At 38.1% G+C, this 144,179-nt stretch overlaps 4 protein-coding genes and 1 pseudogene across 13 annotated transcripts in view; 3 read left to right on the top strand and 2 right to left on the bottom strand.

The window, feature by feature from the left end:
* Positions 1-1,939: 1,939 nt before the first annotated feature.
* On the top strand, positions 1,940-14,549 carry LOC127410479 (eEF1A lysine and N-terminal methyltransferase-like; annotated as a pseudogene).
* Positions 14,550-17,271: 2,722 nt separating this feature from the next.
* Positions 17,272-91,044, top strand: LOC127410379 (dynamin-3-like). 4 transcript variants are annotated; one of them, XR_007892115.1, is made up of 22 exons: positions 17,272-17,610; positions 18,071-18,275; positions 30,882-30,955; positions 35,266-35,415; positions 36,718-36,921; positions 37,082-37,180; positions 40,422-40,582; positions 40,933-41,075; positions 41,496-41,631; positions 41,737-41,804; positions 42,392-42,530; positions 44,289-44,375; positions 44,554-44,624; positions 45,033-45,084; positions 50,074-50,103; positions 51,524-51,637; positions 59,092-59,201; positions 68,170-68,281; positions 72,805-72,969; positions 75,900-76,138; positions 77,151-77,417; positions 90,632-91,044. XR_007892115.1 is itself a non-coding variant. In XM_051645614.1 (22 exons), the coding sequence occupies exons 2-22, from the start codon at positions 18,115-18,117 to the stop codon at positions 90,669-90,671; spliced, it is 2,511 nt and encodes an 836-aa protein (XP_051501574.1). In that variant the 5' UTR covers positions 17,272-17,610; positions 18,071-18,114; the 3' UTR covers positions 90,672-91,044. The 4 variants fall into 4 exon arrangements, 2 of the variants coding, with proteins under 2 accessions (XP_051501574.1, XP_051501575.1); XM_051645614.1 differs by having other exon boundaries at positions 77,151-77,306; XR_007892116.1 differs by lacking the exon at positions 50,074-50,103.
* Positions 91,045-93,450: 2,406 nt separating this feature from the next.
* On the bottom strand, positions 93,451-108,530 carry LOC127410399 (phosphatidylinositol N-acetylglucosaminyltransferase subunit C-like). 2 transcript variants are annotated; one of them, XM_051645655.1, is made up of 3 exons: positions 108,483-108,530; positions 106,965-107,484; positions 93,451-96,824 (listed from the first exon to the last, which is right to left on the bottom strand). In XM_051645655.1, exon 3 carries the CDS (start codon positions 96,819-96,821, stop codon positions 95,940-95,942), a length of 882 nt encoding a protein of 293 aa, XP_051501615.1. In that variant the 5' UTR covers positions 96,822-96,824; positions 106,965-107,484; positions 108,483-108,530; the 3' UTR covers positions 93,451-95,939. The 2 variants fall into 2 exon arrangements, with proteins under 2 accessions (XP_051501615.1, XP_051501614.1); XM_051645654.1 differs by lacking the exon at positions 106,965-107,484.
* A 2,186-nt stretch (positions 108,531-110,716) lies between these two features.
* Positions 110,717-116,563, bottom strand: LOC127410409 (transmembrane emp24 domain-containing protein 5-like). The gene is made up of 4 exons (XM_051645666.1): positions 116,272-116,563; positions 115,460-115,557; positions 115,174-115,354; positions 110,717-112,506 (listed from the first exon to the last, which is right to left on the bottom strand). The coding sequence occupies exons 1-4, from the start codon at positions 116,437-116,439 to the stop codon at positions 112,288-112,290; spliced, it is 666 nt and encodes a 221-aa protein (XP_051501626.1). The 5' UTR covers positions 116,440-116,563; the 3' UTR covers positions 110,717-112,287.
* A 2,031-nt stretch (positions 116,564-118,594) lies between these two features.
* LOC127410372 (SUN domain-containing ossification factor-like) overlaps positions 118,595-144,179 on the top strand; it is an 80,902-nt gene continuing 55,317 nt past the window's right edge. For 5 of the 6 annotated variants that reach the window (XM_051645595.1, XM_051645597.1, XM_051645598.1 and 2 more), the window contains exon 1: positions 118,595-118,849. In XM_051645595.1, the coding sequence (XP_051501555.1) occupies positions 118,797-118,849 (53 nt within the window). In that variant the 5' untranslated portion in view covers positions 118,595-118,796. Of the gene's footprint in view, positions 118,850-123,261; positions 123,424-144,179 lie in introns of all 6 variants that reach the window. The other variant, XM_051645596.1, reaches the window with a different exon arrangement.

A 144,179-nucleotide genomic window follows, 5' to 3' on the forward strand; every position in this document is an offset into this window, starting at 1 on the left:
TATGGGTCAGGAATGTTCTCATTTTAGCATATAAGAAAGGATATACAATTTTTATTATAACGCATATTAACTCAACACATTTATTGCTAAAACTGTGGAGGATGTGAAATACAGTTGTGGTCAAATGTTTACATACCCCTTGCAGAATCTTTAAGATGTTTAGCATGTTTAAAAATAAGAGATCATAAAAAAATTGTAGATGAGTGTAAAAGAAGCTGCATGACAAATGTATTTGTATTCCATAAGACAAAATAATTACTGAAATGATGTAAATTAGCCATTTAAAAGTTTGCACACATTTCCCTGTTGTATGAAATATCTTGGAATGCTACTTGTCCAATCACATTAGAGGACTGGAACTAACTGTTGTATATATGTAAACAAACTTCATCAGAGCACTATTAAGGGTGGACTCAGTAACTTTTTTTGTTTATGTCATCTTGGTCTTACAGTGATAATAGTGGCTTGGATGCAGCTTCATTCAAAATCAATAGATTTCAGTTTCAAATACCATTGTAGAAATTTAGTATTCACAGTCAGCCATGATTGCTTTAATCAATGAGCCATAGTGTCAAATAACATGACGGTTACTGAGATTAAGCATTCGGCTAGTCATGTGATGCTAACATGGCAGCCCACTTGTGTGGACTCTCTCCATGTAGAATAAAACAGCTTTTATAAGGTTACTGATATGACTGGATTCCTTATCTCATGTCATTGGTCATTAGGGGCCAAGCACCGAAGATTAGTAGCCCCTATTGCCCCATTGTATCCGTTAGTATTATTATTATTATTCCTCCCAATGGGAGTCTATGGCAGCCCATAGAACCGTTTGTAGGAAAATGATGAAATTTGGCGCACTGATAGGAATGGTTATGAAAAGTCCCCATAGCAAATTTGAGACCTCTAGGACAAACTCCATGGTGCCATCACCAGTTCAAAAATTCACTTTTCTTTTGCACATATCTTTTAAACTGTTTGTCCTAGAGACACCATTCTTTTTTGCCTGATTACTCTCCTCTTGATGATTCAAATGGACCCCTTACATTAAAACTCAGTCCATTACAGCGGCCGCCATCTTGGATTATGATGTTTATAGTTTAAAAGTTTCACATCCTTTAAACTCTGTCTGATTTGCCCAAACAATGTCTTGAAATATTCTCCATACCAAGCCACACAGAAATGATAAACAGAATTTTGATTTTCACCTTTGTTTAAAAGTTATGGCATCGCAAAGTTAACAAGGTCAATGTGAAAATGTATTTGAGACTGTATCTCAGTAATGCTTTATCCTATCAAAACGATCTGATGGTGTGCTTCATCAGGACCATGATCTGAGGGTACATGCAAAGTTTGGAGACAATGCCACCTATGGGTCAAAAGATGTAAAATACAATGGCTATTTTTGCCTGTAACTTTTGAACCATATTTCCTAAAATCATGAGGTTGGTTTTTCACATATCAGCCATACTGACTATGCACCATATTTAATGTGATTAAAAAGTTATATATCTTTTAAAAGCATTGTCAGATTTAAAAGAAAATTGGAATGCATCATCTACATCATGTTCTGAGTATACCTGATCACTTTTGAGACAGTGCCACCTATAGTTCAAAAGATAATCCACACTTGTGTTCTGACTCTAAACTCAGCATGTCTCTTTGCCATGGCTGATATGTGTCAACATGTGAGTTCAAGCCAGGAAAGAATTATTAAAATGTTTTTTTTATTTTTTTATTCTGTGCACCTCTGAGTAACATGTTGAGCTTGATACTACGTAGGCTGTACTATATCGAATAATTCCTGGTTGAATTCAAAACCACTTAGCGTTAAAACCAATATATTCTTGGCTATCATTTTGTGCTCTTAGCTTGGAATGTGTCTTTGGTATTGTTGAGATATGTCAACTGAGTGGCCCAGTGGTTAAATCATTGGGTAATGGCTCATAAGGTTGTGAGTGTGAGTCCAGCAAAGTGCACTTTTAAAAATTGTGCTTCTGTTGACCTCTGAGTCTTCCTGTTGTTCTTACTACTACTGCAGGCTGGACTACATTGCATAATTCCTGCTTGAATTCAAATCCACTTGACTGTAAGTGTAAAGCAGTCATTTTCTACTCGTTGCTTGGACAGTATTTTTGGCATTGCTCAGCTGAATGGCCTAGTGGTTAAATCATTAGAATAATGTTTAAAAGGTTGTGAGTTTGAGTCCAGCAAAAAAAATATATTTTAAATTTTTACTACTGTTGACCTCTGAGTCTTCATGCTATGCTTACAACAATGTAGGCTGTACTTCACTGCATAATTCCTCCTTCAATATTCCATATTCAGTTTGATTAAAAAGTTATATATTTTTTTAAAAGAATTTTCAGATTTACATTTCAGTTGCCTATTATATCGCTTCAGAAAACATTTAACCACTGAAGTCATATCGATTGTACATCATGACATGAGGATAACTGAGCAGTTTTGAGACAGTGCCACCTATAGTTCAAAAGATAATCCACACTTATTTGCTGAGTCTAACCTTGCCATGTCTCTTTACCATCAGCCTGACTTGTAAACTGTCTCTTTGGTGACTGTCAATGTTGTGGCTCTGTGGTGCAGTGGACAGTGCAGTGTAAAGTCATAGATTCAAATGTTGTGTGTGTTTGCACTTTATGTCATATGTGATCTTTGGGTTGTAGACAATGCTTGCCATTTCAGTGCTTGGCCCTGTAATTGCTGCTTGCAGCTATATTTATTTAATACATGTTTCAAAATTATAATTAATTTCTTTAGGAGTAAAACATTTTTAATGAGGAAAAAATACAGAGTTCACATTTAAATAAATAAAATAAAAAAATGAAATTTGCTTATGAAAAAGAAAAGATGAACATCTTGCAGATTCTTCAAGGGAGTATGTAAACTAAATCTACTGACATGCCTAGCTGCACTAGGTTCTGAGACAGTAACACTTTATATTACTGATCACATTTTAAGCAATGCCTTAAAACCTAGTGAGCTAAAGTGTTGGGGGTAACGCGATAAAAGTAACGCATGTTACGTAATCAGATTACTTTTTTCGAGTAACGTGTAAAGCAATATTTTATTTTATTTAATATCGGAGTTAATTTTTAAATAAAGTAACGCGTTGCTTTTGTACACATCTACTGTCCCTGTATTGCGCAAAATCAGGAGTAAAAGTGTGCAAACTTCAGGGAGGAGACGTAGTGCATGATTGGCATTGTATTTCTATAGAGTGTGAGGCCAGAGACTGTTAGCAGAGAGAGAGACGAGTCACTTATATTTAAATGAATGGGAGAAATTGGAACACCCAACCAAGAAGCTCTAGCACCCAACAGTCAATGGATGTAGAAAGGAAGTCCCGCCTTGCAGTTAGAAGAGCCAATCACCTTTTAGATACAGACATCGCCAGTCAATCAACTTGCTAACACGCATGCGCATTTTGTGTTTTAGAGTAATATGAGGTCAACATTCGGTTGAGTGAAACGTGGTTGATTCATGTGTTAATACACACTGCATTAAAAAAATCAGTAAACGCGTTTAGGCAGAGGGAATATAAGACTAGTCTTCCACTGGATACGACATGATACACAGGGTGAATAACTCGCTCAATTCACTGACTTATGCAGCTGAACTGCTCCGTGTTACAGCTCCCAGTAACTGGGAAAAGGGGATGAGAAAAGCTGACTCTGGATCAGTGGCTCTGAGCAACGTTCTACATCGATTGTGTATGCAGAGAAAATAAAAATATTCCACATTTTTGTTTTATAATAAACATGTAGTTTGATTAATGAAACAAACCGTTTTATGACATTTTGATAGCATTAAAAACTATTCCATTCAAGTTGTATCAAAATTTGCCTTTGAAGTTGTAAGTGATCAACCAGTGGCATCTATACGCACCGTGGATCAACTCAAAACAAGCCTGCACTGAGATGACTTAAGTGAAAAATATTCATTTATTCATCAGACTTATTCCTTAAACATGTTTGGCTGGCATTCCCCACTGAATTTTATCCTGACTTTTGAAAAACATCTTAAGTTGACTCTGGCATTGATGATGGGCACCACATATGATGACATATATATGATGCAGGTTCAAGTGTTGGACTTTGCTGCTTCAGGTAAGACAGTGGCTATTCTTCATTATTCATATTGGCTGCTATGTTGATGGAAAAACAAATCATGCATATTCATGTTATTGATTCTTTATTATAAATATGACATGAAGACCTACATTTTAAATGTCTTTGTTTAGTATGTTGTTTTGATATGAGTGTTGTACAGTAGCTAGCATGACCTGTAATGTCTCTTGTATGCAATGCATGGCTTATTTGTATGGAATGCATAGCATAGCAGAAGAGAAAGTGGCTGTGAGAAAAAAAGTAACGCAAAGTAACGCTTTACTTTCCATAAAAATAACCTTTTAATTAAGTTACTTTTTTAAGGACTAACGCAACATTCTAAAAGGTTCATTTTTAAAAGTTATGTTATCCAACACTGAGACCTGTTTTTTTTGTTTTTGTTTTTTTTACCTATTTTTAGGCATTAACATTTAGACTGCCGCTGGGTACATTTAGGCATTATCATGGGTACATTTAGGCAGCACACTAGGTTCTGAGCCAGTAATATTTTATATTTCTTTATACATTTTTTATTTAATTTTTTTCTCCAAAATGTATAATTTATATGACTTTGTTTCTTTGCATTTTTGGTCGAGCACTTTTTTTTTTCTTTTCTTTTCAATTGTAGGTTGTGCCTTAAAACCTAGTGAGCTGCCAACCTAGACAACATTATTGGGCATCATGGGTGCATTCCTAGAATGCTGTCTAGGTAGGTAGCTCACTAGGTTCTTCTGAGCCAGTAACACTATATAATACTGACACATTTACTGTAGGGTGTCTCAAAACCTAGTGAGTTGCCTACTGTACCTAGACAGCATTCTTGGGCAGCATCATGGGTGAATTCCTAGAATGATTTCTAGGAAGACTGCTCACTAGCAGGGCTTGACATTAACACCTGCCTACCCACCAAATGCAGGTAGATCACAGCAGTGGTGGGTAACTCTGTCATTCTTACTAGCCACTTTGGCTGGTGACTATTTTAGGGGTTTCCCCTGCATTGAGAATTCTATGAATGTCAGGCTGCTGCTGAAGCAAATTTTATTGTATTCATCTCACGTTCAAAGTAATTAGTTATTGTAATCGAATTACTTTTAGGCACAAAAGTAGGGTAACCCATTACATTTTGAATTACTGTAATCAGATTACAGAAAAGTAATTACTTTTAAGTACATTACTTGGGTTGCAAATATTTCCAAAAAAGATATTATTTAGGTGTAATACAATAAAAATGTGAATTCATATTTTCATATGTACGTCTGTTTGCATTTCTGTGATAGCTGAAGGGTGTGCGAAAATGAACAAGGAGAAAATAGATATTATTTAGTGTTTTAGAAAGTAACTTAAAAGTAAAGTAATTAGTAATGTGATTACTTTTCCAATGAAGTAAAGTACCTCTAGTCAGAGCAGGAAACTAAAGAAAAGCATGTAACAAGAGAATGATATGCCAAATAACTTGAGGCAGTAAAAGCTGTTTATGCCCCATGGTCAAGTTAATTTCTGACTGGTCAGAAATCTTTTGGGTTGTGCCCAGTCAGAAAGGTTAAAACCTCATGACACTGAAGGAACCATTGAGTCTATGCTAAACACAAAGTCTACATTGAGTCTATGTTTTCTTTTGAGCTGTTAGCATTTTCATCCAGTCTTTGTTTTCTGAAAAGTCTTTCGTGATAGTAGTTTATTTCGCCACAAATGCCTTTGGCCCTTGAAGGCACTGCAGCAACTTGCCTATGAATGAAACCTGGCTCATTCATCTCTTGACTCGTCATTCCCGATTGGCTTCTCTGACCCCTCACGTCATCTTTGGCTCCCAAACCGCAGACGCAATGAAGGAAACATCCCATCAACTGACCAAGTAACCAAGTCAGTATTTCCATGTCTCGCTAAACTCGTGTATTAGATAAAAATCTATTATAAAATAGATAAAACTATAAATAAAATGCTATTGCGGGCTAATACGAAGGTGATACTGATAGATTGATGGTTCGTTCTGTCATGGTTTGCTAAATTTCATACATTGCCATAACTCAATATCCTGCATTTCCAATATTCCAAATTTTGTTTTCTTTACCGTTCTCTTTGTGTGCTTGTTTGTGTGTGTGTGTGCGCGCTAGATTAGTTTATGTATTAGGTTTGAACAGTTTAATAGTCTCATTTGTATTCAAAGAGAAGTGTCTTGTACTTCATGCTCATAAGTTTAATGTCTTAAACTGTCTGATCCTGTTACTTGCTTATAAACAGTGTTTACGCTAAATTTAGGACTACCATCAGTTAAACAACATTGACATCAGCGAGACAGTGGTGTCTCAGATGAACCAGCGGAACACAGAGTGTCGTCCTGACCTGACCTTCCAGCAGGTGGATGCCACTCAGACAGCCTTTGAGATTGGGAGCTTTCAGGCAGCTTTTGATAAGGCCACACTTGATGCCATGGCTTCAGAGGAGGAGGGTGCTTTGGCAGGCAGGATGCTGGCAGGATTTTTGCCGTGGGGGGCCAGTATTGTGTATAACATTAGCCCAGGAACACATCATAAAGTTGGCCATGGAACATTTTGCCCAGGGCTGGGCTGTACGAATCCACTGCTTCAGTAGACAACAGAACGAGGACTCTGATTCCTCTTTCGACCTCCTTGTTTTCGTTCTTCTGTGCACTAAATTCCACCAAGCACCTCCGTTTGCAGTGCTTGATGTGCCAGGGGGAGAATGGAGCTCCTACTAAGCTTGCATCAATATCTGAACTCTTGTCTGCTGTGAAGGAGAGGCAGGCCTACAATCTTATGCTTCATAAACTGAGAGGTGGAACAGATGCAAGCAGCACGCCTTCCCTCACTCTGTGCAATGCAGCCACCGGCTGTCCGCGATACACTCTGACAGTGCAGGACAGTCCACCTTCTGCCAAGCTGCCATGCACTAATTACTTTGCCATATTTATTGGTGAGTGCCTCATTCTTCTGCCTATTTACACTATTTAAATCATTGTGATGATCACCGCATGAGCCAAGTAATATTTACTTGTTACTGTATGTTGTTTACAGCAATAGTTCACCCAAAAATGAACCTGCTTGAACACAAAAGGAGATATTTTGAAGTCTGATGTTACAGTGACCATACAGCATACCAGTGACCAGTGCATGTCAAACTCCAAAAAGGATATAAAAAAGCACCATAAAAGTAGTCCAAAAGGCTTATGTGCTACCATGAGAACAAAATATTTTCTGTATCATTGACATAAAGCCTGGTATGATGTGTTGTCACGTGACATATTTGAATATACACGAATAAGACACGAATAAGAGCTATGGTCGAGGGCAAGATTATCAGTAATTAACGTAACATAAATTTGTAAAAATGTGTGGTCTGAGGCAAGTTGCAAAACACAGTTAAAGGGATAGTTCCCCTATATAATTAAAATTCTCTCATCATTTACTCACCCTCACGTCATCTCAGATGTACTGTATATGACTTTCTTTCTTCTGCAGAACACAAACAAAGATTTTTAGAAGGGTATCTCAGCTCTGTAGGTCCATACAATGCAAGTGAATGGTGACTAAAACTTTAAAGCTCCAAAAAGCACAAAGACGGCATAAAATTAATCCATGAGACTCCAGTGGTTTAATCCATGTCTTTTGAAGCGATTTTTGGGTGAGAACTGACCAAAATATAACCTCTTTTTCACAGTAAATCTTGACATCTGTAGTCTCTTTGGCGATCATGATTTCAAGCTCGATTACCCTTCCTAGCACCATATAGCGCTCTGCGCATGTGTCAAGCACTAGGAAGTGTAATCGAGCTTGAAATCATGATCGTGCCTAGAGACTGCAATGGAAAAGTGAAAAAGGAGTTAAGTTTTTTTCATGCGCAGTAAGGGGATTTTACAAAAGACCTCATTTCAGTGTGGACGAGCAATGGAAAAGGTTTGAATACGGCAGTGTGGATGCAGAGCGTTTCGAAAACGCCGTTTTCAAATTTATCCGAATTTATGTGGACGTAGCCTAAGGATAAGAGAAGTATTTTAACATCGAGAAAATTGCTCACATGCATGAAGGCAAACAAAGTTACGTTATTGTGTAACCTTAAAGTATACTTATTGTGCCTCATTCATGAAACACAAGCAGAACCAATTTTAGTGTAAATCATTTGTAAAGCCGTTCTGACATAATTCTCGGATTCATGAAAGTTTTCGTATTTTTTTTAAAAACGTTAGTTGGTACGAACTAAGGGGCCGTTTACACGACAACGTTTTCAACTAAAAACGGAAAACTTTTTATGTGTTTTGGCTGTTCGTTTACACGACAACGGCGTTTTGGGGCCTGAAAATGCAAACTTTTGAAAACGGTTTCAAAGTGCAAATTTTTTAAAATGATGCCGTTATCGTCTCTGTGTAAACACACAAAAACGTGAATTTGTGAAAACGATGATGTCATGTGCACGCGTATTACGTGTTCAGTCTATAGGCATGCCCGCGAGTACTTCAAAACAACGTGCGAGACATTCAAAACTACAATGGCGGACTACAAGACTGTGTTTGTGCTGCTCAAGTTTGAGTTTATTGACGCTTCTCCAGCAAAGTGTAGATTTACTGCATCACTACTACGACCAGCGATCGCCATCTTCATTGTTTGTATTCAACACTCTGTGGAAGAATGCTTATGTGCGCAGGCGTGTAGTGTTTCTTTACAAAGTGACATCGCCAACTACTGGCCTGGCATGCATAATACAGCGTTTTTAGTCGTTTTCGCGGATCCGTTTGAACGGGGATCGGTTTGACAACATTGTCATCTGTACGCGAAACGTTTCAAAAACGCAAAGGAAAAACTTTTCAGTTTTTAGTACATCGTTGTCATGTAAACGTACTCTCAGTTTACACCTGCTCCCGACCACGTGTACATTTTGCGTAAGACGTCCAAATCTGTTGTGTTCTCTCAGGCAAACTGTCATGGCTACTTTTTGATAGAAGAAAAATGTAATAAGTAATGAAAAAAAGAACTAATAATTTAATTAGTGAAATTAACTTTAAATAACATAAATTAGAAAAAAGAAATTAAGCTTTTTTTTCTTTTTAAACCATATCCTATACTTATTTAGAAACTTTTCTTTTCTGCTTGAATTTATTTTTCCAAAGTATAATTTTCCCCCCAACTCTGCTTATTATTTTTCCAGCAGAAGTGCTTGATTTTTCTTGAAAAAATGTATGCCCTCTAATGTGACTGATTGGACAGTTTTTTTATTTTTTACTTGATATAAGCTCTATAATTTAGGTCTCATAATCTAGTATAGGCATCGGTAAATCGCATTCAGTTGATAACGTATGGTCAGGGTTGGGAGGGTTACTTTTGAAATGTATTCCACTACAGATTACAGAATACATGCTGTAAAATGTAATTTGTAACGTATTCCGTTAGATTACTCAAGGTCAGTAACGTATTCTAAATACTTTGGATTACTTCTTCAGCACTGGTAGATTTTTTTCACTTGTTTTGACTATAAAAACTCTGCCAGTACAGTAAGACAAAATACACATGTTAAAAATACATTCTCTGAAAAACCTAAATATCTTATGCAGTGTTGTTTCTAAAACAAGATTAATCAAATTGATCTTGTTTTAAGGATTTTTAGATATTTTTACAGGAAAACAATTAAAAAATTATCAAGAATAAGATTTTTGCCCTAATATCAAAGGTCTTACTAGAAAAAAAGAAATTATGATCCAACGTGAATTTTCTTGATAAAAAAATATGATCATGCCTGGTAACGTGCATGTAAAATGGCTAGAAATAGCATTTTAGCTTAGCGTAAAGCTGACAATTTACACAAGGTTTATTTCTATTTCTTCTGCTCCAAACTTACTTCAAACTTACTTCTCTGTCTGCTCGTATGAATGTAACACATCATGAGAAAGTGTTTCACCGCTGTTCAAATGCACTTTGGATCGCATCATTTATTTGTATAAATGTTTTCCATCTGAAAGGACTAAATATTAAATGAAACAAATGACAATAAAATGCAAAGTAATCTCTTCAGTAATCAAAATACTTTTTGAATGTAACTGTATTCTAATTACCAATGATTTAAATTGTAACTGTAGTGGAATACAGTTACTTATATTTTGTATTTTAAATATGTAATCCCGTTACATGTATTCCGTTACGCCCCAACCCTGCGTGCGGTCAATGCTAATGCTGTTAAACCCATAAATAAACACATCGTGGGCAGGTGCGTACACAATACAAGGGGGAAAAAATTGAAAAAGCCCGCACATTGTTGTATAGCTTGCAAATCTGTAATTTTTTACAGCGTTTTGGTCAAAGATCTTCTTTAGGCATTCTATTAATTTCTCTGAAGACTCTTCCAGTTGCAAGTCTATCACTGTTACAATCATGATTTACCAGAGCTGTTTCACGAATGATACTGGTGATGTGTTCCAAACTGATTTTACAATGTGAATGCACTTCATTCATAAAAACAATTTAATTACATATCCACATTGATTAACAGCATTTACAAGCGAGTCTGGTGCCTTCCTTATATGGTGTGTTCATGGGTGTGGATTATGATAATTGTGAATGAACGTGCCAATGCCCTCTCTTTGCGAATGTTTGGAATTCACTAATATATACACGTTTTACTAACAAATCTGGGGAGTATGAAGTGTTTGTGAATCCGGCGGAATGTTTTCGGGAAGGTCCATTTTATGCGCAAATTACTCTGAATTTACCCATATATTTACGAAAGTTTCATGAATGAGGCCCATCGTGTTTATAATGAACGATTTTGTGTGTACAGTTCTCAAAACTTTTTTATACAATCAAAAATGTCTAAACTCTTCACTTTATAGGTGCTGTAAGGGATTTTTTCATGGAAAGGTATGGGAAAAATTGTCCTACTCCCTGAAAGATATTAATGAAATAAATGTTGTAATGTATTTATTGTGACAGCTCTAGATTCTGTAAACAACAAATAAAAATCTGTCCGCGGGCCATGGTCAATGAGGCTTTCTGCCTGTCAATCATTTTGCGTGTTCTCATAGTAGAGCCTTAATGCTATTTCTTATGCCATGTTGCTCATAACAGTTGTCAGTTGAGGGCTCTATTTTGCTGCTGTTGTTTTAGACAACCATCCCAAAAGCTCACTTGGTATATTTGGAGTGTGGGGTTTTTGGAAAGAGGGGGCGTGGCTAATCCAGCAGCTCAGTTTGTGAACATTCTAGAACAGCTAAATCGCTTACAGCTCCTTTAAATGCCGTCCATACTAATGAACAAGTATGTGAGTTCTTCTCAGCAATGATGTGCACAGTCCAAACAAAAGTCTATTCTTCACATTTTACAAGTCTGTCTCTTTTAATTGTAACTAGTAGGTCTTCTAACAGATCACCCAGTGTCCGTGTTACTGGTGGGGCTGGGTGGCGGGTGCCTGCCTCAATTTATGCATGACTTCCTGCCTTGTGCATGGGTAAAGGTGGTGGAACTGGACCCAACTGTGCTGGAGGTGACTCAGATCTGGTTTGGCTAAAGGTTACACTGGGAGGTGGACTATAGCACATCAAAACATTGGAGAAAGAGGGTGAGAGAACATCTAGACTTTTACCTGACTGTTGCTTTGCTGAGCAGTTTCACTCTTAAGCAAAAAAGAAACATGCGATAAATGGTAGCTCCGTCTAAATGATCCTAAACTTTTCTGTACTTTTCTTGTTATAGGTGGGCATTCTTTTGATGTCCTCATGTTTGACATTGACAGCAAAGACACTACACTGGGTATGAGCTGCCCTCCACCAGCCTTTGCTGAAACATCACTTCTACAAGAAATGTACAACTTGCTAACCCCTCTAGGTAAGGGATACTTTATTGTTATAAAATTGGTTTTGATACTTCTGTTCACATTGAAATTTCTGATGTTGAGATATTTCGTAAAGTAGACATTTATGTCTCAGTATAAATTGTCTTTGGTCATTACACTATTTTATTTTTCCATGATCACCCTTTCTTTCTCCTCCTCTCCCTCTGTGCCCTCACAGGAAGATTTATGCTGAACCTAGTGTGTCGTTACTCAGCTCTCAGTGGTAGAAGTCGGTGCTTGAACATGTTCAAGCCGTGTTCCCATGTGTGTTCTCTCGGGGAATTGAGGGTGAAGTCAATGAGGTGCTGTTGTGTTGCAGAAGTGCAGGGGAGGGTCTCCATCATTCTTCCATCATGCCGACATCGTCTCTTTACTAATGTTTGGAATTCACTAATATATACACGTTTTACTAACAAATCTGAGGAGTATGAAGCGTTTGTGAATCCGGCAGAATGTTTTCAGGAAGGTCCATTTTAATGCGCAAATTACTCCGAATTTACCCATTTACCTCTTCACTTTATAGGTGCTGTAAGGGATTTTTTTCATGGAAAGTTATAAAAAAAAGATATTTGCCATACGGTAGCTTTGTAAGCCAGATGACAAATCAGTTAATCAAGTCATTATGCAGCTCTCAAATCAAATATGGCACAGGTTGGACACTAGTAACATCAAACGTCATTGGTTCTTGTGTGTCTTGTGACCAAACATCAAGATGTCAAACATATTCGATTTGAGAGCTGCAAGAGCTGACAGAATTTTTATTTTGGTGAACTGTTCCTTTAAGTCAGGGGAGGGGAACGTCTGGTTTTAGGGCTGTATAAGGAGACAGTTTTAACCGGCTCGTGAGGCCATTTGAGAATTAATTTAATAAGCATAAAAAAAGGCCTTTATTCCGTAAACTATATATAATTTTTTTAAATGATTAAAAAGAATTTTAGGGGCCTGAGTAGCTCAGCAAGTAAAGACGCTGACTACCACACCTGGAGTCGCAAGTTCGAATACAGGGCGTGCTGAGTGACTCCAGTCAGGCTTCCTAAGCAACCAGTTGGCCCGGTTGCTAGGGTGGGTAGAGTCACATTGGGTTAACCTCCTCGTGGTCACTATAATGTGGTTCTCGCTCTCGGTGGGGTTCGTGGTGAGTTGTGTGTGGATGCCGCGGAGAATAGCATGAGCCTCCACACGCGCTAGGTCTCCACAGTAACGCGCTCAACAAGCCACGTGATGAGGTGCGGATTGACGTCTCAGACGCGGAGGCAACTGAGATTCGTCCGCCGCCATCTGGATTGATGCGAGTCACTACACCACCACGGGGACATAGAGCGCATTGGGAATTGAGCATTCCAAATTGGGGAGAAAATCCAAAAAAAAATTATAATAACAACGCAAAATACGGTATAATGGAAAGTCACTGCAAAAAAAGCATGTTGAAACCAAGCTGCCAAAACGACTCGTCCTCTATTTCCTACACATTGTGAAGTCACACTTAGGTAGACATTTGCATCTGACCACCTCCACAACAACACATCAACACCTTCTTTACCTTTAATCACTTCCGTAGCCCGCCTAGTAGCGGTGAGCAGTGAGATAGCAGAAAGAGAGAGCGGGTCAGTCAAGAGCAGTGAGACAATCATAACAGTGCGTGTTTACTGTCAAGTCTTAAAGGAGAAGCAGCACCAAAACAGAGCGTTTCTGACAGAGGGTCAGAATGAGGGTGGAAAATTATAATGTTTTTCAAATATATCTGTTTTTTGTGAAAAAAAAAAACTACTGATATTGTAAGGGAACCTCACGGCACATATTAAAATAATAATAAAAAAGGCATGTCATGACCCCTTTAAGAAATGAACCCAGGTTGGTTATCATGGTGATCAACATGTCAAACATGACATGTCAGTAAAGTTTAACATTTATTAACATTCTTTTGACCTTCTCTTTAAGCTCTTTGGAAGAAAACACAACAAAATACTTTGTTGAATGTTCAAAACTGTTATGTTAATGTAATGTATAAATACTATGACACAACCATTTCGGTATCATTGTTATGATTGTCATGATGTCAATCTGAAGGGAAAGACCAACATCAAAAGATTTCATTTAAAGACCCATATTATAATTAATAGAACATGCAAACATTTTGCACTTACTAAATAGGAAAAATAAATGGTAATATCGGGATGAAACTTCACATTGGGTTAATAGCAATAAGACACTGCCTGGATTTTATCTTGCTGGATTGTCTCATATAAACAGTCTCCACATTGTCAGAGACGAGGACTGGGATTGGTTCAGAAATGTTGCTGCTGTGTCAAAGTCAGATCACACATATGTTTGCGAAGTGTCAATGCCCCTAAATATTAACTTTAATACTGGGGCAGTGGTGGCTCAGTGGTTAAGGCTCTGGGTTATTGATCAGAAGGTTGGGGGTTCAAGCCCCAGCCCTGCCAAGATGCCACTGTTGGGCCCTTGAGCAAGGCCCTTGACCCTATCTGCTCCAGGGGCACCATAACATGGCTGACTCTGCACTCTGACCCCAGCTTAGCTGGGATATGTGAAGAAAAAAAAAAAAAAAGAATTTCACTGTATATGTGCAAATGTGTGATAAATAAATATAATTATTAATTAATTAATTATATTGGGACACTGTCTTCATTTTCAGCAAAGAGGAAGTGTATAAAATGAACATAAATACACAGTGTGATGACATTGCTCTAAATGTTTATTAACTTTTCTATTCCTTCTGAGATTGCATTATTAAAGGAATATTCCAGGTTCAGTACAAGTTAGCTAAATTGACAGCATTTGTGGCATAATGTTTATTACCACAACAAAATCATTTCGACTTGTCCCTCCTTAAAAAAATAAAACTGAATAAATCAAGGTTACAATGAAGCACTTACAATAGAAGTGAATGGGGCCAATTTTTGAGGGTTTAATGGCAGAAATGTGAAGCTTATAATTTTATAAAAGCACTTACATTAATTCATCTGTTAAAACTCATGTATTATTTGAAGTTCATTAAATGGTCATTTTTACAGTCAATTACATACAATTTACAATTAAAACTATCTAAAACCCACAGGCCGGCCCTGTCTATAAACCATAGTTAAGGTATGTGTACTAATGTTAAAACTTCTCAATTTCCTATGGAGAGCAAGACGTTGCCTTGCCTTTTACAGTATGTGTGTATATATATACACACACACACACACACACACACACACACACACACACACATATATATATATATATATATATATATATATATATATATATATATATATATATATATATATATACATATATACACACACATATATATATATATATATATATATATATATATATATATATACAGTTGTGCTCAAAAGTTTGCATACCCTTGGAGAATTGGTAATATATGTACCATTTTTAAAGAAAAAATGAGTGAGCAGGCAAAACACATTTCTTTTATTTCTTATGGGATTCATATTCAACTGTAGGTTATAACAGAATTGCACAATCATAAAACAAAACATGGCAACAAAGAAAAAAATGAAATGACCCCTGTTCAAAAGTCTGCATACCCTTAGTTCTTAATACTGTGTATTGCCCCCTTTAGCATCAATGACAGCGTGCAGTCTTTTGTAATAGTTGTCTATGAGGCCCCAAATTCTTGCAGGTGGTATAGCTGTCCATTCGTCTTGGCAAAATGCCTCCAGGTCATGCAAAGTCTTTGGTCGTCTTGCATGAACTGCACGTTTGAGATCTCCCCAGAGTGGCTTGATGATATTAAGATCAGGAGACTGTGATGGCCACTCCAGAACCTTCACCTTTTTCTGCTGTAACCACTGGAGGGTCAACTTGGCCTTATGCTTAGGGTCATTGTCATGCTGGAAAGTCCAAGAGCTTCCCATGCACAGCTTTCATGCAGAAGAATGCAAATTGTCTGCCAGTATTTTCTGATAACATGCTGCATTCATCTTGCCATCAATTTTCACAAGATTCCCCGTTTCTTTAGAGCTCACACACCCCCAAAACATCAGTGAGCCACCATCATGCTTCACAGTGGGGATGGTATTCTTTTTACTATAGGCCTTGTTGACCCCTCTCCAAACATAGCACTTATGGTTGTGACCATAAAGCTCTATTTTGGTCTCGTCACTCCAAATTACAGTGTGCCAGAAGCTGTGAGGCATGTCAAGGTGTTGTCGGGCATATTGTAACCGGGGTTTTTTGTGGCATTGGCGCAGTAAAGGCTTCTTTCTGGCAACTCGACCATGCAGCTCATTTTTGTTCAAGTATCGTCATATTGTGCTCCTTGAAACAACCACACCGTCTTTTTCCAGAGCAGCCTGTATTTCTCCTGAGGTTACCTGTGGGTTTTTCTTTGTATCCCGAACAATTCTTCTGGCAGTTGTGGCTGAAATCTTTCTTGGTCTACCTGACCTTGGCTTGGTATCAAGAGATCCCCAAATTTTTCACTTCTTAATAAGTGATTGAACAGTACTGACTGGCATTTTCAAGGCTTTGGATATCTTTTTATATCCTTTTCCATCTTTATAAAGTTCCATTACCTTGTTACGCAGGTCTTTTGACAGTTCTTTTCTGCTCCCCATGGCTCAGTATCTAGCCTGCTCAGTGCATACACTTGAGAACTAACAAACTCATTGACTATTTATACACAGACACTAATTGCAATTTAAAAAGCCACAGGTGTGGGAAATTAACCTTTAATTGCCAGTTAAACCTGTGTGTGTCACCTTGTGTGTCTGTAACAAGGCCAAACATTCAAGGGTGTGTAAACTTTTGATCAGGGCCATTTGGGTGATTTCTGTTACCATTATGATTTTAAAAGGAGCCAAACAACTATGTGATAATAAATGGCTTCATATGATCACTATCCTTAAATAAAAGACAGTCTTTTTTGCATGATCAGTCATATTTTCAAAATGTATGCCAAAATTTCACAGTTTCTGCCAGGGTATGCAAATTTTTGAGCACACATGTATATGTGTTATATATATATATATATATACGTTTAAAGTAACAGTTTAAGCTTTGCTAGATATGTTTTTTTTTATTTATTAAATGTACTGTTTTAAATAGACAAATTCGCTCTAATATTATACAGCAGCAAACTATGTGGTAACCCTGTAGTCAGTTATTTTTACTGGATGAGTGTACTGTACAGTCCTGAGCTGAAATGAGGGCGGATGCACCCTTCCCCTACGTCACTTTTTGCGTTTCTTTGTATTTTGATGCGATTCACTGATATTTTCTTTATCGTACCTCATGCTTACGTGTGTATTAAGTAACTAGCAAAGGCTATGGATTCGCATAATTTTAAATAGCATTAAATCTGAACCGTCAAACCCCCGAGGAGTGGCGTCTTTCACGCGCAAGCGTACTCATCGTTTAACGGGAACGGACAGTCGGCTGTCAGTGCTCGAATACAAGTTGAGTCCGGTACAGCCAAACGAGTGAGGAAAACAGTAGACTTCCAACGAAGATAGTTTATATTGTGTCTCCACTTGCTGTCTTTTATCGTTGCTTTCGTTTTGGCGAGTAGAGAAAGAACAGTAGCGCTTTAAATTTCAGTCAGACAGCGTCGTTATATTCAAGAGACTTTTGAATCGCTCCGTCTGACAGGACCAAACGCTCAGAATAACTTCAGGTAATTCACATGCTGGTAGGATACAACATTTACTGCTTAGTTAGTCCAATATGTACACTTTGAAAATAAAAATTCTATACAAGTTTGTTTTATTGATATAAACAGTCAATTGGCCGAAACAAAAATAAGAAATATATATATATATATATCTGTCATCATTTACTCACCCTCATGTTGTTTTAAACCACTATAACTTTCTTTATTCTGTGGCGCACAAAAGTTGGTGAGCTTCAGTCACCATTGACTTTTACTGAATGGGAAAAAAGGCAAGGAAAAATGATTAGTGACTGAGACCTTCACCTGCCTATATCTTTTGTGTTCAAAGGTGCAATATGATAAATTCCAGTAAAACGATCTACTAAACCGTTATTCAGTTAGCAGGTTGTTTACTAGTGCTTTTAAGTTTTAACGCTAAATTTGCAACGTTCTCTCTCATATATATATATATTATAAAACAAAGGAAAAGTGTTTGTTTGCGCGCCGCATCCTCGGGGCTCTGTGACCATGGGCAACCGGGGGATGGAGGACCTCATCCCGCTGGTGAACCGCCTGCAGGATGCTTTCAGCGCCATCGGACAGAGCTGCAACCTGGACCTGCCACAAATCACGGTGGTCGGGGGTCAGAGCGCAGGCAAAAGCTCTGTTCTAGAAAATTTCGTGGGCAGGTATGTCACCATCACTGTCAGCTGTACTAACTGTACAGTACTGTCCAGAATGTTACATATTGTCAACTAATCATTTCAGATTCAACACAGATCAACATACAGAATCAGGCTTGACTAAGATGTTAATGTCATATTTGGGGGTGGACCGGGTTATTCAATGGCCAATGCCGATATCGATACCTGGAGAGCTAGGTGGCTAATATAATGCATAATTTATTGACAGCAAATGACACAGAAGGGCATTTTATACAAAAGGACAAAACAGGGCTAAAGGGGCAATTTATGTTTCCCCATCAATATTCATTACAATTTTGTTTATGTTTTCCAGTGTACTCTTTGTGTAAAAGCAAATTTTTCTTAAGGTGTGCCTTTAGCCCAGTTGCACCCTATTTACTTGAAAAGCACCAAATATTAAATACTTAAATAGTTTATTTTATTAACATTGACAAGGGAGACAAACATCTGCTTGTCGGCTGAGCAGAAGCAGTGATGGGCCGATGCCGATCATCTCAAAATGGCCAAATATTGGCTGATTACTCAGCTTGACCGATATCAGTCTACAGTCACAATGTCACTTTTCTGCAGAGGCAGTGTGTACTGTATAGCCACAGCAGGTGCAGATGGTCATGCTCTCATCTGTAGTCGGGAGCAGTCACTACCTCTTCTTCCATCTGTCTAATGGCCTGCCAAGTCCATGTCCGTGTGCCATGCAGAACGAGAAGATTGACTCCATTTTTTTCCAGACTATTCAGATCATGAGAACAAGCTATGGTTCCTGTTTAAAACTATATGATTAGTCGAACGTGTTTGGTGACAGTTTGGCTGCTGGTGATCTAATATTAGGGAAAATCAGAACATACTGTATTTAAAGGAATAGTTCACCTTGAAAATGAAAATGTTGTCATTATATAATCGCCCTCATGTCGTTCCAAACCCATATGATGTTATCTTTTGAGTGGAAGGCAAAAACAGAATTTTGAATCATCTTTACGCAGCTCTGTTCCATACAGTTCATAGTGACCTCAGGCTGTCAAGGACTCACAAAAAGCACTACAAGCACTATACACTCACCGAGCACTTTATAAGGAACACCTGTACACCTGATTAGATTATCTAATCAGCCAAACATGTGGCCGCAGTGCAATGCATAAAATTATGCAGATACAGGTCAGGAGCTTCAGTTAATGTTCACATCAATCATCAGAAAGGGGAAAAAATGTGATCTGAGTCATTTCAACCGTGGCATGATTGTTGGTGACAGATGGGCTGGTTTGAGTATTTCTGTAACTGCTGATCTCCTGGGATTTTCACACACAACAGTCTCTAGAATTTACTCAGAATGGTGCCAAAAACAAACAACAGCCAGTGTGCCGCAGTTCTGCAGACGGAAATGCCTTGTTGATGAGAGAGGTCAACGGAGGTTCGAGTTGACAGAAAGGCTATGGTAACTCAGATAACCACTCTGTACAATTGCAGTGAGCAGAATAACATCTCAGAATGCACAACAGTTCGACGGGCTACAACAGCAGAAGACCACGTTGGGCACTTTATTAGGACCATAGTGTTCCTAATAAAGTGCACAGAGAGTGTATGTTATATGGAATTGAGCTGTTATTAATGACATTCCCTTTCCTGGATGCTTTGGGCCTTATTAATAACATGTAACAAATATTTCAATATTTTAACAGTCACCTTTTATTATCTTCCGTTGTCCTTGCATGCTGGTTTCCGCATGGAAAGGCTGAGCCTGTCCAACAGGAAGCTGGTGTGTGTAACAAGGAAGCTTGTTAGTGAAAGCCATTGTTTGCCGTGCTCAGTGCTCATCAGTTTGGTGAGCTGAAGTTAAGTGGTTCTCGCCTGCTTGAGATGACTGTGTCTGAACAGCGGCTGCATGCTTATCTGTGAGGGAGGAGTGTTCGTCCTCAAGCTTTCTGGCCATCAACCTCAAAGCTCAGTTTGTGTGCAAACTGCAAAGCAAGTTCATGGAGATCCAGTAAATTCTGAATGACTCTCTTGTATACCACAGGATAGCTAACTATATAGAACAAGCTATAAACACTTTTTAAACGTATTCCCATCTCCATCTTTGCAATGCTGCAATATGTTTACAAATATTCCCATTGTAAGAATATGAATGAGATTGTTCTAAATTATCACCAAATCAGATAAGTATTACAGGCAAACATTCTCATCTTAACTTGATTTTGAGGCTGGTAGCTGACTCTAAAAGAAGAGTAAGTGTAGTGCTGGACTTGCATAACCCGGGACAATGAATTCTTAACTAGAAAATCTGGCGAATCAGATCAGGAAACGAGGGCAAGCTTGAACCAGCACTGTAAACTGGGTAAAGGGATAGTTAACCCAAAAATGAAGTTTTTGAGTCACCCTCGTGTCATTTTAAACATGTACTGTATGATGTTAGTTTTTTTTACTGTGGAACACAAAAGGAGTTAACTAACAGAATGTTCTGGCTGGTCGTTCCCATACAACAGAAGTGGATGGTAACCATGGATGTCGAGCTACAAAAAAGGCAAAAATTACCATTAAATTAAACCCTACGATTTGTGCACTAAATTCCAGTTCTTCAAAAGCCCTGCAATAGCTTTATGTGTGGATAACTAAACAAAATTTAAGTTGTTATTCACTGAAAATCTTACCTTCCCCCAGCTTTCGAATGTCATTTGTATCTGCTTATTTCAGAGCACCATATAGCAGATTAAGTAGCTCCTGCTTCTACGATTCAAAGGGTTACTACACCCAAAAATGACTATTCCCAGAGTACTAATGAGCTATTTCTAAGTGTACTTCCCTGAAGATTAGCCTACATTTTCATGACAAACTGTCCTTTGGCTAATGTTTTGTGCTTGTAGCATAGTATGGATCAGCGTTGGGGAAGCTACTCAAAAATTTTGCTAGCTAACTACCAAATACTCAACAGAAAAATTTGTGAAGCTCGGCTGAAAGCTAAACTTAAGAAAAAGTAGCAAGTTACACCACAAGCTACACGCCAAAAGTAGTTTGCTACATTTAAGCAATTTACGGTCAGACAAAGCATCTAAAAGACTTATTCACATTACGTTTATCAAAGTCATGGTACAGCATAGTACAGTATAGTGCAATACAGTATACAAGTATACAGTATGGTGCGCTATAAAATGTATGTGCATGTATAAAACAAACCTGTTCATATTGAGACATGCGTCAACATGCAAAATCACTGTTTATTACATTTTATTTTTCATATTTATACCACTACCACTACAAACCCATACCCATTTAAACATAATTTTATTTGCACATTCCTGTATAAAAACTCTATGTACATCTATTTGATGTGTTTTCGTATAGGGTAGGCTAATAAGAAGGCTTGGGATTGATGCCTTTCACGCATCGATAATCGATTTTCCTGATGATTATCGATATACTGTATATAGATTTTTTTTTTCATATAGAAATTGGGCTGCTCGTTGCACAATAGTCTTTGTCTCTTCAGACATGTTTCTCAACACAACTTTGATAAACTGTGAGCGGCAGGGTAAATTAAAGGGGGTCATACACCAGACGCGTCTGGCGGATGACATGGTGCGTTCTAAAATTCAAAACAATTATTTATTTTCTACAAAGGTACACACACACTGCCAATGCTCAGCGTCAAAATTCTGAAGTGCCATGAAGCGCAAGTCGAATAGTTTTCCATTAAATTCGACCCAAATCATTATCAGAGGACATAGATTATTTAGTAAAACTGGATGATATATTGTGTATAAGTATCTTTCATAGAGCCTACACAATGTATTTTCAGTTACAGATATGTCTTTCTGTGGTTTGACATCTTGAATGAAAGACCTATTGATGGCTACATACAGAGAAATTGCATAATAAACATTGTGCAGTTACAGCAGTTTCACTAACCTGCAAAGCAAACTCATCAACATCACTTCGTTCATTCTTACAAAGCCTTTGAAAGTTACAAAGTTACAAAAAATCTTTGTAACTTTAGACTGCCATCTGCACCGCTTTAGCTCGTCCTGTGTGTTTGTTTGTTTGTGTGTGTGTGTGTGTGTGTGTGTGTGTGTGTGTGTGTGATTGTGACCGTGACCGGCTTCAGTAAATGGTATATCGCCCTCTTGTGGTCTCCTTGTGGACTGTTAAACAGAGGCCAACTGAGTGAATTGGAAAGCACTCCAATTGGAATTCTAATTGAAATGTCGGCAAATTATTGATATATTAGTATATTGATGGTAACAAGATTGTGCTAATAATGGAGATGCACACCTGTACAGTGTGTGTATGTGTGTGTCCACACGCACAAGCGCGACAGCACAAAAACACTCAAAGGAGTTTATGAAAGCACACTGTGGGGAAATTGAATATGCAAATGCACATTCTGTTGGTATTTGCCTTACCAACAAGTCTACATTCCCAAAAGTAATGAAGCGATCGTGCTCTTAAATATCAGTGCATTACAGTTTTTCTCAATCGCTTTGGCTAATTTTTTGAAACAGTCTTAACATTCTCTAAACTGTAAGTGCAATTGTCACAGCTGTTTCATGGGACATCACAACTCTGTTGCATGTATGCAAAATGAAGTAACTCATCCAAATTTTTTTTTATAATTGAATGATTTTTATAATTGAATATGCATTTTGTATGTGATGGCTCACACGATGAAAGAATGTTTAGAAGCTGTGAAGAGTATGACAATTTCACTGAAATTCAACTCATCAGTTTTGATCAGCAAGCCATGTGCATTTAGTTATTGTGCAAATCGTAGACAATTGTACTTACTCTTTTGCACACATGTGCCGAAACACGTGCAATTTGCTTAAATGAATAAGAAATTCAAATCTGGTGTGAACAAAAATCTAATTGTTCAGAGATTTGAACTTATTGTTTAAAAAAAAAAAATCTCTCTCTCTCTCTCTCTCTCTCTCTCTCTCTCTCTCTCTCTCTCTCTCTCTCTCTCTCTCTCTCTATATATATATATATATATATATATATATATATATATATATTATATATATATATATATTAATTCTCATTTGAGAATTGAGCCAAAGCGATTGAGTTTTTTCATGCATATTCAGAGGCTGTAAGGCCATTTAGTTTGAGCCACCAACACATATCACGGTAAAATATCCCCACCTACTGTTCGAGCCGAGCCGCACTCTAAATCAGCAGTTTCAAGTCCAATTCAACCCGCCAATACATCAGCCGTTCGCGGTTTCGTGCAAACGGGCAAATTCGCGCTTTTCATCTGAAGCTGGACCAATGAGTTATACTGACACAGATAAACTCTATTTTTCCCCACTCACAACAATATTGACAATATGGACGATGGACAGATACAAGGAAAACTTAGAACAGGAAGGTATACTTTTGTGCTTTGTTGTGTATTCATAAGTACATTATTAGCACTCTGTGTGGTAAATATATGCTTTTGTTAGGCAAAAGACAGTTTATATATATAGGCCTATATACTGTACAGTATATACTGTATATATTAGTATATAGATAGAAAGATAGATATTCCAAAGTCTAATAAAAATATTATATATATATAAGGCTACTGTATATAAAATTTGTTCGATTTCAGTTTTCAGCCCGGTGTCTCCAGAATGTTCGGTTTTGGCCCCAAAATGTTTCATTTCGGTGCATCATTACTAATTTTAATATATCGATGCCTCAAAAATATATCGATAAAATAACGTGCCGATCAGTTATCGATATGTCGATATTTTATGACACCCCTACTAATAAGTGTTTTGATAGTCTTTTGGTGGTAAAATGTCTTTACCTGCAGTAGCCGTTCACAAGCTGCACACGTTCATCACTAGCAGACGAAATGACCCATTTGCAGGTTTGGTTTCCATTGATTGTAGATTAGTTCAGATTAAATCATTTAGATTGAATCACGAACCGTTTCAGACTGTTTTGCTATCACAGGTGACCAATTCATTGCAAAGAACCGACCGGGTACACGGCATGATGTAGTGGTGTAGCCTTTGCTACCTAAACAATAAAATAGCTTCGCTACTGAAAAGCTACTTGATTTAAAAACATGCGAAGCTACCACCTCGCTGCTGAGAAATGTAGTTAAGCTAATAGCTTAATAACACTGCCCATCACTGGTATGGATAGTATGTAAACAGAGACGCAGGGCTTGTTTCTCCCCTCACATGGCCTGACCAGGTTCTGTTTTTGTTCATTGTATTTTTAATTTTTTTCTGCCATTGACACACAAGTGCCAGCTTTACAGGTCACATACAAAGGTTGTGCTACAAATGTCTGATGGACTGAATTGTGAAATTTCCATCATGGTCTATTTTTATCCATCGTATTATTTTACATTTCTCTGATACATAGTAAATTTGATGTTGTCTTGATTTAGTCGACATTTTCAGTTATAAATGACAATGCGTCAACGAGTCTGATGAAACAGGTGTTCTATTAAATGGGTCATGAAGTGCTTTTTTTTTTTTTTTTTTTTTATACATTTATTATCTTCCCTGAGGTCCAATGATAATGTTATAAAAGTATTTTTTTATTTTATTTTTTTTGCACCAAAACAGTCACAATTTAGTAATGTATGATCATTTTGCACCCTGTTTTTGGCCCTCTGTCTGAAACGCTCGGTTTTGGCCTAAGCGCCTCCTTAAAACTTCAACGTAAATACCCACTGTTCTGATTGGCTAACATCATGCAGCCCCTCAAATTCAGCAAACTCAATTTGAAGAGAATGAACCTAGACATTATAAAACAAAATTGCAGGGTTTACACATAACGCACATCCAACACATTGCATCTGAATACAGTATATTAATCTATTTGTCTCAAGCACAACTGTTTACTCTCAGCACCATAAACTGTCAAACAGTCATGACATTTGAAATATTTATGAATGAAATGGTTTACTTACATTTTTGAAGGGTTTTTAACTGTCCCATCCTTCAATAAATGTGCTTTTGCAAAGCTTGAATTATATTATGACTGTTCACAAGAAATCCATGCTGACATGAGCCAAAAATATTTAACACATCATAGTTCAAAGAATGGTGAAATGAAGCACACACATACTGTAGGCCTACTGAGGTGCACATCGCAGGAAACACACCGAAACGGTCAAAGACATCCATCGTCCATTGTCAAAGTATGTTCACATACACCAACAATTAAAAATAGCACATGGGAGAAAGGACGCGTCCATGACGTGTTTGTGCTCAAAACAATAAGAGGCAGCAGCTGAATGAAAGAGAATTGCTTCTCCCTTTCAGAGTTGTAACTTGACACCGCGTCTTTTTAAAGCGGCGAGATACATGACAATGGTCAAAGAGTCTGTGTAGTTCATGTTCATATACAAAATAATTCAAAAGAGTCCAGATGGGCCCCCTTAGGTGTTATGTTGGGAATAGTTAGCCACGGAAGGCCTGCTCTCTTGAGTTGAACTGAGCGCCAGTGGGCAGGGCCAAGGGTGCGATGACGCATGTTGTGGGATGTATAAATACAAATGAGCAATGTGTCGTGACGTCACTAACAGACAGATTTCAAAACGATACGTTTCAGCAAAGTGGCAACTATAAATGCTCTTTTTATACTGGAGAGGAAGTTTTGAGTTCTGAAATGTACAGTATGTTTTTATAATACAGTTACCTCTTATATGTCTAAATATCAAGGAAAATTAGATTCTCCATTTCATGACACCTTTAAATAATTAGCAGAGTGTACTTACGTTATTGATTTTCTGGATGAGAGTGGCAGAGCATGTCTGGCGATCTCTCACGCACACACATACAGCGCGCGCAGAGAGCGAGCGGGCAGGCGAGAGAGAGAGAGAGTAGTTTGAAAGAGTGCGCACTCTGTCACTCTCAGCCAGAATAGTTACATAAGGACACGTAAATGTGCAAACTGATTCAGAGTATCAAATACACAGATTGAATGGTAGTCCTAACTGTAGAGAGCACATCAATATGAAGACAAAGCCAAATCCAACACATTTTAAGCCAATATTGAAATCCCGGCCGGATGCTTTTTTCAGGTCCGAAAAAGAGGACATATCCACGAGAAAGAGGACGTATTGTCACCCTACGTTATGTGATTTATTGCAGCCATATTAACCTGATTTCTCACTGTAGTTTTGAACACTGTATATGAAAGCGCTAAAGTTTTTTAAAAAAAAGATTTGTTTTCTTTTAATGCAGATAAGTGTGGAATAAAGTGGAATTCAGGGGTCTCTTTTATGCACCAGTATGAACTTCTGTGTTGCAGTCATATGATGGCCTACTTAGAGCTGATATAGAACAGGAAGTAATGAGTACACGTATCCATAGCAATGAGTTATATATGAATGGCGGAGAGCACTGCACCCTCAGCCATCTGTCTTCTCAGTATCACTGCCAGTCAGTGGAACAGCATAGATGCTTGAAGAAATGGGTTAATGAAATGAGATCTCACTGATGGAGGGAGAGTAGGGCTTGGGTTTGGGAGAGGAGGTAGTTGATTTTTCTGTGACAAATAGATGACCTCTGAAACAGAAGAGATGTTATTTAGTGATTTATAATTCAGCTAATTGATATGGAATCTTAAAAGAAGCACTTTTTTTGTCTTTGTGTCATCTTGGATTTACACTGGCACCTAGCAGGTTGGATGCAGCATCACTTAAAATGAATAGTTTTCAGTTTCAGATGCCATTGTAGAAATTTAGTATTCACAGTCAGCCATGATGACTTTAATCATTGAGTCAAAGTGTCAAATAATAGGACAATTACTGAGAATAAGGGAGTAGTATTCGGCTGGTCATGTGATTCTAACATGGCAGCCCCCATGTGCGGACCCTCACCATGTAGAATAAAACAGCTTTTATAAGGTTACTGATATAACTAGAGTCTACATTTTAATATGAGTGGTTAAGTTTTCCTAAATATTTAGCAAAATTACAATTCATGTCTTTAGGAGTTAAACTTTTTAATGAGGAAAAAATTACTGAGAGCACCTTTAATTTCCTGGGAATTTCCCAGGTTCTCAAACCGGTTTTATTTACATTTGCATTTGTAGGAACCATAATATTATTGCCTGCATCTTTTTTCTTAGCCACTAGATGGCGATGCACACTTTGTGGTGGAGGGCGGGTTTCGCAGTCACCTGTTCATGTCATGTGATATATTCGGTACTCAGGTAGAATCATAAAGGTAAGGGTGGCTGGAATCATATGGTTCTTACCATATCACACCCGCACGCATGCACACAGGAACCTTAGGAACTCGTGGAAATTCACAGGCTCTACTTTAAATATCTACCATTTTTAGTATTTTAATATCTCATTATTAAATAGGCATCAGACCCAAACTGATTTACTGTATGGACATTCTTATTTTCAGCTGCAGCCCGTGCATTATACGTCTAGGCCTTCAGTGTGATTCATGCCATTAAGAAAACACAGTTTCACAACGAATAAGACACTGTATGCCATAATCATACATTACGTGGCAGTCAACTAATAATACCAACTGACATTTTAAAAACACGTCCACTCACGAAAGCCAGAATCAAGGAGGTCTAATACCAAGAAAAATCTTACATTTTGCTTGCAATAAATTATGTTTCGTCGGGGTACACGGTTACTTTTCAAAACTTGATCTGACACTGAATGCTCAAACAGCCTAATTTACATGTAGAAAACTCCTGATGTTGCTGTAACAATGCAAAAAGCACTTACCAATTTGCTTCAGCCCTCAATTCCTGTTTAATGAATCAATCGAACGATCATGCAGAACATCTCAGGTTTTTAAATCCATAAGGATCTCTTTCTCAACGGCAATAACAGCAGTGATGACAGCCAACTCGTCAGCAAGATCTTGCACTCTTCGCTTTAAATTACGTACATCACTTAAAGCGTGATTGCGTCACTCAAGGCCAGCTAGAAGGCCTAGACTGGGACATATCCTAAAGACCACACCCACCAAGAACAAATAAATCAATCTGATTGGCTGATGAATCTGACAGTCTGACTTTAGTTGCCTATTCACTGCAGTGTTGAGGGATTCTGTAGAAATTCTGAAGGCCTGACGGGGTGGAGCTCAGACTTACGCGCTGCTTCGGCTAAGGAGCTTGGCTTCGGGCATGCGATTTGTGAAAGAGTTGTCACACTTTGCTTGTAAGCATCGAGGAATAAATTCTGATTGGATAAACTTTTTGTTCTTTGCTATTCGTTTGTAGATGAATTAGGAGTGGAAAGCGATTGAAAATACACAGGCTAAAAGGTCAATGAGAATGAAAGGATGAAAAAAATATGTTTTTTATTAGAGATGTTACACTAGTAGAGAAGGCTTTGCTGGCCCTGAGAAATCGCCACTGCTTATTTTATGGTGTGAGTTAAGAACGCCTCGAACACTCTGCCCTGGCTTACAGGAAAGCCACTACAGCATTTATTAATTTAACATGCACTTTTATGGAAAGTGACATACAAATGAGTAACGTTACAAAAGAGGCTCATCAACAGTAATGTAATAAGTGCTGTAATACAAAGCTCCAAACATAGCTAGAACAGCACAAACTAGAAAAGTCTTTTAAGTACAACAGAGCATTTGATGGTCATTTTTGGGTGAACTACTCCTTTAATGTCTAAATGATTTATTAAATTGTTTATTTCAGTAATTTAACACTTAGCATCCAGGCTATGTTACACAAAGGCAACGTTCAGTCCTGTATTATACACATCTGTTTACTACAGTTATGCTTGGTTCTGGGGGAGGGACAGGGTGAATTGAAGGGATAGTGGAGATGAAAGGAAAGAAAAGGGGAGTTGAGGAGGGTGGAGCAGTGGAGAGAAAAGGGGCTTTGTTAAATGGGTTAGAAAGTGGAGGTCAGTGGTAAGTACTGGGAATGACTGGGAATATAAAGGACATTGTTAAAGTAGTATGAGCCATGGGTCAAACACAGAGACAAGTCATTGCCTGGGTGAAAGTTCAAGTTAAATACCACAGGCTGGCTTGCTCATTCATGCTAGCTCATATAGTTTCTATGGCTCATTTACAGGGGAGTCAGTTCTTTTTAAATGAACAGAGTAATTAGAATAAATAGATTTTTACATTTCCCAATAAAAATGTGAGTGGTGCTTGCCCATGCAAACTCACCACCACAATGCAACGGTGTTGTGGGTGGTTGCCAGGGCATTGCTAGGTGGTTTCAAGGGTGTTGTGGGGGATTTAAAATTAAACCCGACCCGTACCCGACACCGTGTGGCCCGAACCTACCTGGCCCGAAACTGAAATCGCTCACTGTCTGTATAATTTCTTCTCCTAGCAAGTACTGTTGCAAAAGGCTACATTTTATGTAAGCATTGTAGGTAATGTTCGTTACAGTATTGTAACAATAAATATACAGTTTTAACAAGGCATGGCAGCCCCAGATAAAAAACATTGCCTTACCGCTTATTAACCGCTGAAACTTTGCCTGGTGCAGAACAATCTGGAATAATATAAAACAATGTAACAGTCCCCTCTATGCAGCCTGGACATGTTCAGAACATTGAATCTGTGTTACACCTGTGCTAAAAACAATATAGATGCAGCGCAACGAATGAAACAGAACACAGGTGTCTCAACATGCTTTTTGCCAGAAATGGTGCAGGAATAATTGCTCACCGAAATTAAAATATAGAGTTAGGTTTGTTAGAATTTCTAACCCCAAGTATGAGCAATAATAATAGTGATGCCTGCCTTAGCAACCAATAAAAGGAATATGAGGTTGCAGTTGCACTAGGGTGATTTTCATTTTCTATCTGAATTATTCTACTAGCTGTGTCATGGTTGGTTCTACCTGCATCCTGGCCCCCTCTGTGGATGCCATTAACTGGGTCTGATCCAGTGGGAGTTACTCTCTATTTTGGGCTATAGTTCTGTTTTATCTCTGCACACACCCTATTTCCTCTGTCATCTTTATCGTCCAGTATAGTTATTTCATCTCAAGCCTGGGATTTATCAGACCTAATAGAAAGCACATTTTTCAATAGAAAAGTCCTACTCTTCCCATCATTGTATTGTTGTCTCTTTGAAAACAGGTTGGATAAAGAACAAAAATCTAAATTGTTTCTAAGACAAACAGGCCTCAAAATCATGCCATTGGTCGAGCCAAAGGTTGACATGTCGGCCCGCTCAAAAAAGCAGAGCAATGATGAAAGTGCAAGTGTTTACACTTTTTGGAGTAATCAACCTACAAATGGCTTAGTTAGAGTTGTCTCTGTGTATTAAATTGGGACTGGAGAAAGTATTTTTAACATAAAAAACATAGGTTCTGGATTCTGATTTGACTAATATCAGTGAAATACACTGCCTGTGATAATTTAAGGCTAGAATGTCCCCCAACTCATCTATAAATGTACAGGCCAGTAGAAGTTGTGTGTAAACCTGCCATAAATATCTGAGTATGATATGGTTTATGGTTTCACTGTGAGACTGTACACACTGACTGGATTAGTCCAAGTATGCAGTGACAGAGATTCTGGCTCTGTGCCCCAGACAGAGACTGTGTCAGTGTGTCATGTGAAGGGAGTTGGTTTGCTTGAGGATTCATCTGTCTGTTGTATGTGTTTATTCATATGGGCTTTCTCAGAGATTTCCTGCCAAGAGGCTCAGGGATTGTTACAAGGAGACCACTTGTCCTCCAGCTCATAAGTGCAACCTCAGGTATGAGAGACACTCACACACATACACACAAGCATACCTTTGATTTGTTGTGTTACTAAATTGCCCATTGATCATGTATCATGCAAAATCATTAACTTAATATGGACAATAATCGAAATCAGTGGTCAGGGCAGTTTCTAGGCATAGGCGAACTAGGCAGTCGCCAAAGGCACCATCAGCCCCAATACACCAGCAATGTCAACAACAGTGATCTCACCTAGGGCGCCGAAACGGTCAGAAACGGCCCTCTCAGTGGTTCACAACTGGTGGGTTGCAGGTCTGTTCTGATAGGGTAGTGGACAGCAGGGGGAAAAAAATGATAAATTCAAAAAATAAAATGCCACTACTTGTATTATCATGTATGGTTTGGATTAGGATTGCCAACCATCCCATAGAATATGGAATCGCCCTGTTTGAAATCCATAGGGGATGCCGTTTGTCTTGTATTTTAGCATCTCACACCCATACTGCTGAGAGAAATGGACCTGAAACACACACCTTTTACGCAAGTTTTGTGAGATTTAGGGCCCTATTTTAAGAGCGCAAGCGTTATGCGCAAGGCAATGTCAGTGGGCATGGCCATGGAGTTTTGGTATTTTCATACAAGCATGTGCTCAGTCTAGGCGCAAGTGGGTTTGGCGAAATCGCCCATGCAATGCACAGAAGGCGTGACCAAATGCCATTTAATTCTGAGGTTCTTCTCCGGTTATTCAACGTCTGCGTCCTATTATATAACCCATTCCCTCAAGCACCAACGATTTAAACAAAGTCAGCACATTAATAAGAAGTTGGTAGTGTAAATTAACACTTAGCATCCAGGCTATGTTACACAAAGGCAACGTTCAGTCCTGTATTATACACATCTGTTTACTACAGTTATGCTTGGTTCTGGGGGAGGGAATGAATGGATTAGAATAATTGAAAATTATGATCTTCTGTGCATTAACTGCATCCTTGATGAATGTCAGGCATATTTCTATGACAGTGACACGCTCCTTTTATATGCATGGAGAATGTGATTCTCGTCAGAGTTAAGATGTATGCGCCGTTAAATTAAGTAATTATTATTAATCATTTTCATCTACTGACACACAAATCACGGCTAGTATAAACAGTGATTGTATCGGCGTGCACTTCACTTCTACCGGTTGTTTTTGATTTTGAAAAAATAAATTCATTTATTGAAACGAAAAAATGTATCCAAAAATATTTCTAAATTCAAATTACACTTCAAATGAAACGAAAATATAATAAAAATAACGATGAGGTAAAAAAAAAATCCATTTAAATCTAAACATTTTACTCTTTCCAATTTGTTCCTCTGTTCCCCTTCGGTGACTTAAAAATCACTTCGACAACTGGTGGAAAAATACAAGTCGAAATTAAATCATAAATACAATTGTAAATATACAAGCATAATAATACATATAAACATAACAATAAAAATACTACTAATAATTGAAAAAATAAGCCATGACCTTTAGAAAGTTTAACACAAATCTCATAATTTTTTGTTTCAACAAACGGCTTCAACAGCGATTGAAGGGACATAATTTGTTCTGCAAGGTCTCGTGGCCCATCAACTTAAACTTTATATACGCTTAAATATGTGGGCCCAAAGGCCTAGACAAGGTCCCTTCAATAGGGTCTGTGACTGTGAGGACCCCCAGCCGTCTTAAAGGTCCGCTTTGCCTCCCTGTTTCTAATGAAATTCTTTTGAGCCACTCCTTAACTGCACTCGTATCATATTTGATAAATTATTTTCTAAAGCCTCAACATCATCATAATCAAAACTTGGCTGAAAACTCAATTGTATGCAATGCACTAGATGTCTACTGCCTCCTGGTGAAAGTTTCCGTGCTCTTCTGGAAGTAGAAGACCTTGTAATTTCATTTCCAAAATTTCTGCCTTTGTTGTGATGCGCTTATCGTTTTTTATGTGAAATCTTTTCTGATTTTGATAGAGTAAAAGTAACTTTATATTGCTACTGATATTTGTAATTGAGTATTTACTAAATCAAAGCAACGTGTGCTAACTTTATTTTTTTACATAATTTAATAGAAAAAGCATGTTGAAAATGTATTTAAAATATGATACAACAGGGTTTGGAGGTATATCTCTTAATCATCATTACTTTACATCCATGCCCACCACAAAATAATAATAATAATAATAATAATAAATATTTAAAAGATAGGCCTATATATAAAGTGTGCACAGCTAGTTATTTTACAGCTTGCTCTGTCATTATAAAGATCTCATGGTTTTATATTACAAGCTATTATAATGCCATTTTACTATGTTTGGTGTATAAAAAACATGATAACAGATTTTATTAAAAACATAATATTGTATTTGATGTGCTGAATTGTAATGTCATACATTTCTATAGAGCAAGGAGAGGAAGTTTCATGGCCAAACTCACTAATATTTGGTATCACTGAAAATCCCAGGGTATTCTCTAAACATGCTATATCTGCATGTTTGACCTACATTATAAACAAATGACTTGCCTTAGGTAGTTGGGGAAAAGAACATATTGATATTTTATTTTCACACACAAATGTCTGTAGAAAAGTATTGATTAAACTAGATACGTAAAGTTTGTCAAGACAAACTATAATCTTGGTTTGACAAAACCTTGTCTAAAAGTTTAAAATAGTTTTAAACACTTGAAGTTAGAAATATTTACAGGTCTTACAGTCAGAAAAATGAATGAGCATTCAAAAACAAATGATGCCTTCGCAGGGCACTTGGTTGGGAGTAATAATAATGGTAGCCAAGCTGTAGGGTCTTTCCAAAAATAATTTCCAATAAAATAAAATGACCACTTTATTTTGAGCCCCACACCTTTCAGCCCCCCAAAGCTCTCACTGTGGAGGGTGAAGTCTTTGAAGGGAATAGGGTATAGGGATGATCACTTCTGAATAGAACGCACCCCATAATTCGTATGAGTAAGAACAGATATAGCAGCGAGCCAGAACTGCCTGAACTCTTTGCAGAATTTGTTGGATGTAGCTTAAAAAGTGAAAGTGAATAATATACAGTTCCATCAAATAATGATGCCACTGTGTAAAATGTTATGTCAGCAACAGATTTTCAACAAAAAATATTCACAAGATTGAAACCTAAATATGAAAATAGAATTACACATCTAACATTTAACTTGTACTATGAAAAAATTGCCTTAGATGTCTATTGTGACCTGCATGATTTAACTGAGTGGGTGTCAGAAAATAATTATTACTATTTTATACTAATATTAATACTAGGTTAACATTAGGTTTATGGAGCAGGGCTCTGCAAACCCATCCATAGATGCTGTAGGAACCTGTTTGTTGAATTCTTCAATATTTAAAATGTTTGATGAAGATAAAATATTTCATAATGTATTATTGTCCCTTTAAATATATGCACATTTACACATTTATCACACATTTTGTTATATACTTGTTTTTGTATTCACAATTTGCAGTATTTACAGGTATTCACATTGAGTTTACATTGATATGTATAGCAAGCACTAAAATGGTATACTGTCTCTTTAGGAACAGCAGCTGCTCAGCAAACGTGTTTCAGTTGAGCATTTTTTTATTTTTATTTTTTACCACATCTGCCCTATGTGTGATTAGAATTAATCTGACTGTAAATAACAGAAAGAATATAAAAAGAGACTTATATAAATGAACATGGATTAAGTGGATCTCAACTTTAAAAGATAATTCAATCTTAAATATAATTGGCCCGGTGGAGCCCTAAAAGAAAATCACTAGTCATAATATGCCTCTGCAACCCAGGCTATGGTAAATATGAGTTTGTTTACTTGCTGCGAGGATAAACATGGTTTGTGCCAACCATGGTTTGTTTTGTGCTGTGAATTATTGTTTGGCTGACATTTAGAAACCTAAAATAATACATTTTCTGTTTCTGCCCATGTCATGTTAATAATTTGGCATATTTGGGCCTATGCAGATTATGGTAAAATAAATACATTTAAATTTTTGATGTTAAAGACATTTTCCCTTTTGTATGATAAAAAATATTGGTACTATGTAGGATCCCCACTTGTTGTCCAATGAACTAGGTACAAAACCAGTTGAGAACCACTTGACCATTGAATGTTGGGTGCATTGATTGACCACAAGAGGGCAGTGTTTCCCATGTTAAGCAGCAGAATTAGTCAGTTTAAAGATCCATTGATGAGAGTTGCTTTTTTTAGACTCTTTAAAAGGCATTGCTGAATTACAGTCTTTGCCCCTTCTTTCAAATGCTTCCCTTTTGTAATTCATACTTTCCACTCTTTGCCATAGAGTATGCAGAGTTTCTGCACTGTAAAGGGAAGAAGTTTACAGACTTTGATGAGGTTCGACGGGAGATTGAAGCGGAAACAGACAGAGTCACAGGAGCAAATAAGGGCATATCCTCCATTCCCATCAACCTACGTGTCTACTCCCCAAATGGTATTATTGCCTTAAAACAATAAGTAATTTTTTTAAGCTGCTGTAAGTGATATATATATATATATATATATATATATATATTATTATTTTTTTTTTTTTTTTTTTTTTTAGAGAAGCATGCATAAAATAAGCCTACGACCTGACAGATATCACAAATAAGTGTTCTGGGAAATTATACTTGTCTCTGTTACGGCCCTAGGCCCTGTAAACGGTAAAAAATCAGACCCTGGCCAGTGAAAACTTGAAAACTTGAAGGCAGAACTTTGAGACAAATCTCAGCCAATGTTGTGAGTTTTGAGTGGGATTACCTACAACTTCTGAAAATGGAAGACAGAGTGAGTGTTTAGGAAACCTGTTTGAAAACATTAATTATTTTTGCAAATCTTTTTGGTACCTCTAGTGGTGCAAAAAATCACTTCCAGCAGTTTTAGTAAAGATGCTTGAAAAGTCATTTGACAATGACTCAAGCATTCAAAAATATCAGCTTCATTGACTGTTCACATGGACACCAGAAAGTGGCTTATTGTGAGAAAGCGGTGTATTGCTTGAAAGCAGCATTCTGGTTTACATGCACTGTATTAGCGCGGTTTTCTTTAATACCGTTTACATGCGGCTCTGTCAGTTAGCAGCTTTCTCCAGAGCAATGTAATTTCCTTGCGACTCTTGTGTAAATAACAAATATTGTATCCGAGAAAGACTTCACTATTTTATTCTCCGTTGCTTCGATTTTTTCCAGATATTCCAGAGTTGTTGCTTTCTATTCCGACCTGCAGCGAAATTGCACTTCAATGGTGGGGTTTCCCTCTTATGTAAAACTCTGGTATTCCCCCGAGCGCATATAAGCGCATGTGAGGGACCGTCAATATTTTAAATTAGTGTGTATAAATGGGTATAGTTTACAGTGTATGTGTTTTCCCACTGTACTCCCAGAAATGTTAAATTCTTTCCAATTCGTTGACTTGTTGTTTGGCTTCATCTTATGATGTTTATTATCTGGTCTGTTCACGCACATGTGCACTCCTCAAAAACTTGTAACAACGCAGCTTATGCGTTTACATGACCACATAAGCCGCGTTCTCTGGGAGAAACCTGGGTGTGTTAAACCGCTTTCTCTTAATCCCTTAAACGGCTTAAGGAAATCGGCATTCTTTTTTACATGATGTTTCACCTGCTTACTGCAAAACCCTTGTAATAAACCGTTTTCTTAAAGTGCATGAAAATGTGGTCATTGACTGAATCAGACATTCTTTTACTAAATCTGTCTCACTGTTTGCCTTTGTCTTTGTTTTTCTCTTTCCGCAGTTTTGAACCTGACCTTGATAGATCTTCCAGGCATAACTAAAGTCCCAGTAGGAGATCAGCCCCTTGACATTGAATACCAGATCAGAGACATGATTATGCAGTTCATCTGCAGAGACAATTGTCTCATCCTGGCTGTCACACCCGCTAACATGGATCTGGCTAACTCTGATGCTCTTAAACTGGCCAAAGATGTGGATCCACAGGGTGAGAAAGAACCTAGCGGCTTGATGTCTTTTGTTTTACTCGGTTGTAATTGACACCAGTGGTAATTTGATAATCAGTTAATACCTCTCCATAGTTATATCACAGTTATATATGCCTTTCCCCTTGTTTTTCTTCCTGTTTTGCTTTATTTTTCTTTTAGGCCAGCGCACTATTGGTGTGATCACTAAGCTGGATCTGATGGACGAGGGCACGGATGCCAGGGATGTGCTGGAAAACAGGTTACTGCCACTGCGCAGAGGTACGGCGCATATGTAGTAATGTACTGTCAGTAGAGGCCCATGCAGTTAATTCTAGGATCTGAATCAGTGCCAAGCAATGCCTGCTGTAGGCTATAGCAGCTAAAACAGGGCCAGGTGCAGAGTCTTCATGCTTCCTGCTGCTTTAATGCATTAGACACACACATATAGAAGATCCAGTCATGGAGGAGCGTTGAGCTCTAGAAATCCTATTCCTCAGTTATTCATGCAGATAAAGATACAGCCTTACTTCTAGTTATAGGACTTTTCCTTCACATTCTTTCTGTTTTGTTCTAAGCTGTGTTTGACTATTTTCCTTACAGTTTCTCTCTTTCTTTCTTTCTAATTCTTGAGTTCTTTCTTGAGTTGTTTTTAGTGTTAACCCTTTAACGCATACCTCTGGTCTTTAGAGACCTGGGACCTCATTCCACACCCTGTACCTCATCCATTGTTTGGAGTTGTGCCCAGACCTCTTTAGTATTCCTCAATCTCTCTCTTATAAATAGTGTAACACACACAAAAAAAAAAAATTGCAAATGTTTTTTTTAATATGAGGGTTTAATTACCAAAATTGTATAGGGTCTCTAGAGACCCGAGGTATGTAACAGTGTTTTTTTTGTTTTTTGTTTTTTTTTTTTTGCACTTCCATAAATTATATATTTTTAATAATTATTTCATATCTATTTTTCTATTTTAAGTTTACTATCACAGAATATCTATTTCTTTATGTATTACAAGATAAATGAGTACTATACTCATACAAATATATCACGTTAACTTTCTATGCAACAATGAACTATCAACAATGGTGAATTATCAGTATTTTACATGCCTATACACATACATAATATACATGTTATTTCTTACTCAAGGTGGCAATGATGTTTCAGTGAATGGCTTGATTAACATTTGACATTGCTATTTGACGAAGAAACAACATCGAAGTAAACTATAGCAAGTACAACACATGAAAAGTATGATATGACTATTGTCATTTGGGTGTAATACTGAAATAATGTAAGTTGTGCATCTATTTAGTGCCTGAGAAAATACACATAAGATACACATAAGCTACACATAAGTTACACATACATTACACATGTTTATCTTATGTGTTATGTGTAGTTCATTATGTGTTTGACAGCCAGTTGCATCTCATGAAATTTCAGTGTGAAAGTAATGAATCCTGTTCTTTATTTGTCCTGATTTGTTGCATATCTCTTTAATTTATGAAAAATAAAACATTAAAATATATTTTATTGTTTTCTAATTGTCTTGAAAATATTTTTATAATTTTTTACACTATCTGGGCATTTTGTACATCCATTTTTGATAGATATAAGTGCCGGGTCTCTAAAGACCCGAATATGTAAGAGTGTATGGGAAAATTGCCATGCATTTAAGGGTTAACCTCTTCTACTCTCCGGACCCGCTGGTGGAAAAAAGTTTACACTTAAAATTTTCAAGTCTCCGTATATAACCCCAATTCCAAAAAAGTTGGGACAGAATGAAAAATGCTAATAAAAACAAAAAGGAGTGATTTGTAAATTATATTCACCCTTTGCTATATTGAAAGCACTACAACTACACATTATATGATGTTTTACCCTGTGAATTTCATTGTTGTTTTTTAATGTACAGTAATTTCAAATCAGTTGATTGCAACACACGGGCAATTTAAGACTAATAACAATTTGACGAGTTGAAATAACAAGGCGATGTGAAACAGGAGATGTTAAACAGGTGAGGAAATTGTGTCATAATACTGTATACTGTATAAGGAGCCTCCAAAAACAGCATAGTCCTTCAAGAGCAAGGATCGTTCGAGACTTGTCAATTTGCCAACAGAAGCTTCAGCCAATAATCCAGCACTTTGAGAACAACGTTCCCCAAAGACAAATTGGAAGAATTTTGGGCATTTCACCCTCTACAGTGCACAATATAGTTAAAAGATTCAAGGAATCTGGTCAAATCTCGGTGCGTAAAGGGCAAGATGAAAACCACTTCTGAATGTGTGTGATCTCTGATCCCTCAGGCATCACTGTCTTAAAAAATATTATTAATCTGCAATAGATATCATGAACATGGGTTTTGGATTACTTTAGAAAACCTTTGTTAGTCAACACCACTCGCCGCTGCATCCACAGATGCAAGTTAAGACTTTACTATGCAAAGTAGAAGTCCTACATCAACACTGTCCAGAAGCGCTGCTGACTTCTCTGGGCTCGGTCTCATCGTAGATGGAAAGTAGAACAGTGGAACTGTGTTTTTTGGTCTGAAGAGTCCACATTTCAAAACGTTTTTGAAAAACACAGCCGTCGTGTTATCCGGGCCAAAGAGGAAAAGGGCCATCCAAGCTGATCCAAAAGTCAGTGTCTGTATGGGCCAGGGGTGTGTCAGTGCCCATGGCATGGGTAACTCACACATCTGTGAGAACACCATGAATGCAGACAGATTTGTAAACATTTTGGAGCAACATATACTGCCATCCAGCACCGTCTTTTCCAGGGACATCGCAGCATTTTCCAGCAGGACAACTTCAAACCACATACTGCCCGGATTACAAGTGCATGGCTGTGAAGCAGAGAGTGTGGTTGCTAGATTGACCTGCCTGCAGTCCTGACATGTCTGCAATTGAGAATGTGTGGCGCATTATGAAGCACACCATACAGCAAAGAAGACCCCGTACAATTGTGCAGCTAAAGGCCTACAAAATGGATGAATATGGGAAAATTTCACTTTCTAAACTTAACAAACTTCTGTCTTCAGTGCCCAAATGCTTAATAAGTGTTATTAGAAGAAATGATGATGCTTCACAGTGGTAAACACTCGACTGTCCCAATTTTTTTGGGGTGTGTTGCAATCATCTGATTTGAAATTACTGTACATTAAAAAAAAAAAAATGAAATTCGCAAGGTAAAACATTATATAATGTGTAGTTGTAGTGCTTTCAATATAGCAAAGGGTGAATATAATTTACAAATCACTCCTTTTTTTTTTTTTATTAGCATTTTCCATACTGTCCCAACTTTTTCAGAATTGGGGTTGTATATAAGTCAGAAAGCTTAAGGTCTAAAGCAGGCGACTTACACAAAAGTCTGCATATGCTCTCCATTTAATCTCATTGCCATCTAGGAGAAACAATTGAACTATCAAATTTTATTTTCTCCAGGAAAAATGTAAGAAAGAGGGGACACTATTTCCATCTACTCACGTATGTCTGTTTCACTGGGGTGATTATAGGTTATATTGGTGTGGTAAACCGTAGTCAGAAGGACATCGAGGGGAAGAAGGACATCAGTGCAGCTCTGGCTGCAGAGAGACGGTTCTTCAAGTCACACCCAGCATACAGACATATGGTGACCTGCATGGGCACTCCATTACTACAGAGGGTCCTCAACCAGGTGACAGAGAATGATGCTACAAAGAACACAAAGTTGCAAGAAGTACCGCATATGTGAAATACTGTAAATAAGGGCCTACATATTAATGAGACTTGAATTATTAATGGTGCTTGTTAAAGCAAGAATCACTATTAATGGTCAAATTTAGGCTTAAGACTGGAACAAAAGTAAGCAACTACCTAGAACACACTACCATTAAAACCACTCTGAACACCTTAGCATTCACATAACAACACATTGGCAAACATACACAACATTGTGTTGGCGAGTTTTGCACAGGCAAGCACCACTCACATTTTGTTCAGAAAATGTCAAAATCTAGTTCCTAAACCTCTTTCATATCTCCATAGCAACTCACCAACCACATTCGTGATACATTACCAGCATTTCGGAGTCGACTGCAGGGTCAGCTTCTGTCACTGGATAAAGAGGCAGAGGAGTACAAGCATCTGAACCCAGACAACCCCTCACGCAAGACCAAGGCTTTAATACAGTGGGCCCACACACAAACACTCTACACTCTGATTCAGAGAGTAAACACAGAAACACAAACAAACATGTGCATACTAAACATAAACACGTGAACACTTTATCCCCAAAGAAAAAACAAATTATCATAATTTTCTCACCCTCATGCTGTTCCAAACCTGTATGTCTTTTTTTCCTCTGTGGAACACAAATGGAGATGTTTGACATAATGACAGCAACAGTCACCATTCACTTTCATTGTACGAATAATGACTTGTCAGGTCCTAACATTAAGCCTAACATCTTCTATTTGTGTTCCATGGAGGAAAGAAAGTCATAATAGGTCTAGAACAACGTGATTCATTTTCATTTTCTGTGATCTATCTTTTTTAGACCAAAACTGAAGAGGGCACATTTGAACACTTTTCATGTCTCTGTTGTCCAGGCTGATACAGCACTTTGGGTTGGACTTTGAGAAGAGGATCGAGGGATCTGGTGATCAGGTGGACACGGTGGAGCTTTCAGGAGGAGCCAAAATCAACCGTGTCTTTCATGAGCGCTTTCCTTTTGAACTTGTCAAGGTTATTTATTAAAGATATGTAAATCAATCAGTTACTTACCTTGTTGCCATTCAGAGCTGAGAGCTCATGCTCATTTTCTGTTCCTCGTGCCCTGCACTACATCAGATGGAGTTTGATGAGAAAGAATTACGAAGGGAGATCAGTTATGCCATTAAAAACATCCATGGAATCAGGTATGTGTCACATACATTTATTAACTGATTTAATACCCAGTCAAAGCCTCGCCGCAGAAACATTTACATAAATGGCAATTGTACTTCAGTGACAAAAGGATAATTTTAGTAGAATCCTGCGGTGTTGCATGCCATAAATAAATTACAATTATTTTAATTCCCCCTCCCCCCATGTAGTAGGACCTACATTTACAACATATTAGACAAAAAGTAAAAGAATAGACATGAAATATAAAGTAAAATGTAGTGTTCATGACCTCTTATTAATTGAGAGACTACATGGGATGTTTGTTCTTTTAAAAATTAATTTCACACCACATGACCATTTACAATGAGCTAGTAAAGTCTAAACGGTGAAAAATTGGAAATCATGACCAGTAACAAAAGTCTTGCATTATTTGTTTGCAGATGACACTTGGTATTTGATATTTTGGCATCTAGTGCAATGACATTCAGACATTTTTTTAAGTGTGACTTAAGTGTCCAGAAGTGTCCAAATACTTTGGGACACTGTAGCTTCCTCTTACTTTGTGTTACAAATTGTATTCAGTTTAGTCTTCATTTCCTCTCATGTCTTTGTGATGTAGGACAGGCCTTTTCACACCTGATATGGCCTTTGAAGCCATAGTGAAGAAACAGATTGTGAAACTGAAAGGACCATGTCTCAAGTGTGTAGACTTGGTGATTCAGGAGCTCATCAGCACAGTACAACAATGTACAAACAAGGTACAGCATCCTGTTATTTTGAGCAAATGCTACAGTATTTTTACAGCATTTTAACACATGTAAAAGAGAGTCTTTAAAGAAGACATATCATGGAATACAGGATTGTTCTTGCTTTTTTAATCAAAAGAGTTTAACCTTCCTATTCTGTACGGTCATTTTTGACCAAAATAAATGTTTCCCAATGTAATAAAACTGTTTTTGTTTATCGGAGCAGTACAAGACTTTGAGACTTTTCCTCCACTTGCCATCTGAACACACACACACACACAAAATTGGACTTGATTCGAAGTCTAAGTGTTCATAAAAAAAGGGATACCTTTGCTGTTTGCGGTCAGAATTGATCGACCATAGGAAATGAATGGGAAAGACTAAAAAGCAGAGCAATGCAGAAACAACACACACAGAAATGAAGGGGTGAGACTTTACTACATGTAGAGTGCAAAACATACACCCACACACTCTCTCACACACAAAAATGAACTGGTGACACTATAACATAGAGCAATTTTTGGGAATTTTGGCAAATTAAATCTATAAATCAGCCACAATGCAGAACACACACAAACATAAACGAAGGGGTAAGACAATAACACATACACAGTGCATCACACACACAGAAATAAATGGGTGAGACTAACACAGAATGCAGAACACAACACACAAACACGCATGCACGCACACACTAATGCACACACGCACACACACAGAACAAAGAACAGATTCTCACAGTCCATCGCTGTTTATTCCTGTTTATTACTGTTTATTTTCTTGACATTATTATTAATTTACTTTCAGTTATTAAACTGTGATGTTTGAAATAAGTGATTGGTGACAAAATTATTCTTTTATGTATTCTCTTTGTAACATCAGGTCAGGTTTGACTGTAAGCATAATGTGATAATATTGCAAAAACTGACATTTCAAAACAGCAACAAAAAAACAAAAACAAAAAAAAGCTAAACTTTGACAAATAATAGTTTGATAATGTCTAAATATATCTAAATTCATAAATTATGGTAAAATTTAGAATTACAACACAGTAGATGGCTGCATAGAACACTGTAGCCATCTACTGGCAATTATTGTCACAACATGATTTCCAATTCAAGTTCTTTTTCTTGACAGAAATCTTCCCCCTATACATGAAACATTGTCATATTTTCTTCATGTTTCAACTTATAGAAGTGAAGGTTTTTACTGTTTTGAAGTTAAATAAATGTGCTTATTTGCATATTCAAATGAATTGTGAAATTGAGAAATGTATATGTAAATAAAATGTTCATAAAATCCCGAAAAAAGTGCATAACTTTATTGTTTTTACTTGAAGAAATGTTACAAAAAAGGAAAGTTACACCTGTACTGTGTCTGGTCAAAAATGGCTGCGAACAGCAAAGTAAGTGGCCCTATTTGATCAGAATAGGAGGGTTAATGCAGATGTAGTCAACATTCACAATTCTAAGCTCCCTCCTCAGTCCACCAAAAACATGTAATTCAGAACGCGTCACAGTTACGATGTGAAATGGTCATGTAAATCTAAATGAATTAATGGTCATGTAAAACTGAATTACAGTAAAATGCAGGAAAACCTTAACTAACTAACAAACCTTGAAGTGGACTTTAAGAAAAAAAAAAATAGAAACAAAAGTGTAGAACATGCCCCCTTTATGGGTAAAAGTTGTGATGATGGTTTGATTTTAGTGTTTTTTATTTTAGCTTGAGTTTGTTTTTTTTAGTTTGTTTTTACATGCATGTCCTCAGTTAGGGACCTTTCCTAAACTACGGGAGGAGACAGAGAGGATAGTGACCACACACATTCGGGAACGAGAGAGTCAAGCCAAAGACCAGGTCAGACCAACACTTGCGAATAACCAATCAAACAGTCTTTTTCTTATCAAGCCAATTTAGTCTGTTTAGTTATGGATTAAACAAACAGTCTCACTGTGGATTTATAAATGATTATTTTTATATATGTCATATTTCATTGTGTGTACATACTCTTTGAGTGTATTTGTTTGGTGAACAGGTTTTACTCTCACTAGAGATTCAGCTCTCCTATATTAACACAAACCATGAAGATTTCATCGGATTTGCAAAGTGAGTTTTTCTCTCAGATGCTATTGACCTTGTGAGCGCACTAAGCAGAAATAGAATAAATAATCCATTACGATTACAGCTGCCGCAATTAACTTCTCATTAAAAGTGTCGATTACAGCATTCCATTTAGACGTTTAAAACTGAAATTTCATCTTTGGAACAAAAATTTTAAATTTGTCTTTGATGCTTCTGAGAAGGCCAATGTGAGGTTGAATGTTTACTTGATTTCCACTTCATTTACTGCAATAAAGTAATTTAGGAACACAGTTCTCAGCTTGTTTTGGCTGTGTAGCATGAAGAATATGGCATGCTGTTGGCATATATCATATATGTATTTTAATGTAAATTCTATTGAACAAAATTCTCTCTCTCTCCTCTACCTCACTCCCTTTAATCATTTCCTTTCAGCGCTCAACAGAAACCCAATCAGAAGAGTAAGAAGGCTTCAGCAGGGAACCAGGTGAGTCATAGTATTTTATGAGTTGTAAGAGGGGATGTTATGAATCTGGCGTAGATAAGAATCATCAGAGAGTCTTTCTTGGAATTCTTGGGAATCTCTTTTCTGCACACACTCTGTTGTTCTCTTGTTCAGCTGTCTTGCATCAGATAATATGTGACTAATGTGTCTGTCTAACTCGTTACATCTTAAAGGAATATTCCAGGTTCATTACAAGTTAAGCTTAATCGACAGCATTTGTGGAATAATGTAGATTACAAAAGAAAAAAATGTTTTTTGACTTGTATCTCCTTTTCTTTAAAAAAAGCACAAATCTGGGTTCCAGTGAGGCACTTACAGTGGAAGTGAATGGGGCCAATCTGTAAACATTAAAATACTCTGTTTCAAAAGTTTAGCCACAAGACGTAAACAATATGCGTGCTAACATGATTTTAGCTCCAGGGAATGAGGAAGCGGGTGATGGCGTACTTTGTTCCAGTACTACAGTCTTTTATTTAACACAAAACCTCGCTTTTCAGCAGAACACTCTTAAATCACACACACACAGCTTGACGATCGGCTCTCTCTCTCGTCTGCCGCCATCTCCTCCCCTTTTATTTCCATGTCACACCTCACTGGGAATACAAACAGGTGTTAGCACAGGTGTAAATCCTTAACTACTCAGCTTTCCCGGACCTCAATCTCCACAGATCGGCGCTCGAACACCCCCCGCCTCCACGTACCCCCACCACCTGATTCAGGCCGGGGACCGTCCAGCCTGCTACCAACACACCCACCCCCCTTCCGAGAGAGCCACAGCCACAGCCATCTGCGCCCCTGGGCTGTGGACCACCAACGATACCAACGAGTGATCAGCGTGTTGGTATCCTTCATGCGGTGGAGCCATTGGAGCGGGGCGTGATCCGAACAGAGGGTGAAGGCCCTCCCAAGCAGGTAGTACCGGGTGAGGGTGAGGACCGGACATTTGATGGCCTGTCACTCTTTCTCTATCGTGCTGTACATCGTGTCTCACACTGAGAGCTTCCGACTTATGTACAGCACGGGGCGCCCAATCCCCTGTCTGATGCATCCATCTGTAACAAAAAAGGGAGAGAGAATTCAGGGGAATGCAAGAGTGGTCCGCCACAGAGTGCAGCTTTCACTTGTGTAAATGCCTGTTGGCATGGCTTCGTCCACTGGACTGGGTCTGGTGTTCCCTTTTTAGTGAGATCAGTCAGCGGGCTAGTGACATCTGAATATTTAGGTACAAACCTACAATAATTGCCAGACAGCCCCAGGAACTGTCTCACCTCCTTTTTGGTGTTGGGTCTCGGACAAGCCGCAATAGCTGCTGTTTATCAATTTGGGGATGCACTTATCCATGACACAAGTGGAAACCCAGATACCATACTTCCACCTGTCCAATTGCATACTTCCTCGAATTTGCTGTGATTCCCGCCCATCTCAGCGATCTCAGTACAGCTCTCAGATGCTGGATATGCCACTGCCAAGCATTGGTAAATCTAGGTAGGCAGCGGCATATGCAGCGTGCGGACGTAGAATTTTGTCCAGGAGTCGCTGAAACGTAGCCGGGGCCCAAAACAAACCTGAACGGAAGGGTATCAAATTGGTGTAAGCCAAATGGAGTGGAAAAGGCAGTTTTTTCTCAGGACATGGGAATCAAGGGGATCTGCCAATATCCCTTCGTTAAATCCAGTGTCGAATAAAAACGAGCCGCACCTAACCGATCGAGCAGTTTGCCAATGCGAGGCATTGGGTACACGTCAAATTTACAAACCGTGTTAACTTTATTATCCACACAAAACCAGACTGTCCCATCAGACTTGGTGTATCATAGTCGTGGAGTATTCAGCAGCGAGATCCTTTTACTACGTGTTGAGAGTAAAAGTTGTTCTGTGTAAAGTGTGTATGTCCAAAGACAAGATCCACGCAACCCATTTGTCATTGAATAATGTCTCTTTTAATACCGTTTCTGTTTTTCTACAGTCAGTTGTTGATCAAAAACAATAAAATAAACAATTAATTTTAATCAGGCATAGCACAGATGAGATAAAGCCATTCGAGTCCTCTCCATTAATATTCGCTCATCTACAGACAGTCTTTACAGAAATGCCGGGTTTGTTAAAGAGACAATATCAGTTTAGTACATGTTCAACAAATCAATGTAAATACCTGTAAATAGTCAAATATTATGCAATTAAACAATAAACATGTAACAAAATATAATATGAAATATAATATCTTATTTATTGATTGAATACATGGATTTGTTCATTTTTAAAAAGCCGTAATGTGACCACAATGATGAAAAACTAAAAACATAATTAGTAAAATGTATATTTTCATAATGTACCTAATTAGAAGGTCCCCTGTATAATTAACGGCATTAGCTATGAGAAAATTTCTTTCATATGTAAGTAGAGGTGGGTAGTAATGCGCTACATTTTCTCTGTTACATTTATTTGAGTAACGTTTTTGAAAAAAATGTACTTTTATGAGTATATTTAATGGTGGGTACTTTTCACTCTTACTCAAGTAAATTTCTTATGACATTTTTTTACTTTTACTTCGTTACAGTGCGCGACATTCCTGTCGTTGCATTACTAGTTTTCATTTCATTTTAAATGCATAATTTATTGAGAGATTTTTGAATGGGACTTTTACAACAGCTGAACTTTACAGCTGCGCTCTCTGTCACTCGAGTCGAGCTCATCAATCCTGCAGCAGCAAGTGCTCAAAAGAAGCACTTTCTTTCAATACACAATACCTTCATTTTACACCAAGACAAGCGGACATTTCAAGATTTAAATTGCAGCGCGGTAAGTGTTGCCGATAATGAAAACGTGGGCTTGTCTGTGTCATGGTCATTTTTAGGGTGATTCTGTAACTATGGGTTCTTATGACCTCAGTTTAGAAGTATACATTTTATATCAGTGCTGCAGTATATCAGTTCCCACTGTATAAATCCATGTAAACATCAGCGTTAAGTGCAGTGGCATAGCCAAGGGGGGCCAGGGTGGGCTTGGGCCCGCCCAAATTAGATCCAGGCAGACACAGAATATTAGAGATTATTCTTTGACTTCAAATATATATTTATAAAATAGTTTAAAAATGTATAAATTCTGATTTCTTGATCTGAAAGTGTGAAAGAACTGTATGAATGTGCTAGGGCTATGTGCCCTGTTGTAAGGGAAAATTTGGTTTAAAATGTTTTATTTTTATTGAGGCCCACCCAAAAGTAATTTTCTGGCTACACCCTTGGTTAAGTGTAAATGTCTTTTGCTCTGCCGATTGCATGTTTGACTTCTGGAGCACAAGCTGACAGTATGTCTGCGTGTGCACAGCATTGCGTTTGACAGATGCAGCACGTTTTTCTTATGGACAACAGAAAACAAGCTCTGAACTTAAATAAGTCTTATATGCTTTCAAACACAGAGATAAGTAGTAGTTTACCTTTAGTGTACAGAACTAATTATCTAAATTCTTTGGACACTGAAAATACTGTAACTACACTGAACTAAGTCCAATTAGGACTTTAAAAAGTGACAGGACTTTTGAAATAGCGACAGTAGGCTTAATAAAGCATGATCTTACTTTGTTTTATTCAGCATTATATATTATTGGGCCTGTGGGACATTGTTCATGTTTTTCACCATAGTAATTACTAGAAACTGGTTTCTAAAACGTATATTCTAATTGACAGATTCGTCCAAATCTGTCAAATGTCCATAAAGTAATAGTTCATTATAAATTAATGTTCTGTCATCATTTCCTGCCCTCATGTTGTTCCAAACCCTTGTGACGTTCTTTATTTTGTGGAACCCAGACAGAATGTTAGGGAGTGACAGTCTCAGTCACCATTGACTTTTAAAATATGGAGGGGAAAAAACATGTAGTGAAAGTAAATGGAGACTAAGGCTAACATTCTGTCTGACATCTTAATTGTGTTGCACGGAAGAAAGAAAGTCATATGGTTTGAAACAACATGAAGGTGTATGATGACAATTTCCATTTATAATAATAAGAAGAAGAATGATTATTATTAGTAGTATTAGTATTGTGTAATACATGTTAAATATGTATTATGTAATGGAATATTGGGGCGTAAACATCCATTATGTTATATGTGGAAGTAACTAGTTACTCGCTACTTGAGTATTCTTTTAATTGGATACTTTCTTACTCTTACTCTTACGTAATTTTTAACATTATTACTTTTACTTCTACTTGAGTAATTCTTTTTGGCTACTCTACCCACCTCTGTATGTAAGCAAAAAGGATATTATAACTGAAATATACCAATATGAATCAATATTGAATCGAATTGGATCAAAATTGGAATCGTATCGAATCAAGAGCTGGTAAATTGGAATCAAATCAAATCAGAAAATCAGTATTTATACCCAGCCATAATTATAAAAAGCACTTATAGAAATAAATTATGAGTGAAATTAATGTCAGTGGTAAACAGTAGCATGCCACACACATGCTGAAAATAACCTGAAATATTCCTTCAACATTTGTTAAAAAACACTGGCCCAATGCTGTGCACCAAATGTTGATCTCAAGGCACTTAAGGACCAACCTCTTAGTCTAGTGTAAGTTTCTCCTTCTCCTTCATTATCCCTGTTTCAATTTCTTGATGGGCATGCATGCTGATCTGTTCATACTCTTATCTCCTGCACTCACTGTTCAATATCTGCTTCTCTCACTGGGTGAGTAACACATTCTTTCATTTCCCACTGCGCTGCACGTGTGCTGTTACCGCTTCATAAACAGAACATGTTTTCTCACTATGTCTACTGAACACAGTCTGATCCTCCCTAAATTAAACCTTTCATAGCCTACAAAATGCTGATATTCTTAGTGTTTGGACTGAAAGAATGTGTACCTTTTATGTAAATATGGAGTGCCAGTGTGCCAGGAGAGATGCCCGTGCCTGCCAGTGTCATCTTAATGCTTTTATTCTCTCCTCTCTGCTGATTTTTTTAGGGTGCCGCCCCTCCTCCACCCAGTCAAATTGTACGAGTCCAATGTCTGTAAGCCTTTCCTACCGTCTACCAGCGTCACAGTTTCTGTGTTTGTGCGTTTGTGTACATATGCATGTGAAAAACCTCTTTGCTCTTTCTTCTCTTCATGTTCCACACTTTGTGTGATGCTGCAGTCACATAAATTAAAAACATACCCAAGACATTCTGGGACTCAGAAATTCAGATTTTTTTATGACTTCTACTAAAACAGCTCAAGGCGTACAGTATGTATTTCATGTATTTTCATGCACTACATTTCCCTGAAGACTCCTCAATCTGTCTAGATAAACAACAGTCCAAAGCATGACTCATTTGACCTTTGAACTCTTATTCTGAATCCTGATTTTCCCAGATGTGTTTTACGAAATCTTAAACCACATCTTAATATCATCTTATGTTAACAAATTCATGTATCCTGTTGTAATTCATAATTTGGATTTCTCTAAATCACTGTGAATAAATATTATAAATCATGTTTTTAGATTACTGCCTGTGATTGAACCTACTTAGAGTTCGCAGCCTTGTTAACAGACACACAGACTGTGTGTAAGTGTGTGTGTGTAAGTGTGTGTATGTAGGAGGTTGTGCGCTAATGTTAAAAACAGGTTGAAATCTGCAAAACCATTTGGTGTATGTGTGTGTGTATGTGTTTGGGATTTCTGATTCTGAATAAAAATACTGCTGTGCTGCAAACTTTAGGCAGGTACAGTCAAAAATTAACTGTAACTGTTACTTGTTTTTTGAGGTTTTATTCAAACGGTAGGTAGTGAAACAATGCATTAAGTTCTTTCATTCTTTTTCTCACTTTTTTTTAAAGGTGATATTGACCAAAGTGTCATCTTGGATTTAAATGCTTAAGGTTACATGTTATGTTTATGCTACTGAATGAACAACTTTACAATTGTTTGTAATGTTTTTGAAATGAAATAATGAGGTACAGGATGAAACTGTGTTCATTCTTATTGAGTGAGACGATCAGGGACTGTGAGCCAGAACATGACTCATACTTCCTTTTGAAACTGGATGTTTTAGACCTTTCTTCATTGCCATCCTGTCTCTCTGTTTCATTTTCTTTCATCACCTCCACTCTCTCATCCTTCCATTTCTCTCATCCTCTGCCTATCATCTATCTATCTATCTATCTGTCTGTCTGTCTGTCCGTCCATCTGTCCGTCCATCCATCCGTCGGTCCATGTTATTGGCAGTTGCTAATTTTTGTCATTAATATAAAATTAAACTTTGAAATTTAGTGCCTAAATATTGTGATGACCTGTTTTTTGTTTTCACCTTTACATTTTCTACCATTAGTCTAGTCCAGTAGGAGGACAAGAGAATCTCAGCCTCTGCTTCATGTTTCTAATCTACCATGAACCCAGACTGTTCACCTCTGACCTCTGTCTTTGGACCCACAGGTGATCCGCAAGGGCTGGTTAACCATCAACAACATCAGTCTGATCAAAGGAGGGGCCAAGGAGTACTGGTTCGTACTCACCGCTGAATGTCTGTCCTGGTTTAAAGACGATGAGGCGAGTATAAAACGGCATTAGAGATTTGTAAACTTTCATTCATTTAATTGCTTTATGATGTTTATGGTGAGTGTTTAAAAACAGATTTACATTTCCCAGAGTTCCTTGTGCAGTTGTGGTAAGTGATGAGGAACATCGCCATTGGTTCCCAATGGCTGGTTTCTGTGTCAGTCACACTGCATAGTCTGTCAGGTGGGCTGCCATCTATCTGCCTGTCTGTGCCTGCTGTACAGGTGCAGGAAGTTCTGCACAGCAAGTGTAGACAGGCAGACAGAAAACGCTCTCTGTCAGTGGCAGCACAACCTGCTTCTTTGGACCGGACAGCCGAAATGAGGAACAGATAATGTATTACCACAGTACAATACAAAAATACTCACAGGCCCCCTTCATGCTTACATATAGGTAGTTGACACATAACATGTCTAAGAACAGTTTTTTATTAATATCAAGATTTTAGGTTAAAATTAGCATATTTTAACTACTTTGACTGGCAACTTTTTCTTTTAATTCGTTCATTGAATTATTTTATTTGTATTATTTTTATTTTTATTTTTTCATTTTAAAAGTGCAAATTGCATGTAGGTTGTCAGTTAACATGAGGTCATACAACTGCATGGATAATAATGACAAAATAATTAACAAAATGCTATTAATTGTTGATGTACAGCATGCCACACATGCAGGACATGCCAACTTTTAAATGGTATTTTTCATTTTCCAAAAGTATGTCAACTACCCATATTTCTAGTCACATCATTGCATTTAATATATATTTTTATGCTTGGCTTGTGCCATTCATTTGTTTAGCACATGTGAATAATTGTTGATCCTTTGAAAAAAGCAAAAATACAAAAAACAAAAAAGAAAGCAAAAACAGTTAATTTACACATTCTTAACAAACACAGTATGTTGAGATAGTAACACAGTGAATAACTCTGGAGTATTGAGATTGTTGTGTATTAGAAAGTAACCCTTTTCAAGGTAATAAAACCTCTTTCATTTCTCCACTTGTGTCCCAGCCCCCCAGATCCACACTTTTAAACTCCATATGTCTTCCACTCAATCGTTCCTTGCTCGTTTGATTGGTTCCCTCTTTCCCTCTGTCTCATTTTCTTCTATATTTCTAGCTCCCTTTTCCTAGTATACCCCCACCATCTCTCTCTCTCGGGAATAGAGGCATTTGGACTGGATACCCTGACATAGCTGGAACCCCCCCAAGTCAAACTAACACAAAAACACACACTTTCAGACACACACGGATATTGATATACACAAAATCTTAGAAATTAAACATGCACAGACATAGACACACTTACACTCACCTGCACTCGCTTGACTGTAAAATGCATAGGACTACATAAGCAAACAGTAATTTTTATGAATATTGAAACGTAAGGCCTGCAGGGAACTTAAAATCCTCTTAAACATGGGTAAATTCTCCTGAAAGTCACACACATTTGTACTCAGGCTCATAAGCAAAAGATTTGATTTTATCATATACGGTCATGCAAACACATATATAACTTAGAATTCTCACCCACATTCACTACTAATATTTAGTCTTTAGCAAGGCTTCCCATAAAATGAATGTTAGATTTTATATCTAAAAATCTAAATAGCTAATTAGTAGTTTTATTGAAGTGTTATGCAGGATATAGTGTATAAGTTGGCTTATATACTATAACTTCCTATTCTCACAATATTACTTATGTAAGTATATAACTTATAGAATAGAAGCTGGCTGGCTAAACGGTTCCTCATGTTCAGCTGAATCCATTAAATATTTTGTATGTGCGCCGATACGATCTCTGAATCCTTCCTGAACAGCTTTTTCAATTCTAGAGTTGAAAACTATAATGAATATTTAAGTTTTCTCTACATAAGAATGTACGGCCTCTTCACACGTTTTCCTTTGCCTCGTTTTTGCTCTGTGCTTAATCGCTGCAGTGATTTCTCTAAAAAAAAAAAATATTTGGCTTTGTAACACACTTTATAACTCTTGCTCCTTCATATCTGTTATCTATCTCTCCATCTCTTTCTTTCTCTTTCTCTTCTTCACTTTCTCTTTATTTCATTCTGTCTCTGTGGTTGGCAGTCTCTCTGGGGCCGTACACATTCCTGGGTGGAAAATTGTAAGACTTTGTCCAAACACCATCCAGCCTCTTAGAGCCTGCCGAGAAAGAGGAAGAGAGAGATACAGCCCCTCACCCCTTACAGCATATCACATTTCAATTCTCATACGTTTGACATGCACACACACATTCGCACGAATATTCTTGCATTTAAAATGTTTTAAATCTTTAAATCTTAGTAAATCTTTACCCTCAAAAACTTCGGTCATACTTTTATAAAAACAGACATCAAACGCTCTCCTAGTTCCCTTCCTTTCTGAACATCTGTCCCAATACTGATGGCGCTCATGGGCTGGGACTGCTGGTTTTGGTTAATCAGCGCTCAACACTAAACAGACACGCATTCCTGCAGTCTTCCGTCTCTCTTTCTGAGCAGAGCGGCATGAGGGAAAACAGATGACTCGTGCACCCCTCCACTTGTGTTTGCCATCTGCATAATCACTCTCTTTTCACCTCTCCTCCATTCCTCACAGCGTATGAGTTAGCATGCATACATGCAACTGAATGATTACCCTGAAAAATCTAGGCCTTCTGGGAACATCTGAAGTCTCTTTACGACGCAAGCAAAATTTTGACATAAAACTAAGACAACTAGCCTCACATCTGGAGTTTGCAAGGAGCATTTATATAAACCATATATGTGCACGTTTCGGCCCAGTACATACACATTTACACATACACACCCACAATGAATACTAGAACCGTCTTAGCTACACGTTATGTGGCTGATGTGCAGTACATGCAATCCAATGCAACCTGAAAAATCTAAATGGTCATTACCACCAATAGCATTCACGTCTCAGTCCACAAAGACGTGCAATATCACAAAAAATGGCAGAGGAAAATGACAAAGTAAGACAGAGAAAGGAGAAAAGCTGTGAATGATCATTATAGACAACAAACCAACATAGCAGAGCCTGACTTTTCACCTGGATAGTCATAGTGTTTGTTTTTTTGCTTGTGTTTGAGAGATTGCATCGGTTCTAGCGACGTAAATCCATGCACAGTCTAACCAATGTGCAGACTACTGTACACCAGCAAGATCCTGAACAGGTAGTCTGAACACTGGGATGACGGAGCAGGAGATTGTTCCAGCCCTCTCTTACCCTCTCTCTCTCTCTTTTCACCCTTTACTTTCTCTTTATCTATTTCAACCGCTCAGTCCAACCCTGGTGGCCCCGACCTTCACAGGAGGCGGTAGAAGATTCAAAATAAACAGGGCAGAAATAGTCTCCATTGCTTCTCTCTCATTCTCAGTCGAGATGAAGGGAAGGTAGAGGATGGAGACTGACCGACTCCAGGCGCCTCTTTACCCGTTGATGTCCCGAGCCGCAGCTCTGCTGTTTGTTCCGCGTCGGCGTGCAGTATCCAGCCTTGACGTGGCACTTTTGCTCCCACAGCCGGCTATCTGGCAGGACATTTATGGAAGGCATAGCAAAAAAGAGGAAAAGAGGAGTCAGAGAAAGAGAGGGAGGGACCCCACTGGCCATATAAGGGTTGATGGGACCCTTGGGTAATCAACTTTGGAGTGGTCCGTTGTTTCTCAATTCCTCTCTTTCTTTCAAATCTTTTGGTCAGACTCGCTCCTCTCCACTCCTGTATTTCTCCCTCAGTCCTCTCTTGGTACTCCCAGCCATCCTCTGGACTTCCCTGCCCCATCTCTCTCTCTCTCTCTTTCTCTCTCTTGCTAAAGCGGTACCAGATGTTGTATTCTTAACGCCAGCCTGTCATTTCTAACTGTTTTTTTTTTTCAACCTCTAAAAACTCAGGCAGGAAGTGGGCCCCTCTGGAATGAAAGAAGAGAGAAAGTTTTCAAGGGGAGCAGAAAAGGAGGGGTGCAGAGAGTCAAGGAGGACAAGATAGGGAAGGAGAGATAGTGTGATAGTTTAAAAGAATAGATCACCTCAAAATAAACATTTACTCCCTGTCTACTCCAGACGTGAGTGATGTCGAGTCACAATGACTTGAGGCTGTCTACACTGGACGCGTCAAAGCGAAAATTCTAAACCGTTTATTTGTCTTGTAGGAGTAGTGCCAGAGTGTGCATCGCCAAAAAGTGGAGTATCCTGTTAATGTCGGTGCGACAAAGCACGACACGACGGACGCATTCAGTGTAGACAGTATCATTGGTTATAATGGGAGCGATTTGCTTTTGTCGCATCGCGCTGCTCGAGTCTGGTGTAGACAGGGTGTTAGTCTTCATTTTCTCACCCACATGCTGTTCAAACCCAGTATTATTTTCTTTCTTCCGTGAAACATAAAATGAGATCTGTGGAAGAATGTCCAAACAGCTCTTTTCCAGACAACGTATGTGGAGAGTGATTTTAAATTCCAAGCTCCAAAAAGGACAAAATAGCACCATAAAGTATCATAAAAGTAGTCCATGTGATTCATGCAATATATTCCAAGTCTTATGAAGCCATATAATAGCTTTCTGTGAGGAACAGAGCATTATTCACTCATAATCCTACCCTCCTCGGTTGCTTTTTAACGTCCTGAGATCCAGGCGTGGCTGCTGTGTGCATTTTCCATTCCCCTTTTTGATTTGTAACTAGTAGCCCATAAGGAACATGCAAAAAAATTGATGTCCACATATGTGGACAGTGGGACTAAGTTGTGAAATTTTAAATAATACCAAGCTATATATTTTTTTTTATCAAATTGTTTATTATGTTTCCAGGAGTGTTGGTTATTCATGTTTTTGAGATATTACAGACATTACTTCAGAAATTAGCATAATCAATTCTGATTCAAAGTAATGTCCAGCATCATCCAATCACTGCCAACCATGTTAAAATAAAATTTTGTATGAAAAAATTCTGAATACATGTACTGATTACCATTGTCCCATGTCTGCCAAACATGTTGAGTAATCCAGACATCATCTGCAGCCTGAAACTGCATAGAGAGCTATACAATGCTCCCTTGCTCCCAAATTAGTAAATGACTTAACCTCCAGTGTGCTGTCTGTCTGCACTGGTCTCAGAACAGATTGAAATGCACCTTATTTTCATCCTAACTCCGTATACAGCCTCTGAAAGCAACATTTTTCAGCTTTTGAATGCATGCATTGATTTTCAATGTGATAATGCACAGTAAATAAAGGATATTTTAAGGAAAATAAGCCTATAGTCCCCGTACGTGGTCATTGTTTTAATCAGCGTGCTGTTTTGCGATAATTTGATGACATTTTTAAAATGGCATATCGGATGAAACTAGAGACTGTACTCTTTTGACTCAAACAGGTTTTAATGTAAAAACTTTACGAGGTTTCTTATCAGATGTAGTTTTGTTGCCGTTTCTCCCAAAGACAAACTCAGCTGAGATCTGCACCATGCTGTTTGGTCACATGACTCGGTGCGTCGAAAGTTTGACCCTTTAATGACAGTCTAGAGTCACCTGAACTGAGATCAGTCAGTTTAAATGAAATTAAATTATGGATAGCCTATAGCGAAGCTAAAACGTAATGTCTACGCATGTGGACGAGGGGTCTCAGGAAGTTAAATATTATTTGTGCTTATGTTCACTTTAAAATCTTTGAATGCCAAAAGCTATTGGTTCTTGCTTGTCACGTGACCAGTCGCGACATGTTTAAAAACGTGACCGCAAATGATATTTGAGAGCAATGACGGGAAGATTATCCGTGAATAATGACTTAAAGACTTTGACTATAGCACACCAGTCTTGTGAACTACTTTTATGATATATTTATAGTGGTTTTTTTTTTTTTTTTGCCATTAAAAGTCACTATCCACTTTCATTGTATAGAAAAGAGCTGCTCAGACAAGTTAGAAAGCACTCTCTGCTTTTTGAACGTTGTAACAGTGTAAGATTGCCTAGCCGATTTTAGAAAATTCTTGCTTTTATTTCCAAGAAATGTCTACACATTGCATTCACTCCGTCAAATGCAATCACATATCAGACGGCTCTGTTTTTCATTTTTACTCTTTCACAACCCAAAGAGTGTTTCCTTCACACTTTCATCCGTTGTTCCCCGCTTTTTCTCCCACATCTCCATTCCATTATTTGCAATGTAATCCAAGCCGTTTCCTGAGACCCCAGCCCCTCCTGCACAGACAGAGGGAGGAGAGAGGTGGACAGGGGGAGCTCTTTTTCTTTTCTTTTTTTTTTTTTTTCAGCAGAAATGTTGTGTTTTAGAGCCTTGGTCCGAATAATGACTTCCACATGTGGGCTCTCACTCCCTGTATCTCAATTCCTCTTTCATTCTTTCTCCCTCCTTCTTTCCCAGTACCTTACTCAAAGAGTATAAACTTGTGGCATCTCTTGTGTGCATGTTTTTTTAGTTTTGTCATATGCCTGAAGCCATCCTAATGATGATCACATGGATCTACAGTAGATTTAATACTTTCCATCTCTTATCCACTGCTCTCTTTTTCCTACGCTCCTGTTTTTCTTCCTCCCTGTTATCTTCCCCAGTTCACACCATTTTTTGAAAAAACAACAAATCTTTTTTTTTTTTTTTTTTTTTAACTAAAACCTTAGTAAGCTGCCTACCTAGACAAGTTAAAATGTTTATACTCTCAAAAATGATGCCCAAAAATGCTATCTAGGTAAGTTTTAAGACCAGACCCATTTGTCTATTCAAAAAACTCCTGGATTTTTATAGCATTTGTAAGAATTTAGATTTTGACGAAAACAATGATTTAAAAATATACAGTGGGGTCCAAAAGTTTGAAACCACATTAAAAATATGGGATACAAAATCTTAATTTAAACATGTAAATAAACTGAACTGAAAAAATACATTATGACATAAAAATTCTGCATTATCTATAGGTTACTAAGCACATTTGTGACACTGATCATGTTAACTCCTTTATACAAAAAATCAGATTTCCTTGCTTCCAAATTATGCTGGATAACATGGATCATCAGGTTTTGCACAAATTTCAGCTTCACCTTGAGTGCATGCTGTCATTAAAGCAAGAGGGGGACATATCAAATACTAAGACCTCCTGAATTTCATGTTGATTTTTCAATTCAACTTTTCACTCAAGTCATTATGCTAGTAATATAATTTGTAATGCAATAATATTTTGTGATGTTAACAATTATACGAATTAAAATGCTGGAAGTGTCCTTTTAATATTTTTTTTATTTGTGGCTCTTTTCATCCACTTAGTTTATTTCCATTTCTGCATCACAATTTACTGTAAATGGAACTCAGTTGAAGCTGAAGGCAGTACAAGAGAAAACATAATGTAAAAACAGACTTATCTATTTTCTGCCAAGTTTGTTATTTGAAAAGACTTTTAATAATTGTCATGACCTTTAATTTCTTCATGAAATGTCACCCCTCAGGAAAAGGAGAAGAAATACATGCTTCCTCTGGACAACCTGAAGGTGCGAGACATAGAAAAGAGCTTCATGTCCAGCAAACATGTCTTTGCCATCTTTAACATGGAGCAGAGGTCAGTCACACAACCACACACTCACTTGTTCAGAGAACATGTTTTTCCTATCGCTAAAATTATGTAAATATCAAACACATTGAAGCAAAAACACAATCACAGACAAAGTACATGGCACATGCAGAAGATGCTTCTGTGTGTTCTCTTGAGAGATCTGGCAATGCTGCAATTGGTATTTCACCCACCCCTTCGCACAGAGTACTATCATTTAAAAAAGAACGTTATTAACCATTCTTTTATTTTGTTTTAACCGGTATTCTTGTGGAAAGGAGAACTTTTGAACTGGAACGAAAAAATACAGTTTTTGCTCAGAACGAACCGAAATGAAAAACATTTAGTTTTTAGTCCCTGCTTTTAAATGCCTGTAACCAGCTAATAACATTATTATTTTGTTCCAAATATTTTTTTAATGATACCAAAGACCAAAGGTTTTATCACAGTAAATGCTTGCAATTACACCACTTTCCCTTTTTTTAGAAGAACATGAAAAGAATGTGCTTTGAACTTGAAGGAAACCACTGCATCACATTCCTATTCCCAAATATTTTTTTATTTTTATTTTATTTTTTTTTTATGTAGCCTTCCATGACAAGACCTTTTTAACAGCTATATATAATTACTACATATACTGTAAATGCACCATCCCAGATGTGTATGATTTTCTTTCTTCTGTTGAACACAAACGAAGATTTTTAGAAGAATATTTCAGCTCTATAGGTCCATAAAATGCAATTGAATTTTGTCCAGAACTTTGAAGCTCCAAAAAGCATATAAAGGCAGCATAAATGTAATCCATACAACTCCAATGGTTTAATATATGTCTTCTGAAGTAATATGATAGGTAAGGGTGAGAAACAGATTGATATTTAAGTCCTGTTTTACCATAAATCTCCACTTTCTCTTTTACTGTCAGAATGTTAAAGTGAAATTGAAAGTGGAGATTTATAGTAAAAACAAGGACTTAAATATTGATCTGTTTCTCACCCAAAGTGATTGCATCGCTTCAGAAGACATACAGTATATTAAACCACTGGAGTCATATGGATTACTTTTATGCTGCCTTTATGTGATTTTTGGAGTTTGAAAGGTCTGGAAAACATTCACTTGCATTGTATGGACCTACAGAGCTGAGATATTCTTCTAAAAATCTTAATTTGTGTTCTGCAGAAGAAAGAAAGTTATACACATCTGGGATTGCATGAGGGTGAGTAAATGATGAGATTTACTTAAAAATGAGTACATTTTTGGGTGAACTATCTCTTTATTCCGGATACAAATGTAAAAAGGAAATTTCTCAGTTGTTTCCAAGTCTTCACTTAACTGAAGTAGATTCAGGATGTTATTAGCTCTAGAAGAACATGGTCTGTGCATGCGCTGTCTGTGGGTACACCACGGTTTAAAAAACCACAGAACTGCAGAACATCAGAGCTGGAACGAAAAAATACAGTTTCTGCTCAAAACGAACCAAAATGAAAAGCATATCATTTTTAATACCTTTGCAGAAACATAAAAACCCACATTTTTTGGTCCTTGATAGGGGAAACGTCACAATTATTATTGCTCATAAAATGGGCAAATAAATAGCATTAAAATAGACCTACATTGAAGAAGGGAAATGAGCCATACAGTGGATATAAAAAGTCTACACACCCTTGTTAAAACAGCAGGTTTTTGTGATGTAAAGAAAATCATATCAGACTTTTTGCACCTTTAATGTAAAAATGACAACCTATGCAATGCCACTGAAAACCAAAGTGACACATTTCAGAAAAAAAAAACAAAAAAAACAACCTTAGAATAACTTAACTGCATAAGTGTGCACACCCTTTTATAATTGGGTATGTGGCTGTATTCAGAATCAACCAATCATCAAGCTCATGTGAAATAGTACACACCTGTCTTCACCTGAAGTGACTCCAAATAAATCTCAGCTGTTCCTGTAGTATTTTTCTGACATCTTCTTGGTTGCATGCTACTACAAGAGTCATGGGCCACAAAGAGCTTACAAAGCATCAACGGGATCTCACTGTTGAAAAGTATCCCTCAGGTGAGGGCTACAAAAACATTTCCAAGGCATTAGATATACCATGGAATAGAGTAAAGACAGTCATCAACAAGAGGAGAAAGTATGGCACAACAGTGACATTATCAAGAACAGGATGTCCCTCCAAAATTGATGAGAAGACAAAGAGAAAACTAGTCAGGGAGGCTGTCAAGAGGCCTACAGCAACATTAAAGAAGCTGCAGCTCTTTCTGCCAAGTACTGGTTGCTCCCTACAATCTCACGTATTCTTCATCTGTCTGGGCTATGGGGCAGGGTGGCAAGACCAAGCCTTTTCTGATGAAAAAAAACAGCCAAGCCCGGCAAAATCCTATAACTAGTCTCCCAAAACCATGTGGAAAAATGTGTTATGGTCTGATGAGACTAAGATTGAACTTTTTGCCCAAAATTGTAAAAGGTATGTTTGGCGCAAAAACAACAGCACATCACCAAAAGAACACCATACCCACGGTGAAGCATGGTGGTGGCAGCATCATGCTTTGGGGCTGCTTTTCTTCAGCTGGAACTGGGGCTTTAGTGAAGGTGGAGGGAATCATGAATAGCTCCAAGTACCAGTCAGTTTTGGCACAGAATCTTCTGGCATCTGCTAGAAAGCTGAATATGAAGAGATCTTTCACCTTTCAGCATGACAATGATCCAAAGCACACATCCAAATCAACAAAAGAATAGCTTCAGCAAAAAAAGATTAATGTTTTGGAATGGCCCAGCCAGAGCCCAGACCTGAATCCTATAGAAAATCTGTGGGGGGACCTGAAGAGGGCCGTACACTGGAGATGCCCTCACAGTTTGACAGATCTGGAACGTTTTTGCAAAGAAGAGTGGGAAACTATTCCCAAGTCAAGATGTGCCAAGCTAATAGACTCTTATCCAAACAGACTGAGTGCTGTAATAAAATCATAGGGTACTTCGACTAAGTATTAGTTCAGGGATGTGCATACTTATGCAGTTAGGTTATTCTAAGTTTTTTATTTTTTTTTCTCTGAAATGTGTCACTTTGGTTTTCAGTGGCATTGCATAGGTTGCAATTTTTACATTAAAGGTGCAAAAATTCTGATATGATTTATCTTTGTTTAATTTTTTACATCACAACAACCTGCTGTTTTAACAGGGGTGTGTAGACTTTTTATATCCACTGTATATAGGGATTCTGTCAAAGACTTGAGCATTAGCTTTTTTTTGGCCAGTAAGCAACCACCTAAAAGCTATGCTGAACACCCTAAACCACCTAGCAATGTCTCAGCAATCACCCAGAACAGCCTATAAAAATGCATTGCAACACACGAGCATCATGGTGGCTTTGCATGGTTTTGCACAGGCAAGCACCACTCGCGTTACTTCAAAGACCATTTCCTTCAGAAAATATGAAAACCTAGTTATTATTCTATTATTATAGAGTTACTCAAATATTCTAGAGTTATTTGAGTTTATAGTCTAAAGTTTATTGTCTCTCTCTCTCTCATATTGTCCTGACTAGCCAATTGCTTGGTTTCTATATCTGTGGCTTGGGAAAACTCAATTGTCCCGAAGCCCACACTTGTATATTACTGTATATTAAAGAAAACATTCACCCAAAAATAAAAATTCTGTCCTCATTGACATTCCTTATGTTGCTCCAAACCCATATGTTTTTTGTTTTTGTTTTTCCGTGGTGTGAAAATTGAGAAATTTGGACAATCCTAATTTGAAGAATGAAGAAACCTTAAGAAACAGCTCTCGCCATACAATGACTTTTAATAGTGACCATGGCTGTCAAGCTCCAAAAAGGACAGAAAACACCAAAAAAGAAACATAAAATTATCAGAAAAGTAGTCCATACAACCTGTGTGCTATATTTCAAGTCCTCTAAAGCCATATGATAGCTTTGTGTGTTTAAAGGAAGGTTTCACACAAAAATGAAAATTCTCTCATAATTTACTCATGCCATCCCAGATGTATATGAATTTCTTTCTTCTGCAGAACACAAATGAAGATTTTTAGAAGAATATCTCAGCAATGTAGGTCCATACAATGCACGTGAAAGGTGGCCAGAACTTTGAAGCTCCAAAAAGCACATAAAGGCAGCATAAAAGTAATCCATACAACTCCAGTGGTTTAATCCATGTCTTCAGAAGCAATATGATAAGTGTTGGTGAGAAACAGATCAATATTTAAGTCATTACTTTCAGTCTCCTCTTTCGCATTCTTCTGTTTTTGGCGATTCAGTTTCTTTGTGCATATCGCCAGCAACTTGGCAGGAAGGAGAATTAATCGTACAAAAGGATTTAAACATTGATGTTTCTCTCCCACAACTATCACATCACTTCTGAAGACATGGATTAAAACACTGGAGTTGTATGGATTACTTTTATGCTGCCATTATGTGCTTTTTGGAGCTTCAAAATTTTGGTCACCATTTACTTGCATTTATGGACCTGCAGAGCTGAGATATTCTTCTAAAAATCTTCATTAGTGTTCTGCAGAAGAAAGAAAGTCATACACATCTGGGATGGCATGAGGGTGAGTAAATAATGAGAGAATTTTCATTTTTGGGTGAACTATCCCTTTAAGTAATTATATACTGGTGCCCCTGGTCACTATTATTTTTCTTCATGGCAAGAGCTGCATTACAATTCTCCAAATGTTTAGACTTTTGTGTCAACCCCCCCCCCAAAAAAAACGAATAAGTGTGAGTAAATTACAGAATTTACACATTTGTGTGAACTATTCCTTTAAACAAAGAAATCAAATATGTTCTGATTGCTTGTGATTGTGTTGCATTGTGCAGCATTTTTTGCTTTCAAAGTGGATAGACAAATTACTTGTCACTGGAAACTTGTCACATCGCACCTGATTAGGAAACGGTGTAACACACACACTCCTACACACACTTCCACAAGCCATAACACAGGGACATATAATTCCTAGTCATTTCACATGCAGACTTCTTTATTTTTTCTAACATAAACACACTACCTCCACAGTAATACTTCACAGAGAGTAAGGCGGGAAAAGGGGGTGCAGTTGAACACACTTTGTCACATTCCTGGCCAGTCTCTACTTCAATGTCCCTCCCTCCTCTCTCTCTCTCTCCCTCTCTCTCTCTCTCTCTCTCTGTTTCTCTCTTTCTCCGACATTCTTTCCTAACAAGCGCAGCCTCGTTTCATTTCTGAGTGCGGGTGTGTCTGGGATTGATTAGCTGCTTAATTGGAGAGATGTCGGTATGCTGCGGTGAACGCACACACACTATCTCAAACGCTGTCTCACACACACATGCATGACTTTGACAGAGAGAGGCATGGCAGACTATTGTAAACACACCCTAGGCTGCACCACAATAAATCATATGCTCTCGCACGGTCCACACACATACACACACACACACACACACACACACACACACACACAAACACACACACACATTCATCACTCTAAGCACTCTGTATAAAGATATTTAAGCTCTCATAAACTCCACACTCATTCCCGCTCACAAGCAGGAACATACCACCCAGCACTCTGAAAAATCCCCTTTCTCTCTCATTCACTCACTCTTTTACACACACATTCTCACGGACTCTAATGATCTGATGTTTCACACTGTGCCCTTCACACCCACCAACAAGTGTCAGAGCACACGGTGATGTTAGGTGGCAGAAGTTGTTTTGCCACAATGGTGACACTAGTCTGGCATGGGGAAGAGGAAAGGACACACACATACATGTATGAGAAGAGCTCATGAGAAGAGCAAAGAGCATGTTCTTGTCCACCTCTATACCACTGTTCTCACTGCATGGCAGGCACATATATCAATGCACATTTGGGTCTTTGTGCATTACATTCAGGTTTCGTTTGCGATTCTGTGTAGTTCTGTGCTGTTCTGGACTCGTTCAGGGCTGTAATTAAAGGAATGTTCGGGGTTCACTACAAGTTAAACTCTATCAACAGCATCTGTAACATGCTGTCAATTACAGAAATTCATTCTGATTCGTTCCTCAATTTGTAAAAACAAACAGAAATCGACGTGTTTATGGGGCAAGGCATTCTGGAGGGTGTTTAAGCAGATGAAGCAAAATTATGTGAAGCTGATAATTTTGTTAAAATGCTCATATGATTTTTTGAGCTTTAAATGTTTTTTGTAATAATTATTCTTTTAGCAGCGGGACAACAGTGTTGGGTGTAATCAAATTACAAAGTAATTAGTTACTGTAATCGAATTACTTTTTTAGTAAAAAAATGCATAGTGTAATGCATTACATTTTTAAATTCTTGTAATTGGATTACAGTTACTGACTTTCAATTAATTTAAGTACATTATTGGGTTATGCTTATTTCTAATATATTACTTGGCCCCGTAACGAGTCATTGTGAAGGAGAAATATGAGGTGCTGAATATATGAGTTGTGTGTAACAATGAACAAAAAAGACATATAGAGTAGAAAGATTTTTTGCACTCATACAGAACTTGAATACTGAACTAAACTTCAGGTGCGTAGAGACAAAACTTTTTTAAAATCAAAAATCCACAAAAAATACTGTCCACACACTGAATGACAAGCAATCAAAAAACATGATCAAAAATATATATTTTTAATTTATGCTTGCATAGTGAAAAAGTACAATGTGTTGAGTTTAAAACAGACCAGCGAGCAAATGTTTCAGCCCATAGCTTTCTTCAGTGCTCCAAGAAAGAAATATAGACATTATTTTACATTTGTTGAGTGGAAAAGTGTTTTAGAAAGTAACTTAAAAGTAATTAGTAATGTGATTACTTTTCTGATGAAGTAATTAGTAAAGTAATCTGCTTACAATTTTAGATAAAGCATTAGTAATTTGTAGTGGATTACTATTTGTATTTGTAAAGCGATGTAATTTCTGTGGGTGGAGTTTTCTCCATGTAAACAGTACTTTACGAATATTTACTTTTTCTTGCATATTTGAACGTATTATGTGAAAGGTATTGTGTTTACAAGCTTTATATAATCATGACTGGATTTGAAAGACTGGATATAATGTTACACATACCAGGTTAGTAAGTGATTTTATCACACTAATCTCATGTTAAAATGTCTATTGGTTCTGTCTCGTGGCTGTACTTTCAAAACAGTGTGTAATATAATGGTTATTATGCCAGGATGCCTTGCCCCATAGACCTTTTTTTTTTTGGTTTGCACAGATTGTTTTGTTGATTTTGTGCATACTCAAGTTTTACAGAATCTAAATCATTTGGTAAAGTTAGAGCCATACTCTGTGGTTTGGAACAGCAGACAAAGTTCAGTGCATTCATGACCGCTGCGGTAGTCCTGTCATAAATATCATGAACTACCGATTAATTATGAATCCCTTAACCGCAAAAAAGTATTCCATGTATTACACCTTATTAGGCGGGACTGCAGAGCAAATGATGTTTGGACACTTGGATCAGTTCATCACTTGACATAAGCAGTCATACACTTAAAAGTCAGATTAAGTCATTATGCAAGCGGTTATAGCAAAGTTACTCAGGGGTTTTTAGGAGGATATTTTATTTATAGTAATAGCCAATTAGTCATAACTGTGCTTGCAAAAACGTTTTGTAACTGAGGTTTATGGGATCCAAACATGTGAGAATGCGGTTGGTTTGGTGTGTGGTTTTGTTTCAGTGTGTATGAGTTGCTTGTGTCCACACAAATGGGAGTGTGTGTGTGTGTGTGTGTGTGTGTGTGTGTGTGGGCAGGTTTAAGTGGTTTACGAGGACATTTTTTTAGGTTACAAACTGGTAATTACAAGGGTATTATGCTATAAATGTGGTTTATGAGGACATTTCTAGTGTCCCCATAATTCAAATTGCTTAAAAAACATACTAAATTATGTTTTATTGAAAATGTAAAAATGCAGAAGGTTTTTTGTGAGGGTTAGGTTTAGGGGTAGTGTTAGGGTTGGGGGATAGACTCTATAGTTCGTACAGTATAAAAATCATTATGTCTATGGAGAGTCCTCATAATGATAGCTGCACCAACATATGTGTGTGTGTGTGTGTGTGTGTGTGTGTGTGTGTGTGTGTGTGTGTGTGTGTGTCCGACTTGACCCCAGTCTCAGGTCACATTCTTTTAGCAGTATTCTTATCAGCCACAGACTAAATCAAATACACGTTGTACATTATACTTTAAGCCTCTTACGCAATAGGCACAACAAAGAGAAACAATAGCCACAAAAAAGAGAGAGAGAAACAAAAGGAAAGGAACAACAGAATAATTAGGGGGAATGTGGAACAGATGGGGAGAATCGGGCTCCAGATTCCTGCTTCTCTCGGAGCCAGGCTGGCGTGAAAGAGGGGAAAAAGAGAGGGAGAGAGACTGGGTTAGAAAGGTGAGAATGGGAAAGACGAATAAAAAAAGGATAGTCTAAACCTGCATGAAATTAATCAAAAAGAAGTTTTTTAAAATGTCATAATTTACTCACTCTCATGTTGTTACAAACCTGTATGACTTGCTTTCTTTGTGCTGTGGAACAAGAAAGATGTTAGGCAGAATGTAAGCCTCAGTCACCACTCACTTGAACATTCAGCCTAGTATCTCCTTTTGTGTTCTACGGAAGAAAAAAAAGAAAGTCAAATGGGTTTGGAACATGAGGTGAGTAAATGATGACAGAATTTGTATTAAATGGTGAACTATCCCTATAAGAAATAACAGCAGAAGTGATGGATGATGAAAAACAAGATTGACTGATGAAAATGGGGTTGAAGAATACAAGAGAGGGATTGAACTAGACATGACTGAATCAATATTCACGTCAAAGAGGACGGGAGGGGTGGTCTTTGGTTTGTGGTTTTGGACGGACGATGTGTGCGAGGGAATGAGAGAGTTTGTGTTATTTCACTTTACTGCATTTGTTTGTGTGAGATTGTACGTGTTGCCATAGGAACTGGCTAACGGAAGATTACTGTCATCATAGGAACGTGTATAAGGACTACAGGCATCTGGAGTTGGCATGTGACATGCAGGAGGAGGTGGACAGCTGGAAGGCCTCTCTGCTGCGGGCCGGGGTCTACCCTGAGAAAACCGCAGTAAGCACAGCGAACCCAATGGCTTGTGTATCTGTATCGCTAACCCCTGTGTCCTAAACATCACACTCTTACAAAAAAGGTTCCAATTAGAACCAAAAAGGGCTTTCTAGCCAGGTGATTTACAGCTATTGGAAAGCCTTAATAAGTTCCACAAAGAAGCCTTTCTTTCTTCTGAAGAATGTTCACGGTGCTGTCAAGTAAAAAAAAAAAAAAAAAAAGACAATGAACCACAACACTAAAACACCACAACCACATATAAAAATCCATTCAACTTATGGGCTATATTCACTAAAGCAATTGCCGCTGTTGCTTTTCAAAACTGGGGAAGCACACACTATTTTTTGGGGGTTTCTGCAATACTGCTCCTGAGCTCCTGAACTACTCAAACAGTTAAATTTCATAACAAATAATGAACTAAGCTCAAAACTGTTTTTGCAAAAAAATGTATTTATGAAAGCTGAAATACATGTGTTAAGTCAGATTGCAAGTAAATCCATGTGTATCTCAAAGCCGCTGAACAATCTCTGTGCTTAAAATTTCATACGCTGTCAATCACGTATATCGTCATATCCATTATTGCCCATTTGTTGTGAACTTTCTTTAATCAAAATATATTGATTAAAGGCCAAACAGGCATTCAGATGCTGATCTAGTGCAAAAGGGTGTATGATGCTCCCATAGACTCCCAAAGAAGCACAGCATCTGAGCGAGATCCAAAATGATGTGTTCAGAGCCTCTCGTACAATGAACACTGATCTGTACTGCACTGAAATCTAATGGTACAGGTACAGTATCTGCCATAGACTCTAATTAGGGCTGGGCAATATGGCTGCAAAAATTATATGTTGATATTCTCAGCCTATAGACAGTATTTGAGATATATACTATGAGTGGGAACTCAGAGAAAATTTTGATACCCAAGTTTCACAGTTGGAAGGAGACTTAAACTTTCAACATGGTGGAGGAGAGTACAGTTTCTGTAGTGAATGACAGATTTTATTCATTTTTCAATTGTTAGAGCTTGCCATTTCAGTAATATTCATCTATGTACGGATATCAGCAAACATTTCATGCATGTTCTACATTTTTACACGTGAATTATAGTCATCAAGCTAACTAAGTAATATGTATTATGGTGTCAAAATAAAAGTTCCTCAAAAAATATGTATGAATGAGCCCTGCATGTGCACAGAACAAAGCATCACCTCATTTATTCTGAAGTGCACACCATGCATGTCTGTCTTTAATCACAGCCTTTTTCAGTTTAATAATCACATATGTTATGGGACAGTATACAGCAAGTAGTGTTTCTCAACAATCAGCATTTCTGTTAGGGAAGGGAGGACAGAAACTGATAGAAGCCTCCGGAAGCTTCTTGAACAAAAGCTGTGTGCTGTAGCCTCATATTTGTCCTTGAATCAGTACTGTCTTTGTTTTTAAGTGTGTTTCTCACAATACACAAAAGTGCCCAACTGCTATTTCTGTTTCTGAATCTTGGTCTCGTACCTGTCTCTGACTAACCTACAACAGCTGGTGTTAGAAGTGGGTTAGCATGAACAGCCATCGATCCCCATGATGGACTCGACATTAGACACAGTTCCTGGAAGCCTTGATAGACAATAAGATGGTACTGTTGGTACCTTGAAGACCACAGTCCTAAGGTTCATCAACTACTCTGAGGATGCCTACAAGTCCTGCATTGCCAACCTCCTATGACAAGGCCCATACATTCCACCCGAAGAACAGGTGGCCAGAACCCGAAACATTGGGATTGTCCAGCGAGATTGAAGGGCCTGTCTTGAGTTACTCTTGCGTCTGGAACAACTCTTCCTTGCTGGCTTCGTTGAGACTGAGGCCGGAGGAGATGGATCATGTACCTGGTTTTCCTATGGAAAAAAACTCAAAATTTTACACCCCTAAACCCATGGACAAGGTCAGGGACCATGGATCTCGGACCAGACATCTCACAGGTTCCTGGTTCGATGACAGGAGACACAAGTAAGGTATTACAAGCAGTGGTCGAAATGTTCCTTGGCACCACTCACACTCCCGAAGATGCCGGGAGGAAGGAAGTAACCGGTACCTAGTTTCCCCATCTTGCTGGACGACGCCCTTATCCTCGATCCACCCTCTCTGTGGTCATGGGCGATCTTGTCGAGAATGCTGAAGGATCTTACTGTCCATCTGTCCATGATACAAAAGATTCAGAGTGAAGTACAACGGATGATTGAAAATTGTTACCTGAACATGGCACATTGGAGTGAGCTGTTATCAATGCTTGAATCTGCCCAGGCCCTGCTGGAGGGACTGTTATGGGACAGTAAAGAGCAAGCAGTGTGTCTCAACAATCAGCATTTCTGTTTTTCATCTGTTTCACTTTCCCTCAGAGGGCCACCTGTGTCCCAGGCTCTGGGCAGGCGGAGGGGAGGACAGAATCTGATAGAAGCCTCTGGAAGCTTCTTGAACAAAGGCTGTGTGCTGTATCTGAGTTGTCCTTGAATGAATAATGTCTTTGTTTTTATGTCTGTTTCTCACAATATACAGTACATAAGTGCCCAACTGCAATTTCTGCTCTTTCTGTTTCTGCTGTTATTCTTTTCACATATGTCTGTGTGTATTGAATGCTTTATGATTAGAGTGAGGGGAGTCTAAAAGATTGTTCTGTGTTAAATGAAACCGTTATCTCTGTTAGAATTGCTTCTCTTCTCCAGATATCTCATGGGTATAAAGCTCAAGTCCACAACCACTGAGTTGTCTCTCTGCTTAGAACCGGCTTTGCTGTATGCATCTCCATAAATCTCAATAAAGCTCATATTAATCTTGGTCTCTACTACAACCTACAACAACATATGACCACATCGCCATTTTTTTGTTTTTTTGATTGATTGGGCAGTCCTGAAGGATTGTGAAGTTAGTCTACTGATGTTCTTTTTGAAACTTAATGGCCAAATACAAAGCACATTAAATCCTTGCGGTATCCAGGATATTGCTTAATTTTATTTTGTCAGTAAAATCATCACAATAATATCGTGAATACTCAATATTTAGAATTCAGTAGCGCTCTCTTGGCTGACTTCTATGAACACATTTATGTTGAATAGCACATAGTGATGTGTGATATTTTACACTTTTATTTGCTAAAATATTGAAATGCATGGAGAATAATATGTCATTTATATAGATAACTCATCATTGCTGCATTTCTTATCAAATTGTAGGAGAAGCTGTTCTTCCTGTGTAGTCTTAAAGCAATCGCTACTGCTCTAAAACTATTGACTAGTTTTGGTTGAGGACCAGACCAAAATTTTCCAAAAAGCCTATTGAGTGCTTGCATATACAAACATATTATTTATTAGAGCTACAGTTTAGCAAATAAAGATAAAAATTTCGGGCTGTTCCTCACACAAAGCTATCATATGGCCTTAAATGACATGATATACAACGCACGATTTATATGGACATTTATGGTGCTTTTTTGTCCTTTTTGCAGCTTGACAGTCACTGGTTACTATATGATTTTTGTTCTAGGAAAAGAAGCAGTACAAACATTTTGCATTATTTTTAAGAATGTGAACACCATCATTTAGTGTATAAAAGCTTCAGTATTAAAAAAACATACAGTACACCAAGCAACTGTGCAGTATGTGAACCTAATAACCTAGTGGACTGTAGAGTTGCAGTGTGAGTGTGTTTCACTTAATGGCTACAGGCTTCATGGTGGCTCTGCTCTGGGGTCAGGAGCTCTGCTGCATTCCTCAGCACTTGTGTCACTCCATGGAGGATCAGAGAGGGAGGGGACTCTGAGCTCTGTTTCTAATCAGATCCCTCGCGTTTTTTCTTCATGCTCCTCTTGAAATCCCAGCACCCCCCAACTCCAGTCTCCATGTATGCTTTGGAGCAATATGTTGAATGATGTCACAGTTCTGTCAGGGTTCCCCATAATTTGCTTTGACAGAAGTCTACCACACCCCCACCAACATACTGAAGTAGAGCTAATTTTTTCCTTGCTTCTTGTCCCACTGTCTTTTGTCCCCCAACATCTCTTTTTTCCCAGTCCTGTTATCTTAATGTTTGTACTCATTGCTCTCATTGGGTCTCATTTAACTACGTATACGCAAGTATTTGTGTCTAATACCTGTGTGCGCAATAACTAAGAATAGCTAAGTGACCTGACATAATATTATACTTATTTCAGTGGTGAATATATTTTCATGGTGATTCTGCATAAAAATACAGCTGATAATGTGTAGTCTAGGCCTATATAAAAGGTGTTTAATGTGTTTTAACTGGTTTTGAGAATGGCAAACTTTACATTACTCAGAGATCTTGCTGAGTAGTCTATCAGGTTAAAGTGCAACTTTGAAAAAACATAAGGATTTCTGCACATATGAGGAAGAACACTTGTACACAGTTATTAGTGAATGAGGCCCTTTATCACCATAGTCATCCCTCGACACTTTGTAACTCTCTCATCCAGATTTTCCCACTTCCTCATCTACTGTATCTCTCCTCTGATTGGTCAGGTGGAGGGAGAGAGTTCAGGCCATGCAGAGAGCTTCTCCATGGACCCTCAGCTAGAGCGGCAGGTCGAGACCATTCGTAACCTGGTGGACTCGTACATGAGCATCGTCTACAAAAGCATCAGAGACTTGATGCCCAAGACCATTATGCACCTCATCATCAACAATGTCAGTGCCATGTCTGATGTGTCCTCTGCATTTAACACTAACACTATTTCAGTGTTTCCCCTAGGATTTTATTCAGCATGAGCCTGCAAGGCCGGACCCATATTTACGTACGCTGGTGGAGTAATAGCTTAAAATGACCTTCGAATCATTATAGATGGGTTATTCATGTTCGCCGTGTCATGTGTGTGTTTATTATTTACTGGGAGCTTTTGACACTTGAAGCATTCAGAAAATCACTTTCACTATTTTTATTAAACATATACACCAGTAGAAAATATAAACCTATCTAACAGAACGTACATGTCACCACAGGGCTCCAGACTAACATATGAGAGAAGTTCTACAGATGGTGGCACCAGCACCTGATTTGGTAGCAACAGTGGAAAAATAAATATTTTTTGTCCTTAACTGAAAAAAATAAAACAATAATTAATGGTAGAAACTAATAAAAATAGTGACATTATTATATATTTTATATTATTTTGCGCTGAAATGCACATTAGACTGTATAGCATTGATTTTGACTTGATGTAACAATAACATCTGCAAAAAAGTTTATTTATATGTAGGCCTACCTAATTTATGTAGGGCTAAATTGAAATATTCTGTGTGTGATCCTATTGATTAATTACAGTCATCTCTTTGAATTTCTGAAGACAAACAAAGCCAGTTACTTTTTCCTACAATCAAAGAGCAGATTATTGAACAGATTTTACACCGAAGAAAAACTGATTGCTTGGTTCATAATAATTATGAAAAGTTGCCATAGTTCCTCCATAAGTGTCCATAGTTTTAAGTGATATTTGTAACTAGATCATAGGTAGTCACTGGTAAAACAAGCATGGCTCCTTACTACGATTGTAAGTAGCTTCAACTAAACAAACTATGGCATTTTTTTTTATGAAATGACAGAAACTATACATTTAGAAACTTTAAAAACAAAATAGAAACTTTTTGAAACTCATTGGAACAGAAATTAATTATTTAATTGGACTATATAAATAATATATATATATTTTTAAATATAAATATATGAATATAACACATTGCACATCTGCCAAAATATTTTTGTTTTTTGTTTTTGTTTTTTTGTTTTTGGGGGGGGGGGGGGGGGGGGTTCCTCTCCTTTTCTCCCCAATTTGGAATGCCCAATTCCCAGTGCGCTCAAGGTCCTCGTGGTGGCGTAGTGACTTGCCTCAATAAAAGAACTTAAGTCTCACCAGTGGGAAAAAACATTGCAAGATGCGACCATTGAAGGCGGATTTACACGGGACGTGGTGGGCGGCAGGCTTTGCTTGCGATTTTGCCGCTTCTCGTTTGTACAGGCGTTTTCCATTCACATGAGAAGTGGTACAAAACGTGCCAGTAGAAGTGCAATAATGCCACCCATTGCTTCTGCTCAGATACTGCGTCTATGAGGCGACTGCTGTAAATATTGTATTCGTTCTCATATAAGTGATTGCACCTAAATAAAATGCCACTTATTTTTTCATAACATGTTTTATAACTATATACTGTTATAATGAGATATTTTTTATATCAATGTAAAATGAATTTATAGTATCATGGCTAAATAATGTAATTGTAAATATTGATGGCGCCTTGCCACCTGTCTCCACATTTGATGAGTTCTGCATTTTCTTTAATGACTAAAGAAACTAACTGCATATTACTTCATATTTTTATTGCCAATTTGGTATAGTATAAATAACATCACATCCATAATTAAAATGGGAGGGCTACAAATTAAACTTTAGAAATCCACAAAACTCTCTGCCAATAACCCGCCTGGGCAATTGTATTTTCTGTTTATCTAAAGTTGATGTTTCAGACACCTGTTGCAGAAGAGAAAATTAAAGTATATGGTCCATGGCTCATTTGTATACATCGTACAGTCGTCTATCTTCCAAACATAAGCTATACATGTTTCTGTAGTCTATTTTCACCTTGTGCACCGACACGTCAACTCGCAGCTTCCCATGAGGCTGTTTTCCTATTTATGTCTCTATAAACACTCAATGAAACGTTATTTGTCAGGAGGAAATTCTACAACAGCGAGTATATTCGTCTCCAGGGCCGTTTCTAGGCATAGGCGAGGGAGGGCGCCAAAGAGGAGGCCTCTGCCCCCCCCCCCCCCAATAGGGATCTCGCCTAGGGCGCCAGAATGGTCTGAAACAGCTCTGTTCGTCTCCATGTATTTTTGACTACATAAAAGCTACGTGTCGTTTGTTTGGTTGTGAATAAATTCAGTTCTGATTGGTCAATGACAAGCGGCAGCCATGGAAAGATATACATATTTTTATCTTGCGCGGTGTGTGCCGCAAGCAGTCGTGCACAACAAAGCGGCAGGATTCTCATGAACGAGCTTGGAAAGCGGCACCACTTCAACTGCCGCCTCCGTTTTGCCACCTCTCATTGAAAATGAATAGGGAAAGCGTGGTGACCACGTCCCATGTAAAACCACCTTTAGTTGCAGTCTGGAGCCCTATAATTCTACTACCTTTGCCAAAGAATTTATAAGAATAAAAGACTTCACTATAAGAGGTATCATGTCGGGTCTCCTGCTTCTCTGTTGTGTATGTGTACGCACTCGTGAACAGCCTTTGATAGGCTGCCATACGATTACGTCACTGTGAATACTTTCGTATATATGGTGGGGTCCCTTTTGCTTCATACAGATGTCCCATTTGACTCTACGCAGTATAAGCATGACCAACTGACTGGTGCTGGCAAGTGTTATGTTGCGTCATGGATATTAATGAACCATGTGAAATGTCAATAGATAACAGCAGCGCTCATAATTCAGCAGCGGCACAGCGCCGATCCTGAATGCATATAGGGGAAACACTACTATTTTTTATGTTTGTCCTCTTTATATTCTATATTTCTTTATTCTAACTTTCTATATTCTTGCTGTCCTCCATCTGCAGGTAAAAGAGTTTAACCACTCTGAGTTGCTGGCTCAGCTTTACTCTTCAGGAGATCAGTTCTCTCTGATGGACGAGTCTCCTGAACAGGCCCAACGCAGAGAGGAGGTGCTGCATACCCACGCCGCCCTAAAGGAAGCGCTAAACATCATCACAGATATCTCCACCTCCACCATTTCTACCCCTCTACCACCCCCCGTGGATAACTCCTGGCTGCATGGTGGCTCCACATTGCACCGCAGGTACCTCACCTCTCCACTTAAGCCCAAAATATTCTTCAGTTTTTACAAGTACTCTAGCATATGTCTACAGTTGAATGCTCAGCCTTTCAAAGTATACGCCATTAGACTGTGTGCATGAACACAGGCGGTGCCATGACTGCTATGAAATGCTGGACTTTGTCTTCAGGAGTTTAGACCCATAAAGATGGGGAAAATTCTCTTTAAAATTAATCAGATTACTTTACTGATTACTTTATCTAAAAAGTAATCACATTACTAATTATTGGACTTTTAAGTAGGGCTGTCGATTTAATGAGTTAATTCAGTGTGATTATTTATATAAAAAAATTAACGCAATCAATCATGTCCCCGGACCGTAATAAGGAATATTCCTGGGGAATTCAAGCTTAAAGTACCACCTGTTTTCTCCAGGGCGCTGTAAGCGAAACTTCAGCTGTATAGGCAACGCGCAGCTTATACAAAGAACAAACCACACTCACCCAGCAGACAGCACATCACGAGGACGCGTTCTTGCGTTCAAAACACAGCTTGATGTAGCGCAAATCCGAACGAAAGAATCTCAATGCCTGTTTTTCTAAGTATTAAACTATGTTTAACTTGACACAGCGACCTAAAAAAAGTATGTTTCTGACGCAATGCAACGAAAGTGAGACACTCCAAAAGTATCCTCCTCATTCATTGTCGCACACCCTTCAACTGTCACAGAAACGCTAAGAGACATGCATATGAATAAATATTTTAAATGTATTACACATATTACTTTAGCGCATTGAAAGTCAGTAGCTGTAATGACTAAAAAGGAATTAGATTACAGTAACTAATTACTTTTTAACACTGTTGGCTACATATTGCTTTTTGAGTAGAACAAAACCTGCTCGAAAGTCATAGTGCATTCTGATTTGTGAGTGAATCGTTCTTTTTTGTCAGTTCTTTTCAGTGAATTGGTTGAAATGGTACACAAATCAAACGATTGCAAAGATAATGGAAAAGTCATGGAAATTCTTTCACTCAGGTCTCCTCCAGGTAACAGTGTTCCTAAGAAGCATCCCGCTCCGGCTGCTCCTCCTCTCCCCATTCGCTCAGAACCTTCTGCCCAACCCATCTTCAGCAACATAGACACCACCAACATCACCAGCCGCCCCAAACGAGTCCCTCCCAGTGTCCCCAGGTAAATCAGCCACTCCAGCCCTCCACCCCTCCACCTTCGAACCATCAACCAGTCCTCTGACCTGCAGTCACACTATCTGTCCAAGTCCTCCTTGGAAGTTCGTACTTACAGGTTAGAGATTGTAAATACGATGCGATTTGCATTCAAGTGATTTTTTAGTTGGAAAGAATGTCCCCGTTTTGCAATTTTATATATTTTTTCTCTCTTTTTCACTTACTGGCAAAGACAGGAAGCATTTTTAACACCAGTGCAACAAAATGAAGAGCAAAGGCATGCATTAGGTGTGCAATTAATGCTTTATCTATCTATTTTATCATTCTCATGCGTCTTCATATAGTGATGGGAAATGTAGTTTTGTTGCACACTCCTGTCGCCTCATAAACCAGCTAAATTAGTTTCTGACAGTCTTTATCATTATTATCCATTAACAGAATAAAAAATGCATACAGACTAAACTGGACAGTCAAAATGCACAAGTAAACCTGAATTTTTACCAATAACAATTTGCTTCTGCCTTGATTCTTAAATCAACACGTCCCCAACTCAGAAAGTCGGGGCTCAAAGAAAATCCAGAGTTTGCCACTCGTTATTACAACTTTGTGGTGGTATTCATGTGTGCTAAACTCGTAAATACGATAAATCTGACATAACTTCATCACACCATTAGACCATCGTTATGTTGGAATACTAATGGAATAGCTTATTAATGTACTGTATACTGTATACTGCCTACTGTTTTTTGTTTTTTTAATCACGAGTGATACAGTTGACAGTTGACCTCATGACCAGGGTTGGGAGGGTTACTTTTGAAATGTATTCCACTACAGATTACAGAATACATGCTGTAAAATGTAATTTGTAACGTATTCCGTTAGATTACTCAAGGTCAGTAACGTATTCTAAATACTTTGGATTACTTCTTCAGCACTGGTAGATTTTTTTTCACTATAAAAACTCTGCCAGTACAGTAAGACAAAATACACATGTTAAAAATACATTCTCTGAAAAACCTAAATATCTTATGCAGTGTTGTTTCTAAAACAAGATTAATCAAATTGATCTTGTTTTAAGGATTTTTAGATATTTTTACAGGAAAACAATACAAAAATTATTATCAAGAATATGATTTTTGCTCTAATATCAAAGGTCTTACTAGAAAAAAAGAAATTATGATCCAACATGAATTTTCTTGATAAAAAAATATGATCGTGCCTGGTAACGTGCATGTAAAATGGCTAGAAATTGCTGAAAATTTACACAAGGTTTATTTTTGTTTCTTCTGCTTCAAACTTACTTCAAACTTACTTCTCTGTCTGCTCGTATGAATGTAACACATCATAAGAAAGTGTTTCACCGCTGTTCAAATGCACTTTGGATCGCACCATTTAGATGTATGTTTTCCATCTGCAAGAACTAAATATTAAATTAAACAAATGACAATAAAATGCAAAGTCACACAAGAAGTGGAAGGTCAAGTTGAGCACTCTACATTGTGTGAAACAGTATTCCATGCAATAGGCTCTGTTGTATACTGCTTATTTTGGCAAATGTGCTAAGTCATCCGGGTATCGCATGCATGCAGATATATTATGCAGTATGTTCATTCTGTATTCTGCAGAAAAAGTAAGAAGAAGCATGATATTATGCTATTCTGAACATAGCCCTTTTCATTGTCCATTTTATCAAGATTCAGTTCTGCACCACTGCACCACATGACGAGAATCATCAAACTAATATTTATCTACTGCATGAAAGGGGATTTCACATGTGTTCTCTCCATCAACAACAGCTATATAAACTTTAGGCTAATTAAGAGTGCCCTATGATTAGAGGGCTGGAATCAGGTGTGTCAGCACTGAAATATACAGAATTTTCTAAATGAACCCAGTGCCCTGTAACTAGACACCATTTAAAAACTGTGTTTTCCATGGCTCCAAGCTTGAAAACTTTGGTGAAGCTTTGATTTCCCCTTTTCCATGTTTAATTAATCAATTTTGCTGGACATTCTCTAAGTCCTCTATGGGTATTTCCTTCTTAGTTTGAAATTTTCATTCTGAGTGATTTTGTGATTTTCACTGGTAAAAAATAGAGGTGTTGGGCAATTTCATATTTCATTGGCTGCATCCGAAAGCTTTAAAATGCTGCCTTTGGTGGCTGTACACGGAGGTAGGAAGACATCAAGGCACATCTTAATCCAATATTTGTGTTACATTCTGACTACTGAAATGCCTTCATCTGGACAATTTTTGAGGGCAGCATAGATCCAACCTTTGCTGCATTTGATATCGCTGGTTGGTTGAGAGAATAAACATGGTGTCTGAAGGAGCATTTGAATATAAGAATTTATTTTTAAATATCCTGTTTTTCTTTCTTTCTTTTTTTTTTTTTAATTTTGACTCCATTTCTATCGAAAAATATGCATTGTAGTTACTAAATATTTGCTTGGTTATGTCTAAAGCTCACTTGAGTTTGTTCTAGACATGATATTATGGTGCATTGGAAGGCTGTCCAAAACCAGCATCCTTACAAGGTGCATTCATATGCAAATCGCTGCCTGAGAAGTGATTGACTGACGGGGCAGTGAGGCAGCTTTTCTCTCTTTTTCACCTCCCGACAAACACGGGACATTTTTAGCACTAATGCAACAAAACGCAAAGCTGATGATGCACATTAGGTTTCTACTTGATGCTTTGTCTGTGCATTTAATGCCACAGAGAATGATGAGAAATTTTGTTTTGTTGCGCAAACCTCTCTGCTCATAAACCAGTTGCCAACTTGATCGCAATTTTCTTTAACAGTACACAAAATTTGTACAAACAATATTGTACAGTCAAAATTCTCAATTGCAACTTTTTGCAATACATTTCAATTTGCTTCTGCCATGAATCTGAATTGACATGCCAAATTGACATGGTTCATATATGATCATTCCGACATGACAAGGCAGCATACACAGTCTTGAACACTACAGGCATATACAGGCAACAAAATGTATGCTCCACTAGTTCTGTTGTCCTTCCCAAATATTGGAATTTATGCTCTTACTGAACACAACTAATACAACACTCTGAATCCTGAGAGCGAGGATTGCTCTTGGATCTGTGTTTAGGATTAAAAAAGCAGTACACTCAGAGACCCTAACTCTTCATGAAACCTAGACACACCTACCTTCACATGCATGATAGATGAGACCACATGCTCACTGGTCCCAAAACTATAGCACTAGATTACAGACACGTCTACCTGCAAGTACAATATTGTCCTAATTGTAAAAGAAAAAGAAGAACTTGACTTAACTTGAACAGATGTACATGCTCATTAACACTCATGGACATTTACAATCGAGCAAAAACCAAATAATTTTGTTTGCCACTGATGTGAGAGTCATCTGAGATGGGTCAACTCAAGTCATTTTTATTTGTTTAACGCTTTTCACAATACACATAGTTCCAAAGCAGCTTTACAGAAAATTATGCTGTAATGTCTGTGATGTCTTAAATGTCTTAGAGTCCTCATTGAGCAGTTTCTTTGCAAAACATCAAAACGAAAATCTAAATTATTTGTATTTAAGCCCCCAAAGTTCAAGCCAAAGGCGACTGTGGCATGAAACCCAAAATTCCTTGAGATGTTAGTTAATGGAGAAAAAAAAACCTTGTGAGATACCAGGCTCAGCTGGGTTCCGCTCTGGCAATACAGCATGAATATAATGCCAATATCAGTTAACTATATGTAATACGTCATTAGGGTTGTCATGATACCACAATTTCAGAAGTCGATACCAATACCAGTGCGATTCTTGGAACCAATTTCGATATAAAAAAAAATTATAATAATAATAAAAAAAAAAAAATTATATGCTATTGAACACACACTTTTAGCTTTTTAACAAAGTTAAATGTATCAGTGTAAATAATAAATTAAAACAATTGCAGTAGGATCCTATGAAATCTGGGGCCATATGTAAAAAGCCACTTAAAGTAAAAAATGTTGTCTTAAGTGTGTCAAAATTTTAAGAATGACGTCATTTTGCTCTTATTCCTAAACTTAAGAATAAGTGTGATTCATAAAGGTTCATGAGTCATGAGTCTTCAGTTCATTAAGACTTGGTCTCAGCTCCTAAATATCACTAACACTATAAAATGTAATTTCATAATGATTAGTAATATCATAATGGATAATTGTACTCTGGCACAGACAACCTCTGTCTGTGATGGTACTTAACCATAATGAAAATGTTTTTCTACACTAACTCTTAATAATTTTAAGATTTACGCATTTCAAATTTTATAGCAAAATTCCATCATATTGAGTAAACTTTAATAATAATAATAATAATAATAATAATAAAACATTTTAGTTACGGCAAATATTTTAAGCTTTATTAATTACATTTGGTTAAACATTACACTATTCAATTTGATGAAATTTTGTGATGAAATTGAAATATTTTAATCTTAAAAATAGGCTAAAATATTTTTTTAAAGAAAAAACAATTTGAAAATGGTACCCAAGCCTAACCTAAGCACTATATATAAAATGTTTCATAGAAGTTCACAGGGTGTTTTCCAAACTGTATATTTGTGCCCTTGATGGATCATTCCAAATGAAGATTTTCAATTCACGTAACAGTACATCCATCAAGAGACAAATTATAATCTAGCTTCTTATTTTTAGAAGAATTTAGTCCAATAATGAATGCCTCTGTTTTGTCAGAATTGAGTTGAAGGAAATTTCTAGCCATCCAACTTTTGATATCATTGATACACTCTGCTAACTTGGAGAATTGGGGAATTTCATAAAGGTCTTAAGGAAATATAAAGTATTATAGAGTATTATCTGTGCAACAATGAAAATTAATTTCATGGTTCCTGATAATGTCTCCCAAGGGAAGCATATACTAGGAGAAAATTAGGGGACCTAATATTGAGCCCTGTGGCACTCCATACTAAACTTGTGCTAATCTGACAATAAATAGGACCTAAACCATGCTAATGCCAGTCCACAAATGCCAACATAATTCTCAAACCTATCCAAGAGAATGTCATAATCTATGGTGTGGAAGGCAGCAATAAGATCTAATTGCACTAGAAGAGAGATGCAGCTGTGGTCAGATGATAAGTGCAAGTCATTTGTAACTCTTTTAAGTGCAGTCTTTGTACTATGATGGGGCCGAAATCCTGACTGAAATTCTTCATAGACACCATTTCTCTGCAAAATTGAACATAGTTTTGAGTACACTACCTTTTCTAGTATTTTAAACATAAGTGGGAGATTTGAGATCGGTCTATAATTAGCCATCTCTCCAGGATCAAGCTTTGGTTTCTTAATAAGGAGATTTATAACCGCCAGCTGAGATTACAGGAAACCTCTCTTTAAGTTGCTTATTGGGTATAGGATCTAGCATTTTGATGCTTTAATAAGTTTAGTTATCTCTTCCTGTCCTATTACAGCGAAGAACTGAAGTTGTTCGTAAGGAATGCTATGAGACACTGTCTACTGAGGTGATGTGGCAGTGGGCTGCATAACTTTAATTTTCTTTCTGACGGCCTCAATTTTATCAGAAAAGAAATTCATAAAATCTTTATTACCATGCTGTGAGGGAATATCTGGTTCAGTCAATCAACAAAACTATGATCTGTAATAATTTTTATTTACAATAAGGAAAAGAAAAATCTCATTCTCATTACTGTAACACCCTGTCTACACTGGGCTCGTCCGTTTAGGCAACGCAACGCAGTGGCTTAAGGCTGTATACACTGGACGTGTCGACGCGAACATTATAAATCATTTATTTGTGTTGTTGGCAGAAATAGCACCAGCACATGCAGCACAAAATAGAACGGGAGAACCGTTTACTGTTGCAACGGATGCTTCCAGTGTGGAAGGCATCATTGATTATAATGGGTTCTATCGCTTTTGACGCGATGTCATGCAACAATCGTGTCCGGTGTAGACAGGGTGTAATACAATAATGAAAATCAACCTATATAGACACAATAATTTATTTTATTATTAAAGCAGCATACATTAAAAGTTATGATACAAATGCTATCATGATGTAAAAATATTTCACATTTTAAACATTATGTAATTATGGTGGCATTTTTATATTTTGGGGGATGGTGGTGGGATGTGCTTATATATATAATAATGTTACAATGGAATAAAAATCTTAATGACTCTATAAAAATAAGACCAAAAAATAGGCTTCATTTCTTTTATGCAAAATAAGAAAAATAATTCTCAGGTGGAATGTGACACAGACATTTCTTTGTGAGATTCACTTGGGATTCACTTGAGATGGGTGTAGGTCTTCTGGAAAGTGCTTTTCCATGTCTGAATCCCCATTTTCAGTACAGATGGTCTTTACTCTTTTTCTCTGTCTGTCTCGCACTCGTTCTAGCTCCTCGTTTTGTTTCAATGTCAAAGCTATAACACCAAAGATAGCGCAAGACTTCTTGTGTTTCTTATAGTCATTTGATTATTAACAGCAGTCATTTGTTTCATATTCCATTAACAAGAATGACCCTAACCAAGAGCACGACTTAATTAAGGGAGCGCTGGATGAGAGTTATGGTTAGCTGTCAAATCAATATTCACAAACTGGCCCTATCTTTTCCTTTCTCACCATTCCAGTGGCGTTCGTTTCTTTCAGCACTCTCTTCAGTTTTCTCCCTTGTGATCTCTCTTTCTCTCTCTCTCTCTCTCTCTCATTCCTTACCTTTAAATTTTGGCACTTTTCCCTCTTTCTTTTCTGCCTCATTTCCTTTGTGCTCATAAACGGGTCTGTTTGGACCTCCACCCTTTTTCTCTCTCTTTCTCCTCGTCGCCCCTTTCTCTATTTCTTCTTCGTACTTTTTCAAATTTCCTCTCATCATCACTCATCCCCACCCTCCAACTTTCCCTCTCTTTCTCCTACCACCCCCATACCCATTTTCATTTTCTCCCTCCATTTTTGCAGAACTCATTTGAACCTTTTCAAAGTTCTGCTGTTGTCTTCAGTGTGACCCTGTCTCAAAACTTTGTGAGCTGCCTTCCTAGACAGCATGTTTGGCCATCATTGGCCTATAATGCCCAAAACATTTTCCATGTAGGACACATCCAGCATCTCATAAAGGAATGTTCTTTTTGCATCTCCCCAACTCTTCCAATTACACGCCTTTTATGCATTCTTGTACTCTTAACTTCACTGTTTCTTTCTCTCCTTGACTAAAACCCCTGATATTTCCAGACTGCAAGGTCCTGCATGTTTCTTCATGCGCTGCTTTGCTTTTATTTCTGTTGTCTCTGTCCTTCCTTCCTTTCTTTCTTTCTTTCTTTCTTTCTTTCTGTGAGACCGCAGCCTTGCGCTCACCGCAGCACAGGAAAAATAAAAGCCACTCTCTTCTCTTTCCCATCCCAGAGAGCTGCTCTCTCTGCCAGCTCCATTAGAGAGTGAGATTCCTGCGTCTCCACAGGGATCTTTCCTGGACCAGCTCTACAGGAATGCTGGACTCATATTCCCCCTACACACACACTCGTTTAGAGGTACTGACAATGTAGCCTGTTATTGTAACACGGTCAGCTCTCAAAAAGTTTGTCTTTTGGGCCTAATTAAAGGCGAAGTGTGTCCTAATTAATGTTTTTTTTTTTTTTTTTTTTTTTAAATATTAAAATACTTTCTCCTTTCCAAGCTTAATATGCATAGACAATGAGCTTGTTTCCCTCCTTGTTTGATGTGGAAATGACTGCATATACACTGGCGGCCAAAAGTTTGGAATAATGTACAGATTTTGCTCTTATGGAAAGAAATTGGTACTTTTATTCACCAAAGTGGCATTCAACTGATCACAATGTACTGTATAGTCAGGACATCAATAACGTGAAAAATTACTACAATTTGAAAAAATTGTAAAACCACTTCAAAGAGTTCTCATCAAAAAATCTTCCACGTGCAGCATTGACAGCTTTGCAGATCCTTGGCATTCTAGCTGTCAATTTGTCCAGATACTCAGGTGACATTTCACCCCACACTTCCTGTAGCACTTGCCATAGATGTGGCTGTCATGTCAGGCACTTCTCACGCACCTTACAGTCTAGCTGATCCCACAAAAGCTCAATGGGGTTAAGATCCATAACACTCTTTTCCAATTATCTGTTGTCCAATGTCTGTGTTTCTTTGCCCACTCTAACCTTTTCTTTTTGTTTTTCTGTTTCAAAAGTGGCTTTTTCTTTGCAATTCTTCCCATAAGTCCTGCACCCCTGAGTCTTCTCTTTACTGTTGTACATGAAACTGGTGTTGAGCGGGTAGAATTCAATGAAGCTGTCAGCTGAGGACATGTGAGGTGTCTATTTCTCAAACTAGAGACTCTTATGTACTTATCCTCTTGTTTAGTTGTACATCTGGCCTTCCACATCTCTTTATGTCCTTGTTAGAGCCAGTTGTCCTTTGTCTTTGAAGACTGTAGTGTACACCTTTGTATGAAATCTTATGTTTTTTTGGCAATTTCAAGCATTGTATAGCCTTCATTCCTCAAAACAATGATTAACTGACGAGTTTCTAGAGAAAGCTGTTTCTTTTTTGTCATTTTTGACCTAATATTGATCTTAAGACATGTCAGTCTATTGCATACTGTGACAACACAAAAACAAACAAAAAGACAATGTTAAGCTTCATTTAACAAACCAAATAGCTTTCAACTGTGTTTGATATAATGACAAGTGATTTTCTAGTACCAAATTAGCAATTTAGCATGATTACTCAAGGATAAGGTGTTGGGGTGATGGCTGCTGGAAATGGGGCCTGTCTAGATTTGATCAAAAATTACTTTTGTCAAATAATGATGGTTTCTGTTTTTTACATCAGTAATGTCCCGACTATACATTGTGATCAGTTGAATGACAGTTTGGTGAATTAAAGTACCAATTTCTTTCCGAAACAGCAAAATCTGTACATAATTCCAAACTTTCGGCTGCCAGTGTATCGCTAATTCAATCAGACAATAACATCAATACACTCTAAAACAATTTTTAGCCTATTTTTAAGATATTTCAATTTCATAACATCAAAATGAATTGTGTAATTTTTAACACAATTAAATAAACTTAAAATATTTAATTTTCTATTTTGTTAAAGATTACTCAATTCAGTTTAATGGAATTTTGTTATAAAGTGAACATACGTAAAAAAAAAAACAAACAAAAAAAAATAAATAAATAAATAAATAAAATGTTTGCGTTCAGATTTAACATATTTACTTATTCTGGCCCTAAGCAGTATTATAAACGATAAAGAGATCTTACAGTAATTTGAAAGAAATTTCCTTTGGACATGTTTTCCAGAACATTAAAGCATTATAGTTTACATTGTTTACACAAAAGAGAAAAATCTCACTATAATAAATCGTACTTTCTTATGATTCATACACTGAAAAAAAGTTGTTGGTTTAACTTAATTTAATTGTGGACATTGGTTCCACACAATGAAAATTAGTTTCTTTAATATGAAACTAAATACTCAAATACTTTGTGTAGCAAAATGAATTGAGTTAACCTAACTTAAATTAGATCTGTACAGATAACTCAATTGAACCTTGCAGCTTGTTGCTAGCTAGCAACAAATACATTAGCATATTTTATATAACTTTTTGTACTGTATAACAAGTATGGTGCTGCTGAGAGTTTACAGGTCCCCAAATAGTCATTATACTGATGATCCCTCAGTATTTGCTTCATGAGAAAAACAATACACACTGATTTTTCAGTAGTAATGTACGCAACCTTGACCTAACCATTAGCTCCTCTCTTCTCCACAGTGTGACAGAAACTCCTCTAAATCCCAACATAACAGAACATTAAACACTAACAAGTCTCCTACTTGTTTCATTTTGCAAAAAATGCATTAAAAAAACACTTAATTTAAAATGTACTCTCCTGATCCAATCCCATGCAAATCATGCTGGGAACTGGAAATATCCTGCCTGGTTTCAGCAATACATTGATGCAACAAATATTATCCACATAGTCCCAACACAATAGGATTAAGTGAACAAAAAATAAAATTAAGTTGAAACCAAATTCTGAGGAATTGTGTTGCATTAGCTCATTTTAAATTTAGAGTTAACTGAGCAAGCAGTAAAAATCATGTTGAGTGAACACCATCCGTTAGAAGTGTAAATCCATTTGAACATTTTATAGCAATGTGTTCATATTAATTTTTGATGACTGTGTTGAATATCACTTGGACTTTACACAATATAATTATGTTCTCATCTCAAACATAAATTTATTAAGTTGATTTCAAGTGTACTTGCTTAGTATTTTCAACAGAGCTGCTTTCCCTTTTTTCAATGTATGAGAATATGTATGATTCTCCTCCTTGTGTGCTTATAAACAAGGGTTCATATGTGTGAACGTGTCAGGAAAATTGTGAAATTCCAGGACATTTTGCATCCCAGAATTGAATTGAATTTTTCCATGACAGATGGCCAAAAACCAGGACGATCCTGGAAAATTCTTGACGGGTGTCAACCCTACCTGCAGCAGTCAGCGGAATTGTGCTGCAATAATGGGGTTTCCCTCTTACGTCAAACTCTGGGATTCCCCCAGTGTACTGTCAGTTGTCGATGTTTTAAACTGGTGTGTATAAATGAGTATATTTTATAGTGTATGTGCTTTTCCCACTCTCCTCCCAGAAATGTTGAATTCTTTCCGCTGTGCTGACAGGTTGATATGATGTATGGCTCCATCCTATAACGTTAGGTATCCGGTCTGTTCCGCGCACATGCGCACTCTTTAAAAACCTGTAAAAACACAGCTTATGCGTGACTCCATCACGTCAGCACATCACAGGCGTGCTTTATAGTTTGCATTGGCTTCCTATTCAGTCGCATATTTATTTTAAAACTCTCACACTAACTTAAAATGCTGTGCATGGAACGGCCCCTTCTTATATCTGTGACTCAGTTACCCTTTACATGCCTTCTCGTTCTCTTCGTTCTGCTGATTCTTTTACTCTTCAGCAGCCTCTTTGTATACTAAAATCTATGGGTGAGAGAGCTTTTTCAGTTGCTGCACCTAGATTATGGAATGCACTTCCTCTTGCTGTTAGAGATGCTCCCACATTAGACAGTTTTAAGAAGTTGTTAAAAACCCATCTTTTTAAAATTGTTTATATAGATTGCGATGACTAGTATTTTATTGTATTGATTAGTTCTATTGTATTGTTTAGAATGACTTATTGTTTTGTACTGTATTTCAGAACTTTTGTATTTTATTTGTCTTATTTGCATCTGTTTGTAGCGCTTTGGGTACTAGAAAAGCGCATTATAAATAAAATGTATTATTATTTATTAATTTATGGCCACACAGGAGAAACCTGGGTGTGTTAAACCGCTTTCTCTTAATCCCTTAAATGGTGTAAAGAAAATGGCATTCTCGTTTACATGATGTTTCAGAACACCGCTTTCTGCAAAAACCCTGGAAGAAACCGTTTTCTTAAGTGCATGTAAACGTGGTCAATGCCAAGACAATAGTAAGCAATTTAGTTGATTCCCCTGAAAAGTGTAAACACTGTGGCTCTGTGGTGTTATCAAATCATTACTCTGTTTGTCTGAGCATTCTGACCAGCCTGACATAGTAACACTTGCTATGTCTGGAATAGCATACTACCAAACTACCCTTACTGTTGCTGCAGTATTCAGTATACTGTCCACAGTAAGCACATTTTCTGTATGCATAGATAACTTGCATGACCTACTACATTTGTCAAAATGAGCAGTATACAAAAGAGCTTACTGCATGGGATACTTTATCCCACAATGCAATGGGCCTGACTTGACCTTCTATTTCCAGTGTGATGAATAAACCAGAAATTATATCAGTCACATTAAAAAAATGTAATAACAAAAATAAATTAAATAATCATTTATATTACCAAGATGATAACAAGATGGCATTTAATGAATTAAACATGCAGTGAGACAACAATGTTGCATACTACTGATTAAAATGTTTATCATGCCTACAGTTTCACTGACTACTTAAAGATAAAACAGTTTGCAGTATACAGTGTATACTGTGCAGTATTAAGTAAGTAGTCAGCTAGTATAGTGTGTACCAGTGCCTGCACACATTTTCAGCCATCTTGGTTCTGGAGGTATTTTCCCCATTTTATGAAGGTTTTCATAAAATTCTTCATAAAGAGTTTTAAGCCATGAACTAAACCAACCAGCTCCAAGGTGAATCACATCATTACAAACTTGAATTTGACCTTCTTTCATGATGAGGACATAAACTACAGTCCCATGAAGCGTTGCGAATGACGTAGCCAAATTAAGAATTATGGAGGAATATAAAACGACAGATTTATAGATGTTGATTTTAAGTATAGAAACAATATACTATACTTATAATGTACTATACGAGTGGGGTGGGCTCTGAAGAGCTTGCTTGGCATGCTTTGTTGGCCACAATTCTCTGATTGATGGATTGTTTCTCCTCAGGATCGTGGGTAGTGTAGTTCTTTACCAGAAATTCTGCTATTAAACAAGATTTCAAATGAAGTTGAAATAATGGCATGTCATGGCTTCAACAGAAGCATATACCATCGAATAACAACCTCAGAGCTCATGGTAGGTCTTTAAAGGTCTATAAGTTATCATTAAAAATTACAGTCACCTATAGAATGAAATTATTGGGATTTTTACTTCTGGAACCAGACTGTTGCCAGACTCTGTTCCATTCTGAACATAGCTATTGGCTCAACCAATGGCATGAGTTTGGGGTGGGGCTATCTGTCATAGTGATTAATGGCAGATAGGGAAAGTGTTTGGGAAAACTGTTTGAAAACGTCATTATTTTTGGCACAAAAATTACACATTTCACCTTTAAGGACAAGAAGAAATTACTATTATTAAAGGTTTTTCAAATTCTTAAAGAACTTCAAGAAAAACAATATCTATAAACAGGGATCGCTTTTGAGATTAAAAGGGAAAAGTCTGGATATATTTATCGATGGGTTTGCCTTCAGAATTCATTTTCTTTCGGATTTTTGTTGTATGAGTCACAACTGGGTCACAGCAGGGTTTGGTATTAATTTGTAAGCCATCTAAAGAAAAATCTTTTGTGGTCTTTTCAGTCCTGTAGATTTGATCTGGCAATTTGCGTTCATTTTAACTTTCATTTTCACCAAACTAAACAAATACACAGGCAATTGTAAACACATACCCCCATCTGAAGCTGTAGAGTTTATGTGAGATTGTTGTTATTTCCATTAGCTGAACTGACAGAGCTATGACCTCTGGGAGTCTGTTCTGAAAGCTTGGGTTATGTTTAATGTGTTGCAGGAGACAGCCACCAGCAGTGCCCACGCAACAGCCACAATGAGACATAAAACGGCATTATAAAGCCCACCTGTGAGAGAAGAATCATCAATCATCCCAACCTGTTTCATTAAACAGACCTCAAGAAAATCTGATACATGAGATTCAAATTTATATGTGTTGGACACAATGGAAAAAAAAACAGCTTGGTTTGACCAGTTCTGCGTCTTTTTTATATCCATTTTTTAGTCAATTGTCCTTTTGCTCGCCGATTCTGCTTTTAGTTACCAAGATTGAGCAGTATGCTGTCATGCTGGAGAGGTTTGCTTCTGTTCTGTACATATGTTAATGCCTGTTGTGTTGAATATTTTATGTGTAGTTTCGCACTGAGCGCGTGTATGTGTGAGTTTCAATCACAATGGTTGTACAGGCTTAAATAAACAGAATTTTGTAAATAGTCCGCTTCAGAAGTCAACTTTTCGTGAATTGATGGTCCTTGCTAAGGCAAGTGTCACTATTAATTTTGCTCATACTTAAGGTTAGGAGTTTGTTTTAAGTATTAAACTTCGGATGGTAACTCATCCTGCACCGTTTGTTGTACAGACAAGAATGGTACATCAAATCACGTTAGTTGCTGAGGAGAGATGCGCTTTAAGCAATTAAACGATTTTGGCCTGGAGGATTTAAAAAATACAAATAGACTGCATTGAAGGAGGGATCAGAGCCATTTCAGTCTATCATAGAGACTTGGAGGTGGGCTCTTTTGATATGGGCCAGCACACAACCACTCAGAACACCCTAAAAGCATGCTAAAAACAACTGTGAACATCTTAGCAGTGGCGAGCTTTGCATGGTAACGTACCACTCCCATTTTCTTCAGCAAATTTAAATCTAGTCTTAAAGGGATAGTTCACCCAAAAATGAAAATTCTCTCATCATTTACTCACCCTCATGTCATCCCAGATGTGTATGACTTTCTTTCTTCTGCAGAACACAAAGATTTTTAGAAAGATGTTTCAGCTCTGTAGGTCCATACAATGCAAGTTAATGGTTTCCAGAACTTTGAAGGTCTAAAAAGCATATAAAAGCAGTAATCCATAAGACTCCAGTGGTTAAATCTATGTCTTCAGCAATATGAAAGGTTTGGGTGAGAAACAGATAATTATACTATAAATCTCCACTTTTACATTCTTCTTTTATTTTTGGCAATTCACATTCTTTGTGCATATCAACACCTACTGGGCAGGGAGGAGAATATATAGTAAAAAAGGACTCAAATATTGATCTGTTTCTCACCCAAACTTATCATATCGCTTCTGAAGACATGGATTTAACCACTGGAGTCATATGGATTACTTTTATGCTGCCTTTGTGTGCTTTTTGGACCTTCAAAGTTCTGGCCACCATTCACTTGCATTCGGTGGGTTTCCATCCAACTATTTTTATGCACATTTTGAAATTGCACATAAGAAATCCTGAATGGAAACACTTGATATCCGAATAAACGTTCTAAATCCGTTTAAAATTGAATGCGCTAGGAGGAGGTAGATTTTTTTAGAGTTTCGCATTAGTTAAAATGTACATTAAGGTGATGGAAACGGTTTATTTGCAAAACGATGACGTGTTTTGACCATTCGTGCATGTGCATGAGTGTGCAATAGCTTGATGTGACTAGCCCACTGAAAGGTCCGACCTTGGAACACAATTCTTTGAACACAGCGCTTGTCATTCGGAAGTGTTTCACCCACAGCTGGTTGATAAAAGTGGGTCCTCACAATCCGCCAGAACAGTTTTGAGAGCCCAGGTATGCGGAGACTGGCGGTGTGTGGGCATCGCAGCTATTTCAGCCCACATTATATCAGATATTACACCTATTCTGCGGTGTCTCGTGGATGCGTTTAATAAAATGAGATACTTGTTCCAATCTTGCAAATGAAACTTCCCCAAAGCAGGGAGAGGTCATTCAGCTGCTCCATCATGACAAGGAGGCTCCCTCATGATAATGCACATTAAGTAGTGGATGGAAACGTGCAACAATTCGTATTTTCTTAGGTCGAATTTTTAGAAATGCGCTTAAAAATGCTAAATATTTTGGATGGAACCCAGCAACTGAAAGGACCTACAGAACTGAAATATTCTTCTAAATATCTTTGCTTGTGTTCTGCAGAGTAAAAGAACGTCATACACATCTGGGATGGCATGAGGGTGAGTAAATTATCAGAGAATTTTCATTTTGGGGTGAACTATCCCTTTAAATCGTTATTTTGCTGTATGTAGACCACTCTAATAACTTCTATATTCTATATAAGTTATACATATGATACACATCAGAAGTTCCCAGAGATTTTGCATTGTACCAGTTTCAGATTGCTTCAATTTGTGAATTCCATTGTGATGTGTCACATTGGTCTTTCATGGAAAAGCTTATTTTGTCAGTTATAAATTACTCTAAAGAAAAGCATACAAAAGCGTATTATATTGTATCAATTAAAGACTGACAGACACGTTTTGCCGACTGCTGTTATGCTGTCCTAGTTGAACAATGGCTAACGCAGCGGAAATACCAATAACAAGCTGCAGCTCTCTCTTAGAGTAGTCCCACGGCAACAGTAACTTGTATCTGGCCCAGTAAAGACATTAAGGTAGGACTGACATCTTGTGGGCAACAATTTGTCTGCAATCATTTCAATCCTTTTAGCAGGTTTCGGGATCACCTCCATTTAAAATAAATCCAATGGGATTGTAAAGTGTAATAATGTAATAATATTTAGCACACAAATTAGGCTACTGAAGAAATAAAAATATAACACCAACACCAAAATTATTAAAGACAATATTTATTTCAGAAACAGTAAATAGAAACATTCAATTTTTAAAAACATCCAAAAGCTTTTAAAATTTTTAATCAAGCAATTTAGGAATACACATTATTATATAAATACTGTTAAAATTAGGGGATGGGCATTTTGGTCATTTTGTCTACTTGAGTACTCGGACTAATTACTCGAGTACTTGTCGAATACTCTAGGGGCGATTACATGTTCAAAACTGTATATATAATAACATGTCTGACAAACGTCTTTGGCTGCTGCATTGCGTCTTGTTGTTCCAGTGTATCCTCTATTCATTATTATAGGCTGTTATAAAATAATCTGTTACAAAATGTACAAAAGATTCCAAATATAATGCGTCATATTTTATCATTATGTGAAGATTCGCTGTCCAATTCTGAAAGAATGTGCCCAACGCACATCTGTCTGTTCTTCCTTCAGGTTACCGTAGTAATCTTAGTAAGTGTGCACCAGTTTTTTTAGTGACTGTCTGAACCGTCTATTTTCAAATAACAGGAGACGCCGTAACCATTGCATTTTTAATATGCATGTTAAATTGAAGACGCTGCATTGTGTTCCATTTAGCTGCACTCTGTCTAGCTGTTTGAAACACTCGCCTGCTGTATATGCGTCGCTTCAGTGCGTTGAGTCCACTGCCACATGCCTGGTGTGTGTGTGTGTGTGTGTCCCCAAATGTTCGCTCTTGTGAGGAAAGCCGCGATGCTCTGTATTGTTGTTGCTGTGATTCATGAAGCGTTCCATTCAACTCAGAGAGTCTGAATTTCCACCTTTCAACTGGGGAAAGTGCAACGGAATGACACTTTATATCGGACATCTAACTTGGAAACTCGTGCAGAAATCTTCAACTCCCATTTTGTCAAGATGCAGGTGCGTTTTACTTCACGCAGGGCAGGGAGGTTTACAGTCAGTGACAAACATTCACTTTTATTAAATAATATCCATTAACGTATCGAAGTTCTTACAGTAAATGATAATAAAACGTGTTTAGCAAACGTTTTGCAGAGACAGGTGATCAAAACACGGTTAATTACACTCTCTTTTGATTATAGTTACGATAGTATTGCAGTGTTGTATATCAGTTTGGTTGCTATGAGACGTCTCTGACAATCAATGTACCTTTCAAAATCAATGTAATCAATCTCAAAATTAAAAATAAGCTCCCTCATTGTTTGTGTGTTTAGTTGTCAGTTGTAATTGTCACTGGATTTCGAATTAAGTGAAAAGTCACATCATGCTTGATCACTATCGATCATCGTTTTCATGATCGATCATTGCTGACACGTCTGAGTACCCGAGTCCTCGTGCCCATCCCTAGTTAAAATGTTTATAGCTTCCTACCCATATTTACCACTTCAATCTCAATCTCACGAAACTTGTCAAGACCATGTCTGGGTCATATTTCACCACAAAATCAAAATAAAGAAATTAATTGTATTGAACCTGGAATATTACTTTAAGAAAAATACATGTTAAGCTCAATCGACAGCATTTATGGCATAATGTTGATTACCACAAAAAATAATATTGAAAGGGTTTAAAAGGCAGAAATGTGAAGCTTATAATTTAATTAATTCTCCTGTTAAAACACATTATTTGAGCTGTAAAGTTGTTTAAATTGTTGTTTACTGGAATTACAGGGTTTACGGTGTTATCACACATATTGTGGCTATACATTTAAAATAGTTATTTTAATAAATATTATTAATAATATTAATATTATTAATAAAATATTTTAACATTTACAGATTGGCTTCATTGACATCCATTGTAAGTGCCTCACTGTAACCCAGATTTGTGCTTTTTTTTTTTTAAAGAAGAAGTAAAGGTACAAGTCGAAAATTCATTTTTGTGGTAATCAATATTATGCCACAAATGCTGTCGATTGAGCTTAACTTGTATTGAACCCGGAATATTCCTTTAAAGAAATGGAAGCCTTGTGAAATTATGACAATTCAAGCACATATTCCACCAATTCTCATTACTGTAACACAAGAATGAAAATGATCCTGCCTGGACACAATTAGTTATTTAGTTAAATATACAAAAAACAAATTGTATTGCAGAAAAAAAAAAAAGAAAATTACTGCATTGTATTAATTAGAATCACCATTGTGAATAATGGGAAATACAAAATAACCTGAATGTAAAGCTCCAGATGCATTGCGTTAATGAAAAATTGTGAGGAAAATGTGTTTATGACCTTAAAATGGGCTTCATTTTACTTCATGCAAATGCAGTTTCGTATTTTTATTTTCATTTTGGGGTGAAATGTGACATGTTCACCCATTTAATAGTTCATCAAGCATTCTTTAACTGGCAAACAGGTGTAATTTCCTAAGAACCGTTTTTAATTGTCCCTGAGTTTAAGAGAAAGTGCAAAAGTTCTAAAAACTAGCCCTCTTCTTAATTCTGTCAAAAGCAACATTTAAAATGGTTTAAAAACTATAAAGTCTTAAAGTCCCAGGCAGTCTTAAGCCGTTTCAATTGAGAAAGCGGGAGAGGTCCTCTCTGATCTCTGCCTCGTCCCATGGACCATGAATATTGTCTTTATGCCTCTGGAGGTGAACTAGTAACAGTGGACAGATTAAAGTTAGTGTTAACAGAGCCAGGGAGAGGAGGAGTGCCCCCTCAGGCCATAGGCTACCCAGACCCCCAACTCCAGCGAGGCACACCAGCCCTGCTGCCCACGGGAAGCTCCACTCCGCCTTCTCGCGTATGCGATGCAGCAAGCAGGGCCAGAGAGCGAACACAAGGAGAGCGCAGGTCAGCATAGTGAAAGTATGCAGGGCACCAGGAAGCCGGGACGCCAGGCACACCGACCCAAAAAGGGCTGCATTGAGGGAAAGGCTGCCTGGCGGACTGGGTTGGGCATAAGGGAAGGACACCAAGTGAGCCAAGAGCATAAAGGCCGACATGGCATATACAGTATCTGTACTAACCGACTCTGTCAGTGTCTTTAAAACAGGGGAGAACCCGAAGGTGAAAGCCAGGAAGATGGTTGCACTCTGCAGATCTGCCAAACGTGTACGCTCTCTAACACAAGTTATTCCCAGGATCTCGTAGAGTCCGTAGCCCAGCAGAGCACAGCCCAGACAGGCCCACAACACTGTGGATGGCACCAGATCTCCCTGTTCCATATAAGACCATAATGTGAGAAAGACAGCAACGCAAGACACCTGCTGTGCAATCAGTCCTGTTTCTCGCACCACTGCCCAGTAACGGTACTGACGGACTCTGATGTTGCGCCGGAGCTCCTCCAAAAAACGACGGTCCACGTAATTGTCCGGGAACGGCTGCCGCTCATAGAGCACTTTACGCCAAGGGACAGCTGACGGAGCTCCCGAACCACTGTCTGCCCCCATCACCTGTCAAAAGAGACATACATAACCTATCACAAATAAGGCATACAGTGGGGTCCAATAGGCTTCAATTCAAAATCGGGAAATAAACAGATTACTTTGAAAAATGTAAAACAAAGAAATGCTGATGTAAAATTTATGAGAAATATTTAAGATTCTGCACTATTTCTAAGTCTCTAATTGTGACATTGACCATGTTGACTCATTACAAAAGGTTTCTGCGCCAACAAATGAAATTGCAAAAATAAACATTGTTTTCAAACAGCTTTCTGAATACGCCCCCCGTCTTCTGTTGATCAAACAAACAGATGGTCCCGCCCCCAACTCATGCCATTGGTTGAGTCAATGTTATTGTGTTTTATGGAGTGGATGGGTCTCTCAAAGCAAACAGAGGAATTTTAGTGCCACAGAGACACAGTGTTTACAGTTTGAGGAAATTAACCTACAAATAGAAAAGTTACATTCTTCAGCTTTAAAGCAAAAGGGGGAAATACCAAATACAAAGAAATTCTGAAATGCATGTTAATTTTTCAGTTAAAAACATACAACCCTAATTCCGAAAAAGTTGGGACAGTATGAAAAATGCCAATAAAAACAAAAATGACTGATTTGTAAATTATATTCACCCTTTGCTATATTGAAAGCACTACAACTACACATTATATGATGTTTTACCCTGTGAATTTCATTGTTGTTTTTTAATGTACAGTCATTTCAAATCAGATGATTGCAACACGCTCCAAAACAGTTGGGACAGTCGAGTGTTTACCACTGAAGACACAAGTTTGTTGAGTTTACAAAGTGGAATTTTCCCCCATTCATCCATTATGCAGGTCTTTAGCTGCACAATTGTACGGGGTCTTCGTTGCCATCTAATGCGCTATAATACGCCACACATTCTCAATTGGAGACAGGTCAGGACTGAAGGCAGGTCAATCTAGCACCTACACTCTCTGCTCACACAGCCATGCACTTGAAATCCGGCCAGTATGTGGTTTGAAGTTGTCTTGCTGAAAATGCCGGGATGTCCCTGTTCATGAGATCCATTACAGATGAATTATGTTTTTTAATACATTGATGTCTGAGGGATCAGAGATCACGCACATGCAGAAGTGGTTTTCGTCTTGCCCTTTACGCACCGAGATCTGACCAGATTCCTTGAATCTTTTAACTATATTGTGCACTATAGAGGGTGAAATGCCCAAAATCCTTCCAATTTATCTTTGGGGAACATTGTTCTCAAAGTGCTGGATTATTGGCTGAAGCATCTGTTGGCAAATTGACAAGTCTTGAACGATCCTTGCTCTTGAAGACCTAGGCTGTTTTTGGAGGCTCCTTATACAGTATACAGTATTATGACACAATTTCCTCACCTGTTTAACATCTCCTGTTCCACATCGCCTTGTTATTTCAACTCGTCAAATTGTTATTAGTTTTAAATTGCCCGTGTGTTGCAATCATCTGATTTGAAATTACTGTACATTTAAAAGAAATAAATTCAATTCACAAGGTAAAACATCATATAATGTGTAGTTGTAGTACTTTCAATATAGCAAAGGGTGAATATAATTTACAAATCACTCCTTTTTGTTTTTATTAAATTTTTCATACTGTCCCAACTTTTGAATTTGGGGTTGTATTACATTTATTACATTTTTAATGGTAATATGACACTTTTGGACCCCACTCTACATACTCCATCAGAAAATACAGTTGAAGTCAGAAGTTTACATACACTTAGTTTGAAGTCATTAAAACTCCACTCCACAGATTTCATATTAGCAAACTATAGTTCTGGCAAGTTGTTTAGGACATCTACTTCAAGTAATTTTTCCAACAATTGTTTGCAGACAGATTGTTTCACTTTTAATTGGCTTTATCATAATTCCAGTGAGTCAGAAGATTACATACACTAAGTTAACTGTGCCTTTAAGCAGCTTGGAAACTTCCAGAAAATTATATCAAGCCATTAGGCAATTAGCCAATTAGCTTCTGAAAGCCTACCTTCAAACTCAGTTCCTCTTTGCTTGACAGCATGGGAAAATCAAAAGAAATCAGCCAAGAATTGTGGACCTCTACAAGTCTGGCTCATCCTTGGGAGCAATTTCCAAACACCTGAAGGTACCAAGTTCATCTGTACAAACAATAGTACGCAAGTATAAACACCATGGGACCACGCAGCCATCATACTGCTCAGGAAGGAGACGCATGCGGTCTCCTAGAGATGAACGTAGTTTGGTGTGAAAAGTGCAAATCAATCCCAGAACAACAGCAAAGGACCCTGTGAAGATGCTGGAGGAAACGGGTAGACAAGTATCTACATCCACAGTAAAACGATTCCTATATCGACATATCCTGAAAGGCTGCTCAGCGAGGAAGAAGCCACTGCTCCCAGACTACAGTTTGCAAGTGCACATGGGGACAAAGATCTTACTTTATGGAGAAATGTCCTCTGGTCTGATGAAACAAAAATTGAACTGTTGGGCCATAATGACCATAGTTATGTTTGGAGGAAAAAGGGTGAGGCTTTTAAGCCAAATATCACCATCCCAACCGTGAAGCATGGGGGTGGCAGCATCATGTTGTGGGGGTGTTTTGCTGCAGGAGGGACTGGTGCACTTCACAAAATAGATGGCATCATGAGGAAGAAAAATTATGTGGATATATTGAATCAACATCTCAAGACATCAGCCAGGAAGTTAAAGCTTGGTCACAAATGGGTCTTGCAAATGGACAATGACCCCAAGCATACCTCCAAAGTTGTGGCAAAATGGCTTAAGGACAACAAAGTCAAGGTATTGGAGTGGCCATCACAAAGTCCTGACCTCAATCCGGCGAAAATTTGTGGGCAGAACTGAAAAAGCGTGTGCGAGCAAGGAGACCTACAAACCTGACTCAGTTACATCAGTTCTGTCTAGAGGAATGGGCTGAAATTCCAGCAACTTATTGTGAGAAGTTTGTGGAAGGCTACCCAAAATGTTTGACCCAAGTTAAACAATTTAAAGGCAATGTTACCAAATACTAACAAAGTGTATGTAAACTTCTGACCCACTGGGAATGTAATAAAATAAATAAAAGCTAAAATAAATCATTCTCTCTACAATTATTCTGACATTTCACATTCTTAAAATAAAGTAGTGATCCTACCTGACCTAAGACAGGGAATGTTTTCTACGATTAAATGTCAGGAATTGTGAAAAACTGAGTTTAAATGTATTTGGCTAAGGTGTATGTAAACTTCTGACTTCAACTGTATATACACAATGATATACAGTGCATTCAGAAAGTATTCAGACCCCTTAATTTTTTTTCCACATTTTATTATGTTTCAGCCTTATGCTAAAATGCTTTAAATTATTTATTTTTTCCCCACATCAATCTACACTCAATATTCCATAATGACAAAGCAAAAACCAAATATTTGATAACTTTGCAAATTTACTGAAAAGAAAAAACTTCAGACCCTTAACTCAGTACTTAGTTGAAGCACCTTTGGCAGCGATTACAGCCTCAAGTCTTTTAGGGTATGATGCGACAAGCATTGCACACCTGGATTTGGGGATTTTCTGCCATTTTTCTCTGGAGATCCTCTCAAGCTCTGTCAGGTTGGATGGGGACCATCAGTGGACAGCCATTTTCAGGTCTCTACAGAGATGTTTGATTAGGTTAAAGTCCGGGCTCTGGCTGGGCCACTCAAGGACATTCACCGAGTTGTCCCTAAGCCTTACAGAGTTGTCTAGGCTGTGTGCTTTGGGTCATTGTCCTGTTGGAAGGTGAACCTTCACCCCAATCTGAGGTCCTGAGCACTCTCGACCAGGTTTTCATTAAGCATATCTCTGTATTTTGCTGCATTCAGCTTTCCATCAACAATGACCAGTCCCCCAGTCCCTGCTGCTGAAAAACACCCCCACAGCACGATTCTACCACCACCATGCTTCACCGTTGAGATGGTATTGTGCAAGTGATGAGCAGTGCCTGGTTTCCTCCAGACATGACGCTTGGAATTGAGGGCAAACAGTTCAACCTTCGTTTCATCAGACCAGAGAATCTTGTTTCTCACAGTCTGAGAATCCTTTAGGTGCATTTTTGCGTGTCTTGCACTGAGGAGAGGCTTCCGTCTGGCCACTCTGCCATAAATCCCAGATCGGTGGAGTGTTGCATTGATGGTTGTCCTTCTGCAAGTTTCTCCAATCTCCACACATGATCTCTGGAGCTCAACCAGAGTGACCACCGGGTTCTTGGTCACCTCTCTTACCAAGGCCCTTCTTCCCCAATTGCTCAGTTTGGCCGGACGGCCAGCTCTAGGAAGAGTCCTGGTTGTTCCAAATTTCTTCCATTTAAGAACTATGGAGGCCACTGTGCTCTTGGGAACCTTCAATGCAGCCAAAGAAATGTTTTAACCTTCCCCAGATCTGTGCCTTGATACAATCCTGTCTCTGAGCTCTGCAGATAGTTCCTTTGATGCTCTGATATGCATTTTCAGCTGTGAGACCTTATATAGACAGGTGTGTGCTTTTCCAAATCATGTCCAATCAATTGAATTTGCCACAGGTGGACTCCAATCAAAGTGCAGAAACATTTCAAAGATGATCCAGAGAAATGGGACACACCTGAACTAAATTTAATTTAAATACATTTGTAAAGTTATCAAAAATCTGGTTTTTGCTTTGTCATTATGGGGTATGGAGTGTAGATTAATGTGGAAAAAAATAATAATTTAAGGCATTTTAGCATAAAGCTCCAACATAACAAAATGTGAAGAAAAAAATGAAGGGGTCTGACTACTTTCTGAATGCACTGTATATCACAAACAAATCAACAGATTATTTCTATCTAATGTCTAAAGATACATACAACACCCATCCAAAGATTATATGAATGGGTTCATAACAAGTTAAGCTCTATCGACAGCATTTGTGGCATAATGTTGATTGCCACAAAAATATTATTTCGACTCGTCCTTCTTTTCCTTTAAACAAAGCAGATATCGAGGTTACAGTGAAGCCCTTAAAATGGAAGTGAATGGGGCCAATTATTTTAAGGTTTAAATCCAGAATTGTGAAGCTTATAATTTTATAAAAGCACTCACATTAATTATTCTGTTAAAACTCATGTATTAATTGAGATGTAAAGTTGCTTAAATAATCATTTTTACAGTCATTTTATAGGGCTTTACATCGTCATGGCAACGAAGTTGTAAAATTGGATATACATTTACACAGAAAAGGTTAAGTGATTTTATCACACTAAAACCTGTGATGAAGGGAACGAGACATTGCGTCATTAAGCTGATGCTATGGGAGTGTCCTTCTACACGACCTAGTTGAAACCTTTCTACAATAGTGCCAGTATTGGCTATGGTGTTTAAGCTCAAAGCTGTCCATTATAAAAGCGGGCGTGCAAACACCATTCCTCAGAATTTTCTGACTGAGGGACAAAGACCACATCGCTCGCACCTAAAAAAAAGTAGTGCGGCCAGCTTACGCAATGGCTCGTTCCCTTCATCTCAGGGAACCGAGGTTACATACGTAACCAAGATGTTCCCTTACGATTCAGCACACTTGACATTGCGTCACAAAGCTGACGTTATGGGCAACATATTCCCATCACGCCACACTACACAACATATCCTTCCCAGAGGAAACATGACACTGCAGTCCCACGGGACGGCGACCGACATGAGTATGCCGCAAGTGAATGACCTTCATGGTGAGCCAGGAGGGGAACACTCAGAATATATATATATATGAACTATGGTCATATTGTATGAATTAACCCCTTCACAAACCCAGTCTGGAAGGAAGTTTATTTGCAATGAAAGTCCCTGTGACTTTTGGGATATACAACGGTCAGAATGCAGGCAGCTGTGTAAAAAGACAGGGAGCTCGTACTTAAAAAGAGGGGCATAAGTATATGTTTGGCCAATGAAATAGCAAGCACTCTAGACAGAGATGAGAGAGAGACTATGAGAGAGACGTTACATCTAGGTTGTAAAACCTTGCGAATGTGTTTTAAGAAGACCATCCTGCTGCAAAACATATGTCTTGTAAGGACACACCGTTCATCCATGCCCATGAAGAGACCACGCCTCTAGCTGAGTGTACTTTAGCACCAATTGGGCAATTTGCACCCTGCAACTCTTAAGCCAGGGCAATTGCATCAACGTTCCAGTGAGAAAGTCTTTGCTTGGAGACAGACAGTCCTTTTGTGCATCCTCCATAGCACACAAAGAGCTGGTCAGACAGCCTGAATTGGCGGGTGCGCTCAACGTATGTGTGTAGTGCCCGCAAAGGACATAACAATTGCAAGGACTGTTCCTCATCCGAATTAAATGGAGGAGGGAAAAAGGCTTGAAGGTGAACCACCTGCGCTCTGAAGGATGTGGTTAGAACCTTAGGCACATAGCCTTTCCTGGGTTTGACAGTGGTTTCTAAAAGACCCGGACCAGACTCCAGACATGAATTGTCAACTGACAGTGCTTGTAAATCACCGACCCGTATTACTGAGGCCAAAGCCAGCAGTAATGTGCTCTTAAGAGAAAGCACACGCAATTCAACATAGTCCAGAGGCTCGAAGGGAGGCCCCGTGTGTGCTTTTAGGACCAAAGTTAGGTCCGAAGTCGGGACTGTAGCCGGGCGAGGGGGATTTAGCCGCCCCACCCCCTTTTTTAAGAATTTTATGATTAAGTCATGTTTGCCTATAGAGGTGCCGGCTTCAGGTGCATGATATGCAGATATAGTCACCACATAAACTTTGAGCATTGATGGAGTGAGCCCTGCATCCAATCGCTCTTAAAGAAATTAATGAATTTCAGGTATGGGGCAGTTCACTGGGTCTTTGCCATGTAAAAAGCACCAATTAGTGAACACATTCCATTTCAGTGCAGAAAGGCATCTCGTGGATAGTGCTCTTACCTGCAAAATGGTGTTCATAACCGACTGAGCCAATTCTGGCTCGTCCACTGTGCTCCGTTCAAAGGCCACACATGTAGGCTTCACAGGTTTGGCTGGGGATGTCAAATTGTGTCTTGTGTTTGAGAGAGAAGGTTTCACCTCAGCAGTATTTCCCATGGAGACCCGTCCAGTATTTCTACCACCTCCAGAAACCAGGACTGACTGGGCCATTTCAGTGCAATTAACAGAAATGTTTCCACGTCCACTCGGACTTTGCTGATGACAGAATGAATGAGGCGCACCGGGGGAAACGCATACTTGCATTTCGCCGGCCATACGTGGGCCAGCACGTCCTACTGTTGTGTTTTCCGAACGAATCAGAATGTGGTGATTCACGATGTTGGAATGAAAAGTCCTCAAAGCTAGAAAGACAGCCAGTAGCTCTAGGCGGTTGACATGCCACGCCTGTTTTGCACCTGTCCAGGTGTCGAAAGTGTGTTGGATACATCTGTGGTCAGCACTTTCCTTCTGAAAATTTGACCCAGCATAACACCCTGTTGGTAGAAGGCCGGTGCTGTCCATGGTGCTAGAGCAGCCAGACAGTGGTGAGTCACAGTGATGCGCATGCGCCCAAGGCTTCAGGCGCAATGTGGAACATCGCTTGAGCCAGTAAAAAGAGTAAAGAGATGCCGCCACCATAAAACCCAGCATTCTCTGAAATGACTTCAGTGGTAATGTTTTTCAAGTTTGAACTGAGACAGACACCGAAGAATGGTCTGTACGCACTCGTACGTGAGGTGCGCACGCATGCTCATGGAGTCGAGATAAACTCCTAAAAAGGAGATTTACTGGCTGGGGAAAAGTGTGCTTTTCGCCCAGTTAACATTAGACCAGATTTTCCATATGGCAAAACAGTAAGTCTCTGTGTTCGCTCAGTAGTGCCACTGATTGGCTATTAATAACCAATCACCGAGGTAATTAAAAACTCGCACACCATTCATTTTCAACGAGCGACGCATCGATACATTACGTGAACGTGCGGGGAGCCAGAGACAGACTGAAATGAAGGACTTTAAATTGATACGCATTTCCCTTGAACGCAAATCTAAAAAGACACCTGTAATGTGGTGCAATTGGTACATGAATTACGCGTCCTTTAGATCTATTGACACAAACCAGTCCTGAGGACAGAAGTGTGATAAGATGTTTCTGAGTTAACATTATGAATGGGCGTCACGAGTGTGCGATTCATGCATCTCAGAACTAGAATTGGCCGAAGCCCGCCATCCTTCTCCAGAACGAGGAAATTACAGCTGTAAATCCCCACTGTGTGTGTCGTAGTCTAGGGCAGTCTCTATCACGTTTTTTGCAAGGAGACTGTGAAACTCTGCGCGCAACACCGGCACATCCTGTGACCGGACCACAGATTGCAGAGTGCCGGTGAAGTGAAGTGGCCGGCATACAAACCGAATCGTATGACCGTGCTCGATCTTTTTAAACACCCAGTCTGACACGCACGTGAGGGCTTGCCACACATTCATGCAGCGGGACAGCAGGCTTATCAATTCATCTGAAACAATCTCTATCAAGCTCTTTGCAAGAAGATTGTGTATTTCGGCTCGTAAAACCAGCGGATCTTTGGACAGAACCGTGGAAGACAGCACAGTTGAAACGGGGTGGCTAACGTGCAGATTGGATCGTATAACCATGTTCGATCTTTTTTAGCACCCAGTCAGAAATTGTGTAAGGGCTCACCACGCGTCCGCAAAATGGGACAGAGGGCAATTTGGTTTGTTCATTGAATGGGGTGTGATTTCAATGCCCTGCTACTCGCTGGGCAGAGATGTGCCCCTACCGCCTCTTCCACAGGGGGTAGTTGGGCATAACCTTTGTCTTCCCCGTGGTCCACTTTAGTGAGGAGAGTGGAATCGCTGTGAGAGCGAGCTGAATAGGGCACGTGCCAGGATTTTGTTATGAACTTCAGGGAAGACCGGGGCAGATTTGACGGTGTCCAGACTGTAAGAACCATTCATCAAGGCGAGATTTTTCAGGTTCCTCTGGAGGAGACCACTCGAGACCGAGCTCTCTGACCACCCTTGAAAGGGCGTGAAGCATCTCCTTGTCAGTGGCGCGTGCACACTCCTCGCCCTCGCTGGGGGAAGGGGCGGCAACGTCCTCCATTGACCACTCGTCAGATTCAGCGAGAGACATAACATCATCCCCAGCATTAGAACCGCCGAATGTGACGAGGTCATGCGCTCCAGCAGAGGGCCAAAATGTGTCGGCACGAGGTCCACCTCAAATTCATCCTACTTGAACTTGCGGCCTTGCCTCCTCGTGTGATCCCTCGGGAGTTTTGGAGCAGTGACTTCTTCCTTGCTGAGCAGCCTTTCATGTTATGTTGATATAGGACTCATTTTACTATGGATATAGATACTTGTGTACCTGTTTTCTCCAGCATCTTCACAAGGTAATTTGCTGTTGTTCTGGGATTGATTTGCACTTTTCGCACCAACCTACGTTCATCTCTAGGAGAATGCGTCTCCTTCCTGAGTGGTATGATGGCTGCGTGGACCCATGGTGTTTATACTTGCATACTATTGTTTGTACAGATGAACGTGGTACCTTCAGGTGTTTGGAAAAGGATGAACCAGACTTGTGGAGGTCTAAAAAAAGATTTATTTTGATTTCCCCATGATGTCAAGCAAAGAGGGACTGAGTTTGAAGGTAGGCCTTAAAATACATCCACAGGTACACCTCTAATTCAGAACACCTCCTATCAGAAGCTAATTGGCTAATTGTCTAAAGGCTTGACATAATTTTCTGGAATTTTCCAAGCTGCTTAAAGGCACAGTTATCTTAGTGTATGTAAACTTCTGACCCACTGGAATTGTGATATAGTCAGTTAAAAGTGAAACAATCTGTCTGGAAACAATTGTTGGAAAAATTGCTCGTGCCGTGCAAACTTCTGAATTGAACTGAATATATACACAGGTGCATCTAAAAAAAAATTGAATATCGTAGAAAAGTAAAATTTTTTCCGTAATTTAATTCAAAAAGTGAAACTTTCATATATTCTAGATTCATTACACATAAAGTGAAATACTTCAAGCCTTATTTGTTTAAATCTTGATGATTACGGCTTACAGCTCATGGAAATCAAAAATCCAGTATCTCAAAATATTAGAATATAGAATTTATAATACAGAAATATCGACCTTCTGAAAAGTATGTTAATTTATGCACTCAATACTTAGTCGGGGCTCCTTTTGCATGAATTACTGCATCAGTGCGGTGTGGCATGGAGGCAGTCAGCCTGTGGCACTGCTGAGGTGTTATGGAAGCTCAGATTGCTTTGATAGCGGCCTTCAGCTCGTCTGTATTGTTGGGTCTGGTGTCTCTCATTTTCCTCTTGATAATACCTCATAGATTCTCTATGGGGTTCAGGTCAGGCGAGTTGGCTGGCCAATCAAGCACAGTAATACCATGGTCAGCAAACCAGTTACTAGTAGTTTTGGCACTGTGGGCAGGTGCCAAGTCCTGCTGGAAAAGGAAATCAGCATCTCCATAAAGCTTGTCAGCAGATGGAAGCATGAAGTGCTCTAATATCTCCTGGTAGATGGCTGCATTGACTCTCGACTTGAGAAAACAAAGTGGACCAACACCTGCAGATGACATGGCACCCCAAATCATCACTGACTGTGGAAACTTCACACTGGACTTCAAGCAACTTGGATTCTGTGCCTCTCTGCTCTTCCTCCAGACTCTGGGACCTTGATTTCCAAATTAAATGCAAAATTTACTTTCATCTGAAAAGAGGACTTTGGACCACTGAGCAATAATTATTTGTAATAATTCGTGCAAAAGGAGCCCCAATTAAGTATTAAGTCCATAAATTAACATACTTTTCAGAAGGTCGATATTTCTGTATTATAAATTCTTCATTCTAATATTTTGAGATACTGGATTTTTGATTTCCATGAGCTGTAAGCCGTAATCATCCAGAGTAAAACAAAAAAAAAGGCTTGAAATATTTCACTTTATGTGTAATTAATCTAGAATATATGAAAGTTCCACTTTTCCACGACATTCAAATTTTTTGAGATGCACCTGTATACATATACACACACAATATTAACAATAGCTTATAAGGACACAAAACTTCTGCCAAAGGGACGAGGCAGAGTAAATGTTCGCTGGAACACTGCAGGGGAGTGGAGAATCTAATCGTGCCGTGAAGATCCCGCCTGCTGACTAGTAGTTGAAGGTTTCTATACCAGTAATGAATCGCTGTCTTGAAGGAGGACAATTCTGAGGAATTGTTTTTGCGCGCCCGCTTTTATACCGGACAGCTTCGCGCCTAAAAGGGTGGGGCTTAAACACCATAGCCAATACTGGCGTTATTATACAAAGGTTTCAACTAGGTCGTGTAGAAGGACACTCCCATAGCGTCAGCTTAGTGACGCAATGTCAACTGTACTGAATCGTAAGGGAACGTCTTTTCTTTACTCTTTGACAATTCACATTGAACGAATCTGCTGAAAAGTACAATTATTCACATGCACGCGCACATCCCCAGTTAACATGATCCCCGGTTGATCGATAACACCGGCTCGAGAATTGACAGCTGTCCATCTAGCTCGTCAAGATCTGATCAAGGAGATTCGACTCCAAACTTACCAATCATACAATAACTGTGGCTAATGTGTGTGGAGAAAAAAACATGTCTTTTCATACATATGTTACATTTCAAACCATTTTAATATCTTACCGAATTAGCAGGATATTCTCTCTTCCCACTGCTGTCACGCGTCACACATTACGGAAGTGACGAAACACATAAACAAAAAGTTGATGAATTGGAGAGTTAGTGGAACAGCGCCCTCTATCGACTATATCTCAAGTCCTTTACCGAATGTGAAGCGGTGAATTTATGGCTTGTTTTTTTTTTTTTTTTTTTTTTTTAACCATCTTTGTGCCAGTTTGATTTTCTCAGTCATAATCTTCACGTGCTGCTCTAAAGAATATACAAGTTCCTTCCCTCATTTGAATCGTAGGAAATAGACTTGGTTATATATCATCTACCTCCTATGACTTTCTTCTGCAGAACACAAAAGGATGACTTCAAAATGTTAGCCTTAGTCACTATTAGCCTGTATGTATTGTATGCAAAAAAAATAAAACAAAATAAAATGAAGGTCACTGAGGCCTAACATCTCCTTTTGTGTTCTACTTAAAACATACGGTTTAGAACAACATCTCGGTGAGTAACTATCTATCCTTTAAAGATGGGGTAAAACATACTTCTCCACTTCTTTTAATTTATTTACCCTAATAGCAATGCTGACATAATTGACAAAGGTCAATATCTGTCTAAAAATCTTTCCATCGACAGTCAGCCACTAGATGGCGGCATGTGATTAAAATGAGAATTCAATGCGAAACAAACGTTGAACTGCGCAAAAATGACACTTAAAGGGCATAAAATAGTTCACCTAAAAATAAAAATTCTCTCATTTACTCACCTTCATGCCATCCCAGATGTGCATGGCCTTTTCTTCTTCTGCTGTACACAAACAAATATTTTTAGAAGAATATTTCAGCTCTGTAGGTCCAGACAATGTAAGTGAATTGATACCACAAATTTGAAGCTCCAAAAAGCACATAAAGGGAGAATAAACTTAATAAGACTCCAGCGGTTTAATCCATGTCTTCTGAAGTGTCTAATCATTTTTGGATGAGAACAGACCTAAATATAACCTTTATCGCTGTACATCTTGGCATCAGTAGTCTCCTTGGCGATCATGATTTCAAGCTTGATTACACTTTCTAGAGCTTGATGCATGCACAGAGCGCTAGGAAGTGTAATCGGGCTTGAAATCATGATTGCCAAGGAGACTACTGATGTCAAGGTTTATTGTGAAATATACATTACATTTTGGTGTGTTCTCACTCAAAACCGATTGGATAACTTCAGAAGACATGGATTAAACCACTGGAGTTTTACTTTTATGCTGTCTTTATGTGCTTTTTGGAGCTTCAAAGTTCTGGACAACATTCATTTGCATTGTTTGAACCTACAGAGCTGAGATATTCTTCTAAAAATCTTAGTTTGTGTTCAGCAGAAGTAAGTCATACACATCTGGGATGGCATGAGGGTGAGTAAACAATTGGATTTATAATTTTTTGATGAACCATCCCTTTAACTTAAACTTTGCTCCAGATTACAAATCAAATCCATGTGTTAAATGATGGCATTCCATTTAGCCAGGAGTTAAAATCACATGATAAAAATCTGACTTGAACCAGCCCTTTAGGACTAAGAACCGAAAACAGTGACATTATAAACACAAAATCAAATTGAAATCACAAATGTGGGTGACTTGATCAAAAGACGACTTCATATTTATTGTTCCAGGGTGTACAGCTCCCCAAAGGCCTAATGACTCTTAGAGGAAGACGGTTGTCATAGTAACAACACAGAAATAGCCTGACCGTCACCATACAGAGAAAGCAATGTGGCAAAAGATGTTCCTTAATCTCAAACTGCATAGTTCATCCAAGTGTTTCTGCGATAACAAGGCAATAGGCACTAAAAACATTTCAATCAAATTCACAGCATGCCAGTGCATATTTATCAGAGGAATCCAGCCTCAGAATAAACTTTAACCCCACACTGAAGCCAATGCATTGGTCTAGCAGGCTAACCCCCTGCCAGGCAACTGTAAGAAGACCCCGCTGTCATTTAAGGGTTGAGCTGCTGCTGCTGCTGCTACTGTCAATACCAGGTCATGTATTCTGTTGCTAAAGCCTCCAGTGATTTATAGAGCTCGGAGGACTTTTTCTTACTTCACATTCTGCCTGAGCCAAACTCAGCTCTGCTTACCAGTAACTCTTGCATCTGTGAGAGGTTGGCACAGACCGGGGCTTCTAAGAATGGGCGTGTTAAGTTGGCATAGTATGTGTTCATATTAAAGAAAAGTAAATAAGAAAAAGGTCACAGCATTTTGGGTGCATGTAGGGTGTGGCTTGCCTTATATTTATCAGTAGCAGACAGGTAAAACAAACAAAAGTTTGGCACAGGGTGTGGTTAACAATACAAAAATGCATTCAAAACAGTCAATATTTTAATCAGACATTACTACTTCCCACAAATGCTTCACATCGGTGTAATTTCAAAATATTTAGCCTAGTCCTTTACAAAAAATACGAAACATGCTGCATCTCAATGCCAAGATTTCACTAACAGTGAAGTGTCAATAAGGGTTTTATAAAACATGGTGTTATACAAAAAAACATGTAATACTTTACAGTAAGTTTCTATGTGTTAAAGGGATAGTTCACCCAAAAATGAAAATTCTCTCATCATGTACTCACCCTCAGGTCATCTCAGATGTGTATGACTTTCCTTCTTCTGCTGAACACAAACAAAGATTTTTAGAAGAATATTTCAGCACTGTGTCCGTACAATGCAAGTGAATGGTGACCAAAACTTTGAAGCTCCAAAAAGCTGATAAAAGCAGCATAAAAGTAATCCACATGACTCCAGAGGTTTAATCCATGTCATCAGAAACTATATGATAGGTGTGGGTGAGAAACAGATCAATGTCTTTTTTTTTGTTTACTATAAATTCTCCTCCCTGCCCAGTTGGTGGTGATATGCACGAAGAATGTGAATCATCAAAAACAAAAGAAGACGAATGTGAAAGTGGAGCTTTATAGTAAAAAAAATGACTCAAATATTGACCTGTTTCTCACCCACACATTTCACATCGCTTCTGAAGACATGGATTAAACCACTGGAGTCATATGGATTACTTTTTTGCTGCATTTGTGTGCTTTTTGGAGCTTCAAAGTTCTAATCACCATCACAATGCATTGTATGGACCTACAGATCTGAGATATTCTTCTTAAAATCTTCATTTGTGTTCAGCAGAAGGAAGTCATACACATCTGAGATGGCATGAGGGTGACCAAATGAGAGAATTTTCATTTTTGGGTGAACTATCTTTTTAATATTATTTAATGCATTAAATATCAAAATAACAATGAACAATGCTTTTTTCAAAGCATTTAATAATTTTTGCTAATGTACATTTATATACACTATTGTTCACTGTTAGTTCATAATGCATCACTGTTAACGTATACATCATTAAATGTTAAGAATGTATCTGTAGAAAAGAACATAAACCAATATTAATAAATGATGTACAAGTTAACATATGCAACCTTATTGTAAAGTGTTACCCAAAAACAATTTTTTTAGTTCTCTGATAGTCCAATCATATATATTTAAAATTAAAAGTATCCAGGAGGTCATGATCCTGGTTAGATCTCTCTTACACATAGCAGCTTAGAGATCAACTTCAATCTCTTATTTTATCGGCACCAGAAAGTCCCTGACTCGAGAAGAGTATAAAACAATTGTGTTCATCACAAGGCAAGACAGATCAAAAAACAAGTGGGAAGGAGGGCAGCTCAAGGACACTTTGATGGGAAGAACTGAGGGTGGAGCTGAATATTAAGAGAGTTTGAAAGAAAAAGAGTGTTTTCCAGTCTTGCAGTGGGGGAGGCTACGTGCGTATTTTTCTCTTGTCGTCAAACAGGCTGCGCAGCAAGTAGACCTGTACCCCGGATACGATCACCATGACGACAAGGTTTGTACATGACCACATGTTGACCCGTTCATAGTTGCTTTCTTGTAGGTTACGGTCACGTGCCTCAAAGGCTTTCAGTACTGTCTGGATCTGGAGACTCTTGCCTATACGAGCTTTCACACTGTTGATGGTGTCCTAAAAAAGAAGACCTCAGAATGTAAAATTGCAGATGTTCCCACACAATCCTTGAAAGGCAAGGCAGTTCAGATAGAAAGCTTTAGGGTTTTGGAAAGGGAGACAAAAAAAAAATAAATAAATAAAAACCTTTTCGACAGAAGATTCTAGTTCTCTTTTCGGCTGACATAATCAAGCTTCCATATTTTTTAACCTCTCCCCTCCAACCAATGATTATACAGAGAAAACTTTCCAAATCCAGTCAATTGTGCCGTTTCAATCAGAAATGTCACATCACTAAAGTAAAATGGGTTGCGAACGCCATTACATGTTGACTTTAAGGCTGATGTGCGTAATCTTTCAATATAAAAATTATTTCTCATATCCCAGTTTATAGGGATAGTTCACCCAAAAATTACAATTCTCTCATCATTTACTCACCCTCATGCCATCCATGATGTGTATGACTTTCTTTCTTCACCAGAACACAAATGAAGATTTGTAGAAGAATAATCAGCTCTGTAGGTTCATACAATGCAAATGAATGGTGACCAAAACTTTAAAGGTCCAAAAAGCACATTAATGCAGCAGAAAAGTAATCCATACGACTCCAGTGGTTTAATCCATGTCTTCTGAAGCGATACTGTTTTGGGTGAGAAACAGACCAAAATGTAACTCCTTTTTCACTGTACATCTTGACGTCAGCAGTCTCCTTGGTGATCATGATTTCAAGCTCGATTACACTTCCTAGCATTTGATGCATGCGCAAAGCGCTAGGAAGTGTAATCGAGCTTAAAATCGTGATCGTGCCTAGAGACCACAATAGCAAGATGTACAGTGAAAAAGGAGTTACATTTTGGTCTGTTTCTCACCCAAAATCAGCTGGGTCGCTTCAAAATATATCTATTGAACCACTGGTGTCGTGTGGATTACTTTTATGCTGCCTTTGTGCTTTTTGGACCTTTAAAGTTTTGGTCACCATTCACTTGCATTGTATGAACCTACAGAGCTGAGATAGTCCTCTAAAAATCTTTGTTTGTGTTCAACAGAAGAAAGAAATCATAAAGAAGAGTAAATTATGAGAGAATTTTCATTTTTGGGTGAACTATTCCTTTAATATGCAGAGTCAACTATAAGTAAACCATTTGTAGGTTGATTTCATCAAAAAGTGTAACACCGTGGTGCTATCAAAACATTGCGCTGTTTGTTTGAGCATACTGTCCAGCCCAATATAGCAGCACTGGCTCGACCAATGGTATAACTTTTATGTTTGGAGCAGAACTCATTTTGTACAGCAACAAGACCGGGAAGTTTTCTGGAATCGATTTAAAAAAAAACATTTTGCTAGCGAAAGAGTGTGTAATTTCAACTCAATTCAGCTTTAATATGGAATCAGTTTATACAATTTTGTGCTTGTTCATGTTGACAAGGTGTCCCCTCTCCATTACCAGTGTGCCATTTCATAAGCAGACAGGGTCACATTGACACCACCTGTGCTGCATTGCATTGCATCTTGACATGCTGTGTGTGTTCATCTACATTAGTTTGGTTCAAACAAATGTCTTCACCATGAATGTCACAAATGTTAATTTCACCTGTAATCATGTACCTTATAAAACAGGTTTATACCACGTTTGAATTGACCCTTCACTAAAAGTATTTCTGATCAATCCTATTTTAGCACCTGTTGCCGTGCGCCATTTCTCTGACAAGCGTTTGTTTTCTTTTCAACGAGAGTCTACGGGAGTGATGTGTGTTTGAGCAGTTTAAAGCTGAATTGTATAGAAATTATCGAAAAAATGTATTTGTTGCCGGGTCACCTGTAATACACGAGGTGCATAGAGAGGATACATGCCGTTTTCTTTTACTTTTTTTTTTTTTTTTTTTTTTAATATTAAAGTAAGTGTTGAAAGAGCAATCTATGGATTAAACTGTTCATTAATAAATTTTCCAGGCCTGGAAATCAAAATTTTGTATTTAACCTGATATTTCCAGGGTTTCTATGAGCGTAGGAAACCAGACAGTTTTGCAAATAAATATTAAAAGGGATAGTTCTCCCAAAAATTTAATTGTTATCTTTTGCTCACTCATATGTTGTTCCCACTCTTTTTTTTTTTCTTTCATTGTATCTTTTTGTCTATACCATAAAAGTGAATGGCGACTGAGGCTAACATTCTGCCTAACATCTTTTTTTGTTGTTTTTTTTTTTTTGTTTCACGTGTCTGAAACAATCAATCCACGCATCTTATCACGTGGCATGTTGAGCGCGTTGCCACGGAGACATAGCGTGTGGAGGCTTCACGCCATCCACCGCGGCATCCACGCTCAACTCACCACGCGCCCCACCGAGAACTCACCACATTATAGCGACCACGAGGAGGTTACCCCATGTGACTCTACCCTCCCTAGCAACCGGGCCAATTTGGTTGCTTAGGAGACCTGGCTGGAGTCACTCATCACGCCCTGGGATTCGAACTAGCGAACTCCAGAGGTGGTAGCCAGCGTCTTTTACCACTGAGCTACCCAGGCCCCTCCTAACATCTTCTTTTGTGTTCCACGGATAGGACAAAAAGTCATAAGCATTTGTAACAACATGAGGATGAGTAAAAAAAAATTTAATTGTTGAGTGAACAGACACTTATACTTTCCACACTGCTGAAGCCTTCACAAGCATGTGATCTTTCTTACCATGATGTCCTCTAGTTTCATGTCCAGAAGATCTGCTCCCTGCACATATGCCTTCCAGTCCTCCGATTTCTCTCCTTCATCCACATTGTCCAAAATCAGCTCAAAGAAGATCATTTTCTCAGAAACAGCACTGAATGTGTTATCAAAACAGAACATGTAGTCTCCCTCCTCGGTTTCCACTCTGAAGTACACAGGCCACATAAAAAGAAAAGAAAGACAGGCACATTCAAAAACTTGCATTAGAGTCTGTGTGTATGACTACAATGTGTCTGCATGCAGAACGTACGTGTGAACCCCATCAGACTTTCTGTGGTCAAAGGCCAGAACGTGACCGCTGGGTGAATGCAAGTAGAAGTCCACATCTAGACCCGCACCATCTAGAACCTGTAGGAAAACAAGCAGAGAGACACATGGATTACCATTAATGAGGAGTCGACAGAAGGATTTGCTGATTCGGCCCTCATGCTCAAGTCACAACATGAAGGTTTCTGTTTACTTTGGGTGAGTTACAGAATCAATATGCAAGTCTGAAGAACTGCAACCCTTTCAGTACTTTTCGTATCCAAAAAAAAAATGACATTTAGCGCCACAACTTCTGTATTGTGTCACAAGTCTAATTTTCACAATAGCATTTGACAGAGCAGGGCCGTAGCAAGGAATTCTGGGCTCCCTTACTGTATTTTGCTCTGGGCCCCTTTCACATGAAAAATACAGTTTAAAATGTGTTGTGGGCCCCCCTGGACATCTGGGCCCCTAGAATAGTTACCACCTTTCACCCCATTAGCTACAGTCCTGTGACAGAGTAACATCATTGCAGTTTGTTTTGCAACAAGCATATAAGCAGATGTTTCACACTACCAGTCAAAAATTTGTCAAATTGTATTTTCCATAACCTTAAAAAAAAACTTAACTATAAACATACACTTAGATGCCTGAAATTAATCAGATTTGACTTATGCATGTACAATGAAAGGTCAATCTCTTTGTATTTGACGCTATTTGCATGGTAACAGGTGGACGACACTGCAGTTACGAGATCTTACAACGTAGTTGACGTCAATTCCAATGTAGCAGATTTCAATAACAGGATGAAAGTACCTGATACTCGATCTCTAGTGAAGCGTCTTTCTTCATGCTCTGGAAGAAGCACTCTTTGCGTCCGGCTGGTAGAGTGAAAGTAAAGTCACTGTCCAGAGACTGAGAGAAAGCGCTGATCACTGACACAAACAATGATAAAAACGCCACACACACTGTGAACACCTCCATGCTCCACCACCTCAAAAAATATTATCATCAACCGATGAAAACTGCACTTCTGTACACTTCAGCAGCTGTTTGGGACAGCTCACCGAGTTGGGAATGCTGTAACTTGAGGACCCCGCCTCATTTTAAGAGAGGTTATTAATCATCACTACATTGTCAACACGTGCACTTTCTCCTTTGAAGAAATTATTTAATAATGTTTATCTAAAATTCATGGAACAGAGCTTTTTACGCGAGTGCATTAAATATTTATATACACGTAAAACATCCACTGGCGTGTTACGCGACGTCCTAAAATGTTGCATTATGGGATATGTGGTTTTTAATGCAGCACGTTCCGCGCACTACTGTTCCAGAGCACTATTTAGCCCGATACAAAGCACTTGTATTAAAATTAATGGTAGAAGTTGGAACGTCCAATATGGCGGATGTTGAAAAGGAAGCCCCGCCTTACAGGTTAAAGAGCCAATCACCTTTTAGATTCAGACACCTGACGTGACGTCAGTCAACTCGAAAACGCGCATACACTATAGCTGGACCAGCCTGAAAAATAGATTTTTTTTTTTTTTGCATGATCTGAGCTAAAGAAGCATATGATTGTAGTCATATTTAACTGCTGTGAGGAAATATGTCCTTTGATTATAATCTTGACAAACCGTTTTGGAGATTTCGGACTTTAACATTTTAAAAAGTTAGGAGCTGTACTTTCACGCCACTTAAATCAATAAAGCGCAACAGTCTGGTTCCGGAAGTAAAAATCCCATTCATTTATCCCATAGACTAATTGATTTTCAACGATAATTTATAACCTTTAAAGAGTGACCTACCGTGAGCTCACAGGTTGTTCATTGATGGTATATGCTTCCGTTGAAGCCATCCGTCAGCATTATTTCAACTTTATTGTTTAAAAATCATGTTTGATAGCGTAATTCATGGTAAACAACTACATAACCAATAGTACAGCAGAGAAGGATCCACCAATCAGAGAACTGCGGCCAACGAAACCTGCGAAATGTGCCTCGGAGCGACTGCGCGCTCCCATGATGTACTGTGAATGAAGCAACAGAGTCGGTCTCCCTTCACCCTTAAACTACTTACAGGATATATTTGTAAATATTGGAATATTCTGCAATAAACGTAAAAATATATTGTTTATATACTTATAATAAACAACCTAAAATCAATAGTTTTATATATTCCCATCCCTTTGTATTCAATGACATCATTTGCAATGCTTCATGGGATTGTAGTTTATGCCCTCATGAAAGATGTTAAGTACACAGCCTTGCACCTTTGTCTTAATATCCGGGAAAATACTTCCTGAACCCAGACGGCTGAAAAAGTGGGCGGGCACTGTTGCGATCTAAAGAAAAAAAGCCGCCCGACTGCGTTCCCAAGATGGCCAACGAGTGGACTGTCTTGCCTTGAAAGTAACTTTGACTGTACTTTCCAGAATGCCACTGAAGATGACAGATGACTCGTTTTTGCATCAGACACGCCAAATCAGGTTTAGGTAATTAACTGATAACAAAATGAAGTGATCACATACCAACATGTTGATTACATAGGCCTACAGTTAGCATAACCTGTGAAATTTTAAAGTGGAAAAGAAAAATGATAATAATCTGTTGTAATATTCGCCACATATAACAAATCACTAGCATATAAATTTGCTCTTGGTGTGTAAGACCAAAAGTGTTGCATCTAAAACGTTCTTTTGGGGGCGCAAGACTGAGTGAATGGTTTCTTTGAAATTATTTGCAAAAGGACATTTGTATTCAAACGAATTTATAAATGAACTGTCGAACATGTAAATAGTGTTTATTTAGTCGAGGAATTGTTTTTAGCCCGACACACTAAGGTGAGTCATCATAATTTCACGAAAATGACTATCACAATAAAGAATTTAGTCAGCGTCAAGTTAAATGTAGTGAGATTGCTCAATTATTCTCCAAGATGAATGATTTGGCGTTGTTTTTAATCCCTCTTATCATTAAGCTGACGCGGCTGATGACAAATCTTCCAACTCATCTGGACCTCGAGGAGTGGGCGGAGTTGAGTGTAATACTCGATTCCTATTGGCTGACGGCGGGGCAGCAGGAGGAGTTAGCGCTGGGCAGCCGAAGCAGCAACAACAGCAGCACCAGTATACGCAGTCGCGAATCAAGCAGCCAGTTAACCCTTCTCAGCGGGGGTTTTGACAAAAACTACCCCAAGTGTTTGTTATGTATCTCGAAACACACCCCCGTTGCCTATATACAGTTGTAAACAATTAGCGTTATCAGCCAGTCTTGGCTTTTGTCGTCAGTATTTGAGGACAATAGATAAAAAGCGAGGATGTTGGTCCCCGCGGGAAGATAATGAAGAAGCTGCGCGTGTTGTTGCTGTGCGTCATTTTAACTCTCCTGTGCTGGTGAGTCAAAACATAGCATTATTTTAATGAATAAAAATGATTAATATATCTGGCGGTGAAGCTGCACAATAAAATGATTGATCATACTTTGACAGCGACATCATTTGCCGTTCTATCTCTCACGATAGCTTTATGCTAGATGCTAACGCTAGTTCAGAAGACACTCTTCTGTTTTTGTGGGATGTTTGCATGCGTTGTGTTACTAGACGTTTGAAAAATATCAAATAGAGTCAGATACGATTTATATAGGTTATAGATTGGTTTAGTCAGTTAAAATACACACTGAGATGTGCTGGCAGCCTGTTGAAAGGAGCATCGGACCACCAGCTGCCCACAGTGTATGTACATTGGGGGGAAGTAGGGTACATAATGTACAGAGATAGCCATGAATTTCATTGAGAAGGTAGCCATTTCTGGTTGCATGTAATTGTTAGAATTTCAGTGGTTCATTTGTGCATTATTCAGCTTGTAGGCTTACAGTTATTTGATAAACAGCTGCCTTGTCAGTTAACTTATGGCTGATCAGTTTAAATATTAAAACACAACTTGTACATCAAAGCAGTATTATAGCATTTAAGATCAGTTCTGTGCTGATGTCAAATATCTCTATCGAGCACAGATATTCTGAGAACACCCATGACATATTCAATAGCTATGTGGCACAGCTTTTTGTGTCCTCACTACATTTCTGCCAGGCTGATGTGGCATCCACAATGGACAGGTGGTGGATTAGGGTTGGTCATATGTTGACATCATACAGGGTGACACAAGAAAGCGATTCCACCCTGTGCCAGCCAAACCGCCTGTTGGATTGATGATTTTAATAACAGGCTAGCTTGTGAACTCACTGCCAATTTCATACCATCTGATTATAGAGCTTGTATTATTGTGTTTTTGCACTGCAATCCATGGGCAGGCCGCAGTCTAGAAATGTGAACTGGAAAAAGGCTCTCATTTTCACTTCCAAGGTCACCATGTAAGAGGTGAAGTAGAGGGGAAAATAGGATTTTTAAAGCAGTTGAAATAATGTTGAAGTTGTATGCCTAATGTGAGTATAAAAAAAATGTAGCGAGTTGCATTGCATCGCATGCACACAAACTCACAGCTGATAAAAACCTCACATTATTAGTGTTAGTTCTGATTACTTTATTATGCGTTATTTATGGGATGGATCTCAGAATAGACTTCAATTGAGCCTTTGGGGCAGTTTGAATAAATATGAGGCATCTTTCCGTATCGAAAGAAATTGTCTCAAAAAAGGCCAACCTTTCTACTTTGTGTGTGTGTGTGTGTGTGTGTGTATATATATATATATATACACGCACACACACACATACAGTACTGCAAAAGTTTTAGGCACTTGTGAAAAATGTTGGATAGTAAGTCTTCAAAACTAATGCCATAAATAGTTTTCATTTATCACTTAATGTCATACAAAGTCTAGTAAACAAAAAAAAGCTAAATCAATATTCGGTGTGGCCACCTTTGCCTTCAAAACGGCACTAATTCTCCTAGGTACACCTGGAACACAGTTTTTCTTGGTTGTTGGCAGATAGGTTGTTCCAAGCTTCTTGGAGAATTGGCCACAGTTCTTCTATCTATTTAGGCTGCCTCCATTTCTTCCGTCTCTTCATGTAATCCCAGACTGACTCTGTTCAGTGGGGGGATCTGTGGGGGTCATGCCATCTGTTGCAAGGCTCCCTGTTCTTCTTTTCTGTTCTTTTCCATTTGCAAAAGAAATGTTTGGGAGTCTAACATTTATATTTCCTATTGACACTAAAGCTGAAGATATAAATCTTAAGACAAATGCTTTTGTGAAACATCTTATGTGTCTAACACTTTTGCACAGTACTGTGTATATATATTCCTGGTAAAATGAAAACTAGAGACGTTAAAATGACGTTAATTCTCTTCCACACAAATCGCAAGTAAAACTACAGATTATCAGTTCATGAACACTTTTTGCTCTGTTCCTCTAACAGTTCTATGTTATGGCATCTAAACACTTTTACTATAGTGCATGACTTGTTAGACAGTACATTTTAATGATTGCATTAGGCTACCTCCAACACAATTAAGCCTTTTCAGGTGTGATCAAATTGCACAAGTTGAAAGTGTCATAGAATCACCACAAAATGAAGTGGTTGCTTCAGCAATTGTTTTTCTTCGCACATTTGCTTTATATGACACAATCGGTACAGTTTAGTTTGAAGGTTTAGGGTAGGGAGTTAGGTTTTGTTGATTTAAAACTCAATTGATCTATTTGGGAGAAAAAAAAAATCTTTTAGTGTAACACACAGCCCTTTTCCACTGAAATTGCGATGGTTCTCGTGCTGAGCCTGTGCTCCGCTGGTTCACGGCCGGGGCAATCTGGAGTAAACTGCCCGTGCTTTTCCACTGACCTGAGAGCCGAATGGTGACATAACGGGTCACTGTCTATGTGGTAGTTTCACGTGACTACCTCAAACATAAACAAGCATGGCGCATCACAGTGTGTTGGTATAGAGCTTTTACTCTTGTTTTTGAGGACATAGTTAAACATACGGATTAATGAAATAAATCGCTATTACATTGCTCAACATGATTGCCAGAGACGACATCTACGTTGAAGCCCAGTTCACACTGCCAGCTACATCACGTGAGACGGCGACATGATCCCATTCATTTTCAATGAGAGCACAGTGACTTCCAGTGACATGAGCTGTCTCGGCCGTTGGCGACAGAGATTGCTGTGGAGAGCGATAAGACAAGTTGAGAAAGTTTCACCTTTATACAACTGACGAGCCGCATTCGCGAGCGACTACCAATGAGAGTGAAGACAGCGGAGCTCACTTCATCTGTCTCCTGGCAGACTGGAGACGAGTGCAGGCAAGATGGAGAAGTTTGAGTCGTGGGGGATTTTTACTGTTCTTTATCATTTGTCTGTAACCACATGCATGGATATATATAAAACGATGCGTGGAAAAGCATTTCAGAAACGTTCTGCATTCCGAGTGAGTTTGATTCATTCATTCCTGATAGATTGAACATCTTGTTAACGATTTAATGCACTGAACAACGCTGCATGTTTTATAAAACACTCTACACTGCAGAATGTAAATTTTTAGAGACAAGAGAACTGATTCCTTGTCAAAATGTAATGATATCTTAATTTTACCGATATTAGGTCTCATGCGTGATCAAATTTTCAAAAGCTATGGCCAGACATGCAGTCCTCAAATAATGTTACATCTACAAACAGTAGGAATGCTCACTAGTGACAAAGATCGCAGAGTCTAGTGACACCAAGCAACAAAGTCGCTGGTGGTGTAAATGGGGCTTTTAGACAACAACACAGGTGTGAAATAAAGCACACATTTTTTTCATTGTGTGGTTGCTCGTGATGGTGACATACAAAACATCTTAAGACTATTTGTTTTGTTATTTCTAAATGTGAGCATTGAAGCTCCATTGTGCAATTTGGTTAAAAACGTACCCTTCTTGGTCCCCTTCGTGGGCATTTTTTTTCAACTATTTAACTTTCCAGGCACCGTAGCATGGCCATGGGACATGGGGCCCATGTTCCCTACATAACCGAGAACACAGACTAGCAGTGTAGACAGAGAAAAACAGTTCTTGCATGCTAATCTTACACTTGATATCTGGGACTGTATCCTTTTTTTGTCATATATTAATCACTGAACATGCAGACTGTTGTTTGACCTATGCACATAACATGTCATGGTAAAGAACACTGTGTTCTCCCTTCCGCTTTATAAGGAAGTCAGGTTTGTTATGGCAAAACCTTTGTCTCTTTCACCCTTCACAGCATGTAAGTATGGGCTGACATTTACATTGACACACACACAATGTGTTTGAGGGATTAACCAACATTTACCATTTACACAGATTTACCCTGTAGCCTGTCTGAATGATGAAGGTAATGTAAAAAATAAAATTTAGCTTTGCACCAAGAGGGATTTGTGTAGGTGTTTGCTGTTAATCTCTCTCTGCTCATCGCAGATGGCATGATGATAACATTGTAAAAGTGCTATCAATCCCCTGCGTAATAATCTTTTTTGAAGTTTATGTGAGCCATTTTTACCTTCCAACTGTTTCCCATTGTTGCAACTGGATCATTGTGGTACATATAACAGCGTGAGACTGATAATGATTTAGAGGGATAATACCTTTTCAGCCTGAGCTTTGAGTAGTAAGCAATGACATTATATAATAGCGTCTTAGATACATCACGTGGTCAGGTGAGATGCATCACTGTTTACACCTAGTCAGTTAAATGCGTCTCCTGTGACCTTGTGTTTGGATTTCAAGGGGAGGGTCTCTGATTTCATGATGACATGAATCACTATGTCATTGTGTTACTGCATGAAAAAAAGACAAAGAAAGTGCTAACAATGAACTGTTTCTCACAGATGCAGTTGAAATTTAATCTTAGCACAAACTCAACATTTCCAGCAGAATTATCGGTTGTTTTAGTGGAGCACCTGAGATTCAGATGTTTGTGCCTGTCATCGGTGTCACTGCATGTTGAAATCGGACACACTGAAGAAGATCCGTGAACTTCTCGTGCTTGGGTATGTATTTGCTTTTTCAAATTTCCAAACGGACGGTTATTTCCTTTTTAAAACCGCTCGTAACCGGTAAAGTTTAAACTCTTGTTTAAGCGCAGTGGTTGATTGACAGGTTAGGGGTGGTGCTTCTGCTGTTCGGGACAGAGTAGCGTTTACACCTCATGCGATGTGGTCAAATGCATTTTTGACTACCGTATGTGTTTTTTTGTGATCCGATCACAAAACTTCTTTTACCCCATTTACAGCTGTATTTAATGCTGACCACTTATGATCGGGTCACCCGAAACGCATCTAAATACCAGGTGTAGATGGGGTCTAAAAGAACTGATTCAAAAGAGTCTTTTGCGCATGAATCAAACTTCACTGTTTGTGCTATTTTTGGGTCTAGCCTGTGAGGACAACTCAATAGAAAGATGTGTTTTTTTGCCATTATTTTATAATACACAATCTCATTGCATTCAGTCAACTCGGGTGAAATTCCTTTACAAAATAACTTATTTTGCTGTGGATTTAGTATCTGTGCAGTCAACACTGATACATGGCATCAAACATTTTCTTATAGATATTCGCTTCATCGATCAAACCTGTTTTGTAATATGGCTGTTTTTAAAGGAAATTGACTCTGGCCTGTTCCTCACCAAATAATTTTCTATTACTGTATGTGCTCTGAAGACAGCTCTAGTTCTCTGTTCACCTTGCACAGGAACCGCAGCACTGCATGCTTTAAAAAATGTTTAATTGATATGTCAAAAAGCCAGTTGTGCTGACCTCTTACGTAAGTACATCCCATGAGGACTGTTACCGTGGTCATGTCTTTGGCCCCTAGTTGTCAAGCCTATCTGTTTTTAGCATGTGGATAGGTTGGAAATATCCTAGTGCTGACATAGGGGGAGGAAGGATGACTCTGAAAATGCCTCGGGCTGATAGGATGGGGGTTGGCTACTTTGTGGTATTCAAGGCCAGAGATCCTGTCCTGACTTTCCAGAAAACAGAAAGTTGCCCAGGATTAAGGTTCAGCTAGATCACATTATCTTCATTCAAGAATGCATGCTCATTTGTTTACTTCAATGAAATTCTTTGCTACATTGTCATCTTCATCTAGTTTGTTTTCTGATTCCTCAAGAATTTCAAGAGAAAAGTGCAACGTCAAATCCCTTTAAGTCTGTTACTGAGAAATCAGAGGAATTCATAGGAATTTCCCCTGCACATTAGCTTAGAATGAAGGTTCCTGTTTGCGCTGAGCCACAGGATTTTGTGCTTAATGGTGAAGGAATGAATGAATTATTATAAATGAAGCATGTATATTGATTTAGTGATTGCACTCTCTATGTTTCAGCATGAAATTTAGGAAATTGCAACAAATAGGCCCATGTTGGTAAAAAACTCACCTGTTTTTGATTTAGACTCTGGGTTTTCTGTAAGCGATTTCAGACGTTCTACTTCCACGAGACTGAGCTGTTGGATTAGCCACGCCCCTCTTTCCAAATCCCCAAACTCCAAAGATTCCAAAATGAGCTTTATTGAGAACAGAAACAGTTGTTAAAAACAACAGCAACTAAAATAGCGCCCTTTTATGCAACATGGCATAAAAATGTATTATGCCTCAATAATAAGCTGCAACTACAATAATACGATGAACGTGCAAAATGATTGTGCATGTTGATTGTTTAATTGCATAATCTGTACTACTAACATGTCAGCAAGATCTTTCGATTTGTGCCATTTCCTCTCCACTGCTGAGTTTAGAGTGATGTTCACGGAGAACTTCGGAGCCAGGGGGTGGAGGGTGTAGTGTGGGCTGGCCTGGATGAGAGGGGACAAATGTTATCTAGACAAGATGTTAAAGTGGAGCATAGAGAGTTAGTAGCATTATTTGCATCAAGTGAGGAGAACTGGTTAGAGGGAGGAAGCGAGGATGACACCATAGTGTAGAGATGAGAGGGCAAGAGTGAGTGTAGGTTACGCCGAAAAGAGACCTGAGGAGGAGTGTGTTGCGCCAGGAGGCAAGTTAAGGATGAAACTAAGGAAGTGATCAGAAGTGTGCAGTGGAGTAACAAGTACATGATCAGTGGAGCAGTTACGTGTGTAGATGAGGTTCAGTTGGTTACCTGACTTGTGAGTTGCTGCAGTTGAGAGATGTTTGAGGTCAAATAAGGCAAGCAAAGTCTGCAGCCTGAGGTTTTTCCAGGTGGATGTTGAAGTCCCTAAGTACTACAAGAGGGCTGCCATCTTCAGGGTAGTTTGAGAGAGCAACACATTCAACTCCTCCAAGAAGTTAACTAGCTGACCTGTGGGGCGGTATACCACAAAATGGATTTTAACAGGGTGGGTGATAGTAATCGCATGTGATTCAAAGGAGATATTGTCACACGAGACGGTAAGGAAATACATTTCCATGCACTGGAGATAAGCAAACCCGTTCCCTCACCCCTTCCAGTCTGACGGGGGGATGTGGGAGAAAGTGAAGTTGGTGGAGAGGGCTGCAGGTGTGGCAGTGTCCTCTGGTCTGATCCAGGCCTCAGTCAGGGCCATAATATTGAGACCTGAATGACTAGCAATGGATTTCAGCTTTGTTGACAGCAGACTGGCAATTCCAAAAACTGATAGGAAGAGAAAGTAATTTAGCAGAGGAAGTGGGGATAGTGCACAAGTTGTTAGGATTGCGCCGTCTCCTGTGAGTGACGTAATGTACCTAATTAGAAGGTTAGAAGGTTTTAAAAAGACATAACACTTTCGAATTGTTTTGTTTGCTTTCGCTACATATTTGTCACCCATATCTCATTTGTTAAATTGTAGTCACAGAATTAATTCAATATAAATCACTAAACATGTGAAAGCACATACAGTTTCTGCAGTGCTAAATGGAATTTCATGGTGTAATATATATACAGTATTTACTTGCTTAAATAAGATTCTTGAATGAAACAACCTTGTTGGCTGTTGTAGACATGGCTTGATGATTATTTCCCCTTTGCTTATCTCCTGCCACGATGTACACTAATTTCCATTTTCTTATTCTCACTTCCTTTTGCTCGTTGATGCCCACGCCATGTGGATCTGATCTGAACATCTGAGTTTTTGGACTTGCTTGGTCTGATCATGGCAAAAGAATTCCCGGCAATAGGGAAGTCACTATTCATTGCGTGAAATTTCTGTAATTGAATACAGATTTTACTTGAGTGCCATGTTTATTCACTTCATATATAAAAATGTCATCAAACTCTTTTAATTGTTAATTCAGTATTGATGAGACACTGAATTAATGTGGTTTAAAGCTAGAGAGGCAGAGAGGGAAAATGTGGTTATGATTAATTAAATAGCGCTTTTTCAGAGACAAGAACATATTTTGATTGCACTCGGACTAGCTCTCTTTTTATCTTACCTTCATGCATTTGGATTCTCATTTCCAGAGCTGAACAGGTCCATTATTGTTGCTTCTCTCTCTCTGTCTTTGTATCTCTTTTTTTTCTCTCTCCCTCTGCCTGTATAAGCATCTCCGTCAGATTAGATCATGTCAACTGTAGTGGACAATCTGAACTCGTTGCTCAGTGGAATGACTGGACAGAACTAGACAAAAACTGTCCCCAAATCTGAATCTCTGGAGCCATGTCAACTTTAATACTTATGTTTTCCTTCTCATCTGTTTGTCCTTATTGAAAAACCTACTTTTTTTTTTTTTTTCCACTGGAAATTTGTTGGCATACATTTTAATTTACAGAATGTTTGCTGAACGATCAGTACAACATGACTGAGCTTTTATCTGTCATAGCCTTGTTTTTGATCTTGTCAAATAATAAGTCTAGTTTAACCATGGTAATGAGGAGACATTTATGGTTTTACCTGTGATTATAGACCAATCCTTTGACAATGACACCGCTTATGTCACACACGGAAGTGGTGGCGGAAATCGTCCGCAAACAGTAAACTTTTATCTGATTCCGTTGTTGAGAAATGATTTTGAGGATTCTTGTATACGGCTGTGGCTTCAAGCCATCAACGAAGCTGACTGGACTGAGGAGATCATTTCAACTCACTGTACAACCCCAAAGCACAAAAAGGAAAGACATCATAGCACATTAAAATTTACACCGACCAAGGACAGGCTCTGGGATTAGTTGTAGGCCAGCTTGAAGAGAGAAGTTTTTATCTTTGATTTCAATTCTGATTCTGTCAAAATTATTCTAAGAGATGGCGGTAGACTGTTCCACAAATTCGGGCATGCTGTAGCGAAAGCACGATCACCCCTCGACTTGAATCTGGATTTAGGAACCATCAAGAGTCTTTGATCGATGATCTTAGATGTCTGACATGTGTACTAGTATGCAAATGGTCAGAAAGATAGATGGGTGCCAATCCTTTTAAAGCTTTAAAAACAAATACTAGAATTTTAAAATTGATTCTGTAGCGGACTGGCAACCAGTGCAAAAGTAAAACAGGGTTGATGTGTTCATATTTACGGGTGTTAGTCAGAAGTCTAGCAGCTGCATTTTGAACTGTAACCAATTAATGTAAGATGTGCCTATTCCTATATAAAGTGAGTTGCAGTAGTCAAAATGAGATGAAACAAAAGCATGTATCACACTCTCAAACTCAAGTGATAAAAAGCTTTTGACCTTAGCTAAAAGTAGGGATGCATTGATCCGATACCTGAATCGGTATTGGCCTCGATACTGAAGCTTTTAGATGGATCGGGTATCAGTCCGACAAGCCCGATCCTGATCCGATACTGTGTTAGTCATGTTCGTTACTGTCAAGCTCCAAAAATGACATAAAAGAACCATAAAAACACCACTGTAGTAGTTAATATGACTTGTGCATTTTAGTCAAAGCCACTTGAAGACATGCGATAGCTCTGTGAATCACAAAAGGCCGTGTTTTATAAGTAAATATAAAATGCATGCGCAGCTCCAGCGCGTCAATGAATGGCGCTGCTCTGTTTACACACACACACACTCGCGGCTATTTTTAGCCTTCGCGTGGTGTGCAATATTTGAGTGCTACTCACGAACAACATCTCGGATGTAGATGCTCAATAGTTCGGTTCACTTATAATATGCATTAAGAATGGCACTGGAGGTGCATTCAACTACTGTGAACTTGCCAACAAACAGACACATACAGGACTTCTTGGAGAGTACAGAATGTCAAAATAAAAGTGTGAGGGTTTAAAAGTTAGAGGTGCACAATTTAGACATTACTATGAAAATGTGAATGAAAAGTGAAAATATCTTACAAAAAAGAGCACAACCAATTAGTTCCACACAATAATGTAAAGATATTCTAAACTGATTATGCAAAAAAACAACACTGGTATCGGATCGGTATCGGCCGATACTGAGATTTCCGATATCGGATCGGAAGAGAAAAAGTGGTATCGGTGCATCCCTAGCTAAAAGCCTTAATTGAAAAAAAAAACAAAAAAAAAAACTATATTTGACTACTGCATATAAATGTTTGTCAAATTTTAGTGCAGAGTCAAATATAACACCCACATTCTTCACTGCGGGTGTAGCATGGGGTGCCAACACGCCCAAAATGTGGTTTATGCTGCCTGAGATGCCTGGAGGCCCAAATACAATCTCAGTTTTACTCTCATTAAGATTTAAGAAATTCAGGGACATTCATGCTTTAATATCCAACAGACAAGCAGCTAAAGACCTTAAAGCCAGCAGTCATATCACCCTGTAGCTCAAGACTGGTTGCCCACTGAAGCTAAGCAGGGTTGAGCCAGGTCAGTACCTGGATGGGAGACCTCCTGGGGAAAACTAAGGTTGCTTCTGGAAGAGGTATTAGGGAGGCCAGCAGGGGGTGCTCACCTGCAGTTTGTGTGGGTCCTAATGCCCCAGTATTAGGACCCTATAATGTAAAAAGGCACCATCCTTTGGATAAGATGTTAAACCGAGGTCCTGACTCTCTGTGGTCATTAAAAATCCCAAATTCCCCCCATTGGCCCTTCTCAATCATGGCCTCCTAATAATCCCCATCCATGAATTGGCTCTGTAACTCTATAACTCACCAATAGCTGGTGTGTGGTGAGTGTACTGGCACACTATGGTTGCCGTTGCATCATCCAGGTGGATGCTGCACACTGGTGGTGGTTGAGGAGAGTCCCTTGTTCACTGTATAAAGCGCTTTTAGTGTAGTGTCAGAAAAGCACTATATAAATGTAACATTCTTTTATTTTTAAACCATGATTTTCTTTTTGCTTCAGAGGCAAATAAATTTGAGTGTCATCTGTGTAGCAATGGAACGACACTCCATTTTTGTTAACAATTTATCCCAAAGGAAACATTTACAATGAAAACAAAATGGGGGTAAGAGTGGAGCCCTGAGGGACCCCACAAGTCAAAGTAAATCTAGACGAAGAAAACCCATTGATGCAAACTGAGAAAGTTCTATCATCCGGGTAAGATTTGAACCAATTTAAAGCTTGACCTTTAATGCCTACACAGTGTTCAAGGTGAGAGATAAGGATGCCATGGTGAACGGTATCAAACGCAGTGCTTAAATCCATAGTACCCATAGTCAACAGAAAGCAAGATATCATTAGAGACTTTTAAATGAGCAGATTCGGTACTATGATGTTTCCCGAACCCAGACTGAAATACTTCAAAAAGTACTATTTAGCTCTAGAAAGCTTTGCAGTTGAATTAGAACAACTTTCTCAAAAGCTTTGGAGATAAAAGATAAATTAGAAATTGGTCTAAAATTAGCGAAGACGGTCGAGTCCAGATTTGTTTAAGCAAAGATTTGACAGTTTTCTGGAACTGTCCCTGTGAGGAGACACTTGTTTATTATTACTAAAATACTTGGACCAACAACGTCAAATTCCTGGATAAGAAAGCGTGTGGGGATGATGTCATGTGGAGACATAGTAGGTTTCAGTAGCTTAATTATATCTTGTATTGAATTAAGAGAAACAAATTAATAAAAAAAAAAAAAGTACAAATAGGAGGATCAGATGGGTCATAATTTGAAGATACAATACGCTGTCTAATGTTAATTATTTTATTTATTAAGAAAATGTTCGCATACTCGAATTGAAGCATCAAGATGAACAGTAACAGAAGGATTTATCACAAAGGAGTTTATGGTGGCAAAAAGAGTCCTTGGTCTGTGACAGTTTTTCATTACAATATTGGAGAAATACTTAGATTTAGCTGCTTTCACTGCTCTTTGATATCTGTTCAATGAGTGCTACAGAATTTCAAAAAAACGTGTAATTTATCTTTTTTCCACTTCCGTTCAGCTCTTCGATATGCCCGTCTTAGTGCCCGTGTAATATTATTTAACCAAAGTTCAGACTTAGGTTTTTTTATTTTATTTTTCTCTCAATGGAGCTACAGAGTCTAAAATGTAATTACAAATAGAGTTAAACATCATAAGATGTTCTCCTGCATTTAAGTTATTGGAAAGACAATCAAGGGTAGAAAAGTCATCACCAGATGTAGAATTAAACATACAAGACCAGTATGCCGGCTTCTTGGTTTGTGAGATTCGATCTAAGAGAGAACAGTTAAACACAATAGGCTTTTGGTCCGATAAACTTAAGTCATAAATTTCCAGGTCACATATAGAAAACCATGCTGCAAACAAGGTATAAAGTGTGACCCTGTTTATGGGTGGATCCTTTCAACATTTGGACAAAGTCAAAGGAGTCAATAAGACTAATAAAATCCATTGCCAGGGAATTTGAGTCACAACAAATATGATTATTAAAATCCACAACAATCAAGAGTCTGTCATATTTAACAACTTTAAGAATTTTGAAAACTCATTAAAAAAAAATCTCTGTTTGATTTTGGTGTACGATATACCACCACAATCGCTAATGCTTGATCCTTATCCAAATGGAACAATAATACTTCAAATATAGAATACATCTCAGTTTTTTGAGTCCAACAGCAGAAATTACTTGTAAAAACAGATGCTAACCCTCCACCCCTATTAGTTGTTCTGGGGAAGTTTAAAAATGTACAGTGTTTGGGTACAAGTTTAGAAAAGGGACTTATATCACCGGCACTCAGCCAAGTCTCAGTCACAAATAAAAAACCCAAATCATAATAATAATTGTATAGCTAAGAATATTTGTGTATTTATGATTTGTGTCATTCCATTTAATCGTCTAATCTGTTAAATCTAACGCAACAGTTTATCGGCTTTCTGCCGCAACGTACAGCGCATGTGCTGAAATTTTTGTAAACAATAGGATTGGTCTATATGTCATTGTACTGTAAATATAAGGGCAAGTACATAAAGGGCTTTAAAGTCTGGACCTCCTTCGTGTAATATATGTTCTGTTTGAATGATGTTTGAAATTAGGACATAAACGGGATAGTAAATATCCTGTTATATAAATAAATAGGCTCTTCAATTTTTAAAAGGGGGGAGAGAAAACTTCCTGTATCGTTTGTTGTTGACATCAACAAGAAAATTAATGTCACTTGATACATACCTTTATACTTAAACCATGAACAAAACCATGCAAGATAAAAGAAAATGTGACCCAGGATGCATTAAATACAGGTAAAAATTTTACTATGGTGGGCTGCCATTTGATGTCCAATGTTAAATCTGGTTCCCAAATCAAAACTAGTTGAGAACCACTGATGTAGACTATTTATATCCCATCCCCCATTTCTTTAAGCACAGGGTTTAGTGTACATTTGAACAGCGGTGAAACACTTTCTTACGAAGTGTTACATTCATACGAGCAGACAGAGAAGTAAGTTTGAAGTAAGTTTAGAGCAGATGAAATAGAAATAAACCTTGTGTAAATTGTCAGCTTTACGCTAAGCTAAAATGCTATTTCTATCCATTTTACATGCACATGTTACCAGGCACAATCATATTTTTTTATCAAGAAAATTGACATTTGGATCATAATTTCTATTTTTCTAGTAAGACCTTTGATATTAGGGAAAAAATTGTATTCTTGATAATTTTTGTATTGTTTTCCTGTAAAAATATCTAAAAATCCTTAAAACAAGATCAGTTTGATTTGTCTTGTTTTAGAAACAACACTGCATAAGATATTTAGGTTTTTCAGAGAATGTATTTTTAACATGTGTATTTTGTCTTACTGTACTGGCAGAGTTTTTATAGTCAGAACAAGTGAAAAAATCTACCAGTGCTGAAGAAGTAATCCAAAGTATTTCGAATACATTACTGACCTTGAGTAATCTGACGGAATACGTTACAAATTACATTTTACAGCATGTATTCTGTAATCTGTAGTGGAATACATTTCAAAAGTAACCCTCACAACCCTGTATATACTGTATCTGTGATTATTAGAAGAAACTGATGGGAATATCGGGCTAAATACAACATAACTGGTAACATTAAAAATCCTGTAATCTTATATTACTCTTGAATTAAAAATATGGACAATTTCTTCACATTATGTAATTTTATGTTCTAAAATGCGGGGCTCAACACAATTTACTGCACTCACTCTGCATAATCAAAAGCTGCTCGTTTCTCTTTTGCATGGGTAAATAAACACTCGACAGCATAAAGAGCTTGAGAAAAACATGCATCAGTCCAAACGCAACAGCCACCATTATCTGAAGTTGTGAAATGTGTCTAATTTTTTCTGCCATCTTCTCTTGACCAACATCCAGTTCAGACACTCTGAGAACTTAAGAAACAGCTATATTTTAAGGGCTCAAGTGCTGGAAAGTGCAGATTTACGGGCTTTTTGTTAACGTCAGTTTGCACTGGATTAATTTTACCAGGGGATATTTTTACGGTCCGTTTTATAGTAGGTAAAACATGCTGTAATTTTTACCAGCACAGGAATGCCCAGTCCGTAAAAAGTCCGGGAAAATTACTGACACGACCGATTCGCACAGGATTAGAATTAGAGATCTGAGAAGCTCTGGTAATTATTATATTACCCCACATCCTCATAAAACTAATCTCGTCCGAATAGGGCTAACTACTACTACTAATAATAATAAATAATAAAGTCAGTAGTAATTGTATAATATTTAAGCAATATCTCACACCTGTGATGCTCTGTTCTGCAGCACTTTATTTGATAAAAATAACTCGAATGTTGTATTTTGGATTGTGCTGTGAGGTTCTGATTTGATAAAAATAACACAGGATTATGTTGAAAATTCTACTTTCATTTGATTAAATTTAATTAACTTATGTGGATGCAATTTTGATGATAAATTAAAATAAACTGTTGATATGGATTTCAGAAAAAAAACAAAACAAAAAGGTATCGGTATCGGCGAGTACTGAAAAGGAAGTATCGGTACTTTAGCAGTAAATCTATAAGCCGGCTCTTTTTAGTGAATCAAAAAGGCATGAATCAGTTGGGGCTGACTGAAGTAATTGACACTTCAAATAAATCAAGATCTGTTACTGTGTTATGTGTACTTAAAGAGTTACTTACTGGTCATTCATATGACAAAATGTAGTTTAAAATACAAATTTATTTTTATTGTAATAAGTGAATAATCTGAAGAATAATTCTAAATGGACTATCTGACAAATAAATATTTCATAAAACAAAAATTATTTAAAAACAGTTCATTTTTAAACATGCTTACAGTATTTTTTTATTTTTTTATTTATTTATTTATTTTTTGCTCCCCAATTTGGAATGCCCAATTCCCAGTGCGCTCTAAGTTCTCGCGGTGGCGGAGTGACTCACCGCAATCCGGGTGGTCAAGCATGTAATTTGCTGAAAAGTTAAGTTGGGGAAAAGTGAAAGAGAGCAGTTAGCATTGTGCATCCATTAAAAAATGCATGCACAACAGCAGAGCAGTCTCTGCTAAGTGATCTAAATTTTTAATGCCTGTATGTTGCTTTGCAGTGCTGTTGACTGTAGTGTAAAATGTGTGTCACACTTTCAACAGCTTACATTCACTGCCATTAGCTCACACACACATCCTCTGACTGGTTAACTTCCTAAAGACCAACTGCGTTCCCAATCCCAATGTGCATTAAAGCCTCTGATCATGCTTTCGACTCTCTACTTTGCTTAGCAAACAGTTTTCCTCTTGTTTCCAAATCCGGCAGCTAAATACATCATGCTCTTTGTGAATAATTGCAAGTAATTAAAAAAATGCTACCTTAGAGAGCCATCACATTCACTCACTCTGTCAATAAAACGGTTCCTTTGGCAAGTTCTTTGTGCGTTAACTAAGCCTGTGTCATTGTTATCGTGTTTGTACTGTTACCTTATAACCTTCCAGTCCACACCCAGCAGGCTGCTTGCAATGTGTAGAATGAGTTCAACTTGATTCTGTCTATACCTGGTAGCTTTAAAACCAGGATGCTTAATTTTCACATTCAAATATGTACACGTCTCAAAATGACACTATAGGACTGTTCAGTCTTGACGTCAGTTTTTAGGCGAACCCAGAAGGCTAATTCCAAACTAAATTACAAACATTCATACCTCCAAACGTGAATTTTTAATTCATATTGAATTGCATAATTTTTTTAAAAACACACAGCAGCTTTAAAATTCACGTTTGAGGTATGGCTGTGTATTTTATGTAGTACAACAAAACATCCACGTATCGTCAAGTAATGTTTACCACAGACCTTGTTTTACTCAGTAGTTGAAAACCCCCATTATAAAAACCCCCTGGAATTCCAGAGGGAACCCATGGCGAATTAGCCTTCTGGTTGGTTGGACTACAACTTGAACAGCTCTATTCCTTCATGTACCCCCTATAGACTGATCACATGATCTCATTTATATGGTCTCTGTGTCTATAGTAGGACTTCCAGTATGTCAACACGGTGAGCTGTGGTGCTGAGTTTCCTCTAACAGTGTTGTAAAACAGTTCCTGTGGGCTGATTAGGAATGTGCCAGCACACATAGAGATTAAAATATTTGAGAAAATCAAAGACAATGAGTAGATGATACTGACGATCGCCCTATAGTTCTATGTTAAAAAGATAAATGTGGAATTCTGGTAAAGGTGCATTTTCTTCACTGGGTATGTGATTGCGGTGAGGGGAAAAATGGAAAGTTGCATTCTATTCCTAGCTGTAGATGGTTTTTTTGGTTTTTTTTAATAAGCAAATGAGGGAGTTTATGAAGCCAGGACTGTTCAGCATACGCTGATAGTTTTAGGTGATACTTTGCCATCTCAACTTTCTCAAATTAATGTGTAGACACCACAGCACTGGTTTGTGTATATTTGTTGCTGTTGCATGGCCAATGAACGGTGGTCGTGAAGTGCAAAACAAAACAATAAATCTAAAAACACAAAAGGCAAATCCAAAGACAAAATAACAATTCAGAAACGCAACAACAAATCATAAAACACAATGGCAAATCTGAAAACAAAAGAGCAAATCAGAAAAAACACCAAATCCAGAGTTAGAAAACACAACCGCAAATTAGAAAACACAACAGTAAGATAGAAAACGCAACCATAATTCAGTCGAAATGGAAAGGGTAGGTGCCATAGCTTCTCACCTGTTTGGCAGTGTGGAGAATACCTAGTCCTTTCCTCAGAACTGGTTCTATGCCCACTTGTGTGATTATTTCAAAATTCATTCCAAATGAAAATTGTGAGTGGTTTGTCACTCAGTAAAACAGTAATGGGACACTTTATAACGCAGAGAGCAAAAACAGCGATCGGGAAAAGAGAGTTTTAGGTACGATGTTCATCTACGGTGTGTAAGGGACTGTCTAAAAATTCCACAAACTGCTCTAAAATGCCGGTGTCCAAGCGTTCATTCAGTTGACTTGCATATTCTAACATAACAAACCCTGCTATTAAAAAAGCACGTTCTCATTTTAAAGGTTGCAGTAGACTGCCGGCGTGATGGCTCACTTTCTACCTTTGAAGCCTACATATCCAATTATGAGTACAGTGTTCAATTATTTTAGAAAAAAAAAAAAATATAGCTTAAATTTGACCAAGATATTATTTTCATATTGTAAAGGTTGTATAAAGCTGCTGTTAGAAATGCTAACTTACCCTAGGTGAGATTTTCCCAGGATGTGGAATTATACATTTACAGTATACAATTATTAAAAAAACAAAACAATGCAAGTTTGTCATTCACACCACTGGCAGCCTGCTACAACCTTTGTAATGTAAAAATTACATTTTGATGTATTTTAGTGTTTTTATTTTTTTTTCTAAAATAATTGAATACTGTGTCTATATAATTAGATATACTTGGAAAATCTATCCATTGGCAATAACCAGAATCTTTATAATTTTGACTTAAAAATTGTTTTTTAAACAACAGTGTTTAAGTTTGAACATGCAAGTTGATTGAACTTCAGCACAATTTGTGGATTTTAAGACAGTCCCTTACGCGCTAGATGAACCATGAGACCATAGAACGACGTACTTATGGTGGTTTCACATATAGTACGTTTTAATGAACCAAACCCAGTTCGGTTTAAGTGAACCAGAAAGGGAACCAGTTGCAATGACCTCAGTGCTTTTGGTGTTCACAATGTAAGTGGACTTAAAAGAGGACCCAGTTTCTTTTTTGATCCTCTTCTCATTATTGTGGTCTCAGACCCCTTGTTGTTCACACCACAGCTCAACTCAGACCCAACTGCAGCTAGGGCTGTCACAATTATGAAATTTGGCTGACAATAATTTTATATAAATAATTGTGATTATTATGATAAGCAATTGTCATAAAAGTTGTCATACTTCTTAAAGGTGCAGTATGTATAAATTTTCATGTAATATTCACCTTTTTTTGCCGATGTGTGAACTGCTTGTAACACAACTTAAAAAAAATGGGCCCTTCTCAGACTTCCTAGTTTGCCTGTTAAAGCCTGTAGGCTGATTTTCATGCGAAGGGAGCGGGTCGCTTTTGCCGGGAAAATCCAAAGGATGTGACGTTTATGCGCACTCCTGAGAGCCTTGCCTCAGTGCTTCTGCTATTTAACAGTGTCAACAGACAATCTGCAACACTAGGTAATGTTATCTTAGAGATGGAATCCAGCAAACGGCCGGCTCCAAACACAACACCGATTCCTGCACAAACTCAAAGTAAAAAAAAAAGAAAAGAAACATTTATCTACTGAATCCCATCTGGCTAAGTGGGAACGTGATCGTGGTCGAGCAAAACTTAGAGTGAACCTCGGCAGGTTTTGGGGATCAAAACCGACCCTGAATTGGCGTTCTTCTTATTTGACAGGTAATTTTACATAACTGCAAAGCATGTGAAATATAGTGCCATAAAGATTGATCTGTGTAATTTTAGCTGAATGCAGGACAATGTTCAAGATAATGCAAAAAGACCCATTCATTAGTGTAACGTAGCTTGATTATACAGAAAATATATACAATCTATTATTATAAAACAATAGCGCATCGATATATCATAATGACAGTTGTGATGGAATCACATCAATACTGAATTGTCAACATATTTATAATGTACAGTCTATTTTATAAACAGCTACTGTCATCATCCACCAAATTTAGCTAACAGCTATTGATAAAGCTGGCTAGCTAGCTAACGCCGACATAGACTGCATTTATACTATAGCCTATGTATCACACAAAGAAAAGTGATTACTTCAAACTACAGTCTCGCATGGTCAGACCTATATCCACACTTTGTTTTAGCCCTGTTCCAGCACTGGAGAGTTAAATATAATATTCAGTCTCAAAGTTTGTAGTAAAACAATCATAACTGTGTAATTATGCTACCTCATCTCTCAGCATGATGTTAGTAAATCACATTCAGTCTCTTTGTACGTTACGTCATTGTTTTGGCTGATGCTCGCATCCCTATGGAGTGTGTGCACGAGCAACTGGTAGCTGGCTGCAGTTCACTTAACAGCCACAGGTGTCATTAATAACAAGGGTTTCTGAATCTTACATACTGCATCTTTAAGGTGTATGTATGCTAATGACAGCATATGACTACTTAAGGCCTACATCTTAAGTAGTAATTTATTGATATTTAACTTGAAATCGTGTAATAAAATGGGGCTATATAATTACTTTTAAGGCTTTAAGAAATATTGAAATTTGAAGTTATTGCACAGGGATAGAATTACATAAAAAGTAATATTTTATATCTTATATCATTTATGAAACCCAGACAATTCCGCCAATTATATGACATTATGCAATAGTAATAATTTATACTGTACTTCTGTCCTAAATTCTTCACTCTCTCACATTAAGTCTCTCCTATAAAACCTACAAGCCTACATTTCGCATGAAGGAAAACATTTGAAATTCTATGTGCATTTGAAAACATGTTTCTTTATCATCTCGAGAGTAATGGAGCAAGCAAGCGTCTCCTCCTGCGTGTCATTTACATTGTGTGTATGAGCCAAGAACATTTGCCATTGCACAAATAAAATTAAAGTGAAGCTATAAAAATCCTTGCTTGCATTTTCGTGTGAGTTTGGCGTGAACCTCCGTAGACGATACGCCCATCAGAGCACTTTAAAGCGGTTCATTTTAACATGTTGCTCTGAAATTTGCGGCCGGTCCGTTCATTTTAGGTGCTCAAATAATACAAGAACGGAATATGAGACACAAAAACACGTCATGATAATCATGGTATATCTATATTCGCTTAAAATTCCCATAAGTGAACAGTAAATTGTGGCTGGAATATAGGGCTGAAACGACTACTCAACGTTATCGACAACGTCGACAATTTATTTTTTTATTTTTTTATTGTTGACACAAAATTTTCATTGTCGAATAGTTGTATGATCTTATTTAACGTAGCATGAGTGTTTTTTTAAATCCCCTTTTTCTCCTAATTTGGAATGCCCAATTCCCACTACTTAGTAGGTCATCGTGATGGTGCGGTTACCTCAATCTGGGTGGCGGAGAATAAGTCTCAGTTGCCTCCGCTTCTGAGACAGTCAATCCACGCATTTTATCACGTGGCTCGTTGTTCATGACACCGCGGAGACTCCGCATGTAGAGGCTCATACTACTCTCCGCTATCCACGCACACCTTACCATGTGCCCCATTGAGAGCGAGAACCACTGATCGCGACCACAAGGAGGTTACCCCATGTGACTACTCTCCCTAGCAACCGGACCAATTTGGTTGCTTAGGAGACCTTGCTGGGGTCACTCAGCACACCCTGGATTCGAACTCGCGACTCCAGGGGTTAGTCAGCGTCAATACTCGCCGAGCTACCCAGGCCTCCACGTGAGATTACATTAAACTCTAATGATGACACGCGAGAGCTGCACTGCAGCCTGACTGAGGAGAGGAAGAATTACACAGCTCACAGTCCAGATGCACTCTAAACTTTCATAGCTTCAGGTGATGTAGATCACAAATTATGAGGGAATTATAATGCAAAAATACAAAAGTAAATTCAGAAGCACTCTCATTGTGGAATAAGTGGAGCCGGAGCTCTTTAAAGGAAACACCCGGCGTTACATCTTTAATGCAGTTATATTTAATGCATTATAGCTGTATTAAAGTTCAAATAATATGGAAGCAGATCATGTAAATAACTGCAAACTCCAAAACTGGCATTTCTCTGTAGTCAGCGCCTCATCTATGAGTTGCGGGGGAGAGATTGAAACTGCACCCGGCTGAGGCACATTGTCACGGGGACGCTCCGGGGACCAGTCCGCTTTGCATTTTATGACATAAGTACCTCGTGGCTTGCCATACATAGCTGCATTACATACTTCATATTCCAGTAGGGCTGCAACTAACAATTATTTTGGTAATCGATTAATCTAACGATTATTCGAACGATTATTCGACTATTTGGCGATTATTGCAACGGTTCATCATTAGCTCTTAACTGATTATTCAGCTTGTGTCCCGACTTTAAAAGGTTGTATTAAACGTGCTTGCTAGCAATAAAGAAGACAAAATCATCTTTTAAAAATACCTCTAAATGACATTCACTGAATTAAAGGGAAAAAAATATTTTAAGTTTTAAATCAGTAAAGAAATTCACTGCAAAAAAATCCTATTATCAAGTGTTTTTGTCTTTTTCCATTTAAAATTGTCTAAACATTCTTAAAACAAGATACAATTACTTGAGAAGCAACATATAATATATTTAGACTTGCTTTAAGAGAATGTATCTTATTAAGTGTATTTTGTATACAGTTGTATTTTTCTAAATTGGTTATACTTCTGCAAGTGCAGTAAAGACAAAATGTACTTTTATTCAAGATCTATTCTCTAACAGCAAGTCTAAATATCTTATATGCTGCTTCTCAGGTGACTGCATCTTTTTTTAAGGATTTTTAGATATTTTAAAATATTTGTATTTTTAATATTATATTCAACATTCTCAGATAACCATTTTTTCTTCTGCAGTATAGCTGCTAAAGATAATGCATGTTGTTTTAAAGGAGTTTTAGATATTTATATTGGAAAACAAGCCAAAACAAATCAAAAATGTATTTTGTTGCAGTGTATAATGGGGTGAAGACTACCATCTCACACCTTTCTGTTCACTTTAATCCATCTTTAACTCACAAAAAAACAAACTCTCTCTTATTAATAAAGCTGCGTATTGCCAATTTTCTTCACGATAAGAAATGCACAGTGACCTATATTATGATTCAATAAGTCGTGAGCCATCACGTTATGATCTAGCTGCAGCAAGCACGCACGCTCGAGGAATGAGCGTCCCCGCGACAGGGTGTGCATCAGCTGGGTGCAGTTTCAATCTCTCCCCCTTAGATCGGGACATATAGTTCCCTCATACTTTGCAGTCTACATCACCTGAAGCTATTTGGAAAATTTGGAGTGCATCTGGATTGTGTAATTTTTCATCTCCTCAGTCAGACGCAAACTGCAGTGCTGCTCTTGTGCTTCATCGTTAGTTTAATGTGATCTCATGTTACGTTAAATGAGATCAACGTCTGTTCGACAACGAAAATTTGTCAATTATTTATTGTCGACATTGTCGATAACGTAGACTAATTGTTTCAGCCCTAGTGAATAGTTGTCACTGAATTTTCTAATTAGTGAAAAGTCATGTCACACATCATCATTATCGATCATTTTTTCACGATCGATTATTGCAAGTACTCGTTCCCATTCCTACTTCAGAGTAACTGAATCATCTTTGTCTTAGGTCAGCACATCCTGATCTTGTATGTCCTCAAACCATTAATTTTACGACTGTTCACATATAGCATCAAAACTGAACTTTTCAGGTAACATTACAACTTTCTTATTCAGGGAAATAGCTAGTGCTAAATGTACCTGTATTTTTGAACAGATCGTGTTAACTCTTGATCTCCTATACTTAAAATTGCAGTTAATTTTTTAGAAAAAGCTTTGTGTGAAAGCGATTACTGGCTATTCAGAAACATTTCAGAGTGTTTGGTCTGTTTTTGAATGAAATATTCAGCTCTCGTAACACTATGCTTTTCATCTGACTTCTGCAGAATTCTGCAGGAAAAATTATCTAAATAAGTGCTGGTGAAAGGAATGCTGGTGTAGGGCTTTACTGGTTGTTTAGATCAGTGTTACTATCAGAAATAATTAATAATTATTTCTGTAGTTATTAATTAATATTTAAATTAATTAATTGGATCTAACTCATTAAAACCTCATATGGGTTTAGGAGCGGGTTTGGTTATTAGCAATAATTAATAATTATCAAAGATAATTATTAATTATTAAAATCAGTAGAACATTGATGAGAATCAATGTTAGCTTTTTTTTAATCCTTTAAATCAACAATTATCAAAGATAATCATTAATTGTTAACATCGATGAAACATTAATTAAAATTAACACTAGCTTATTGATCATTCAAATTCAACAATCATCAAAGATAATTATCAATTATCAAAAATCAATAGAATATTAATAAGGATTAACATTGACGGGACACCACCCTGAAATCAGGGACTAATAACCGAATAGTAAAACAGTCTCAATATTAGATTGTTTTCTTAGGAAAATCGACATCCGAAGAATATTGATTTTCAGGAAAAAAAACCAATGAATGAAGGTTTGAATCCGAGCACTGACATCCCGTCAGCATGACACAGGTGTATGCAAAACAAACCAAAACACTTCTCTTTGTAATATAAACAAAGTTTATTTATGCAGTAATATCAATTAATAATTAATACAATGCAGTCAATAAACTTCCGACTTACAACTACAAACTAAACAGTGATATGATTAGATATGGAAATAAAATAATCCTATAACACAAGGTGTGTGTGTGTGTGTGTGTGTGTGTGTGTGATTAGTGAGAGAGAGAGCGAGAGAGAGAGAGATGATTAAGTGACAGCCCTAAAGCTGATTTCGCGATAGCGGGAGATAAAGCAGCCGTGTTCATCACTCAGAGACGCGGTTTTACGAGCGGGGCTCGTAAAAGTCCTGCGTTATTTGACTCTTTAATGGATGAACTCAGTTTCTGTCTCACCCGTGATGGCGAAATTGCACAATCCAATTTGGTTGGACCACAATATAGCAAAACAAATTTGTGATAATTAATACCCTGAGTATTAATAATGAGCGGACATGGCGGTCCGTAAACTGTGCAAGCAAAAACCTTGAAACACAAGAATAACACGCTATAATATTCTATCTCTGCCCAGACGTAACCTCTTACTTGAATCGCATGAGGACACAGGTAGAATGTGTTTTCCTCCATCCTTTAACTTTGACCAGGTTCCTTGAGGCTCGGGTGATGACGGGAGGCCGTTTCCTCGCTCTGTCGGTGGGCGGTACGGCTGTTGATTCTTGGCGGGCGGTACGGCTGTTGATTCTTGGCGGGCGGTACGGCTGTTGATTCTCGGCAGGCTGGCGGAGAACTCAGAAATGTTGACTTGATTGAAGATGGAAGAGAAATCTTTAATCCCTTCACTTCTGTAGGCAAACGGATGAAGATGCGGATTGCTCGGCGGTCTCCTTCGGATCCGTTAGAGTGTTCGGTTGAACACAGAGTAATCTCAACTCGTCCAGCGAGATGGAGATTGTATGGCTACAGTTTCAAGTTGGACATTACTTCCTTGTGCCACGAGGTTGCACCGGAGAGCAGCAAAAAAAAAAAAACTACGTCTATATTCGGTGAACAAAGTCGCTGGAAGTGAATTCTAGACACATTTCAGAATTATTTCAACTCCTGATGATGTCATGTTTGAGGGACGTTCTGTTGTGTGCCTCATCCAATAGGAGTTGAGAGCTCGATCCTTTAGTGAGCAAGGCTTCATGGATCTGTAGTCTGTTTTGGACTCCCTTTGTTTGATTTTGGCGCGATTTTTATCAATAAAATTTACGACTTGGAAGGTGGGGGCATGAGTTATGTTTTTACGACTGTGTTAGGCCTGCCTTTGTCTTCTATCTGAATACATGAGGCCCAACACTGGTTAGGTTTCTTTGTTGCTGTCATGCAGTTGTTGATGGGCTTATCTTGAGGAAATCTTGTTTGAAGATGGGATTTAGATACTGTGCACTTTCTGCTGTCTGACCATGCTTCTGTCTCCAGTCACACTGGATGCATTATTGCTTTTAGAAGCTAAACGGCTAGACAGAATGGAACAGAACGTGGCGCAAGAGTCTCGAGACTTGTTTTTAAACTTGAACTTCTCTTAACTTGACACGGCATCTTAAAAACATTGAAAACTGCAAAACGTGTCACAACGGTCAAAGACATCTGTCTAGCGCATGTTTACATAGACAAACAATTATTGTGGACAGAAGGAGTCCTGTGTGAACAGCCATTATGGCAAAGATTCCGTCGCGCTCCTATATGTAACTCTGGAAACAAGGTTGGCATGGAAACCTGTGACCAGTCTAGTCCAATTCACAAATGA

Source organism: Myxocyprinus asiaticus, chromosome 19 (assembly GCF_019703515.2).
Source record: "Myxocyprinus asiaticus isolate MX2 ecotype Aquarium Trade chromosome 19, UBuf_Myxa_2, whole genome shotgun sequence".
Taxonomy (NCBI): domain Eukaryota; kingdom Metazoa; phylum Chordata; class Actinopteri; order Cypriniformes; family Catostomidae; genus Myxocyprinus; species Myxocyprinus asiaticus.

Bases quoted from the DNA above. Each gene is read 5' to 3' on its own strand.
- LOC127410379 (XM_051645614.1), top strand. From the start codon at position 18,115: ATGGGCAACCGGGGGATGGAGGACCTCATCCCGCTGGTGAACCGCCTG. The intron at 59,202-68,169 runs GTCAGTCACACA...CTGTCATCATAG, and splicing joins ATCTTTAACATGGAGCAGAG to GAACGTGTATAAGGACTACA. The intron at 72,970-75,899 runs GTCAGTGCCATG...CTCCATCTGCAG, and splicing joins TGCACCTCATCATCAACAAT to GTAAAAGAGTTTAACCACTC.
- LOC127410399 (XM_051645654.1), bottom strand. From the start codon at position 96,821: ATGGGGGCAGACAGTGGTTCGGGAGCTCCGTCAGCTGTCCCTTGGCGT.
- LOC127410409 (XM_051645666.1), bottom strand. From the start codon at position 116,439: ATGGAGGTGTTCACAGTGTGTGTGGCGTTTTTATCATTGTTTGTGTCA. The intron at 115,558-116,271 runs GTACTTTCATCC...GTTTTCCTACAG, and splicing joins CACTAGAGATCGAGTATCAG to GTTCTAGATGGTGCGGGTCT. The intron at 112,507-115,173 runs GTAAGAAAGATC...CTTCTTTTTTAG, and splicing joins TGAAACTAGAGGACATCATG to GACACCATCAACAGTGTGAA.